This window comes from Lithobates pipiens, unplaced genomic scaffold (genome assembly GCF_037356315.1).
Source record: "Lithobates pipiens isolate NorthernLeopardFrog02 unplaced genomic scaffold, aLitPip1_a1.2 Scaffold_8, whole genome shotgun sequence".
Lineage (NCBI taxonomy): Eukaryota > Metazoa > Chordata > Amphibia > Anura > Ranidae > Lithobates > Lithobates pipiens.
In genome coordinates, this window is record NW_027507903.1 from 553,079,837 (window position 1) to 553,224,015 (window position 144,179).

The following is a 144,179-nucleotide window of genomic DNA, read 5'->3' on the forward strand; positions in this document are numbered from 1 at the left end:
CTGACCATCTCTTGTATCATGTTTGCAGTCTCTGACAATCTCATGTATCGTGTCTGCAGTTTCTGACCATCTCTTGTATCATGTATGCAGTCTCTGACCATCATGTCTGCAGTCTCTGACCATCTCTTGTATCATGTCTGCAGTCTCTGACCATCTCTTGTATGATGTCTGCAGTCTCTGACCACCTCCTGTAGTATGTCTGCAGTCTCTGACAATCTCTTGTATCGTGTCTGCAGTCTCTGACCATCTCTTGTATCATGTCTGCAGTCTCTGATGATCTCTTGTATCATGTCTGCAGTCTCTGATGATCTCTTGTATCATGTCTGCAGTCTCTGATGATCTCTTGTATCATGTCTGCAGTCTCTGGCCATCTCTTGTATCATGTCTGCAGTCTCTGACCATCTCCTGTAGTATGTCTGCAGTCTCTGACAATCTCTTGTATCGTGTCTGCAGTCTCTGACCATCTCTTGTATCATGTCTGCAGTCTCTGATGATCTCTTGTATCATGTCTGCAGTCTCTGATGATCTCTTGTATCATGTCTGCAGTCTCTGATGATCTCTTGTATCATGTCTGCAGTCTCTGGCCATCTCTTGTATCATGTCTGCAGTCTCTGACCATCTCTTATATCATGTCTGCAGTCTCTGACAATCTCTTGTATCATGTCTGCAGTTTATGACCATCTCTTGTATCATGTCTGCAGTCTCTGACCATCATGTCTGCAGTCTCTGACCATCTCTTGTATCATGTCTACAGTCTCTGACCATCTCTTGTATCATGTCTGCAGTCTATGACCATCCCCTGTAGTATGTCTGCAGTTTCTAACGTCTCCTGTAGTATGTCTGCAGTTTCTATCTCTTGTGTCATGTCTGCAGTCTCTGACCATCTCTTGTATCAGGTCTGCAGTCTCTTACCATCTCCTGTAGTATGTCTGCGTTATGTCTGGGGGCTCTTTCTAACAGACTTTAACAGAGGCCCTCTCTGTGTCCATTAGAGAGACCCCCTCCAGGTCCCATTAGAGTACTCTGTTTCTCTCCCTGTATTTTGTTTATTGTTAAGAGATCGTGGGAGGATCCCAGAGTAACAAAGACTCCTTAGGGGAGCATCTCTGTGTTTGATTCATTGCCATATCAAAACATTTGTAAAGGGGGGAGTTAGTAAAGATAACCACGCCCATGTGGGGGCGCCAAAAATATTTCTGCACCCAGGTGTCTCATAGTTGCCAACCTTGTAAAAAAATGGGTGTGGTTTATGTGGAATAGTGGGCTTGGCTTATATGGGCGTGGTTCAAATGGGGGTGTGGTTAGAGTCTGAGATGAATGAGAGCTGGAGAAAGAAAGGGGAAAAGAGGGAAGGAGAGAGAAGGAAGGAAAGAGGAATAGAGGGACAGAAGGCAAAGATCCTACACCACAATAGAAATGTGTATTCCAGTGTTTAACAAATCAGCAGATAAAGATACTCCAAACACCTGGTGTTATCGCTTCAATCATCCCAGCACCATGGTTGTTGTGGTGTCAGGATGATTGAAGCGCATTATTACTATTATTACATTGTATTATAGAATGAAATCATTCAACTCGCCATAATCCAGAATCAGTGGGACCCCTGAGCATGTCACCTTCCACATCGCCTGCCACCAGATACCATCAGGTGCTCCCAGCAGAGTCCGTCCTTGCATTAGTTGCCCCCAGCAGAGTCCGTCCTTACATCAGGTGCCCCCAGCAGAGTCTGTCCTTACATCAGGTCCCCCCAGCAGAGTCTGTCCTTACATAATGTGCCCCCAGCAGAATCTGTCCTTACATCAGGTGCCCCCAGCAGAGTCCGTCCTTACATCAGGTGCCCCCAGCAGAGTCTGTCCTTACATCAGGTGCCCCCAATAGAGTCCGTCATTACATCAGGTGCCCCCAGAAGCAGAGGCCCGCCTTACAGATCTATGTCCCTGGAAGTGGAGCCCTCATTTACATCTGGTGTCCCCGGCAGCGGAGGCCTCCTTTACGTCTGGTTCCCTGGCAGCGGAGCCCTCCTTTACATCTGGTGTCCCCCAGCAGCGGAGGCCTCCTTTACATCTGGTTCCCTGGCAGCAGAGCCCTCTTTTACATCTGGTGTCCCCCAGCAGCGGAGCCCTACTTTACATCTGGTGTCCCTGGCTGCATGTGTAGGAAGAATAGCAGGGATATATTCGTTTAGGATATGTGTTTGAGTTTCGTGAAAAATTACACCCCCATTTTAACAGCACTTTCGATTTTTTATATAGTAAGTATGAGGCAGTGGAGCCTTCCTTTACATCTGGTGTCCCCCCGCAGCAGAGGCCTCCTTTACATCTGGTTCCCTGGTAGCGGAGCCCTCCCTTACATCTGGTGTCCCCCAGCAGCGGAGGCCTCCTTTACATCAGGTGCCCCCAGCAGAGTCCGTCCTTACATCAGGTGCCCCCAGCAGAGTCTGTCCTTACATCAGGTGCCCCCAATAGAGTCCGTCATTACATCAGGTGCCCCCAGAAGCAGAGGCCCGCCTTACAGATCTATGTCCCTGGAAGTGGAGCCCTCATTTACATCTGGTGTCCCCGGCAGCGGAGGCCTCCTTTACGTCTGGTTCCCTGGCAGCGGAGCCCTCCTTTACATCTGGTGTCCCCCAGCAGCGGAGGCCTCCTTTACATCTGGTTCCCTGGCAGCAGAGCCCTCTTTTACATCTGGTGTCCCCCAGCAGCGGAGCCCTACTTTACATCTGGTGTCCCTGGCTGCATGTGTAGGAAGAATAGCAGGGATATATTTGTTTAGGATATGTGTTTGAGTTTCGTGAAAAATTCCACCCCCATTTTAACAGCACTTTCGATTTTTTATATAGTAAGTATGAGGCAGCGGAGCCTTCCTTTACATCTGGTGTCCCCCAGCAGCGGAGGCCTCCTTTACATCTGGTTCCCTGGCAGCAGAGCCCTCTTTTACATCTGGTGTCCCCCAGCAGCGGAGCCCTACTTTACATCTGGTGTCCCTGGCTGCATGTGTAGGAAGAATAGCAGGGATATATTTGTTTAGGAGATGTGTTTGAGTTTCGTGAAAAATGACACCCCCATTTTAACAGCACTTTCGATTTTTTATATAGTAAGTATGAGGCAGTGGAGCCTTCCTTTACATCTGGTGTCCCCCCGCAGCAGAGGCCTCCTTTACATCTGGTTCCCTGGTAGCGGAGCCCTCCCTTACATCTGGTGTCCCCCAGCAGCGGAGGCCTCCTTTACATCAGGTGCCCCCAGCAGAGTCCGTCCTTACATCAGGTGCCCCCAGCAGAGTCTGTCCTTACATCAGGTGCCCCCAACAGAGTCCGTCATTACATCAGGTGCCCCCAGAAGCAGAGGCCCGCCTTACAGATCTATGTCCCTGGAAGTGGAGCCCTCATTTACATCTGGTGTCCCCGGCAGCGGAGGCCTCCTTTACGTCTGGTTCCCTGGCAGCGGAGCCCTCCTTTACATCTGGTGTCCCCCAGCAGCGGAGGCCTCCTTTACATCTGGTTCCCTGGCAGCAGAGCCCTCTTTTACATCTGGTGTCCCCCAGCAGCGGAGCCCTACTTTACATCTGGTGTCCCTGGCTGCATGTGTAGGAAGAATAGCAGGGATATATTTGTTTAGGATATGTGTTTGAGTTTCGTGAAAAATTCCACCCCCATTTTAACAGCACTTTCGATTTTTTATATAGTAAGTATGAGGCAGCGGAGCCTTCCTTTACATCTGGTGTCCCCCAGCAGCGGAGGCCTCCTTTACATCTGGTTCCCTGGCAGCAGAGCCCTCTTTTACATCTGGTGTCCCCCAGCAGCGGAGCCCTACTTTACATCTGGTGTCCCTGGCTGCATGTGTAGGAAGAATAGCAGGGATATATTTGTTTAGGAGATGTGTTTGAGTTTCGTGAAAAATGACACCCCCATTTTAACAGCACTTTCGATTTTTTATATAGTAAGTATGAGGCAGTGGAGCCTTCCTTTACATCTGGTGTCCCCCCGCAGCAGAGGCCTCCTTTACATCTGGTTCCCTGGTAGCGGAGCCCTCCCTTACATCTGGTGTCCCCCAGCAGCGGAGGCCTCCTTTACATCAGGTGCCCCCAGCAGAGTCCGTCCTTACATCAGGTGCCCCCAGCAGAGTCTGTCCTTACATCAGGTGCCCCCAACAGAGTCCGTCATTACATCAGGTGCCCCCAGAAGCAGAGGCCCGCCTTACAGATCTATGTCCCTGGAAGTGGAGCCCTCATTTACATCTGGTGTCCCCGGCAGCGGAGGCCTCCTTTACGTCTGGTTCCCTGGCAGCGGAGCCCTCCTTTACATCTGGTGTCCCCCAGCAGCGGAGGCCTCCTTTACATCTGGTTCCCTGGCAGCAGAGCCCTCTTTTACATCTGGTGTCCCCCAGTGTTTGTTTATTGTTAAGAGATCGTGGGAGGATCCCAGAGTAACAAAGACTCCTTAGGGGAGCATCTCTGTGTTTGATTCATTGCCATATCAAAACATTTGTAAAGGGGGGAGTTAGTAAAGATAACCACGCCCATGTGGGGGAGCCAAAAATATTTCTGCACCCAGGTGTCTCATAGTTGCCAACCTTGTAAAAAAATGGGTGTGGTTTATGTGGAATAGTGGGCTTGGCTTATATGGGCGTGGTTCAAATGGGGGTGTGGTTAGAGTCTGAGATGAATGAGAGCTGGAGAAAGAAAGGGGAAAAGAGGGAAGGAGAGAGAAGGAAGGAAAGAGGAATAGAGGGACAGAAGGCAAAGATCCTACACCACAATAGAAATGTGTATTCCAGTGTTTAACAAATCAGCAGATAAAGATACTCCAAACACCTGGTGTTATCGCTTCAATCATCCCAGCACCATGGTTGTTGTGGTGTCAGGATGATTGAAGCGCATTATTACTATTATTACATTGTATTATAGAATGAAATCATTCAACTCGCCATAATCCAGAATCAGTGGGACCCCTGAGCATGTCACCTTCCACATCGCCTGCCACCAGATACCATCAGGTGCTCCCAGCAGAGTCCGTCCTTGCATTAGTTGCCCCCAGCAGAGTCCGTCCTTACATCAGGTGCCCCCAGCAGAGTCTGTCCTTACATCAGGTCCCCCCAGCAGAGTCTGTCCTTACATAATGTGCCCCCAGCAGAATCTGTCCTTACATCAGGTGCCCCCAGCAGAGTCCGTCCTTACATCAGGTGCCCCCAGCAGAGTCTGTCCTTACATCAGGTGCCCCCAATAGAGTCCGTCATTACATCAGGTGCCCCCAGAAGCAGAGGCCCGCCTTACAGATCTATGTCCCTGGAAGTGGAGCCCTCATTTACATCTGGTGTCCCCGGCAGCGGAGGCCTCCTTTACGTCTGGTTCCCTGGCAGCGGAGCCCTCCTTTACATCTGGTGTCCCCCAGCAGCGGAGGCCTCCTTTACATCTGGTTCCCTGGCAGCAGAGCCCTCTTTTACATCTGGTGTCCCCCAGCAGCGGAGCCCTACTTTACATCTGGTGTCCCTGGCTGCATGTGTAGGAAGAATAGCAGGGATATATTTGTTTAGGATATGTGTTTGAGTTTCGTGAAAAATTCCACCCCCATTTTAACAGCACTTTCGATTTTTTATATAGTAAGTATGAGGCTGCATGAGGCTGGTGTCCCTGGCTGCATGTGTAGGAAGAATAGCAGGGATATATTTGTTTAGGAGATGTGTTTGAGTTTCGTGAAAAATGACACCCCCATTTTAACAGCACTTTCGATTTTTTATATAGTAAGTATGAGGCAGTGGAGCCTTCCTTTACATCTGGTGTCCCCCCGCAGCAGAGGCCTCCTTTACATCTGGTTCCCTGGTAGCGGAGCCCTCCCTTACATCTGGTGTCCCCCAGCAGCGGAGGCCTCCTTTACATCAGGTGCCCCCAGCAGAGTCCGTCCTTACATCAGGTGCCCCCAGCAGAGTCTGTCCTTACATCAGGTGCCCCCAACAGAGTCCGTCATTACATCAGGTGCCCCCAGAAGCAGAGGCCCGCCTTACAGATCTATGTCCCTGGAAGTGGAGCCCTCATTTACATCTGGTGTCCCCAGCAGCGGAGGCCTCCTTTACGTCTGGTTCCCTGGCAGCGGAGCCCTCCTTTACATCTGGTGTCCCCCAGCAGCGGAGGCCTCCTTTACATCTGGTTCCCTGGCAGCAGAGCCCTCTTTTACATCTGGTGTCCCCCAGCAGCGGAGCCCTACTTTACATCTGGTGTCCCTGGCTGCATGTGTAGGAAGAATAGCAGGGATATATTCGTTTAGGAGATGTGTTTGAGTTTCGTGAAAAATTCCACCCCCATTTTAACAGCACTTTCGATTTTTTATATAGTAAGTATGAGGCAGCGGAGCCTTCCTTTACATCTGGTGTCCCCCAGCAGCGGAGGCCTCCTTTACATCTGGTGTCCCCCAGCAGCGGAGGCCTCCTTTACATCTGGTGTCCCCCAACAGCGGAAGGCCTCCTTTACATCTCCTTTACATCTGGTTCCCTGGCAGCGGAGCCCTCCTTTACATCTGGTGTCCCCAGCAGCGGAGGCCTCCTTTACATCTGGTGTCCCCCAACAGCGGAAGGCCTCCTTTACATCTCCTTTGCATCTGGTGTCCCCCAGCAGCGGAGGCCTCCTTTTTTATATAATAAGTATCAGGTTTCAGTTTCTATTCCTCAGAATGGAAACTCAACCCAGTCCATAGTTCCGTGTGAGGCGTGGCAAAGGATGAGTACTTAATGCGTGAAAGCAGGCTAGAAGTCTGATACGTGGGCAAACATGGACAGTCAAGACTCCTCCGGGTAAGAAAGAACAGTATGCTCTCTCATTTTGAAGACTGGGGAAAAAACAAATGGCTATCAGGATTGAAAGAAACTGTCTAGTTAATCTTAAATCTAGTAATTTCTGATCGTTTTATTCTTGAAGGCCATGGCTGGGAGAAGAGCAATGTAACACAATTTAGTTGTGTGTAGGTGACATTTATTTTAGCAAAACGTTCTATAAGGGGCAGAATTATGTTATTAAAAAAAAGACTTTGTGATGTGGGTTGTTTTATATATATATATATATTAGCCGTTATGCAGAGAGAAAATATACCTATGATACTGGATACAAAACTAGTTTCTGTGAGTTTGGCAACCCTGAATATCATACACTCCATCCTTTTTACTTTGACCATAAGTTACTGACATTATGATACCCTCAGGCACATTGTCCTCTAAGACTACCTGCTCTTTTCCTCTCTTTTTTAAAGTGGAACTTTATTCTCCCACTCGGCATTATTTTTAATCCTCATGCTGCTAGCATTAGTAAATGGATAGGAAAGTACCGTATATCAGATTTCCCTGTTCTAAACTTTTTTTTTCAACACTTCTTCTGTTACTTCCTGGTTTCTTACCTAGGCAAATTATGTCATGCGTCCCAGGAGTCTTGGGGGGGGGGGGGGGGAGGGATGGGGCTTTTCTCAGCTAAGCACACCCTCCTGTATGCATGCTTGTTGTAAGGATACACAGTACAGTGTATCCTTACAGGACAGTAAGGATACACTAAGAAGGGGGAAAGTGGACATTTTGTTATATCCAGCGCAGTTTTGCATTATACGCGTATTTATAACAGTAAAGTGCGTTTATATAGTGAAATACAGGACTTAGAACTCCGTCTGACTGTTGAATTTTAAAAGCGGCGGCATTCCCTGCTCATCTCACAGGTTTACTAATCTCACAGAAGTTTGCTGCTTTTAAAATTCAACATCTAACCAGTCAGATGGAGTTCTAAGTCCTGTATTTCACTATATAAACGCAGTTGGTGTAACAACATGTCCACTTTCCCCCTTCTTAGTGTATCCTTACCGTGGACGAGTGTGGGGTGTAGAAAGATGGCGGCAATGGAACGCCACTTCTGTAGAAAACTGATGGGTCGCCGAATATGTCGTTACAAGGGCATATGGATTCCAGGAAGTAAATGCTACATGAATCATTTGCCCTTACTCAAGTTGCCCATGGCCGGAAATGCTAGGGGTGATATCTCATCAAAATATAGCATGGAGACATGGATGGATGGGGGAGTTTGCTTTGAATATTAAAAATGAATGAAATTGTGTTTTTGGTTTGTGATGCTTAGAAGTACCACTTTAAGCCTCATTCACACAACAATTTTTTTTGTTCATCCCGAAAAAAACTGACTGCTCAGGTTGGAGCCGCTATACTAACAGCCCGATGTTAGTAACGTGATCTCCCCTGCTGTGCTATTCTGTTCTGACAGCCTCCCGCCAGAACACCCTGGTCAGCTCTCTTAGCCATTGGCTGAGCACGCTGACGGGAACCTGTCGGCAGACTTCTTTTGGTCATGGCCGGCTCCTGTCAGATCAGATCAATGTTGGCTGGTTTCTATTGAACCAGCCAATTCCGCCCGTGTGCACTAGGGTTTTTTTTTTTTTTTGGAAAATTATTTTTATTATTTTCCACAAACACGTATAGTATACAATCAAACATTAACCACTTGCCGTCCACACTATAGCCAAAAGGTGGCTACAGCGCGGACTTCCTTTGCCGGGAGGGCGTCGCTGGACGTCCTCCCGTGCTTGAACGGCCTGTGCGCTTTGTGATCAGCGAGTCTCATAGCGTGAGGAGGCAAAAAAAGCAGATCACCGGCAGATGCGAGAGGGACATCGGTCCCAATTTTGGAGGTACCTACCAGTGCCCACCAGCGCCATCTACCAGTGCATAGTTGCCAACTGTCCCAAATTTCCCGGGACATTCCCGGGATTAGGACCCTTGTTCCGATTTAATTTTGTCCTGGGAAATGTCCCGGGAAATTCGGTTATTCGCGATTTTTCGCCACTGGCCGCCATTTTAAAGAAGACCAGAAGGCATGATGGCTACAATAGAGATGCTGCAGCGCCGCCCACCCCCGCCCCGCTGCCAGTGTCTGTGAACTGTAATGGAAAGGGGCAGAAGGTGGGTGGCGCCGCAGCTCAATCTCTTTCTGCGCAGCAACGACGGTCTGGATGTCAGAGGGGGGCTAGTATGGATGTCGGGGGCCAGTCTGGATGTCAGAGGGGGGCCAGTCTGGATGTCAGAGGGGGGCCAGTCTGGATGTCAGAGGGGGGCCAGTCTGGATGTCAGAGGGGGGGCTAGTCTGGATGTCAGAGGGGGGGCTAGTCTGGATGTCAGAGGGGGGGCTAGTCTGGATGTCAGAGGGGGGGCTAGTCTGGATGTCAGAGGGGGGGCTAGTCTGGATGTCAGAGGGGGGCCAGTCTGGATGTCAGAGGGGGGGCCAGTATGGATGTCGGGGGCTAGTCTGGATGTCGGGGGGCAGTCTAGATGTCGGGGGCCACTGGTTTTCAGGGGTGGTTTAGTTTTCTTTATTCAAACCTAATTCTTCAGGTACATACACGTTATTCTGTGTAGTTGCTGTGTGTATTGTTTACTTCTGTAGTGGTGGTTTTTCTATGTTGCAGCAGGGTTTCTCAGGGGTCTGTTTGTTGATTCCCAGGCAGTTCAGGTACGTATTTCAGTGTGTTGACACGTTTTCACACAGCAGGGCTAACTACGTTCTATTACTACAGGTTACCCATCAGGTCTATGGGTTGTAACAGATTGAGGTGATCATTTTTAATTGGCTGGTTCGGTGTGTTCAGCAAGTCTCCTCATCTGTTCTGACGCAGCTTATGTACCTCGTGCAACTCACGTTTTCTCGTACTAACTTACACTTCTCTTGCATCTTACGTTTTTCTTGCATCTTTTACGTTTCTCTTGCATCTTACGTTTCTCTTGCATCTTACGTTTCTCTTGCATTTTAAGTTTCTCTTGCATTTTACGCTTCTCTTGCATTTTTCGTTTCTTTCGCAGTTTATTTTCTCATGTAATTTTGTTTTTCTCACGCAACTTACGCTTCTCACGCAACTTACGTTTCTCACGCACTCATGTTTTTCTTGTAACTTACGTTTCTCATGCACCTACGTTTTCATACAGTTTGCGTTTCTCATGCAGCCTCGGTTCTCATGCAGCTCGCGTTTCACATAGTCGCACGCTACTCACGTTTATCACTCAGTCAAGTTCCTTCACGCAGCTTACATTCCTGTCTTAGTTTACTTTTCTCCGTATGCTCACGCAGTTTTGTTCCACACCCAGTTACGTGTCGTTTTCACTTAGTTACGTGATTACTGCTTTCATTGTTTGGCTGGGTACCCTTCATTAGGTTTCTACAGATGTGGCATCACATCTTCACAGTAAGTTATGGTGTCTCCACTGCAGCTACCTGTCACGTTTTCAGGTTTGCACGGATTGAGTTGATTGTTTTTAATTGGCGTGTGCAGTGGCAAGTTTCCTCATCCTTGTTACATACGTTACATCTTGGTTTCTGTTTCATAGTTGCATGTTACCACTTACATCAGTAAAAGAAAATAAAACCGCGCTGAAAACCTAAAAAAAAGGAGGAAACAATTCCTCTTTCTTATTATATCGTGCAAGAGGAGATAATATCAAGCAAGAAAAAATAAAAATAAATATTTTCCTCAGATGAATATCTCCAAAGAATTAATCTTAGACATAAATACAAAATAGTCCAAAAATTACAAGTGAATGTTTCACAAAATATAAGGCTTACACACACATAAATATAGATAGAAAAATGAACAAAAGAGCTGCGCCAAATAATATAAAAAAAAAAAAAAAACAATTTATAAAGAAAAGTCCATGAAAACTTTGTTATCCAAGAAAGGAAAAAACGATCGCACCACAGTGATTCCACACTTCCTTATCGCTATAGTGTCCCACCACCGACCAAACAGTACGCTTACCAGATGGTAAAAGGGAGGGCACGCTGTGACGTCACCACGTGTTTTACGAGAGGAGGACGGGCTCTCGTTTTTTCCGGCCGGTTTGATTTTACATGCGAAAAACGTTCGTTTTTATGTAAGTGTATTTCTACTAATTAAAAAAGCATTGAAGTTTTTTACACTATGGGAGGCTTATTTTCTTTTTATATTACGAACGTGTACCTGGGTCACTGATGAGATTGTGGAGCGGCTACAGTGTATGGATTGTTCGTCTCCTGAGGGATTAAGGATAAAGTGTTCGGTGGAAGCGAGGAGCTGCCGGTGGCTTGGTACTTTAAACGCTCCTTGTGCTTTTACCATCTGGTAAGCGCACTGTTTGGTCGGTGGTGGGACACTATAGCGATAAGGAAGTGTGGAATCACTGTGGTGCGATCGTTTTTTCCTTTCTTGGATAACATAAAGTTTTCATGGACTTTTCTTTATAAATAGTTTTTTTTGATTTATATTATTTGGTGCAGCTCTTTTGTTCATTTTTCTACTTACATCAGTAGCCTGTAATGTTTTCAGGTTTCAAGGCCTGAGTTTACATTTTTAATTTACCTGTTACGCCTCAGGTAACTCGGCCTGGTATTGCACAAGACCGGCATGTTTCGGTCCTGTTCTTACGTTGTTTGCCTGCTACACCTCAGGTTAATTTTGGCTTCTGTCTGAATGCTGAGACTGACATTGTCAGTCTGGCGCTAAAGTACATTTATACATGTCAGGTTCATATCTTCATGTTTTAGATTATGGCTACACTCCACTGCTGGTTTACCTATCACATTTATGGGTACCTTCGGGTTGAGATGATTGTTTTTAATTGGCTTGTGCGTTGGCAAGTCCCCTCATCTGTTTCCCACGGTTTACATTACAATTTCATACGTCATGCCTTCTCACTACTCATACCACTTGCCTGACACGTCTTTAGGTTCATAGGCTTAAGTTTACATTTTTAATTTGCCTCAGGTAGCTCAGCCTTGCTAGTTTCTTGAGACTGACACGTCTTCAGCCTTGTGCTACGTATACTTTGTATGCTTTAAGCACAGCCACCTTTGGGAGGTTGTTCAAAAAAATAAAAATAAAGAGTTGTCCTTTCCTTAAAGTAAGTTTGGGGTACATTTGGTCGAACTCTGGCTTATGTTGGTGTTTTCATTTCTTTGCATTTTATCCTGAGTGGCAGTAGTTGCTTTGTGTATTTGTTTTTCCCTCCATAGTAGTGGTTTCTACATTGCAACAGGGTTCTTGGAAGTCCGTTGTTTGTTTCCCAGTCCAGTTTCAGGTGGCTATTTCGGTTTACTCGTACTTAAAGCGGAGGTCCACCCTAAAGTGGACCTCCGCTCATCGGAACCCTCCCCCCCTCCGGCGCCACAATTGGCACCTTTCAGGGGGGAGGGGGTGCAGATACCTGTACAGTACAGGTATTCTGCACCCATTCCCGGGATAGCTCTCTGCGGAAAGGGGCGTAGATTACGCCCCTTTCCGCAAGTGCCCTGCTGCCTGCTGGGAAACACACAGATCCCACAGGCAGCGGGGACCGTCCTTATTGTGCAGCGCGATTCGCGCATGCGCAGTAGGGAACCGGGAAATGAAGCCGAAAGGCTCCATTTCCTGATTCCCATACCCAAGATGGCGGCGGCAGCACCTTACAGACGATCTAGAGATCGGCTTCGGGTGCCGACATCGCGGGCGCGCTGGACAGGTAAGTGTCACTATTTTAAAAGTCAGCAGCTGCAGTATTTGTAGCTGCTGGCTTTTAAAAAAAAAAAAAAATGCGGAGTCCCGGTGGACTCCCGCTTTAAGGTTTTTAGCACTTTTCTCATGTTAGGGCTGACAACGTTCCACCAATTCAGTTACCTTTTTATGGTACCTAACAGGTTGAGGTGATCGTTTTTTAATTGGCTTGTTCAGTGACAAGTCTCCTCATCTGTTTTCACGGAGCCTAGGTTTATCACGCAGTAATGTTTCTCATTCAGCTTACGTTGCCAGGCAGGTTACGTTTCTCACGCAGCTCTCATTCCTCACGCAGCTCATTTTTTCTCAGGCAACGCAAGTGTATCACGCAGCTGGTGTTCCTTGCCAGTTATGTTACGATCTTTCTCAGACACGTTTTACCACTTGCATCGGTTGGCTGGGTACTGTTCATTTTTTTTCTCTATGTGGTGTTCTCATTATTCTCATTATTTTTCTGTGGTTACATGTGTTTTGTATCACTTCTTCACGTTTAGTTTGTGGCGTCTTCACTGCAGCATTACCTATCTCATTACAGGTTCACACAGATTAAGTTGGCCGTGTTTTTTAGTTTGGGCAGTGGCAAGTCTCCTCATCCGTGTCACATACGACTCTATCTTGGTTTCTGTTTCTTAGTTTAACATTGACTATTCACATCAGTAGCCTGACACGTTTTCAGGTTTCAAAGCCTGAGTTTATGTTTTAATTTGCCTGTTACGCCTCAGGTTCTTGGCCTGGTAATTTCACAGGACAGACACATGTCGGTCCTGCACAACATTTTTTTTATTTGCAGGAGGGGTGGGGTGTCTGTTCAGTCAAAGGTAAGTCTTGGGGAAGTTTAATTATGTTCCTTTGTTTATATCAGTTTTACTCAGGTCATGTCACTAGCAAAGGACTTTGCGTCCATCACTCCCTCTCTGGCTAGGGGTTAAGGGCGTGGTAGCTCACCCTCTCTCAATACCTAGACCGTCCCGAGGCTTATGGCAGAACTGCAGCACAGGGGTATTTTGTACCCTACTTCAGCACAGAAAGCTGAGCTATTCAGGTTGCTGTTCCCCTGTGCTTCAGGTTCTAGTGCGGAGCATGTTACTCTTTGGACGGTGGCTTCCTCCTTGTTTTGAATCCTCACTACCCTTAGTTCCCTGGCTACTTCCTGGTGAGAGTTGTATAGCAGAATTGAGGTTTTGGAGAGTCAGCCGAGTTCAGCTCCAGAAAATTCTACTGTCCCAAGTCTTTGTCTGTGAATACCAGGAAGGCTTTCCTCGCTTTCCAGTCATGGTATTCTAGTTTTGACAGCATCAACATCCAGTACCTACTGGCTTTTACCGCTTTTTGACACTTTTCAGCTCAAACTGGCCCACAGCACCAACAGAACATATCTGGCAGGGATTCAGCATTTTATGTTTTTGGAAGATCCCTATAGGCCCTCTTTTTTTTCCAATCACCCCATCAGGGCCATCCTCAAAGGGATTCAGAAGAGTTGTCCTCTGGCTGTGCCCAGCAGACTTCCCATCATGGGCCACTTTTCTCGTGACATGTCCGACATGCTCACCATATCTCCTTTTGGGTTGCTACCTAGGTTGGTGCTCAAGGCAGCCATATATCTGGCCATTTACAGTTTCCTGAGGCCGGGGGAGTTTACGCGTACTGGGTCAGGGTCTTGCATACTTTTGGCCAATCAGCTGGTCAGCCCCCTTGGCCACTCTGTTTGCATCTGCACACATGCAAGAAGCTGCAGAAAGGAGTCAGCACAGACATCAGGTTTTCCGAGATTGGCTAGGCAGGGTGCACGGTTTTGGATTTAGACCAGCTCGTCAGTGCTATGTCTGACAAATCCGATGATGGTCCTCTGTGGCCTTTCCCTAGTGCTCCCCTCTCCGCAGCTCAATTCGTGCTACATTGCCATACCCTATTGGCCAATTTTTGGGACTGGACCCTATTCATACTCTGGTCATTCTTTCAAAATGGGAGCAGCTTCGTGCCAAGGGGTCCCTGCTCATATTGTCAAGAAATTTGAGAAGCTAGACTTGCCCGACAATGCTCTCTCCTGCTGTCCTCTCTGCTGCTCCTGTGCCTCCTGTCCAAGACGTATTCATGGTTTCTTGAAGGACCTTCTCCACAACGGGGCCCAAGGTCACCCCCCCCCCCAGACTGGGGAGCTCCCTCAAAGGCCCGACAGCCTAGGATTTCATCATCAAGCTCTGAACAACTCCAACTCCTCCCCAGCTGGGCTGACCCTGGGTATTTAAGCCCCCTGTCAATCCAGGTTGGGGATTGGTCAGGGCTCCTTAGAACACCCCAAGCAGCTCCACTTCTCCAATCCTGCTCTCTTTCCAAAACCTTCCAGAAAGCTCTAGAAAGAAGAGGGAGGTCTTAGTGATGCTGCCTGTGAGTCACCAGCTGCTATCCTGAGCCACTTCCAACCTAAGTCAAAACAAATAGGCCTCGCTGGCAGCCAGGCCTGCCTAAATTTGCCTACCCTAAGACAAAAAAATCCTACTCTAGCACCTACCTACCTAGGAGGGTGCTAAACTGGTAAAAAAGCACTTGTGAGTTACTTTAACAATTTTTGGACTCTCCAACACCTCCTAGCAGCCAAACAAATTTCCTCTTGCTAGGGGTAACAGCTAGTTCCTACTGTTGTTCCTACTAAGTAGGAACAACAATATGTCTCTTCCTCCAGTCAGTCCTATCCCCATACAGTTAGAAGACATGGAGGGGACACACATTTAACCCCTTTATCACCCCCTAGTGTTAACCCCTTTCCTACCAGTGACATTTACACAGTAATCAGTGCATATTTATAGCACTGATTGCTGTATAAATGTCAGTGGTCCCAAAAATGTGTCAAAAATGTCCGATCTATCTGTCGCAATGTAGCAGTACTGCTAAAAATTGCAAATCACTACCATTACTAGTAAAAAAAAATCCATAAATCTTTCTTATAGTTTGTAGACGCTATAACTTTTGCGCAAACCGATCAATATACACTTATTGCGATTCTTTTTTTTTTACCAAAAATATGTAGAAGAATATATACTGGCCTAAATTGATGAAGACATTTTTTTTTTATTTAGGGATATTTATTATAGCTAAAAGTAAAAAATATTGTTTTTTTTTTCAGAATTGTGTTTTTTTTATAGCGCAAAAAATAAAAAGCGCAGAGGTGATCAATTACGACCAAAAGAAAGCTCTATTTGTGGGGGAAAAAGACCATACATTTTGTTTGAGTACAGCATTGCATGACAGCGCAATTATCAGTTAAAGTGATGCAGTGCCAAATTGTAAAAAGTGCTCTGGTCAGGAAGGGGGTAAAATCTTCCGGGGCTGATTAAATAAAACAGAACATTCACATAGATATCAGTTGCTCATGCAGGGGTTTTTTCCACAGCAATATGACCAGTCAAACAAAAAAGCGAGCCACCTGGCTCCCTTGTTTGCAGCACCGCAGCTCTTCTTACCACGTCCCTCTGACTATGTTGACCAGCTCTCCTGGTTCACTTGGATCTCTTAGCCCTTGTACACACAGTCGGACATTCCGACAACAAAATCCGTCGGATTTTGTCTGGCGGATTTTGTCCGAAACTTGTGTTGAATACACACGGTCGGACAAAGTTGTCAGAAAATCCGATCGTACGTAACGTGATGACGTTATTTTGTTACGACGGGACTACGTTCAGGCTAGTAGCCAATAGCTTTGGTCTAGGAATTTGATCTGAGCATGCGTGGCACTTTGTCCAATCGGAATTCTCTACACACAATCGGACAAAGTCCGATCGGATCATGTTGTTGGAAAGTTTTATAGCCCAGCTCTAAAACTTTGTCCGTCAGATATTCCGACGGAAACAGTCCGATGGAGCCCACACACAGTCAGATTATCCGACAACACGGTCCGATCGGACAATTTGCGTCGGAATGTCCGACCGTGTGTACAAGGGCTTAGCCTTTAGTTGCTGTGCCCTGCTGCGCGAACCAATCCTGGCCTCTGGATAAGCATTCCTGATTGAGATCTCTTGTCTCAGCTACTCTCTTGGGAAGCTCTGACATCTGGGTGAACCCTTCTGTCTTCCACACAGTCTACAATCTGGGACAGGTTTGAGTATATAAGGACCCTGCACACCTGTGTACTCCGAGTCTCCGACAGGTTGCAGGCACCTGGTAAAATCCAGAGACAGTATTGAAGGTTCTGATCTAGAACTACAGAATCCAGGGAAAACCAAAAACACAGCTTTCTCCGCTCAGAAGCGATAGTCTGGAAACCTTGCATTAACCCTTAAAGTGAACACTGTATCATATTCTCCACAGTGACAGGGTTTTGCTCTCATTATATATATATGTGTGTGTGCGCGTATATATATATATATATATATATATATATATATATATATATATATATATATACCCATATATACACACACACACACACACAATAAAATATAAATAAAGATATAGGCAACGTACATTATTCTTTATCTCTTTATTTTTCATCAATACAGAGAACGTATAGCATAAATATTAGAAGTGACAACTTGCCCATGCAGGGGTTCCACGAGAGAGAACCATGTTCCAACATAGTCAGGTTTTGATTCATCACAAGGTCCATCAGAGCAGCGAGAACCAAAACGGAGATGGACGACTCAGAGTAAACCCACATTATTCCATCAGTCATCCACCCCACAAAATTATGAAACTAAAGTACATACTTACTAAAAATATTTATTCAAATTGCTCATATCCAAAGTAAACCATAAAAAATTCAAATATTAGGAATAGAGGAGGATTTCTGAAAGGATTCTGGGGACATAATAAAAGGTATAGTCAGGAAGATTTCCCAAAATATAGGAATACATCAAGTTATAAAAACTAAAAGATTGCTGCGCTAATAAAATATGACCAAAATAAGAATGTGATTTTATATATATATATATATATTGTGTGTGTGTGATCAGTCCATAAGGGAATCCAAAATAAGTGAAAAACTTCTTGATATGCCTGTCTCAAAGATATTGGATGGTCCTAAAAGCACAACAAAATCATAAATTGTTAAAGTGTTACTAAACCCACAAAAGTAAAATCAGTCTGTATATGCAAAGCATACTTGTAAGCCCTTGTACACACGGTCGGACATTCCGACGGAAAATGTCCGATTGGACCATGTTGTTGGATAATCCGACTGTTGGTGGGCTCCATCGGACTGTTTGCGTCGGAATATCTGACCGACAAAGTTTTAGAGCTGGGCTAAAAAAATTTCCAACAACATGATCCGATGGGACTTTGTACTATCGTTTGTAGAGAATTCCGATCGGACAAAGTGCCACGCATGCTCAGATCAAATTCCTAGACCAAAGCTATTGGCTGCTAGCCTGAACGTAGTCCCGTCGTAACAAAATGACGTCATCATTACGAACGATCGGATTTTCCAACAACTTTGTCCGACCGTGTGCATGCAACACAAGTTTCGGACAAAATCCGTCAGACAAAATCCGACGTCTATCTGTTTTTCTTCCATCCGTCAAGGGGCGGCAATGCATTCCTATGAGCAAACGGATGACCATCCGTTAACCTCCGCTTCCGTTTTTATCCGTTTTTTTAAAGTACAAGGCTACCTCCAGATCTGTCAAAACGGATAATAACTGACGTTAACGGACAATGTCCGATCAGTTAAGATCCGTTTTGAAGAAATATATATATTTTTTTATCTGTATGGGAGGAGCAATGCTTTCTGGGTAATTTCCTTAAAGGCACAGAATCTGCTGTAAACAGATCAAAACGGATGAAAAAACGGATGTAAACTTGTACATTAACGGATGAAAATGGATATTAACGGAACGGAAGACGGATGAAGCAACGGATAAGAACTGATAGTGCCTGTGTGAAAGGGAGGGGACTTATACTCACTGTGGAACCTAAAGCCCCATACAAACATCAGATTTTCTGCAGATTTTTTCCTTCAGATTTACCAAAACCATGTAGTGCAAGGGCCTGCCCGATTGCATACAAATTGAAACTCCTAAGGTTTGACATTATACTATATGGTTTTGCTAAATCTGAAGGAAAATCTTATAGTGTGTATGGGGCTTAAGGGGTTAATCCTTTGCATTGTGTATAAAGGATGTTTGTCTTCTCTGATCCTCCTCTTTTTCCACTGTCTCCAAACAATAACTTGATATTTACAGAGCCAGGAGACGGGCTGCACATGCTCAGTTTGGTGTGCATTGCTAGAGAGTTTTATTTTTTTCTTGGGAGGGTGCATGTAATTAGAATAGGGCCAATCAGCACTGTCCAGACAGAGGATCAGGGAGAATGAAAACTCCTCCTAGAAGCTTTACTAGGAACTGATAGAAGTCACAAGACTGCTATATACTGCTGAGGAGAAAAGGCATTTATCAGTTTATATTTACTAAAAGAATTGCATTTCCATGTTCTGTGTACTGTGGGAGACCAGATATAGTGAATGCAGGTTCTGGGTTTAGTAACCCTTTAAGTAACTATGTGTTATTCAATGAATTCCCACCTCATGTTTTGTTATGTTATGTTTAATACATGTCTATGCCAATCAGAGCCGGATCTCTTGTTACCTGTGACCTATGTGCAGACGAGGTGGAGGATTATATCTATAACCCATGTAAACACGTGTTTTGCTGGCCTTGCATCACAAGATACCGAACTACACCATCCTTCTCTGAAAACAAATGTCCGACATGTTACTTCAACCAGGTAAGAGCCATAGTGAATAGACAAATATGAAATGCGATTTACTATGTACATTAGCCTGTTTACTTCTGGTGGAAGGCCTCGTGCACACAGGACATTTTGCCAACTCTACTAGAAGTCATTCCTCCTGGTAGCAGTGTTGTGGCAGAAAAAGGGCCTGATGCTTGTAAAAGTGTTTAACGCGTTGAGGCATGTTTACAGGCATCAAGCACTTGGGCCATTCTTTTAAATGATCATAATAATAATTTGTTCTGGCCGAATGCATTAACGCTCATGTGCTAAACACCCCTAGCTTTAACACGCTTTTGGATGCGTTTAGAAGCATCAAGCTTTTTTTCTGTCAAGACTTTGATGCTCCTGGACGCACTGGTAGTGGGCTTTTTTTTTCTTCTAAACTCCTCTAAAAACCTATGTGTTCATGGACACCATAGACTAACATTTAGGGGAGTTGTAGGCCATTTACATACCTTATGAAACCTAACTGGAATACTGCCAGGATGTTGCTAGGTACTCCCAGGACATTGCTAAGTGAGGTCTAGTCATCACTGCTCACCTCCACCATCACAGGAGTGAGCTCTCAAATTCTGAGCTCAGAGCTACTACATCAGGGGAGAGAAAGAGTGCGTGAGGGGGTTTGAATCAGAGAAAGAGCTCTCTCCTTTGATGATGTTGCTGAGCAGTGAGGACTAGGCCTTACTTAGCAATGTCCTGAGAGTACTTAGCAACGTCCTGGGAGTATTCCAGTCAGGCTTCATAAAGTATTAAATGGCCTACACCTATAGCATTAGCAAGGGTATTATTAATCTTTAGGCCTCATGCACACGAGACGCAGTTAAACGCGCGTTCAGATGCAGTTGGACAGTTTTTTCAACTGCCCCTGAACTCATTCAATGTTATCCTATGTGTCCATGCACACAGTCTCGTTTTTTTCCGTTTTTATGCAGTTGCGTTTAATCTCGTTTTTCCAGAAGCAAAAAAATGCGTTCAAAATTGCAAAAATTTCCATGTTTCAGACGCAAAACGCGGCTAAACGCGGCACCCGCGTTTAGCCGCGTTTGCGTTTATATGCGTTTTTAAAGGTGACCTTTTTTTTACATTAAAAATCTCAAAAATGATTGCAAATGATGAAAAACCATTAGAAAAATATTTTAAACAATTGCAATTGGAAGTGGACAATCCACAACTTGTGGCAAGTGACATGGCAGGTGGCAAGTGACGTGGCAAGTGGACAATCCACAACTTGTGACAGGTGATGTGGCAGGTGATGTGGCAAGTCACGTGGCAAGTGGAAATCCACAACTTGTGGCAGGTGATGTGGCTGGTGACGTGGCAAGTGGACAATCCACAACTTGTGGCAGGTGGCATGGCAGGTGACATGGAAAGTGGACAATCCACATCTTGTGGCAAGTGACGTGGCAGGTGATGTGGCAAGTGACGTGGCAAGTGGACAATCCACAACTTGTGGCAGGTGATGTGGCAAGTGACGTGGCAGGTGATGTGGACAATCCCCAACTTGTGGCAGGTGACGTGGCAAGTGACGTGGCAAGTGGACAATCCACAACTTGTGGCAGGTGACGTGGCAGGTGACGTGGCAAGTGGACAATCCACAACTTGTGGCAGGTGACGTGGCAAGTGACGTGGCAGGTGATGTGGCAAGTGACGTGGCAAGTAGACAATCCACAACTTGTGGCAGGTGATGTGGCAAGTGACGTGGCAGGTGATGTGGCAAGTCACGTGGCAAGTGGACAATCCAAAACTTGTGGCAGGTGATGTGGCTGGTGACGTGGCAAGTGGACAATCCACAGCTTGTGGCAGGTGGCATGGCAGATGACGTGGAAAGTGGACAATCCACATCTCGTGGCAAGTGACGTGGCAGGTGATGTGGCAAGTGACGTGGCAAGTGGACAATCCACAACTTGTGGCAAGTGACGTGGCAAGTGACGTGGCAAGTGGACAATACAAAACTTGTGGCAGGTGACGTGGCAAGTGACGTGGCAGGTGATGTGGCAAGTCACGTGGCAAGTGGACAATCCAAAACTTGTGGCAGGTGACGTGGCAAGTGACGTGGCAGGTGATGTGGCAAGTCACGTGGCAAGTGGACAATCCACAACTTGTGGCAAGTGACGTGGCAAGTGACGTGGCAAGTGGACAATACAAAACTTGTGGCAGGTGACGTGGCAAGTGACGTGGCAGGTGATGTGGCAAGTCACGTGGCAAGTGGACAATCCACAACTTGTGGCAAGTGACGTGGCAAGTGACGTGGCAAGTGGACAATACAAAACTTGTGGCAGGTGACGTGGCAAGTGACGTGACAGGTGATGTGGCAAGTCACGTGGCAAGTGGACAATCCACAACTTGTGGCAGGTGCCGTGGCAAGTGACACGCTAAATACAAGTACACTGCAGCTCTCACAGCTGCTGCTACTCACTCTGGTCTCACAAAATTGCTGAAATAGTTAATAATACTGTTTTTTTGAGCTGGGGAGGGTCTATGATGTTAGCTTAACTAAACGCTTCTAGACGCAAACGCGGTAAAACGCCGCTAAATCGCGGTAAAAATCGCGGCAAAACGCGCGTTTCTAAACGCCGGTTTCAACATGTGTCCAGCAGCGTTTGCATCTGCGTCTTGTGTGCATGAAGCCTTAGTCAGAGCTGCACAGTTTGTTTTAATCTATACACCTCCCTTACCTGGGAAGATCAGTGTGTTGCTATTTCTCTAACCTTGTAGTCTCCACTCATACATCTATGAACAGAGATTATGTGATCACTTCAAAATGTATTTATAATGGTTTGTGTATATATAAACAGCTTCGCAAAAATTTGCCAACAACAAATGACAATAATGAATATCTCATCAAACATACACACTGACATACAGTGCCTTGCGAAAGTATTCGGCCCCCTTGAACTTTTCAACCTTTTGCCACATTTCAGGCTTCAAACATAAAGATATAACATTTTTATTTTTTGTGAAGAATCACCAACAAGTGGGACACAATTGTTAACCACTACAGCCCCGGACCAATAAACACCTTAAGGACCAGAGGTCTTTTTTCAATTTCGCACTGCGCTGCTTTAACTGGTAATTGCGCGGTCATGCAATATTGCACCCAAACGAAATTTGCGTCCTTTTCTTCCCACAAATAGAGCTTTCTTTTGATGGTATTTGATTGCCTCTGCGATTTTTATTTTTTGCGATATAAATGGAAAAAGAGCGAAAATTTTGAAAAAAAAAAAGATATTTTCTTCTTTTTGTTATAAGAAAAATCGAATAAACTAAATTTTAGTCATGTATGAAAGTGGTGTTGCGCTCCTTAAATAAATATAGCAGTAAATATGTGAAGTACACAATGTACAAAATTAAAAGTGAATATTCCTACAAACTATAAACGCATGATTTAGCATAAAAAAGGTGCATTCAATAAAGTGCATACAAGTGCTCGGGTAGGTACATAATATATTCAAAGTGCACAGATTGCAGTGATAGTAGGATCTGCAACGTGATTAAAAAACACTCAATAATCTAATATCAAAGGTGCAACAAGGAAAAAATACATATATGACAATAAAATCATAAAAAATAAATAAATTATATAAAGTATATTTCACAGTCCGCATTAGATCATGCACTGCAAAAAATATATTAATCCACTCTATGTGCAAATATCTGGTAATCCCGTGAGTGAGAAAAAAATATATATAACAATAAAATTATAGACAGATTAACTATATTGTATAAAGTATATTCCACAGTCCGTATCGGATCATGCACTGAAAAAAAGTCCACTCTGTGTGCAAATATCTGCTAATCCCGTGAGTGACTCTTTATTCCATAGGTGATAGCGTGCAAGGTGTCCACACACTGGTAGCAATGGCTACCTTACTGCTGTAAGGGAACAGCATATATCCTTTTGAGCAGGTGGTAGATGTAAACAACAATGGATGCCCCCTCTCTCGGTCCTCAGTCTCCTCGTTTTATCGCCTCAGCCGCCCAGGCACATATTTGCACATAGAGTGGATTAATATATTTTTTGCAGTGCATGATCTAATGCGGACTGTGAAATATACTTTATATAATTTATTTATTTTTTATGATTTTATTGTCATATATGTATTTTTTCCTTGTTGCACCTTTGATATTAGATTATTGAGTGTTTTTTAATCACGTTGCAGATCCTACTATCACTGCAATCTGTGCACTTTGAATATATTATGTACCTACCCGAGCACTTGTATGCACTTTATTGAATGCACCTTTTTTATGCTAAATCATGCGTTTATAGTTTGTAGGAATATTCACTTTTAATTTTGTACATTGTGTACTTCACATATTTACTGCTATATTTATTTAAGGAGCGCAACACCACTTTCATACATTTGTTTTTTACTCACTCAGGGGAGGGTTTGAACCCCTGTCGGTGCTTTGCTGCAACCATAATCTTTTTTGTTTGTGTATTTTTCTTTTTTCTATAATTACTGTGGCGCGAGGGTAACCTTTCTTTACATTAAATTTTAGTCATACATTGAGGGCAAAATTTATTCAGCCACATGTCTTTAGTAAAAAAAAAGTCAATAAGCGTATATTTTTTGGTTTGCGCAAAAGTTATAGTGTCTACAAACTAGAGTACATTTTCTGGAATTTACACAGCTTTTAATTTATGACTGCCTATCTCATTTCTTGAGGTGCTAAAATGGCAGGGCAGTACAAACCCCCCCCCAAATGACCCCATTTTGGAAAGTAGACACCCCAAGGAAATTGCTGATGGGTATGTTGAGCCCATTGAATATTTATTTTTTTTGTCCTAAGGGATTGAATAATGACAAAAAAATAAATAAAAAATTTACAAAAAGTTGTCACTAAATGATATATTGCTCACACATGCCATGGTTATATGTGGAATTGCACCCCAAAATATATTCCGCTACTTCTCCCGAGTATGGGGATAACACATGTGTGGGACTTTTTGGGAGTCTAGTCGCGCACGGCACCCCGAAAACCAATCACCACCTTCAGGATTTCTAAGGGTGCAAATTTTTGATTTCACTCCTCACTACCTATCACAGTTTCGAAGGCCATAAAATGCCAAAATAGCACAAAACCCCCCAAAATGACCCCATTTTGTAAAGTAGACACCCCAAGCTATTTACTGAGAGGCATGTTGAGTCCATGGAATATTTTATATTTTGCCACAAGTTGCGGGAATATTACAAACTTTTTTTTTTTTTGCACAAAGTTGTCACTAAATGATATATTGCTCACACATGCTATGGGCATATGTGAAATGACACCCCAAAATACATTCTGCTGCTTCTCCTGAGTACAGGGATACCACATGTGTGGGACTTTTTGAGAGTCTAGCCGCGTACGGGACCCCGAAATCCAAGCACCACCTTCAGGATTTCTAAGGGCATACATTTTTTATTTTACTCCTCACTACCTATCACAGTTTTGAAGGCCATAAAATGCCAAGATGGCACAAAACCCCCCCAAATGACCCCATTTTGGAAAGTAGACACCCCAAGCTATTTTCTGAGGGCCATGTTGAGACCATTGAATATTTTTTTTTTGTCCCAAGGGATTGAATAATGACAAAAAATTAAAAAATTTTTTTTTTTACAAAAAGTTGTCACTAAATGATATATTGCTCACACATGCCATGGTTATATGTGGAATTGCACCCCAAAATATATTCCGCTACTTCTCCCGAGTATGGGGATACCACATGTGTGGGACTTTTTGGGAGTCTAGTCGCGCACGGCACCCCGAAAACCAATCACCACCTTCAGGATTTCTAAGGGTGCAAATTTTTGATTTCACTCCTCACTACCTATCACAGTTTCGAAGGCCATAAAATGCCAAAATAGCACAAAACCTCCCAAAATGACCCCATTTTGGAAAGTAGACACCCCAAGCTATTTACTGAGAGGCATGTTGAGTCCATGGAATATTTAATATTTTGCCACAAGTTGCGGGAATATTACAAACTTTTTCTTTTTTGCACAAAGTTGTCACTAAATGATATATTGCTCACACATGCTATGGGCATAAGTCAAATTACACCCCAAAATAAATTCTGCTGCTTCTCTCGAGTACGGGGATACCACATGTGGGGGACTTTTTGGGAGCCTAGCCACGTACGGGACCCTGAAAACCAAGCACTGCCTTCCGGATTTAAATATAAAATGCTACCAAAAAAACTGTTAGCGATCGCAGGGATCAGGCCTGACTCTGCGATCGCTGCAGTTATGTGTTTAGTGTTTTGTAAGTGACAGTGATCGATCGATACTGCACTTGGGTGGGCTGGGCAGAGGGGCAAAACGCAGGTGCTAGCAGGTATCTGGGCTGATCCCGCTAACAATGCATTTTTTTGGAACCCTGAACTGCTGGGGACGCTAGTATAGATCTGATCAGATCAGATATTGATCTGTTCAGATTCTATACCACTACAGGAGGTTTATGCTTTGCGTGTGGGTGTTAGCGGTACTGGCACTAACCTAGCGCTGCCTGGGGCGACACAGACCCTGACCCTAAAACCTAATTGATATCACCCGCCGGGTGATCAGGGGGTTAAACCTTTATTGGGTAATAAATGGTGGGTGCCCCGATGCTATAAAAAGCAAACTAACCAGAGTCACCCTTAACACTTATACGGTGATCAGTGGTGAAAGGGTTAACTAGGGGCAATCAGGGGGTTCAAATTTTTATTAGGTAGTATATGGGGGTCCCTGGCGCTATATAAAAACCTGACGGGGAACCTAAATAACTAACTGGCTAACCAGCGTCACCAGTGACACTTATACTGTGATCGCTGGTGAAAGGGTTAACTAGGGGCAATCAGGGGGTTAAAACCATTATTGGGTAGTATATGGGGGTACCTAGCGCTATAAAAACCTGGCAGTGAACCTAAAAAAATAACTAGCTACCTAACGACACTAGTGACACTAATGCAGCGATCAGAAAAACGATCGCTTAGTGACACTGACAAAAGGGTGTGAAAGGGTTAACTAGGGGCAATCAGGGGGTTAAAACCATTATTGGGTAGTATATCGGGGTACCTAGCGCTATAAAAACCTGGCGGTGAACCTAAAAAAAAACTAGCTACCTAGCAACACTAGCGACACTAATGCAGCGATCAGAAAAATGATCGCTTAGTGACACTGGCAAAAGGGAGTGAAAGGGTTAACTAGGGGCAATCAGGGGGTTAAAACCATTATTGGGTAGTATATCGGGGTACCTAGCGCTATAAAAACCTGGCGGTGAACCTAAAAAAAAAACTAGCTACCTAGCGACACTAGCGACACTAATGCAGCAATCAGAAAAATGATCTCTTAGTGACAGTGGCAAAAGGGGGTGAAAGGGTTAACTAGAGGCAATCAGGGGGTTAAAACCAATATTGGGTAGTATATCGGGGTACCTAGCGCTATAAAAACCTGGCGGTGAACCTAAAAAAATAACTAGCTACCTAGCGACAGTAGCGACACTAATGCAGCGATCAGAAAAATGATCGCTTAGTGACAGTGGCAAAAGGGGGTGAAAGGGTTAACTAGGGGCAATCAGGGGGTTAAAACCATTATTGGGTAGTATATCGGGGTACCTAGCGCTATAAAAACCTGGCGGTGAACCTAAAAAAATAACTAGCTACCTAGCGACAGTAGCGACACTGATGCAGTGATCAGAAAAATGATCGCTTAGTGACACTGGTAAAAGGGGGTGAAAGGGTTAACTAGGGGCAATCAGGGGGTTAAAACCATTATTGGGTAGTATATCGGGGTACCTAGCGATATAAAAACCTGGCGGTGAACCTAAAAAAATAACTAGCTACCTAGCGACAGTAGCGACACTGATGCAGCGATCAGAAAAATGATCGCTTAGTGACACTGGCAAAAGGGGGTGAAAGGGTTAACTCTAGGGGCAATCAGGGGGTTAAATCTTTATTGGGGGGTGATAGGGGGCTACCCTGGACCTAACACTAACTGCCCTGACAGTTTTAACTGTTACAACTGACACCGAATGCAGTGATCAGTAAAGAAATGATCAATGCAATCAGTGACACTGTGACTGGGGGGCGATTGGGGGGGTTTGTGTACCTATGTGTACCTATGTGTACCTATGTGTCAGTGTAGTGTTTTGGTGCACTTACTTTTAGTCTTCTCCTCGTAGTCCGGTCAAAAAGACCGCCCCGAGGAGAATGACATCACTTCCTCCTTCCTGTGTAAACAATACACAGTGGGAGGAAGCTTGTCATTGGCCAGGAGCGATCCAGAGGGGGTGGCCAGAAACCAACGGCCATCCCCTCATCACGGATCGCTTCTGCAGCGAACCGGACCGCTGTATCCAGCGGGAGGGGGTCCGATCGGACCCCCCACCCGCTGGAAGGCAGGCACGTACATGTACGTGCTAGTGCCTGCCTGTGCCATTGTGATGACGTACAATGGCAATACGGCGGTCCTTAAGTGGTTAAGTGGAACGAAATTTATTGTATTTTTGAAACTTTTTTAACTAATAAAAAAATGAAAAGTGGGGCGGGCAAAATTATTCGGCCCCCTTGCGTTAATACTTTGTAGAGCCACCTTTTGCTGCGATTACAGCTGCAAGTCGCTTGGGGTATGTCTCTATTAGTTTTGCACATCGAGAGACTGAAATTCTTGCCCATTCTTCCTTGCAAAACAGCTAGAGCTCAGTGAGGTTGGATGGAGAGCGTTTGTGAACAGCAGTTTTCAGCTCTTTCCACAGATTCTCGATTGGATTCAGGTCTGGACTTTGACTTGGCCATTCTAACACCTGGATACGTTTATTTGTGAACCATTCCTTTGTAGATTTTGCTGTATGTTTGGGATCATTGTCTTGTTGGAAGATAAATCTCCGTCCCTGTTTCAGGTCTTTTGCAGACTCCAACAGGTTTTCATCCAGAATGGTCCTGTATTTGGCTGAATCCATCTTCCCCTCAATTTTAACCATCTTCCCTGTCCCTGCTGAAGAAAAGCAGGCCCAAACCATGATGCTGCCACCACCATGTTTGACAGTGGGGATGGTGTGTTGAGGGTGATGAGCTAAACATATCGTTTTGCATTGTAGGCAAAAAGTTTTATTTTGGTTTCATCTGACCAGAGCACCTTTTTCCACATGTTTGGTGTGTCTCCCAGGTGGCTTGTGGCAAACTTTAGACGAGACTTTTTATGGATATCTTTGAGAAATGGCTTTCTTCTTGCCACTCTTCCATAAAGGCCAGATTTGTGCAGTGTACGACTGATTGTTGTCCTATGGACAGACTCTCCCACCTCAGCTGTAGTTCTCTGCAGTTCATCCAGAGTGATCATGGGCCTCTTGGCTGCATCTCTGATCAGTCTTCTCCTTGTCTGAGCTGAAAGTTTAGAGGGACGGCCAGGTCTTGGTAGGTTTGCAGTGGTCTGATACTCCTTCCATTTCAAAATGATCGCTTGCACAGTGCTCCTTGGGATGTTTAAAGCTTAGGAAATCTTTTTGTATCCAAATCCGGCTTTAAACTTCTCCACAACAGTATTACGGACCTGCCTGGTGTGTTCCTTGGTCTTCATGATGCTCTCTGCGCTTTCAACAGAACCCTGAGGCTATCACAGAGCAGGTGAATTTATACAGAGACTTGATTGCACACAGGTGGATTCTATTTATCACATCAGTCATTTAGGACAACATTGGATCATTCAGAGATCCTCACTGAACTTCTGGAGTGAGTTTGCTGCACTGAAAGTAAAGGGGCCGAATAATTTTGCACGCACCACTTTCAGTTTTTTATTTGCTAAAAAAGTTTAAAATATCCAATAGATTTCGTTCCACTTCACAATTGTGTCCCACTTGTTGGTGATTCTTCACAAAAAATAAAAATGTTATATCTTTATGTTTGAAGCCTGAAATGTGGCAAAAGGTTGAAAAGTTCAAGGGGGCCGAATACTTTCGCAAGGCACTGTAAGACATTACATAGAACAGTTAAAAAAACTTAAGCCATTAAGGCCCCATTTACACTGGGGCGGTGCGGGCATCGGTGGTATTTTAAGGAGCGCTTTACTGTCGTTTTAGCGCCGGTATGCGGCTGCTAGCGGGGGTTAAAACCGCCCCCCCCCCCCGAAGGCGGCCGCATACCGCCGCTAAAACAATGGTTTTAACCCCTGCTAGCAGCCGATAAAGGGTTAAAACTGCCCCATTGCAGTGGCGCTTTGCCGGTGGTATAGCCGCGCTCCCCCATTGATTTCAATGGGTAGGAGCAGTTTAAGAGCGGTAAATGCACCGCTCCTTCACCGTCCAAATATGCAGCTAGAAGGACTTTTTTCACCGTCCTGCCAGCGCACCATCCTGCCAGCGCACACTGAAGTGAAAGGTGTGACGAACGCTGGTGTCAGATCCCTGCCCTCCTCGCTAACTGGCGACAAAGGACCGGCCAACCTAACACCCCGCTGTCACTTACGTAACAATGCCACACTCAGCTGCACCCAGCACAAAGATTTTCCAGCTTGCGGGACCACAATCTAGGTGCGGGCAGCCTGAGAGCGATTGTCACTGGGCTAATTACACAATTAACCCTTTAACTGCCACCACCCCCGTTTATAGACAGAGCCGGGGGGACTCGTAATTTTAGCAATACCAATTATAAGTTTAGAATAAGCGCCTGCAACACACACTGCCACCACAGACAGGTCTGTTCAGTTGCCTTACTCTACCACAGTAGCGCCCTTTTAAGAGACAGGTTCGTTTATAGTTTGCATCAAGAGCTTTAAAGACAAGGTTAACACTTTTCAACATAAGGATTTATTATGAAAAGGTCAAGGTTGGTGCGAATAAAACATTTACAGAAAAAGGATGTTTCAAAAAATAAAGACAATATACAGCCACAAAGAAATAAGGTAGAATTGGGAAGGAAGTATACTTGCAATTAATGTCCAAGAGTTGATCAGAGTTCAATCGATAAGCAAAGGTAATCGGTTCTCAACTTGGCAGATGTTCTTTCTTGGATGGTAAAAAGGAGAACTCCCCATTGCCTTGGCCTCTCCTCTTTTCTGTCAAATCAAAGGGGGTGTTGACAGCGACCAGTGACCAATCGTCTGGTCATCTTGTTTAGGGGTTGGTTGCTGGGAGGTGTCTACACTCATGACCCTGTCCCAGGTACACTTTATGATACATATTCATATCTCTGCCTCTCTATTGTTTATAGACTGCAGATATCCATTTTAGTGATCAGCATGATATTTGCTTCAAAACAAGTCCACACATGACAGGATTCCCATTTCAGGGTTACCTAGGAGCAGTAAGGGGTCCCAGTGGCTTCCCATATGACCTGACATAGGGGTGTTTGGACTTGAAATGTTAGAAATTATCCGAGGAAACCAAATATATCCATATTATGGCTGTGCTATGATGGCTTTGAAAGTTATAAAAAATGTTGAATTTTCCAAACTTTATTAATCTTTCTTCAGTCTGTAGTTGGAAGTATTTACGACGGGTATCTGTTGTTTCTCTGCCTGGAGAAAGTGACAGTTTTACGACAGGCCGGAATATCTTGCCAGGCAACTTGAGCTTTGTGTATTGACCTAGCCTGGTCTGCTTTCTCTAAGATAACCTGTCTTCCCTTTGAAGATGTTAAAAGCTTTTGGAATTCCTAAGACGAGGGAGGGGGGAGTTCAGATTATTCTAAGGTCAGCCAAACTGTCATGGCTGCGTTCCACACAAAATGGCAACTAGTTATAATATATCCTGGCTCAGACGTGATATCGTTACAAAAGGGGCCTGTTTTTAGGCGCTACACAGGAGCTATTTTTAGCGCTGTAGTGCCTGAAAACTGCGCCAGTGTGAAAGGGGCCTAAGTAACACACTGGTAAGTTATCAGATGAAAATTCATCATAGTTGTATCTATAAGAAAAAAGCAACAGTGGCTATATCAATCATTGACACCTTAACCAGTGTGTGGCTTCACGGAAGGGTGAATGGAGAAGAGATGGTACAGAAGGTGAAAAGCTTGCATGGTTAAAAGGGGCTAGGATCCATTTCACATCATCAGAGGAATAGCCACCGTGGCGTTACCCTGGAATTTAGAAAAGATATATGTATATCTTTTCACATGCAAAACTTTGCTACCCCATTGGACTTCCTTTTAGAAAATTCCAGATAGCAATAGCAGGTTACGGGGATATGGATCCTTATGTAGTTGGCTGTATACTCCTGGAATTGTATGGACCTTAAATTGGTATAGAATGTTTGGCTTGGGTCCCGTCAGAGTAATGCAGCAAGAGTAGTATCAAAGCAATCACTATTTGTCTGGGGATAGGGGACTAGGTGTATACCATTATGCAGTTTGAGATGTCCTAATATGGGCTTGTTATAATCGCCCTATAGTGAAGGTATTAAACGATCCGATGCCCCGAAGGGCCTGGTATGGACTGGGAGGGGGAACCCACGCTGTTTTTATCAATGATTTTTTATGTATATTGCCGGGATCTGGCAGTACGTTACAGCCGCAAGAAATTTTAAGACATTTTTTCATTTCAAAATGTAATTTTCCTCCGGTACTGTTATAAACATGGGAAAGATGCGCTATTTTATAGGTATACTAAAGGGACCCCCCAGGCATGATATTTAAAGGAATATTTCATTTTTATTGTTTTATTGTTTTAAAATCACTGCTCCTGAAAAAGCTGTCATATTTTAAAAAAATTGCATGGATACATGTACCCTGGGGCAGTATCCGGGTCCCCAAACACTTTTTATGGCAATAACTTGCATATAAGCCTTTAAAATGAACACTTTTTTGATTTTTTATGTTCGTGTCCCATAGCCTTTAACAGTGTTCACGTGTACACATTTTTTGCCTGTTTGTGGTAATCTGGTGCAAACCGAATTGGGGGTGGGGGGGGGGGGTGTTTGGCTCATCCTTAATGAGGTCCAATGCAGACAATGGCAAGCTAAAATATATTCTCTGATATGAGTATTTGTTATTTGACTTCAGATCCACTTCTTTGCAGAGATTTCTGACTTTGGTTCTTTCATTTCCCTGGACAGCCTCTACAACTGGTATCGGTAGACAGGAAAGGAAAATTACATTTAAACGAATCTGCAGTAAAGAGATGTTTCTTGGAATGGGACGACCGCCCAGTCTATGTGATTAGCGTGATTGGAAAAAGACGAACAGGAAAATCATTACTAATGAACTGTTTTATGAGAGCCCTCCGTAATATGGTAAGAATGACAGATAAGTAACTTATTCAGTTTTATACTATAGATCAGGCTCATTGAAAATAATAAGACAAACAGCCCTCTTCCCCTTTGTTAAATCTGAACTCCAATGTGCTTATCTGCTAAAGAAACCTCTCCACCAATGTGATGTTTGCTCTATCTCTCTAATTGAAACTGGGATTGGGTAAAAAACTTATATATATATATATATATATATATATATATATATGTATATGTATGTGTGTGTTTATGAATTAATATGCAATTAAATGGTGAATTAACCACTTAAAGACCACACACCGCATCTATACTGCGGCAGAACGGCTCTACTGCATGAAAAAACTTACTTGTATGTGATTTTGTGCAATAGATACTGTGGGCGGGCGCTCGTGCCTGCTGCATGAAGGAGGAGCCAATCCATGGCTCCGGTGGACGCGATGTCCACCTGCCACCTGCGATCGCTCCACAGAGAGGTAAACTATGTAAACAAGGCAGATCCCCTTTCGGACAGGGAAGTACACAGAGATCTTCTGTTGCTTGTAAGCAGGAACACAGATCTTTGTGTTCCTCCTGTCAGTCCATCCCCCACACAGTTAGAAAACACTCCCAGGGAACACTCTTAACCCTTTGATTGCCTCTGATGTTAACCCTTTACCTGCCAGTGTCATTTATACTGTAAGTGCATTTTTTTTTTAGCACTGATAACTGTATTGGTGTCACTGGTCCCCAAAAAGTGTCACTTAGTGTCAGATTTGTCCACCGCAATGTTGCAGTCCCGCTAAAAATCGCTGATCGCCACCATTGCCAGTAGAAACAATAAAAAAATGAAAAGCCCGAAAAATCAATTGTCAAGTTAAATCAAGTAAAAATAACGCATTGCCATTTTGCAAAAAATGGCCTGGTCGTTAACCACTTTCAGACCGGACCAATTTGCTGGTCAAAGACCAGACCACGTTTTGCGATTCGGCACTGCGTCACTTTAACTGACAATTGCGCGGTCGTGCGACGTGGCTCCCAAACAAAATTGACGTCCTTTTTTTCCCACAAATAGAGCTTTCTTTTGGTGGTATTTGATCACCCCTGCGGTTTTTATTTTTTGCGCTATAAACAAAAATAGAGCGACAATTTTGAAAAAAAACACATTATTTTTTACTTTTTGTTATAATAAATATCCCCCAAAAATATATAAAAAAACATTTTTTTCCCTCAGTTTAGGCCGATACGTATTCTTCTACATATTTTTGGTATAAAAAAAAATCGCAATAAGCGATTATTGATTGGTTTGCGCAAAAGTTATAGCGTTTACAAAATAGGGATAGTTTTATAGCATTTTTATTAATAATTCTTTATTATTTTTTTTTACTAGTAATGGCGGCTATCAGCGATTTTCATTGTGACTGCAACATTGTGGGGGTCCCATCAGACATTTTTGACACATTTTTGGGACCATTGTCATTTATACAGTAATCACTGCTATATAAATGCAGTGATTCCTGTGTAAATGACACTGGCAGTGAAGGGGTTAAACAGTGGGTGGCAGTGTAGGGGTTAAGTGTTCCTAGGGGTGTGTTACTAACTGTGGGGGGGTTGGGCTTTCATTTAGTGAACACTGATCTCTGCTCCAATCATATGGAGCAGAGATCAGCGTCACTAGTTGCTAGGCAGAATGGAGAAATGCTGTTTACAACAGCATTTCTTCATTTGGCCGCTCCGTGAGACGAGGCGATCGAGTCCGCGGGTCCCGCGACCGGACTCACGGGGGTCCCGACCAGCGCGGGAACGCGCCACCGGCGGCGCGCTCCCGATGGCAGGGCGGCAAATTTAAAGGGACGTACATGTACGCCCATTTGCCTGCCCCGTGCCATTCTGTCGACGTACATTGGCGTGCGCTGGTCGGCAAGTGGTTAAGGGAGTAAAACCTGCCCGGGCTGAAGTATTTAATACAATTTAATTGCATATTCAAGATTTTTTTTTTTGTACCACATCACATTTTTTGATTATATCAGTTTTGGTGATGTCATTAGAGTGCACTCGGTGTGTGTAATTTTATGATAAGCTGAGACTTTGTTACATTCTGCTTACCCATTAATATTGTGCCTGTGTGTATATCCCTGGATTTTTTAATTGCTGTAAAAACCTTTGTACGTTTAAAAAAGTTCTGGTATTCAAGGGGTTAAAACAAATTCAGGCTGCTGCAGTTGTCAGTTTGGTATTGAGTTTTACATCCAGCAATCAGCTTTGAAGTAGAAGTGAGACGAGGCGATCGAGTCCGCGGGTCCCGCGACCGGACTCACGTCCGGTCGCGAGTCCTATGCTGCATGGCCTCCCTGATCCTGCAAAGCCTGTGGAAGGATCCTCGTATTAAGCGGATCAAGGAGAGGGATCATTACTGGCTGGCAACTCTCCTTGATCCATGGTACAAGGGTAAGGTTGCGGACCTTATCTTGCCATAGAAGAGGGAGCAGAGGATGAGACATCTCCGGGAGGCCTTGCAGAAAGGTCTGTGTAACACGTTCCCAGAGACTGGGAGGTTACAAATTCCTGGTCCTGGATAACGTGTTCCTGAGGCTTTGGTCAGTCACAGAAGGAGCGGTGGAGAAGGTGGCCGTCTGACCGATGCATTCAGACAATTTTTTTAGTCTGCAGCCCCAAGGTATGATCGGTTCCAGCAACCATTGCCAGCGTCTGATTTACATGGTGCAGGAATACTTAGGGGCAAGGTCAGACTTGGACACCTTTCCCACCGAAAATCCTCTGGCTTACTGGGTCTTGAAGGATGGATCACTGGCCAGAGCTTGCACAGTATGCAATTGAGCTACTGGCCTGTTCTGCATCCAGCGTTCTTTCGGAATGCACAATCAGTGCTGCTGGAGGCTTTGTAACCGATCACAGCTTGGAAGAACCTTTTTTGGTTCTGGACGCCGCTACCAGTGGCTAAGGCCCAATTTTTCAGCCCCTGTTTAACAGGGGCATGTAATTACAATTTTTGATGCAATACTTTTCATCAGGGCTCATTCCTGCTTTCCAACTAGAGTTTCTGTGAGGTGTTGCAGTGTCGTGGCACCAGTGCCTAAGGCCCAATTTTTCAGCCCCTGTTTAACAGGGACATGTAATTACAATTCTTGATATAATATTTCACAGCAGGGCCCATTCCAGCGCCCACCGAGAGTAACTGTGAGGACTTACAGTGTTGTGGCACCAGCACCACCACCACCAAAGGCCCAATTTTTCTACCACTGTTCAACAATGGTATGTAATTACAATTCTTGATATAGTAGTTCACAGCAGGGCGTTCTAGCGCCCACCAAGAGTCACTTTGAGGGCTTACAGTGTTGTGGCAACACCAACACCTTAGGCCCAAATTTCTGCAGAGCATATAGGGCAGGACCCTACTTTCAAACATCCAACTTACAAAGGTCTCCTACTTGCAAACAGAAGGAGACAACAGGAAGTGAGATGAAAAAAGACGGACAGCCCAAACAAATTATACAGGGGTGATAACCCTTCCCTATGTTTTCCAAAAAGCTTAAAAATAGATTTTTTTGACTGTAGCTACACATTAAAAATGTACCAGTTCAAAATTACAAACAGATTCTACTTAACACAAAAAAACCTACACAATCCCTGTCTTGTTTGCACCTCCTGTATACTGCTGTTCTTCGTATATAGGGCCTGGGGGTCCCATGCCTTTCCTTTTTTTAATTTGGGTACTTTTAATTTGGGTACGGAGTTCCCCTTAATATCCGCACAAGACCCAAAGGGGCTGGTAATGGTCCTTTTTTCCGTTAGAAATTTCATTTTGTGCAGGGACTGTTCTAAACACGGGAAACACGTGCCACTTCACAGGCATACTATAGACACCCCCAGGCATATTTAATATTTAAAGGAATATTTAACTTTTTTTTTTTTTCACTTTAAGCATCATTAAAATCAGTGCTTCCGAAAAATCGTCCGTTTAAAAAAAAAATAATTTGCATTGATACATGTCCCCTGGGGCAGGAGCCGAGTCCCCAAACCCTTTTTAGGACAATAACTTGCATATTAGCCTCCAAAATTAGCACTTTTGATTTTGAACATTCGAGTCCCATAGACTTTAATGAGGTTCTAAAGTTCGTACAAATTTTTGGTCCGTTCGCAGGTTCTGGTGCAAACCGAACCGTGGGGTGTTTGGCTCATCCCTAATGGTGAGTAGAAGGAGCCAGGGGCACATGCACTTCCTGATCTCAACTGTGCAGTGTAAATCTAGAAACATCTACCTCTGAGCATTTCCACCTTCATAGATCTTTCATTAGAAAGCCAGATGCACTGTAAGTCAAGCACAATCCAGAGCAAAGGGCAGGGCAAACATTAGGATGGTCTTTTAGAGGGAGGTTTGTTAGCCCACTTGTGTAAGCAATAAAGTTAGGTGCAAAAATACATTTAAAAAAAAGAAAATAATTGAATTTAAAATAAATAAAACAACATAAAATAAAAGCACCCCCATTATTCTTCACAGACACCTACAAATGCAAATAAAAAACATGTTATATGCTGCCACGCAGGCCAGAGTGAGAGCCATAATTTAAGGTCCCTCATTTAGAGTAAACTGTAAACTGATGAGCTGCAAAGGCCTTTCCTGTCGCATCATGGCAGCATACACTCTGGGTTGTGACTCCGCCTCCACAACCTGATAGGACCAGATAGCTATAAGATGACGAGATGGCCCCCGCCCCAGTATTCTCTTACTTTTCCTCACCTGTTGGGACCGCATGGATCATCGCCCCCTTACCGCTTCACCCCAGCCAGGTTCTAGCCTCTCCTGGATGGAAGGGCTTACCAGTACAGCCTCTAAACTAAGCTAAATGGAAGGAACCCCACTCTGGTGATCTCAGGAGTATTTTGCACTCTCTCTGTGACCTTGAATAAGCCTTAAACAGGCTTGCAATTTTTATCTGCCTATGGCTGGAGCGTTAAACACCCTCTAGTAGTATTGTTCGGCTATTGTTATAAGCCTTAAACAGGCTTGGCAATGTCTTTGGCACATAAGCCTTAAACAGGCTTGGCTAAATTGCAATGGTCTCCATCTGTCTTTCCATGTTTACCTTGTGTGTATCCTTTGGCAGTCTTCCTGGGCATGGCTCCGGCTGCAGATTTAAAAGGGATTTAATTGAATTTGTCTGTGTACCTAGACTCTGGATTGCCAGTATTCTGACCTTCCTTACAAAACTTTCATCCATCCTGCTTAGGTGAGTGGACATCTGTTACTATACTAATGTTTACTGCCTGTCTCCTGTACTCTTTCCTCCCTGCATTCCCTATACACATTTTTGACACTATATATCTCTTTAGGCTTGCCTTATTTCCTTTCCATGGAGACCACTGCCCTAGCAGATCACAGTCAGCCCATTAGGTAAGGGGGAGGATTTACCTTGGTAAGTAGTGAAGATTAAAAAAAAGAGAGCAATCCTAACACTGCCTAAATGGTTAGCCCTACCAGGTCCTTAAAATCATCCGAATCAAGGCACAGAGAGACCTCACGCAGGAGAAGCCATTCCGGCCACAGACGGAGCTGCTCAAGTCGCAGGAGAAGTCGCTCAGGCCATAGAGGGAGTCGCTCCAGATCATATTCTAGACACAGCCGCTCCTACCATAGAAGATCTCCTGTGCATAGACAGCAATCCCCAGTGCGACCCTCCGGAAATGAATGCTGGATATGCAGGCCGCAGCTCTCCCCAACAAACTGGCCTGCCGTAGGTGCTTAGAGGAAGCTACTAAGGAAAGAGAACCACAGTCTAAAGAGCCTGTAGCTCCACAGATTCTTACTCCGGAAACAGAGTTGTCGATAACAGTGCCTCACCTGCTCCTCCCAGTACATCAAGAGAGCAGGATCCCCCGTCTGATAATGAGGGGTTGGAAGCATCCTGCCAGTTTTGACTTTTCGCTAATAGAACCCTTTGTCAAATCGGTTAAAGAAGCGATTGGTTGGGAACAACCCCAGGAGGCTCAACCGAAACAGAAGAAATACTTCCTGAACCTCAAAAGGGACAATTTAATCAAGCAAAAATGGCAGGGAAGAAATCGAGTCTGAATAACAGGCTTGCCAAATTGTATCCCCTCAAAGGGCCTAAAGTGAGTCCTCTGGTCTCTCCTCCTATTGTGGACGCTTCTCTTATGCAGTTAGCCAGGCATGTGACACTGCCGATTGAGAACGCTGTGATATTCAGGGATGTTCTGGATAAGAGGATTGACATGGATATGAAAAGGGCCTACCTAGCGGCAGGAGGCGCATGCAGACCGGCAGTGGCACTCGCAGCCATAGGCAGGGCCATCTCCAGCTGATCGGCGAACACAGAGAAGTTGGTCTCAGAAGGCGTGGATCAGGAGAGCATAGTGAAAGTTCTACAAGAGCTGAGTCTCGCGGGGGATTTTGTGGCAGAGGCCTTGGTGAATGCGATTAAATCGGCATCAAGGGCAATGTTGGCATCTGTAATGACCAGGCGTGCACTGTGGCTGAAACCCTGGGCGGCAGACCCTGTCTCTAAATCTAATTGGTGCCGCATCCCATATGAAGTCGAGAATCTCTTTGGTGCAAAGCTGGATTCAGCAATTTCAAAAGTGACCAGTGGGAAGTTGGGACTTATACCATCGAATAGGAAACCAAAACAACAGAGGCCTCCTCTCTTTATGCGTAATATGCCAGACAGATACAGGGATGCAAAAGCCTATAGGCCGGTGAAAGAATACAGGAGGAGCTGGAAGAACCCCCAAACATCTTTTATGAAATTCCAGTAACCCAAAACTCCTGCTTCCAGTGACCAAAAGTCTTTTTGAAGGTGCGCCCACCCAGCCAGCGGTAGTGGGGGCAAGGCTTTCAAAATTCAAGCTGGCTTGGGCGGAGGCAATAAAGGACCCATGGACAGTGGCCACTGTCCATTTGGGGCACAGATGGTCTTTCAGAGGACGTCCCCCAGGGGACCATTTTTGTCCGACCAGGCTTCCACCATCAGGGGAAAAACAGTTACTGTTAGTTGCGTTCAAGGGCTTCGCCAAAAAAAGCAATAATAGAAGTACCTACATCACAGAGGGGACGGGGATTCTACCCGTTATTTCTGGTCAAGAAAAAATCACGGGACCTCCGTCCAGTATTAGATCTGAAAAAACCTCAATCGCTCCATCCAAGTGGAGTCATTCGGTTGGAAGATGGAAAGTTTACAATCAATCCTCCAAGCCATAAATCTGGGGGACTGGATGCTCTCCATAGACCTCCAGGACGCTTACCTACACATTCCAATCCATGTCGCCTTCCAGAAGTTCCTTCGGTTCTCGGTAAATCAGGGCCTCTTTCAGTTTCAGAGCCTCCCATTCGGGATCTCTACTGCCCCCAGAACCTTCATGAAGGTCCTACTACCAGTGATAGCGTCCTTGAGGAAGAAAGGATTGAGAGTCCATCTCTACCTAGACGACATCCTCCTCCTTTCAAACAGCCAGGAGTCCCTTATCCAACATCGAGAGGTCCTAGTTTCCACACTACAAGGACTGGGCTGGTTAATAAACTGGAAAAAGAGCAATGCTCGTCCCACTCAGAGGATGATCTTCCTGGGTGCGGAGTTGGATACCCGGACAAACACGGTGGAGCTACTGGTAGAGAAAATTTCCCCACTAATTCAGAGGGGGAGAAGAGCAATCTTGGCAGCATTCCTACCAGCCAGAGCATGTCTCAGTCTCCTAGGCTCTCTGTCTGTGACCATCCCTATGGTCCAACGGGCCCAATGGAATGCGAGATTACTTCAAACTTCCTTCCTGTGCCAATGGCTCATCCATGACCCAACCGATCTACATCTCGGAGGAGGCCATACAATCCTTGGAGTGGTGGACCCGTCTCTGCAATCTGAGGTGATGCAGGTATATAGTCTCCTCTCCTCAGGAAATGGTAACCTCGGATGCCAGCCTGGAGGGATGGGGGGCACACTACCAACATCATGCGGCTCAGGGGCGCTGGCCATTCAGGATCCAAGATTCAGTCTCAAATGTACTGGAAATGAAGGCAGCCTTTCAGGCCCTCCTGGCCTTCAGTGCTCACCTGAGAGGGAAACGAGTCCTCCTGAGGATGGACAACAGGGTGGTCGTCGCTTAGATCAACAGGCAGGGGGGCACCAGAAGCTCCTCCCTGATGCAGGAAGTTCACCCCATTAAGGAGTGGGCGCAATTGAACCTACTGGACCTGAGAGCGGCCTATATCCCAGGGGTCGAGAATCTCCTGGCCGACTCACTCAGCAGAAGCTTTGTTTCAAACAATGAGTGGTCTCTGAGTCCCCAAGCATTCACACTCCTAACTCAGACCTGGGGCCCACTGGACATAGATCTGGCGGCTACATCAGCAAATGCAAAATGTCAGAGGTTCCTATCAAGAATCCCCTTTCCTTCAGCGGAGGGAGTAGATTGTCTTCAACATCCCTGGAACTTCAACCTCGGCTACATCTTCCCTCCGACTCCCCTCGTAGCAAGGTTTCTTCTGAGGCTCAAGAGTTCGGAAGCATTAGTAGTGGCGGTTATCCCCTTTTGGCCGAGAAGGCCATGGTTCACTACTCTCCTTCAGTTGAACACGGCGGATCCGCTCCCTCTCCCGCTGTCAGCAGACCTGCTCTCTCAGGGCCAGCTTCTACATCTGAACCCGTAGAGACTACATCTGATGGCCTGGAGGCTGAGAGGATTAAGTATCTAGAACAGGGCTGTTCTCAGAGGGTAGTGGAAACATTGCTTCAGGCTAGGAAGCTGACTAGCAACAACACCTACCGAAGGATCTGGGAGAAGTTTACCACCTTTTCTCAACAACAGGGTTGGGACATATCTTCTCTGGCAGCCAATCAAATTCTGGAATTCCTGCAGTCAGGCCTAGAGAAAGGGCTTTGTTACAGTACCCTGAAAGTCCAAGTATCAGCCTTATCCACTCTGACCGGGGTCAAATGGGCACATGATCCTTTAGTCATCCAGTTTCAGAGGGCCTGCCTTAAACTAAGGCCACCTAGGAAACCTTCATTTCCGGTCCCGCTATGGGGCCTCTCAGTTGTCTTGGGAGTCTTGTCTAAGGAACAGTTCTCTCCGCTCGACAACATCTCCCTTTGGGATCTGACGCTCAAGGTTTCATTCCTGATTGCTATAACTTCAGCAAAGAGAGTCTCGGAGATGCAAGCCTTGATGGCCAAAGAACCATACCTGGTTGTCTATCCGGACAGAATAGTTTTAAGGCCTTCGGACCATTTTGTACCTAAGGTCTTCCTTCCACTTTAATCAGATCAAGCTTCCAGCCTTTGTCACAGATCAAGGTGATCCTCATCCTCTGGATGTCAGGGGCAACATTCTAAAGTATCTTTCAGCAACCGAGTCGATCAGGAGATCAGAAAACATCTTACTTGTTCCATATGGCTGTAGGAAAGGTCAGGCGGCATCGGCTTGCACCATCGCCTCATGGCTGGTAAAGTCTATCAAAAAGGGCTACTCACTGAGTGAACTACAAATCCCTGAGTGCTTAAAGGCACATTCCACCAGGGCAGCGGCAACTTCTTGGGTGGTCTATTGTAGGGTCTCGTGGAGACTATCTGTAAAGAGGCCACCTGGTCTTCCAGAAACAACTTTATATCGCATAAGGTGGATCCTGCAGGACTTTCAACAGTAGACTTTGGAAGGGCCATCATCCAGGCCAACTCCTATGTTTCTTGTTAATAAATGTATTTTTTTCGTGCATTCCCACCCAGTCTGCGAGTTACTCCCCAGAGTGTATGCTGCCATTATGCAACAGGAAACCGGAAAATGTTATACTTACCTTTCCGTAATTTTCCTTTCCTGTCGCATCTTCATGGCAGCATACAACGACCCACCCATTGAAGGTGATTCATATATACAGAGAATACTGGGGTGAGGGGCGTCTTGTCATCTTATAGCTATGTGGTTGGCGGAGTCACAACCCAGCGTGTATGCTGCCATGAAGATGTGACAGGAAAGGAAAATTACGGAAAGGTAAGTATACAATTTTCCGGTTTAACACATCATCTATTAATCATTTTGAGAACTCTAATTTTTTACCATTTTGTAGGCACATGCAGTTTTGAGGCTTGATATATTTGGTAACTAACAGTGTTTTTACCTTTGTTTGTTGTCTTGGTGTTGCAAGGGGTAGATCTATTTTCTAGGGTTTCTAGTTAAAAAAGTGGAGAGTTGAGCATGGGTGTCTTTAAATCTCTTCATTTAAATATTTGCTATTTATTTAGTTGACATTACCTCACCTTTTTGTTTTGTACGAAAAAATAGGGATTATTTTGTGTTTTTTGTGTATTCAAATCATTTTTTGTGTGTTTTTACCTATTACCATCCATTTATTCTACAGGACCTCTTTGTTCAGAACCTAAAACTTTGTGGGGGTAATTTTAACCACTTAAGCCCCGGACCAATTTGCAGCCAAAGGACCAGGCCCCTTTTTGCGATTCGGCACTGTGTCGCTTTAACTGACAATTCTGCGGTTGTGCGACGTGGCTCCGAAACAAAATTGGCGTCCTTTTTTCCCCACAAATAGAGCTTTCTTTTGGTGGTATTTGATCACCTCAGCGTTTTTTATTTTTTGCGCTATAAACAAAAATAGAGCGTCAATTTTGAAAAACATGCAATATTTTTTACTTTTTGCTATAATAAATATCCCCCAAAAATATATAAAAAAAAACATTTTTTTCCTCAGATTAGGCCGATACCTATTCTTCTACATATTTTTGTTAAAAAAAATCGCAATTAGCGATTATTGATTGGTTTGCGCAAAAGTTATAGCGTTTACAAAATAGGGGATAGTTTTATAGCATTTTTGTTAATATTTATTTTTTTACTAGTAATGGCGGCGATCAGCGATTTTTATTGTGACTGCGACATTATGGCGGACACATCGGACATTTTTGACACATTTTTGGGACCATTGTCATTTATACAGAAATCAATGCTTTTTAAATGCATTGATTCCTGTGTAAATGACACTGGCAGTGAAGGAGTTAACCACTAGGTGGCAGTGTAGTGTTATGTATGACATTATGTTTTTTTTTTATTGTAGGGGGGCGTGGCCTGGCATGTGACGTCACTGATCGTCCTTCCCTATAAAAGGGAAGAGGCGATCGGTGGCAGCCACACAGGGAAGCACGGGGAGAGGTTTGTTTACACAGACCTCTCCTCGTTCTTCAGCTCTGTGACCTGATCGCGGCGCACCAGCGGCGATAGGGTCTGCTGGTCCCACGGCGGCGCGCTCCCGACCCACAGCTGGGCACTTAAAGAATCACGTACCGCTACGTGATTGTGCCCAGCCGTGCCATTCTGCCGACGTATATCGGCATGAGGCGGTCCTTAAGTGGTTAAAGGCTAGTGCTTGAGAAGTGAAAACTTTGCTCCAAAGGGGGAACCAGTTAAAGAACACAATTTTTTTTTTAGTTAAGAATAAATACCTGAATATATATATATATATATATATATATATATATATATATATATATATATATATATATATATATATATTTTTTTTTTTTTTTTTTTACAGAGTTTAGTGTCATTTTAACCCTAGTATAAAGAGGATTTGTAAGATGTCTCTAAATTTCTACTCAATTTAATAGGAGAAGAGAGTTTACGATTTATCAGAAGATGAATCTGTAAATGGTTTCCCATGGAGGTCTGGCACTGATATTGTCACTGAAGGTATCTGGATTTGGGGTAAACCCTTCCTTCTGGAGATAAACGGTAAGAAAGTAAGTACCCTGCTCTAATTTATATGTACATCCTTTACCATATTTTACTTGCCTGTCAATCTGTTTATAGGTGCTTCACCAGTGTAACAGGTACATTCCATTTGGAAGGCTTGGTTCACAATGGATGCCGATTCAAACTGGAAGCACCTGAATGACTGCAACATACAGGGATATACAATGTAATACTGACATATAATCACACACACATAGGTTGGACTTGATGGACTTGTGTCTTTTTTCAACCTCTATGTAACTGTGTGTCCTGGTTCACCATTTCAGGTCCGATTTCAGCCTGAATTTTGGGCTCCTGTGCAAATTCGCATTGGAGCCGCATCGGAGATATGTGAACTGGCTCCATAGAGAGCCAGTCACATTCTCCTGCTATTGCGAATTGAATGCGGGGAATTCACAATAGTGTGAACCCAGCCTAAATGTCAGTGATTTTCACTCATGGTGCAGTACATTTGGAGACCACACTGCTTCGTCAAGGCACCTCTGATAAGTAAGGTCCCTAACTTTAAAGTGGTATTAAAGCTTAATTTTTGCCTAAATAACAAACATGTTATACTTATCTACTCTGTGCAGTGGTTTTAGACAGAGCAGCTCCGATCGTCTTCATTTCGGGTCCCCCACCGTTGCTCCTGGCTCCTCCCCTTGAGCAGTGCTCCCAGAGAAAGCCGCTTGCCCTGGAGGCACCGCTGCATGCTAGCTCCCGAGCCATGGCTCAGCCCCACCTCCCTACTCTCCTCATTGGCTCACTGCCTGTGACTGACAATAGTCTATTGTGGGAGGCTATTGTGAACATGGATGATCATCCATTTACATCCGTTTTTCCATAGAGATGCATTAATCCGTCAACGGACTGTTGAAAAACAGACAAACAAAAAGGGGACTTATTATCACTGCTTTAAAGGTACAGCTGCACACCAGAAGCCCATCACATTGCCTTTGCAAAGCAGATGAAGATTTTAGGGGCTTTTCACACATGCGGCCCGTTTGTCTGTTTTTATTTCATCCATCCGTTGATGGATGAAAAACTGACATCTATGCATCTCTATGGAAAAATGGATGCAAACGGATGATCATCCATTTTCAGCAGTTTACATCCACATTCGTCAACATTTTTGAAACGGATCAAAGCTCTATTTTTTATCCATTTTTGCCTAGTAGTGGATGTAAAAAAAATGATGAGAAACAGATGAGCAGCTGATGAAATACTGATGAAAAACTGGTGAATTCCTCATCCGTTTTGACGTGACTGAACTGATGAAATAAACAGTCCGCATGTGTGAATGAGACCTTAGTGTATGTCTGCAAATATAATAAAAAAACACGACAACAGTCAAAAGCCAACAATGGCAGGGCAATATACAAAACAAAACAATAAACAATACAATGTTTTGCACATGGTCTGGCCAATTGCACCTTTCCCTTTTTGCAGGTTTCAAACAGTTTAAAGTGGCTACCATTGTGACTATGTATATACGGTATCTCACAAAAGTGAGTACACCCCTCACATTTTTGTAAATACTTTATTATATCTTTTCATGTGACAACACTGAAGAAATTACACTTTGCTACAATGTAAAGTAGTGAGTGTACAGCTTGCATAACAGTGTAAATTTGCTGTTCCGCTGGCAACAATAGTGAGTACAAGTGAAAATGTCCAAATTTGGCCCAATTAGCCATTTTCCCTCCCCGGTGTCATGTGACTCGTTAGTGTTACAAGGTCTCAGGTGTGAATGGGGAACAGGTGTGTTAAATGCGATGTTATCGCTCTCTTTCTCTCATACTGGTCAATGGAAGTTCAACATGGCACCTCATGGCAAGGAACTCTCTGACGATCTGAAAAAAAGAATTGTTGCTCTACATAAAGATGGCCTAGGCTGTAATATGATTGCCAAGACCCCGAAATTGAGCTGCAGCATGGTGGCCAAGACCATATAGCGGTTTAACAGGACAGATTCCACTCAGAATAGGCCTTGCCATGATCAACCAAAGAAGTTGAGTGCACATGCTAAGCGTCATATCCAGAGGTTGTCTTTGGGAAATAGACGTATGAGTGCTGCAAGCATTGCTGCAGAGGTTGAAGGGGTGGGGAGCTTCTAAAAAAGATGATGCACAAGAAAGAGTTTGCTGAAGACAAGCAGACTAAGGACATGGATTACTGGAACCATATCCTGTGGTCTGATGAGACCAAGACAAAGTTATTTGCTTCAGATGGTGTCAAGCGTGTGTGGCGGCAACCAGTTGAGGAGTAAAAAGACAATTGTGTCTTGCCTACAGTCAAGCATGGTGGGGGGAGTGTCATGGTCTGGGGCTGCATGAGTGCTGCCGGCACTGGGGAGCTACAGTTCATTGAGGGAACCAGGAATGGCAACATGTACTGTGACATACAGAAGCAGAGCATGATCCCCTCCCTTCAGAGACTGGGACGCAGGGCAGTTTTCCCAAACACACCTCCAAGAATACCACTGCCTTGCTATAGAAGCTGAGGGGAAAGGTGATGGACTGGCCAAGCATGTCTCCAGACCTAAACCCTATTGTGCATCTGTGGGGCATCCTCAAATGGAAGATGGAGGAGCACAAGGTCTCTAACATCCACCAGCTCCGTGATGTCGTCATGGAGGAGTGGAAGAGGACTCCAGTGGCAACCTGTGAAGCTCTGGTGAACACCCATGCCCAAGAGGTTTAAAGTGGTTGTAAACCCTTACAACACACTTTGACCTACAGGTAAGCCTAGATTAAGGCTTACCTGTGGGTCCAAGAAATATCTCCTAAACCTACATGGTTTAGGAGATATTTGCCGATTCGATGCATAGTAGTCCATTATGCTTTACCTTTGCAGGGAATGAAAGAGGAAGTAAACTCATCAGGGTTTACTTCCTCTTTAAGGCAGTGCTGGAAAATAATGGTGGCAACACAAAATATTGACACTTTGGGCTCAATTTGGACAATTTCACTTAGGGGGGTACTCACTTTTGTTGCCAAGTGACATTTCTTCAGTGTTGTGGCATGAAAAGATATAATAAAATATTTACACAAATGTGAACAGTGTACTCACTTTTGTGAGATACTCTGTGTGTGTTTGTGTGTGTATATATATGTATGTATATATATATGTGTGTGTGTGTGTGTATGTGTGTGTGTGTATATATATATATATATATATATATATATATATATTACCAAAAGTATCGGGACACCTGCCTTTACATGCATATGAACTTTAATGGCATCCCAGTCTTAGTCCATAGGGTTCGATATTGAGTTAGCCCACCCTTTGCAGCTACAACATCTTCAACTCTTTTGGGAAGACTGTCCACAAGGTTTAGGAGTGTGTCTATGGGAATGTTTGACCATTCTTCCAGAAGTGCATTTGTGAGGTCAAGCAACAATGATGAACGAGAAGGCCTGGCTCACAGTCTCTGCTCTAATTTATACCAAAGGTGTTCTGTCAGTTGAGGTCAGGACTCAGTCAAGTTCCTCCACCCTAAACTCGCTCATCCATGCCTTTATGGACCTTGCTTTGTGCACTGGTGTACAGTCATGTCAGAACAAGAAGGGATCATCCCCAAACTGTTCCCACAAAGTTGGGAGCATGACATTTTCCCAAATGTCTTGGTATGCTGAGAGACTAAACCTGTACGAGTAGGGGCGAGTGGTTGTCTCTGTGTCCATATTCACATAGCATCGGCTTTGGCCGTCAGCGTGTCGGCCAGAGGCAGTTATAATAATTAGAGGCAGATGATCTCGGGGGGGGTACTTATGTAAGTAGTCTTTATTATGTGTTGATGTATTTTAATAAACACATTTTTGCACAATGATATGCCTCTCTGCTTTATGTAAATGTTGAGCTCCAATTGTTCTGTTTAAAAAGAAACAGCATTAAGGACACCTAGCCACACACAGCGGAGCTATGGGAATCTTTCTTTTGATCCCTTTTTACATAAGCCATAAGAGACCAACTATATTTGGTGAGTCTGGACCCACTGGGGTTGGGGCACAGCGCACATGGAATGAATTGAAGTGGAATAGCACTGCACTGTTAGTAAGAGCACTGGCATCGATCATTAGAGGATGTGATTGATCTATACACCAATCAATTTTATTCAATGAAAACTTTTCATTTGTTTATCACAATGGACTTTCTTGTTTAAATGTTTAATAAACATTATTTTTATGGAGCCAAGGATTGGACTTTAATTCAGGCACTGGCACTTTTTGGCACATTTTACTTGATATTTGTATCCAACATTTTATTTAATACCTCCTGCTCTCTAGCTCCCTTGTTACCTCCTCTCATGCCCCTCTTCAGGACTTCTCCAGAGCCTCTCCCATCCTCTGGAAAACTCACTTATTCAGGGAAGCTTATCCCACACCCACCTAACTGTCCCCGAGCTACCCCCCATCAAATTATTCCCCTCATCTATTACCTTTTGTACCACCACCCCCTCCTTTTAGAATGTAATCTCTATGAGCAGGGCCCTCCTGTACCTTTTGTATTGAACTGTACTGTAATTGTGCTGCCCCCCCCTCTACATTGTAAAGCGCTGTGTAAACTGTTGGCACTATATAAATCGTGAATAATAATAATAATTTAATACCTTCATTACTTACTTAGGCTCTCTTGTTTTTGGCTATAGCCTGCACATGAAGATGTAAAAAAGTGTAGTGCACTTTATATCATTTGTCTCTTACAAATCAGTGTGTTTGCATTGAGAGTGCAGCTGCCCTGAGCTTGTTGCTAATTAACATTGTGCGGGTGTTCTAATAATAATAGCTTAAACAAAAATACAGCTCCACAGAACACAGTGCACCAGCACTAAATATATCTAATCCTACACTAGGATATATCTAATGCCGTGTACACACGACCGAACTTTCTGGCAGACTAGGTTTCGACGGTCTTCCCGACGGCCTTTTGGCGGACTTCCGAGGGACTTTTCGAACGAACGGACTTGGCCACACACAATCACACCAAAGTTCAACGGATTTGAACGTGATGACGTACGACCGGACTAGAATAAGGAAGTTTATAGCCAGTAGCCAATAGCTTCCCTAGCGTCGGTTTTCGTCCGTCGGACTAACATACAGACGAACAGATTTTTAGACCGGACTCGAGTCCATTGGAAAGATTTGAAACATGTCCGTCCGTCTGATTTTTTTTAGACAGCAAAGGTCCGATGAAGTCCACACACGATCGAATTGTCCGGCGGATTCGCTCCATCGGACCTTTGCCGCCAAAGTCTGGTCGTGAGTACACGGCATTATCCTACATCCTAAACACCTATCTAGGAGGATGCTACAAAGGGTTCCGGATGGTCAACAGTGATTGTGTTGGTGAGAGGTTTATATTTAAATAGGTCTTTTTGAAGAGACAATCCTCGTTGGTGCTGTATCTTGAAAAATGCAGAATGCCTTGCCCACAATGTGACAATTCATCAAACCTGTTCCCTACAGATGGCTGTATTTCTTCTGGACACTGAAGGCACTGAGGATAAAGCTTATCATGAAATGGCCAGCATGAAGCTGCATGTATTAACCATGATGATCAGCTCTCACCTTGTAAGTAACAGCTAGAAACCATACGCAGTATTGGTGATCCTGGCCACACAAATGCTTGTCTTTTCCCCAACTAAATACACCAATGGATCATTGTCAGCTGTTTATTGGGTCAAAGATACTTGCTGCAGATTTATTAGGCCCCTTTCACATTGGGGCGGTTTTCAGGTGCTACAGCGCTAAAAATAGCACCTGTGTAGCGCCTGAAAAAAACGGCCACTTTCACTCCAGTGCTCTAGCAGGATGGTAAAAAAAAGTCCTGCTAGCCGCATCTTTGGAACGGCGAAGGAGCGGTGTATTCATCACTCCTAAACCGCTCCTACCCATTGAAATCAATGGGACAGCGCGGCTATACCGCCGGCAAAGCGCAGCTGCATCGGCGCTTTGAGGGCGGTTTTAACCCTTTTTTGGCCACTAGCGGGGGTTAAAACCACCCCGCTAACGGCCGCAGACCGCCGCTAAGAAATAGCGGAGCTTTACCACCGACGCCCATGCTGCCCCAGTGTGAAAGGGGCCTTATAATGTTTGTAGTATGTTATACTTACCTGCTCTGTGCAATCATTTTGCAACCCCAAACCTCCTCTTCTCAGGTACCCCACTAGTTGGCTCCTCCTCCCTTCCATGTACCCCGTAGCACGCTCATTCTCAAGCCAGGATGAGTGACACACACAGCCCCCCCACCCCTTCACTGGATTTGATTGACAGCAGCAGAACCCAATGCCTCCCCTTGCTGTCATCTATGTCCAGGGAGGAGGGAAAGAGAGCGCAACACTGCTGCTCTCCGGCACATCGCTGGACTAAGATCAGGCTCAGGAAAGTATTTTGGGGGCTAAATTGGGAGCTGATCTCAGAAGGTTTTTTACTTTAATGCAGAAAATATATTAATGTAAAAAAACCTTCTGCCTTTATAAAAACTTTAAATTGGACCTGAACTCAAAAAGTGAGGATTTGCCATGTTATAGGGAACAAATAGAAATGTTAATTATCCCTAAATTTACCTTACTTATGGGATTTCTTCAGAAAAATAGCATTGCCCATTGTATATTAGGATGCCTAGACACTTCTATGCCTACAATCTTACAGCTGTATATCTGCATCTCCAGATTTAAGGCATTGGAGTGAGATCTGGTGATGCCACTACTGTGCTGTTCACTGTTCTTGCTGGAGGCTACATCTACCAAGATGACTGCCTCCACACACACAGTGCAGGACAAAGCATGATAAGTCAGTGTAGGGAAAATCAGCTGCAGGGAGATAACAGCCAATTCTGGTGAATGGTCCTTTGCCCTCTGGCTGACATTTTTGGGCACAGGTTTCAGAGTTCAGTTCCTTTTTAACATGCATCGAAAGTGAATAAAGATCTGTTTTAAGCAGTACAGTTCTTATTTATGTGTTTTTGTGTGGGGCGATGCACTAAAAAAATCCTCCAAAACCACTTGACTCAACCTTATTACCAGTTGTTCACTGCTCAGCCACCTAAAATCAAACTACAAGATGTAGTAACTTAGATCTAAGATCTGTGTTATCCATGACATGTATTTAAAATTGTGATTTTTATTTTTGTTTCAGATGTACAATGTGAAAGACAATGTGAAAGAGACAGATATAAACTATCTTGAGGTAAGAAGATCTCCATCTATTTATCTATGTGTGTATGTATGTATTGTAACAGTACAGTTCCCTGTCCTAGTAATTGTCACCCTGGCTTCTCAAATAGGCAGGTTGAGGGGCTCCAGGGGTATTTAATGTGGAGAAATCTGTTTTACCAGTTTCCTCCAAAGTTTGTAAAATCCAGTTGGGGACCTGGAGCCCAGAGATTCCATAGTGTTAGAGTCCATTCACACAAGGGCAACACGACTTCCAGCGCAACTTTTGGAGGCAACTTGGACACGACTTATGACTTAAGAGTATGAATAACAGCGCGACTTGAAGCGACTTCATCCCCAGGCCAGGCGACTTTGGCCACGGCCAATCAGAGAATAATCAGCTCTCGAGGGGGAACGCCACGCCAAATTTTAAATAAAAAAACTTAAATACCGGCATGGGTTCCCCCTCCAGGAGCATACCAGGCCCTTAGGTCTAGTATGGATTTTAAGGGGAACCCCCTACACCGAATAAACGGCGTGGGGCCCCCCAAAATCCATACCAGACCCTTATCCAAGCACGCAGCCTGGCCGGTCAGGAAAGGGGGTGGGGACGAGCGAGCACCCTCCCCTTCCTGAACCGTACCAGGCCGCCTGCCCTCATGATGATGAGGACAAGGGCCTCTTCCCGACAACCCTCGCCGTTGGTTGTTGGGATCTGCGGGCGGGGGGCTTATCGGTATCCTAGAGCCCCTTTAATGACGGGGCCCCCAGATCCCGGCCCTCCCCACCCTATGTGAGTATGGGGTACAATGTACCCCTACCCATTCACCTGGGGGAAAAAAGTGTCAACAAAAAAACCCCACACACCGGTTTTTAAAGTAATTTATTAATCAGCTCTGGGGGACTTCTTCTGACTTCGGGGGTCTTTTTCAGACTTCCCCGCTCTGTTCGGCCTCTTCTCCCGGTCTGCGGCGTTGTCTCCCACTCTCCGGTTCTTCTGCCGACTCCTCCGCTATCTTCTTCAAGCTCTTTTACTAGCAGAGGAGCTTGGTCTCCTCTGTCCTTCTTCTCTCTTCTCTCTTCTTTCTTCATTCTTCTTCTGATGTTGACACGACACTCTCTTCCGCTGTAATGGCTTGTGCTACGTGCACGGCGACTTATATAGGTATGGGGCGTGGTCACTGGGTGATGTCACACTGTGACCCTGCCCCTTATGATGTCCCAGTCCCAGCATGCCTCAGGACTTGACGTCATAAGGGGTGGGGTCAACATGTGACGGATTACGATAAACACCCCCGCCCGCAGACCCCGACAACCAATGGCAAGGGTTGTCGGGAAGAGGCCCTTGTCCTCATCAACATGGGAACAAGGTGCCCACCTCCCATGTTGAGGGCATGTGGCCTGGTATGGTTCAGGGGGGGGGGGTCGCTTGCTCGTCCCCACCCCCTTTCCTGACCGGCTGGGCTGCGTGCTCGGATAAGGGTCTGGTATGGATTTTGGGGGACCCCCGCGCCGTTTTTCCGGCATGGGGGTTCCCTTTAAAATCCATACCAGACCTAAGGGCCTGGTATGCTCCTGGAGGGGGAACCCATGCCGGTTTTTTATTTAAAATTTGTTCCCCACCGAGAGCTGATTATTCTGTGAAAGAGACGACATTGTTGTTTCAATATAGATGGAGATCCGACTTGGAGGCGACTTCCATTGAAATCAATGGGTACAAGTCGCCTAGAAGTCAGATTGAAGTAGTACAGGAACCAGGAGTCCAGAGAGTGCAGGTATGCACTAGCGAAAGCCAGAGACCCAAGTCTGAGGATCAGAGCAGTGAGGGTCTGCTTTCTAGATAGACGCTGTGCTCGTTGAAGCTGTGTGCATCTAAGGAGACAGATGAGAGCCTGAAGTGGAAGGCCTGAGCAGCAAGGAAGCTGAAAAGAGGTACAGTAGTTGTACAGGAACCCTGTTATATGGCCAAGAGGGCTGAAGCGCAAAACCTAAGTGGCAGTACTGCTGAAGAGAGAGAGCCAGGTGGCTTGACATTTTTCATCTGTTATTGTTTTTGGGAGAAGAACCCCTGTGTGGGCATCCAAGTGCACGTATGAACTTTTGTTTATTTTGTTCCTTTTAATAAAAGTGGGCTACCATGTCCTTAAACTAAAGTTCCTGTTTGCTGTGAACTTACTGAAAAGGCATCTACCACTGAGCTAGACATCCCCCAATGTCTATATATATATATATATACACACACACAGTATCTCACAAACGTGTGATAACACTGAGGAAATTACACTGTAAAGTAGTGAGTGTACAGCTTGTATAACAGTGTAAATTTGCTGTCCCCTCAAAATTACTCAACACACAGCCATTAATGTCATAACCGCTGGCAACAAAAGTGAATACCCCCCTAAGTGAAAATGTCCAAATTGGACCTAATTAGCCATTTTCCCTCCCCGGTGTCATGTGACTCGTTATGCCCTGTACACACGATAGGATTTTCCGACAACAAAATCCATATTTTTTTTCGACGGATGTTGGCTCAAACTTGTCTTGCATACACACAAATCTTATTGGAAATTCCGAATGCCAAGAACACGGTGACATACAACAAATACGATAAACCAAGAAAAATGAAGTTCAATAGCCAGTGCGGCTCTTCTGCTTGATTTTGAGCATGCGTGGAACTTTGTGCATCGGAATTGTGTACACACGATCGGAATTTACGAGAACGGATTTTGTTGTCGGAAAATTTGAGCCAGATCTCAAATTTTGTGTGTCGGAAATTCCGATGGAAAATGTCCGATGGAGCCTACACATGGTCGGAATTTCCAACAACAAGCTCCTATCGAACATTTTCTGTCGGAAAATCCAACCGTGTGTACAGGGCATTAGTGTTACAAGGTCTCAGGTGTGAATGGGGAGCAGGTGTGTTGAATTTGGTGTTACTCTCACTCTCTCATACTGGTCACTGGAAGTTCAATGGGGCACCTCATGGCAAAGAACTCTGAGGATTGTTGCTTTACATATAAATGGCCTAAGCTATAAGAAGATTGCCAAGACCCTGAAACTGAGCTGCTGCACGTTGGCCAAGACCATACAGCAGGACAGGTTCCACTCAGAACAGGCCTCGCCATGGTCTACCAAAGAAGTTGAGTGCACATGCTCAACGTCATATCCAGAGGTTGTCTTTGGGAAATAGACATATGAGTGCTGCCAGCATTGCCGCAGAGGTTGGAGGGGTGGTACAGTTAGCCTGTCAGTGCTTAGACCATAGGCTGCACACGTCATCAAAGTGGTCTGTGTGGCTGTCGTCCCAGAAGGAAGCCTCTTCTAAAGATGCACAAGAAAGCCCGCAAACAGTTTGCTGAAGACAAGCAGACTAAGGACATGGATTACGATGTCCTGTGGTCTGATGAGACCAAGATAAACTTATTTGGTTCAGATGGTGTCAAGCGTGTGTGGTGGCAACCAGGTGAGCAGTACAAAGATGAGTGTGTCTTGCCTACAGTCAAGCATGGTAAGGGAGGGTCATGGTCTGGGGCTGCATAAGTGCTGCTGGCACTGGGGAGCTACAGTTCATTGACGGAACCATGAATGTCAACATGTACTATGACATACAGAAGCAAAGCGTGCACCCCTCCCTTCAGAGACTGGGCCACAGGGCAGTATTCCAATATGATAATGACCCCAAACACACCTCCAAGGTGACCACTGCCTTGCTAAAGAAGATGAGGGTAAAGGTGATGGACTGGCCAAGCATGTCTCCAGACCTAAACCCTATTGGGCATCTGTGGGGCATCCTCAAATGGAAGGTGGAGGAGCTCAAGGTCTCTAACATCCACCAGCTCTGTGATCTCATCAGGGAGTAGTGGAAGAGGACTCCAGTGGCAACCTGTGAAGCTCTGGTGAACTGCATGCCCAAGAGGGTTAAGGCAGTGCTAGAAAATAATGGTGGTCACACAAAATATTGACACTTTGGGCCCAATTTGGACATTTTCACTAAGGGGTGTACTCACTTTTGTTGCCAAAGGTTTAGACATTAATGGCTGTGTGTTGAGTTATTTTGAGGGGACAGCAACTTTACACTGTTATACAAGCTGTACACTCACTACTTTACATTGTAGCAAAGTGTCTTTTCTTCAGTGTCACATGAAAAATACAATAAAGTATTTACAAAAATGTAAATGTACTCTCTTTTGTGAGGTAATGTATATCACTATATAGTATTTTTGTAGTTGTGGGAACACGAAAATTTGTTTGCAGCTCCCCATATGTTATTTTATATTAACACTACTACGCCACTTTTTTAGTGGGGGGATTAAGGGAGCGCGGGATAACACACATCTTCATCTTTAGTTACAGTTTTCCTTTTGCAATCAGTTTTTAAAACCAGAAAGAATATAAGGCTCGATTCACATATATGCATGTTGGTTTTGAGCATTTCTGCAGTGCTTTCTCGGCGCTTGCCACGTTTTTGGACACACGTTTTTACAGCGATTTTGCCACGATTTGCTTTTTGCGTTTTTTTCTTTTTTAATTTCTACACTGCATATAGCTGGTTGCTAAGGAGAGGGCCGGGAAGCCGGCTACCGCGTCCTTAGCAACCGATGAGTCATCAGCTGTCAGCTAACTTCCCGCTGAATGTAAAAAAAACAAAAATGCCAGCTAAAAAAAAAATTGTGAAAAAAAACAGCATGGAGTCCCCCTAGGTCCTTGGGTCTAGTATGGATTGGGAGGGGACCCCCACGCCAAAATGTTTTAAAAAATGGTGTAGGAGTCCATCCAAAATCCAAAGCAGACCCTTATCCGAGCATAGCCCGTCTGATCAGGAAAGGAAGGGGACGAGCGCGCGCCCCCTCCTGAACCATACCAGGCCACATGCCCTCAACATGGGGGCTCTGCTCCCCCAACCCCAAAGCCTCCAAGGGTTGTCTGGGACTGCGGGTGGGGGTCTTATCGGAATCTGGAAGCCCCTTTTAACAAGGGGGCCCCCAGATGCCGCCCCCCCATATGAATGAGTATGGGGTATTGTACCCCTACACATTAAAAAAAAAAGTAGTGTAGTGTTAAATACAGTAGACAGTTTTTGACAAGTTTTTTATTAAAAATCTTCTTCTTCTCCGCTTCTTCTTCCTCCATCTTCTCCCGCATCTTCATCCTCCGGTCTTCTCCTTCTTCCCCTGCTTCTTCTTCCGCTCTTCTTCTGTCTTCTTTGCACGGTGTTCTTCTTCCTCTGCTGCTCCCGCCACCGCCGATCCTCCTCCGATGCTGTGTCTTGCTGATCTGTCGGTGCCCATGTCCCGCATGTCTTAAATAACGATGGGGGCGACGCCACAGATCCATCATGCCCCGGGTGGTGACGCCACAAGAGGCGTGGCCTCCAGATGACGTAATCCGATTGCCACGCCCCCATCGTTATTTAAGACATGCAGGACATCGGCGCAGACAGATCAGCAGGACGCAGCATTGGAGGAGTATCGTTGGCAGGAGCGGTGACGGCAGAGGAAGAACAGAGCCCCCCTGCCCCAAAGCACCCATCCCCCCATGTTGAGGGCTGGTATGGTTTAGGAAGGGGGGTGGAGCTCGCTCATCCCCTCCCTTTCCTGACCTGCCAGGCTGCATGCTTGCATAAGGGTCTGGTATGGATTTTGGGGGACCCCCACGCCATTTTTAAAGTTCGTCGTATGGATCTAGGGAGGGGGGACCCCACACTGTTTTTTTTTGTCAACTTGACAGCTGGTGACTCATCCAGCCAGCTTCCTGGCCCCCTCCTTAGCAACCAGCTATAAACAGTGTAAAAAAATAAAATAAAAAAAAATGCAAATCGTGGTAAAAACACAGTACTTGCGTTTTGGATGCGGTTCCATTGAATTCTATTACATGCAAAACGCTGCATTTTGCGGGAAAAAAGTCCCCAACCCTTTCCAAAAATGCAGAGGCACTAAAATGCATTGATGTGGGGGGCGTGGCCTAGCGCATGGCAAGGACGGACATGTAAGCGCCCAGCTCCCGCTCCCGTCTCTCTCTCTCTCCGCCGGCAGCAGCACGGACCGAGCCCAATACCCAGCTCAACATGAGCAGGAGGGGACCCAGCAATACCCCCCACTCCTCCAGAACATCCAATTCGGGTGAAATAGGGAGCTATTTCCCCGTGAAAGGCACGGGACACAGAGCAGCCTCCACACCCAAGATGGCGGCGGACCGCGTCTCAGGTACAGTCAAGGGACGAACTACCCCACTCCCCCAGATCCCCAGACCCAGACGGGGACCCCCGGGCAGCTCCTCTCAATCCAGGAGCCCATCCCCCCAGGCCCCCCGCACAGAAGGATAGATGGGATATGGAGGCCTATCTCAAAGCCCTCCCCAGTAAGCAGGACATTGAATCCTATATTAGCAGACTGGAAAGATCATATGAAAGACCTCCGCAAAGATATTGGGCATAGATTGGAAGATATTGAACATACAGTGGAGGAAACGATCTCCAGATTGTCTGAACAGGACACCATATTACAGGAACACGCTAACCAAATCCAGCAGCTATTTTATGGTTTGGACGACCAGGAAAACAGGAGTCGCTGGAATAATATCCACATGCGCGGCTTACCTGAGTCTGTTGAAAACAAGGACTAAGGTGTATAACCAATTGCTTAATAAACCTGCAAACTCTAAGATTGAAACTGATCGCATTCACAGATCTCTGGGCCCCCGCAACCTGAACTCAGCTTATCCTAGAGATGTTATTTGCTGTGTGCACTTTTTCAATGTCAAGTCGGACATTATGCAAGCAGCCCGGCATCAAGAGACCATCTTGTTCAACGAGACCCCTATCATGTTGCTGACAGACCTGTCCAGGCAAACCCTTCTGATGAGGAAGGTCCTGAAACCAGTTAACGACGCCCTACAAGCCAAACAAATAAAGTATCGCTGGGGGTTCCCTTTTCAGCTCTCCGCAACCCAGAATGGCAACTCTGCGACTTTCCGCACACTGGGGGACCTACCCACCTTCCTTGGAACTTTTGAGCTACCACAAATACGGATCCCGGACAGGCCTCTTCATTCGGCCACACCTGGCCTCCCCTTGTCTTCTGGATGGACAACACTTCTATATCTCCAGCTGGATGAGACTCCCCCAAACCCACCGGCTGGTGGGGTTTTTGTTTCCTAGCTTTACTCGGTCCATGAATCCCTGAGATAAGTTGAAGGTTAACATGTATACCGTATTTGTTGCATCGCACCTCGGAAGCTCAGACTTTATCAGAGTTTGAACCACGTAGAGGTTCTAGTTATTCAGTTTGTTTATGTTTCTCTGCTTCTTGAATGGTGCTACATTGCTTTCTAACCTCACTTGCATTAATGCTTTAGTGCTGTCTTGAAATACTCATTCATTAACTTTAAATGGCAACCACGTTCGGTTAAGTACTTGGGGGCAGAGATACCCAGGAATTTTACAGACATCTATGCCCTGAATTACAGCCCTATGTTGGCGAAAATCTGTCACTCGCTGGAATCTTGGCATAACCTCAAACTATCTTGGTGGGGACGTATGAATGTACTGAAAATGGACATTCTGCCTAAGTTGCTGTACTTGTTCAGACACTACCCATAACCCTTCCCATGGCCTTTTTCCATATGCTTCGTTCCTTGCGGTCAGGTTTATTTGGCAGAATCACCCACCTAGGCTAAAACAGAATCTTGTGTGCTCCTAAAGACAAGGGGGGCATAGGTCTCCCGGACTTTCAGTTGTACCACTTGTCGGCCATTTCATCACGACTCCTTGAATGGTTCCCACGCCCCCTAACCAAGCCATCTACAATAATCAAACAAACCATGGCTCATGTTGATCTTAGAGCCCTTTTGTGGGGCTATCACGTGAAATTTCACATCATGACCGGACTCTCCCCATTAACGATAGCAGCGCTCACCCTCTGGTATCGCAAACAAACCTCTCTTTCCATCTCCACGGATCCGAGCCCCTATCACCCCTATTCGACAACCCGGCACTCTCAACATTTTACACAAGGAGACAATGTGGTTCTTACTCTAGGGACCAGTGGCCTACAGCCAGGCAGTTTGTTCAGGCTTCCACCAGTCTATTTTGGGCACCTGTAGATCCCCAACCTTTGAACCAGGTAGACTGGCTCTCCATGCTAACCATAACACAATACTGTAAGTCACTTCATCTCTCTAGGCAGGTACATAGACCTCTCACAACTTTCGAGGATATGTGTGGTCTCTCCCGAACACCTAAACACTCATTATCTCTGATATATAAAGACATCCAACTACATTCTTATAACACGCCACCAAACTTCACACAAAAATGGTCCAGAGACCTCGGAATGGAAATATCCCCGTCACAATGGAACACATTGTTCATAATTACTCACAAGTCTTCCATGTCCGGTTTCTCACAAGAAAAAAATTACAAGCTGCTGGCAAGATGGTACAGGGATCCAGTCACGGTGAGCAAAATGCTGGCGTTGTCACGGAGTAGAGGGCACATATGTCCATGTGTGGTGGGACTGCGACTGAGTACGCCCATTTTGGGACAAGGTATTTAAAATTCATAATGACCTGTATGATGTCTCATGTTCTGCCGACGCCACAAATAGCTTTACTTTGCATACTCCCAGGACCAGTGAGCTTGCACCGAAAGAGCCTGTTTCGGTTCTTTCTGTCCACAGCTCGACGTGTTATCTCTCAATTCTGGAAAAAGGATGTCGTCCCCCCAATTACGAGGTGGACAGACGCCATGAATGATATTATGCTCATGGAAGAATTACATGCCAAACAAACTGATAGATGGGATAAGTATATGTCCCTCTGGTATCCCTGGCTCCATCACTCTTCATCGGTCCCCTTTCTCAATAGTGTGGCTTCGTGAGAACGGGGTCTTGCAAATGTGGTGCGTAGGCAGATCGTTCAACATGGTCCCCCAGACCAGAGGGCTCAGAGCAGATCTCCTGGTTAGGGATGGCCGAACGGTTCGCCCGGCGGTCGTTTCACGGCGAATTTCGGCTGTTCGCCATCCGCCCAATCGGCGGACTATTGCCGCCGTTCGCCCGGCGGACTTCCGTGTTTACTGTGTAAAAGAACTTTGACCTATGATGACACATCCATCATGGGGTACAGGACAGCCAATTGAGACATTACAGCACATGGACACTTGGACATTCCCACTTACTTATAAATAGACCCGATCCGGCAGCCATTTTACATTCTTTCTTCTGTCACTATAGGGAGAGGTTGCTGAGTGGAGCAGGGAGAGACTGCAGTGACCCAAATCGCTAGCTATTTGGTCCACAAAAGTTATTTTCAGGACTGGTATAGGTGTTAGGTGTAGTTCAGGATATAGGTTTCAGTCACTGCTGTGCTAGTGATTGTTGCAGCAGCCTGAGTGTATTTTGTCAGTGTAGAGAAAGGGACAGGACGCTGTGTGCTGCAGGGACAGTCAGTTTAATCATTAGCTGTTACTATTAGGTCCACAAAAGCTATTCAAGTTATTGTTCCAGCAGCCTCATTTTTGTCAGTTTAAATAGGGACAGGCAGGAAACTGTGTGTGAGGCAGTGAGGGACAGTCAGTTTAATCAGTAGCTGTTACTATTAGGGTCCACAAAGGTTCTTTTCAGTACTGGTATGGTAATAGGCTTGTACACTTATAATATTAGAAGAATATAGAATATACAAATATAGAAAGAATATTATACTTGACTGCTGCCCTACTGCTGCAGTAGTCCTTTATTAGTATAGGGACTGAGGTACAGTCTGCTAATCATTCACAACCTACTTGTTCCACAAAGGTCCTTATAAGGACTGGTAAGGTCTAGGTTACTACAGTACATAGGGTTGAGTGAGGTACAGTCTGCTATTCCTTAAGGACTGGTATAGGTCCACAATACATAGGGTTGAGGTGCACTACTGCTGACTGCTGCCCTACTGCTGCAGTAGTCCTTTATTAGTATAGGGACTGAGGTTCAGTCTGCTAATCATTCACAACCTACTTGTTCCACAAAGGTCCTTATAAGGACTGGTAAGGTCTAGGGTACTACAGTACATAGGGTTGAGTGAGGTACAGTCTGCTATTCCTTAAGGACTGGTATAGGTCCACAATACATAGGGTTGAGGTGCACTACTGCTGACTGCTGCCCTACTGCTGCAGTAGTCCTTTATTAGTATAGGGACTGAGGGTCAGTCTGCTAATCATTCACAACCTACTTGTTCCACAAAGGTCCTTATAAGGACTGGTAAGGTCTAGGGTACTACAGTACATATGGTTGAGTGAGGTACAGTCTGCTATTCCTTAAGGACTGGTATAGGTCCACAATACATAGGGTTGAGGTGCACTACTGCTGACTGCTGCCCTTCTGCTGCAGTAGTCCTTTATCAGTATAGGGACTGAGAGTTTTGTCACAGGGTCATTTAAAAAATGACAGGCAGAGGAAGAGGCAGGCCCTTCCACAGGGGTGGTAGGGGTAGGGCAGGAGCAACAGGCTTGAGCCAAAGTGGGAAGTTGCAGAAGGTGCGTTCAATTACTTTAAAGGACGCACCAGACTTGGTTGAGTGGCTCACTCAGCCTTACTCTTCTGCACCCTCCTCATCCTCTCGATCTGCACCCTCTTCTTCATTCTCTGCTATGTGCACCCCCAAAGACACTACCACCAACAACACCACCACCACCACCACATACCTTCCGCTTGAGTCACAGGAATTATTTTCCGATCCATATCAAGACATTTCTGATGCGCAGCCACTCTTGGTATTGGATCAGGAAGAGGAGGTAGCAACAACCGCCACTCAGCAGTCTGACAACAGTACCCAGATCAGCCCAAGGAGGAGGTTGGTTTCGGGTGTTGCTGCCTACTCCGAGATCTCTACTTATAGCGGTGGGGAAGGTGACGTTGATGATGACGTGTCTAGTGATGTCACGTGGGTGCCCACAAGAGAGGAAGAGGAGGGGAGTTCAGAGGGAGATATGGACCAGCAGATAGGGAGGAGAAGCTGGAATAACTTACATTGCACAGGAGGGACAAAGCAGACTGCAAATGTATCAGGAGCGAGTCATCGACCATGAACAGTCACATCTGGCGCTCCCAGGACACCGGTTCCGCAGTGTGGGCTTTTTTTAACGTGTCCGCTGCTGACAATAGCGTTGCCATCTGCAATCTTTGCAGTCAACGCATTAGTCGCGGTAAGCCCAACACTCACCTAGGGACGACCACCTTAAGAAGGCACATGAGCAGCCATCACCGAGCCCAGTGGGAGCAACAGAACACACAAAGCCACACTCCAGGCTTTTACCGTCCAGCCTCGTCTTCTACTTCTCCATCTCCTCACAATTGTCCTCCACTCCACCTTCCATCACGCCAAGCTCACGTTTTTCTACAAAAAGGCAGGCTTCCGTGGGCCTAAAAAAATGATGATGCCGGATAACCCTCTTGCCCAACGGTTGACGGCTGGCTTGTCAGAACTGATAGCCTGCCAACTACTGCCATATAAACTGGTGGACTCGAAAATTTGTGGCCATTGGAACACCACAATGGAAGGTCCCAGGAAGAAAGTATTTCTCAGAGAAGGGCATCCCAGAGCTATATGGCCATGTTGAGCGGCAAGTGAATGTATCTCTGGCACACAGTGTCGGTGCCAAGATACATCTGACCACAGACACGTGGTCTAGCAAACACGGGCAAAGAAGGTATATCACTTTTACTGCCCACTGGGTGAACCTTCTGACGGCCGTCAAGCATGTAACCCGTGGCACCCGTGTAGATTTGGTTTTACCGCCACGGATTGCATGCCTGGCTCTTCTTCTCCTCGTCCTCCTACTCCATCCTCCTCCCTCTCCTCCTCAGCTGACTCCTCCTTTTCCGCTGCTAGCGTCTCTTCCTTTGCGCCGCCCAAGCTCCCCAGAACCTATTCGACATGCCAGGTGAGACGTTGCCATGCCGTGCTGCGTCTGTTGTGCCTGGAAGCCAAGAGCCACACTGGCCCGGCACTCCTTTCAGATTTGTGCTCACAGGCAGATTAGTGGCTAACCCCGCTCAATTTGACAGTTGGTAAAGTGGTGTGTGACAACGGTGCCAATCTGCTTAGCGCATTGAAACAGGGCAAAATTATGCACGTGCCATGCATGGCACACGTCTTAAACTTGGTCGTGCAGCGATTCGTTGTCAAATACCCTGGGGTCCAGGACATCTTGCGGCAGGCAAGGAAAATCTCGGCCCATTTCAGAAGATCTTACACGGCCATGGCTCGCCTTGCTGACATACAGCGGCGACACAATCTGCCGGTCAGACGTCTTATTTGCGATTGCCCGGCGCGATGGAACTCAACCTTCTATATGCTTGATAGGCTGCTCCAGCAGAAACGTGCAGTTAACGTCTACCTGTATGAAATCTGTGGCAGAACAGGTTCTGGGGAGCTGGGGGTTTTTTCACCACGCCAGTGGCTGCTCATGCGCGACGCATGCAGACTTCTGCGGCCATTTGAGGAGATCACCAAACTGGTCAGTCGCAGCCATGGCGCCATCAGTGACATGGTACCTTATGCTTTCTTTATGGAGAGTGCATTGCGTCGTGTCATTGATCAAGCTGTGGAGGAGCAGGAGCGGGAAGAGTTGCACTACTGCTGACTGCTGCCCCAAGCGAGAAGTCGCAATGCTGGATGAATTCCCGGGGGGGGGCTACTCTATCTGAGACAAGTGAACAACAGGATTCTGAAGACCAGTCAGAGGAGGATGGTGCCGGGGCAGATGAGGAGGAGCAAGAAGAGCATGCTTTAAACCTTTCTGGGATCCCTGTTGTTGTGCGTGGATGGGGAAAGGAGAATGAAGAGGACGACATTATCCTGGATGATGGGCAGGAGCCAGGCCACCACACCACTTCCAGTTTAGTGCAAATGGGGGCCTTCATGCTCCAGTGTTTTAATAGGGACCCCCGTATAAAAAGCATAAGGGTCAAGGACCAGTACTGGGTAGCAATGTACTTAGACCCCCGGTACAAACACAAAATGGCGGAAATGTTACCGCCGTCACAGAGGGCTGTCAGAATGGAGCACTTCCAGGCCTTGCTTCGAGAAATGCTGCATTCTGCTTTTGCGAGCGCTGGCAGAGGAGCAATTCCCACTCCCAGAGAAGGAGTTGTGGGTATCAATCCAACAGCGCCTGCAAGAAGAGGCCGGTTTGAAGATGTGTTGGTGACTTCGGATATGAGGTCATTCTTTCAGCCGACCCATCGACAGGTGTCATCCGGATCCAGCATCAGGGTACGCCTAGACCGTCAGGTGTCCGACTACATCGGGTTAACGGCCGATGTGGACGCTCTGAGGAGTGATGAACCCCTGGACTACTGGGTGGGCAGGCTTGACCTCTGGCCAGAGCTTGCCCAATTTGCAATCGAACTGTTGGCTTGCCCCTCGTCCAGTGTCCTGTGAAAGGACGTTCAGCGCAGCAGGGGGGATCGTGACCGATAAGCGTACTCACCTAGCTCACGACAGTGTTAACTACCTCACATTTCAAAAAATGAATGAGGCATGGATCTCGGAGGAATTCAACACATGTGACCAGTAGACCATGTATATGTCTATAAACAATTTTTTTAATTGAGCACACAGACCTTCTTTCTTCATTTGGCTCACCTCCTTGTCCAAAAAAAGCATACCGTACTATATGCCCGTACCCTCCTGTTTGAAGAGGTTGAGCGGTGTCATATTTCTACTGGGGCTGCTTATTATGAGGGGCTCCCACCATCCCTGTGCTGTGCTGAATTCCTCCTGAGGCTGCTTATTATGAGGGGCTCCCACCATCCCTGTGCTGTGCTGACTTCCTCTTGGGGCTGTACCTCTGCTGTGCATATTATGAGGGGCTCCCACCATCCCTGTGCTATGCTCATTATGAGGGGTTCCCACCATCCCTGTGCTGTGCTGACTTCCTCCTGGGGCTGCTTATTATGAGGGGCTCCCACCATCCCTGTGCTGTGCTGACTTCCTCCTGGGGATGTACCTCTGCTGTGCATATTATGAGGGCTCCCACCATCCCTGTGCTATGCTCATTATGAGGGGCTCCCACCATCCCTGTGCTGTGCTGACTTCCTCCTGGGGCTGCTTATTATGAGGGGCTCCCACCATCCCTGTGCTTTGCTGACTTCCTCCTGGGGCTGCTTACGGTGCAGGTGTCAGTGCTGTATATCACGGTGCTTGTGTCAGTGCTGTATATCACAGTGCTGGTGTGAGTGCTTTATGTCACGCTGCTGATGTCAGTGCTCTCTATCACGGTACTGGTGTCAGATCACTCTATCACGGTGCAGGTGTCATTGCTGTATGTCACGCTGCTGATGTCAGTGCTCTCTATCATGGTGCTGCTGTCAGTGCTGTATATCATGGTGCTGGTGTCAGTGCTTTATGTCACGCTGCTGATGTCAATGCTCTCTATCACGGTGCTGGTGTCAGATCACTCTATCACGGTGCAGGTGTCATTGCTGTATGTCACGCTGCTGATGTCAGTGCTCTCTATCACGGTGCTGCTCTCAGTGCTGTATATCACGGTGCTGGTGTTAGTGCTTTATGTCACGCTGCTGATGTCAGTGCTCTCTATCACAGTACTGGTGTCAGATCACTCTATCACGGTGCAGGTGTCATTGCTGTATGTCACGCTGCTGATGTCAGTGCTCTCTATCGCGGTACTGGTGTCAGATCACTCTATCACGGTGCTGGTGTTAGTGCTTTATGTCACGCTGCTGATGTCAGTGCTCTCTATCGCGGTGCTGCTGTCAGTGCTGTATATCACGGTGCTGGTGTCAGTGCTTTATGTCACGCTGCTGATGTCAGTGCTCTCTATCACGGTGCTGGTGTCAAATGACTCTATCATGGTGCAGGTGTCACTACTGTATGTCACGCTGCTGATGTCAGTGCTCTCTATCATGGTGCTGGTGTCAGATGACTCTTATCACGGTGCAGGTGTCATTGCTGTATGTCACGCTGCTGGTGATCATCTCCTGCACCCTCTTCTTTGCCTACCCTGACCTTCCCTCTCCTCCATTGCCTTCATGCGCTCCACAGTCCTCAATTTCACATATAAAAAAAGAATGCTTGTAGTTGTCGATCCCAGATTCACCTCATACATGTGTTATGTCATTGGCCATGTGGTGGGACTATGTTTGCACAGCTAGTAATTATTTTGTGGCTGCAAATTTGACCTGTAGGTTGGCAAAGTTCGCCTCCCATTGAAGTCAATGGGGCCCGCCGCGAACGTTACGGTTCGCGAACTATCGGCCACGTTCACGGTCTGCGTTCGCGAAACGTCCCCTTGGAAGTTCGTCCATCACTACTCCTGGTGGTATATACTAATTATAAAGCTGAGAGACTCTCCTTGCTGAGTTCCCATTATCTACACCTTTCCCCTCCCTACCCGGTTGACCCATGAGGCCACACATACAGTTGACCCATCCCATGCCAGATAGGTTACCATTATAGGCTTGCATGCTCCCTGACTGAATAAATCTACCAGGCAGGGTCCATAGATAGACGAAACCGCGTGGGAGGTCTTATGATAATCTCCTTTTTGAATGGGTATAACTGTACGATTTGATATACAAATTCTTAAGATGCCTATAAGTTGTCTTGTATACAATGCACTCCCTACCCCGTCCCCCCTCCCCAATTTTCTTTATTTGGTACCCCCCTCCCCCTCTCAATTCTTATTGTATTAAAATATTACCTGAACTGTAACAATAAACAAACCTAAATGCATTGATTTGAACATGTTCCATAGGAACCCATGTTAAAAAATGTCCCTGCATTTCTGCAAAATGCATCAAAAAATGCATTAGTGTGAATCGACCTAATACTTTTCAGAGAACCATTAGAAAACTTGATATCTAATACTCTGAATTGTTTTACCCATTTTATTCATTGTTATAAATTGTATGTGAAAAATAAATACATATAAAAAATATATATAAACTGGACATTGTTTTTCAGATTTACTGTGATCCATTGGAAGATCCATTTCATCCATTCTTTGAATTAAAGGTATACATTATCTGCTATCTTCTTTCTCTTCATTGCAGTTTGACTTCAGTTTCTGACTTAATATCTATGATTGGTGCTTGAGAATAAAAGCAATATAAAAAAGACTTTGGTGTTAAATATCAACTGTGATGCCCCATGCACACGATTGCAAATTCAGATGGAAAAAGTCCGATCACATTATGTTGTCGGAAAATCCGATCGTGTGTGGGCTCTATCTGACTTTTTCCATCGGAATTTCCAACGGAAAAAGTTTGAGAGCTGGATCTAAAATTTTTCGTGTGCAGAGCATTCCAACGCACAAAGTGCCACACATGCTCAGAAGAAATTTGGAGGCAAAAGCTATTGGCTACTGGCCCCTACGTAGTCCCGTCGTACGTTTTGTACGTCACCTCGTTCCAAACAATCGGATTTTCCGACAACTTTGTGCGACCGTGTGTATGCAACACAAGTTTTGGCCGAAATCCGTCTGAAAAATTCTGACGGATTTTGTGGATGGAATGTCCTACCGTGCTTATGGGGCATTACTGATTTCTGAGGTTAATTCTTTTAAATATTAATTCTTCCTATTCACCTGCCTTCCTTTCCGCCAACAAGCTATATCATGAAACCATTCTTCTCCTTGTCGGGTTAAATTCTTATGATTTTTTTCAGAGTTCAGCTTTCAACTTTGCATGTCTGACATTCTGTATGAGATTTGCATGTATGAGATTCTTAGGTTTTGAAGATCCTGGGTTTTTTAAGAAGACTTTTCTATAAGAAAAAAATAATAATAATTAGTATGCCATAATTATTTTTACTGTATTCTGTAGTCCTTAGAATAAAATGTAGTATTATTTATTACACCAGCTCAACAGCTAGCTGTTGCTACAAATGATAACATTTATCACAAGTATTACTGCTGCTATAGATTCACATTTTATGTGAGAGAGACATGAGAGTGAATACAAATAAATAATAGTCACAAAAGGAATCAAAAATTGTCTATGTAGCTTTTTTTTTCTGTATATTGCATCGTACAAACCTCTACGGGACAAAAACAATTTTGAGTGAACAAAAAATGTGTACTTTTAAAATAGCGCTTGGTCCTTCTGGTGTTGCTTGATCTCGAAATCACGTGTTTTTGAAGACCGAATTCTAGTACTGAACAGAAGTATGCTCCCTAGGAAATGTAATAATAATTGTATAGTGATTGCAAGTTTTTATAACACGCCCTTCTTAAACTAAAAACGTTTTTACACTCAATACACTTGCACAACCCCTCCTTACATTCAGCTCTTAAGTACAGCTCCTCCTTACATTCATTTTCATGTACAGATCCTCCTCACATTTGTTTTCGTGTAGAGCTCCTCCTCACATTCGTTTTCATGTACAGCTCCTCCTCACATTCGTTTTCATGTACAGCTCCTCCTCACATTCGTTTTCATGTACAGCTCCTCCTCACATTCGTTTTCGTGTACAGCTCCTCCTCACATTCGTTTTCGTGTACAGCTCCTCCTCACATTCGTTTTCTTGTACAGCTCCTCCTCACATTCGTTTTCTTGTACAGCTCCTCCTCACATTCGTTTTCTTGTACAGCTCCTCCTCACATTCGTTTTCGTGTACAGCTCCTCCTCACATTTGTTTTCTTGTACAGCTCCCCCTCACATTAACTCACTTGCACAGTTCTTCTCGTGCTCATCTCTTTTGCACTGCCCATTGTCACACACCTCTCAGCTCTTCTTCACACCCAGGTCTCTTGCATAGCCCCTCTTCATTCTTAGCTCTCTTCTGCAGCTCCTTCTCACTTGCATTTCTCTTGCACAATTCCTCCCCACTTAGCTCTCTTGTACAGCTCTTCCCCACATTAAGCCTTCTTGTGCAGCTCATCCTCCACAGCTCTTCTTCAAATCCAGGTCTCTTGCACATTCATCTCTCTAGTAATGCTCGTCCTTACACTAAGCTCTCTTCCACTGATTTTCTCTTGCACAATACTTCCTCATCCTCAGCTGTCTTGTACACTTCTCACTGAGCTCCCTTTCACATCTCCCTTTCTCAGTCAGTACTTTTGCACAACTCCTCCTCACACTCAGCTCTCATGCATAACTCCTCCTCACACTCGCACTCTTGCACAGTTCCTCCTCACACTCAGCTCTCATGCATAACTCCTCCTTACACTCAGCCTTTCTGCACTTAGCTTTATTGCACACCTCCTCCTCACACTTAACTCTCATGCATAACTTCTCCTCACACTCAGCTCTTATGCATAACTCCTCCTTAGCCATTCTCTTGCATAGCTCCTCCTCACACTCGGCTCTCATGCATATCTCCTCCTCACACTCATTCTCTTGCATAGCTCCTCAGACTCAGCTCCCATGCATAACTCCTCCTCACACTCACTCTCTTGCACAGCTCCTCCTCAGCATCACTCTCTTGCACAGCTCCTCCTCACACTCACTCTCTTGCACAGCTCCTCCTCACAATCACTCTCTTGCACAGCTCCTCCTCACACTCACTCTCTTGCACAGCTCCTCCTCACAATCATTCTGTTGCACAGCTCCTCCTCACAATCACTCTGTTGCACAGCTCCTCCTTACAATCACTCTGTTGCACAGCTCTTCTTCACACTCACTCTCTTGCACAGCTCCTCTTCACACTCACTCTCTTGCACATCTCCTCTTCACACTCACTCTCTTGCACAGCTCTTCTTCACACTCACTCTCTTGCACAGCTCCTCCTCACAATCACTCTGTTGCACAGCTCCTCCTCACAATCACTCTGTTGCACAGCTCTTCTTCACACTCACTCTCTTGCACAGCTCCTCTTCACACTCACTCTCTTGCACATCTCCTCTTCACACTCACTCTCTTGCACAGCTCTTCTTCACACTCACTCTCTTGCACAGCTCCTCCTCACATTTAGCTCTCTAGCAATGCTCTTCCTCACATTTAGCTCTCTAGCAATGCTCGTCCTTACACTAAGCTCTCTTCCACCGCTCCTCCCACTGATTCTCTTGCACAATACTTCCTCACCCTCAGCTGTCTTGTACACTTCTTCTTCTCATTGAACTCCCTTTCACATCTCCCTTTCTCAGTCGGTACTTTTGCACAACTCCTCCTCACACTCAGCTCTCATGCATAACCCCTCCTTACACTCAGCTCTCATGTATAACTCCTCCTCACACTAAGCTCTCCTGCACTTTGCTTTATTGCACAGCTCCTCCTCATATTCATCTCTCATACATAACTCCTCCTCGCACTCAGTTCTCATGCATAACTCCGCCTCGCACTCAGCTCTCATGGATAACTCCTCCTCGCACTCAGCTCTCATGGATAACTCCTCCTCGCACTTAGCTCTCATGGATAACTTCTCCTCGCACTCAGCTCATGGATAACTCCTCTTCGCACTCAGGTCTCATGGATAACTCCTCCTCACACTCAGCTCTCATGCATAACTTCTCCTCACACTCAGGTCTCATGCATAGCTCCTCCTCAAACCCAGCTCTCATGCATAACGCCTCCTTACTCACTCTCTTGCACAGCTCCTCCTCAATCTCTTGCGTAGCTCCTCCTCACACTCAGCTCCCATGCATAACTCCTCCTCAAACTCACTCTCTTGCACAGCTCCTCCTCACACTCGCTCTCTTGCACAGCTCCTTCTTACATTCAGCTCTCCGGCACTAAGCTTTATTGAAAAACTCCTCCTCATACTTAGCTCTCCTGCACAACTCCTCTTCACTCATTATCTTGCATAGCTCCTTCTCACACTAAGCTCTTGCACAGCTCCTGCTCACATTCAGCTCTCATGCATAAATCCTCCTCACACTCAGCTCTCATGCACAGCTCCTTCTCACTCTCGCTCTCTTGCATAGCTCCTCCTCATTCACTCTCATGCACAGCTCCTCCTCGCGCAGAGCACTAGTTACATTCCACATCACTTCTCGGCCTTTTGGCTAAGATCAAGTGTAGTATCTGTTCTTATCAGTTACCAATAGGTGGCGCTTGCTTCCATCCCTGTTCTACGGCGAGGTGGAGCAGGGGTGGCGGTTGCTATGCAAAGCCTGTTGGTGTAAATGTGACCCGGAGCGGTTCGTAGCCGAAAGGGAAGCCTTCTGATGGGGATAGAGAACCACTGGTTGGCGCCAGGGGAGGGGACCCTGGCCTTCTGGCCTGGATTGTGGCAGCTTTAGCTCCAGTCAGTTTTTCGGGAGGGAACACTTGTTCTCCTGTTCCAGCAGGGGGGCGGCCTGTACTTCCCGAATGTAATTAGGTAGGGGTGATGGGAGTGAGGGTGTGACCTGATGGCAAAGGGTCTCACCAAGCTCCTGGAACTCCATGCTATTCTGGCTGGGGTGGGGGCTGTCGTGGTCTGGGTTGGGGGGTCAGGAATGCTTCTGTTGAAAAGCCCATGGTGATGTGCCCCTGGAGTGGCAGTCCAGGGGTGCCTTATGTTCACTGTGCTTTGCACTTTGATATTCGGCACCTAGGTCACATCACCAGATACACGCTTTTTTACACCTGCCTCTAGGGCCCGGCCTTTTGGCTAGGACCAGAGGAATTTTTGATTCCTGGCCGGAGGGCCTGGTCATTGTATTGCACAATGGCCACCTTTTCACTCTCCTCTTCACTATCCCTTTCCTCACTTTTTATTTGTTTTATTTGTGTGTGTTTTGTCACGTTTGTCACTGCACGTGTGATGAGTAGGGTGTCGGTCCTCGGACCTATCCTGAAAGTCTTTGGGAGGGCGGACATAGGCCTTTTGGCTTGGTCCAACCTCCATTGGGGGGCCTACCTTCGGGGAAGCCCCATAGTACCAAGTACCTAGGAGGTTCTGTTTCGGCAGTCCTCCCGGGGAAAGGAGGTCGTCTGGCTTCGGCTAGACGGCCACTGATGAGTCTGGTACCTCAGTCCCTGTCTGGAGCCTAACGCCCCGGGGGATCAGGGTATGGTCCTTCCTTGTGGAGGACATCAGACACCCATCTGCACTTTTTAGTGTTTCACTCTTTATGTGTGTGCACTTTTTTTATGCACCGGGTGGAAGTTTTTTGGGTGTGTTTTGCACGCCATGGGATTTTTCAATCGAAACTAGTTACATTCCACAGTTCTGCAATGTTTTGTTAATTAATATCTGTTCTACTTTAAAGTATGTTGATGTCTTGGTTCGGGATCGCCCTGATGGTGAGGACACAGGAGCAAAGTTTTCTACAACCTATATTAAAGAAGAAATACAGGTTTGTAACATTATATCCATAATAATTCTAATCATCATAGTGGATAACTGTCCTTGCAGGAGCAGGCAGAAGGTGATTTATGAGGGCGCTGGGGCGGTGGGATAAGGGAAGGTGTGCCATCTGAGTAGAACACACCAATAGCCGAATAGCAGTGCACAAATGATCCTTAGAGGATCTCCTTCGGAGGTTGATAAATTACTGCTTGTTCACTGTATGCTATAGACGTTAAAGTAAATGGGAAATAATAAACAAGGGATGGGGATCACAATTCTTGAAATAACTGGATGGACAGCTGCACCTTTACCTGGATTGACAGTAATATGTGCATCCCATACCGCCAGCACTCTTCTCCCTGGAAACTGATGAGCACATCTGGCTCCTCCTATAAACTGATAATCACTTACAAAAATCAAACAGCTAATCAATTATATATTTTACTGTTAATAAATGCATTCTTATATAAACACAGAACACAAATTAGCAAATTTGCAAGATCCATCACAGAAGACAATTTCTGAATGAAACCGTGCTCATGCCCAATTTTGCTTGTTTAACCACTTCAATACTGGGCACTTTTACCCCCTTTCTGACCAGGCCAATTTTTAGCTTTCAGCGCTGTCACACTTTGAATGACAATTGCGTGGTCATGCTACTCTGTACCCTAACTAAACTTTTATCATTTTGCTCACACAAATAGAGCTTTCTTTTGTGAGAATTTACTCACCACTGTTTTTTTTTTACTTTTTGCTAAATAAACAAAAAAAACAAAAATTTTGAGAAACAAAAACGCATATTTTTTTGCTTCTGTTATAACATTTTGCAAATAAATAATTGTTTTTCATAATTTTAGGCCAGAATGTATTCTGCTACATTTTCTTGGTGAAAAGAACCCAAACCAGTGTATACTATTTAGACTTTAGGAAAGTTTTATAGCGTTCACAAACTATGGTATATATATGAAAATTGATCAATCCTGATGTACTGATCTAATTTCTTGAGGCCCAAAAAGGTCAGGACAGTACAAATATACCCCAAAGTACTCCTTTTTGAGGTTGTAATTTTTTTGTCGTAAGGCTTTGGAAAATGAAGGAATTAAAATTTATTTTTTTTACATACGGTCACCGATGCAGTATAGCGTCATCATATAACAGGTGTGGCTGTGATCAGAGAAAGTGACTGGTGACACTACGGAAAAATAAATAAATATATGTATGTATGTGTGTATATATATATATATATATATATATATATATATATATATATATATATATATATATATATATATATATATATATATATATATATATATATATTATTATTATTATTATTATTTTCAAATTTTTTTCAAATTTTTTTTCATTATATATTTTCTTTTTTTTTAACGATTTTTATTTTTTTTTTAAATATGCTTTGACCAGAGAAATATAATGTTTCCATAGTAACATTGTAATACTCTGGGGAAGTAATCACATGGTTCAGGACTGTGATTGGCTCTGTCTGTATCACTGACCAATCATAGCTAGCAATACAATTGTATACAAAGGCTGGCTTGAAAGCAACTGTCATGTGACCTGTTGTGATTGGTTACAGCGGTCACATGGTACCCGCAGCGGTTGGTACAGTGATCGGCCATCAGCTGTGTTCTATGGATGCAGCCGGTGACAGATCACACCGATACAGCTGGACAACATATGATCATTCAGCCATATGTCGGGCAGGAACTGGTTAAAATATGAAATGATAAAATAAGAGCATTATAGCTCCTGGTAAGAAGACCTTAGCCTTTATATTAAATAAATCTTTTTCAATTTTCATTACATACCTTAATTGGACCCAGTGAGGTTATCCTTGGTTCTGTGCTTTTCTATACAATGCAGACAGATTGTGGCTGGTGAGAGGGGCTGGAAGGATGCTGTACATCACAGCTTTAGCTCCTCCTCTAAGAGCCCTCAACACTGATGGAACCAGTGGGCTGGTTCTTGGCGTTATGAAAACCTGAAACTGCATTGATGGGTGGATGTCAGTCTGGAGAATTGAATTTTCCTAGGTAAGCTGTACTTGCATACAGACTGCTCTAGGTAACCCCTATATATATGCTGAGCCCATGGGCGTAGCATAAGGGGTTGCAGGGGTCACAATCACATCCCCACCCCTAGCTCCAGGGCGCCCCCTACAGCCTCCCTGTCATATTATCATATCCAGCTCCGATCTGTCCTAGGGCCCCACAGCCACTCTCCAGTACTGGGCTTCTACTTTGCCTTCCACAGTCCACAACCCTCTGTTCCCACTGGCTGGGGAGAAGCTGTGAGCCAATTTCTGAGAGGAGCATGAGGGGAGAACAGCCCAGGATGGGGAAGTGTGCAAGTGCTGTGTGCTGGCAACATGGAATGGTAAACGAGTTCAGTGAGGCAAGAGAGTGCCGTCCTGTAGCCATGATGGGGCTGATGTCACTGGTGAGGTATAACACTGCTCAGTGTCTCCTAGTCACCAGCTGCGATTCTCTGTACCCCCTCCCCCCACCCGGGGATGTCTACTTACCCCACTTTCCTGACAACTGGGGAAAAGACACACACCTCTGGGAGGTGTCCTTCCCAACACTGACTGAGAAACCTTCAGGAATTGCTAAAACAAATGCCAAGTGACCTGCCAGGGATCCCTGTCCTCTGCTTCTCCAGCGGTAATCCCTGTCCTCTGATGTAAAGAGGAACTCTTGCAACTCAAAACTCTTAAGCCACTTTGAGTATCTTGGCGTGCAGTGGATGTATCTGCACGTACGTTGGAAGCAGTGGGGGGGGGGGGGGGGGCAGGTCAACTTTTGCATCGGGCCCACATGCTTCAAGCTACGCCTCTGGCTGAGCCTCTATGATTGAACTAACTGAAGACCATGGACAGAAAGGCTGACAAGGATTCTTCTTCTTATTATTATTATTATACAGGATTTATATAGCGCCAACAGTTTACTTAGCTCTTTACAATATAAAAGTGAGACAATACAGTTATAATATAATAAAATACAAGAGGATTAAGAAGGCCCTGCTCAGAAGAGCTTACAATCTAATAGGGTGGGGCAGGTGGTACAAAAGGTTGTAACTGTGGGGAATGAGCTGATGAAAGTGGTAAAAGATTAGTTGGAGACGTGATAGGCTTACCTGAAGAGATGAGTTTTCAGGGATCGCCGGAAGGTAGCAAGAGTAGAGGATAGCCGGACAGGTTGAGGTAGCAAGTTCCAGAGGATGGGAGAGGCTCTGGAGAAATCCTGGAGACGAGCATTGGAGGAGGAAAGGAGGGAGCTTGAGAGCAGGAGGTCTTGAGAAGAGCGGTTGGCTGATTGCCCCCCCTTAATAAAGAGTACCTGTCACCAGCCCATCAGAGTACCAGAGTACCTGTCACCAGCCCATCAGAGTATCTATCTGCAGCCCAAGCCTCATAGAATATACGTTGGGGTGTTTGTTTTCCAAAAATGTAGTCATTTTGTGGGAAATTCCACTGTCTTGGTGCTCCAGGGCCTTCAAAATTGTGATAGGAAGGAATGAAATTATATGTGTAATTTATGCTCCTAGAACGCTTGAAGGTGCTACTTCAATGGTGGACCTCTCTATGTGGCCACACTGTGTAAAAGTCTCACACATGTGGTATACTCAGGAGGAGTAGCAGAATGTATTTTGGGGTGTAATTTTTGCTATGTGCAGGCTATGTGTTAGAAATATCTTATAAATGGACAACTTTGTGTAAAAATGAACCGTGGAAAAGACTCATTATGCCTCATAGAAAATACATTGGGGTGTTTGCTTTCCAAAATGGGGTCATTTTGTGGGTAATTCCATTGTCCTGGTGCTCCAGGGCCTTCAAAAGTGTGATAGATCGTTAGGAAATTTTATGTGCAATTTATTCTCCTAGAACACCTGACGATGCTCCCTGCATGTTGGACCTCTCTATGTGGCCAGGCTGTGAAAAAGCCCCACACTTGTGGTATCGCCATACTCGAGAGGAGTAGCTGAATGTATTTTGGGGTGTAATTGAAAGGATGCATATGCTGTGTGTGAGAAATAACTTGTTATTATGACAATTTTGTGTAAAAAAAAATCTATTCTTAATAGTCCCAAGAATTGTGGGAAATAAAAAAACAACTTCAAAAACTCAGTATGCCTCTTATTAAATACCTTGGACTGTCTACTTTCCAAAAATGGGTAATTTGGGGGGGGGGGGGGGTATTTGTACTTTCATGACATTTCAAGGCCTCAAGAGATAGGCTGTCAGTGCATCAGGTGTGATCAATTTTCAATAATTCACCACAGCTTGTAGACTCTATAACTTTCACACAGACCAAATAATATACACTTATTTGGGTTATTTTTTTTACCAAATATATGTAGTAGTACAAATGTTGGCCCAAATTTATGAACAAAAATAAATTATTTGCAAAATTTTATTATAGAAACAAAAAAAATACCAATGGTTATTAACAACTTGCTTACTGGGCACTAAAACACCCTTTCCTGCCCAGACCAATTTTCAGCTTTCGGTGCTCTCACAATTTGAATGACAATTACTCAGTCATGCAACACTGTACCCAAATGAATTTTTTGTCCTTTTTTTCCCACAAATAGAGCTTTCTTTTGGTGGTATTTGATCACCTCTGGGGTTTTTATTTTTTGCGCTATAAATGAAAAAAGACCGAAAATTTTGGAAAAAAAACGCATATTTCTTTGTTTCTGTGACAGAATTATGCAAATTATTAATTTTTCTTCATAAATTTTGGCCACAATTTATACTGCTACATATCTTTGGTAAAAATAACCCAAATTAGTGGATATTATTTGGTCTTTGTGAAAGTTAGAGAGTCTACAAGGTGTGGTGCGAATCGCACAAAATTGATCACATCTGATGTACTGGTGGACTATCTCGCTTCTTGTGACCCGAACAAGTCAGGAAAGTACAAATACCCCCCAAATGACCCCTTTTTGGAAAGTAGACATTCCAAGGTATTTAGTAAGAGGCATAGTGAGCTTTTTGATGTTGTCATTTTTTTCCCACAATTCTTTGCAAAATTAAGATTTTTCATTTTTTTTTCTCCACAAAATTGTCATTGTAATAGGTTATTTCTCTCACGTGGCATGTGTATACCACAAATGACACCCCCCAAAAAATTCTGCTACTCCTCCTGAGTATTACAATACCACATGTGTGTGACTTTTTCACAGCCTGGCCACATAGAGGGGCCCAACATGCAGGTAGCGCCATCATATGTTCTAGGAACATAAATTACACATCTAACTTGTTGACTATTTATTACACTTTTGAAGCACCAGGACAATGACACGTGACACTGATGACAGATGGCACTGATACGTGGCAATGATGACACTTATATGTGGCACTGATGACAGGTGGCACTGATGACAGATGGCACTAATATGTGGCACTGATGACAGATGGCACTAATATGTGGCACTGATGACACATGGCACTTATACGTGGCACTGATGACACGTGGCACTAATACGTGGCACTGAAGACACGTGGCACTGAAACGTGGCACTGATGACAGATGGCACTAATACGTGGCACTAATACGTGCCACCGACAGATGGCACTAATACATGGCACCGATGACGCGTGACACTGATGACAGATGGCACTGATAAGTGGCATTGATGACACGTGACACTGACAACAGATGGCACGTGACACTGACAGGTGGCACTGATGACAAATGGCACTGATACGTGGCACTGATGACAGATGGCACTATGTGGCACTGATGACACGTGGCACTGATGACAGATGGCACTGACGACAGGTGGCACTGACGACAGGTGGCACTGGGGGCAGGTAGCACTGGGGGCAGGTAGCACTGGGGTGGATGGCACTGGGGGAAGGTAGCACTGGGGTGGATGGCACTGGGGTGGATGGCACTGGGGCAGATGGCACTGGGGCAGATGGCACTGCTGGGGGCGGATGGCACTGCTGGGGGCGGATGGCACTGCTGGGGGAGGATGGCACTTTTTATTTTATTTTTTTACTTTATTTTATTTTTATTTTTTACTACAGGCAGAACGGCTGCCGCTGCAGCCGTTCATCTCTCCCCTCTCACACTGTCTGTGCGAGGAGGGAGAGCGGCGCTGAGAGATGATCTCATATGTTTACATATGAGATCATCTCCCATTGGACACGCCGATCACGCTGTAAACGGCCGCTGTGATTGGCCGTTTACAGCGATCTGTGTTTGCCTGTCCCCGGGGGACACGGCGAACACAGAACTTCCGCGATGCGCGCCCGTGGCGGCGCGCATTGCGGAAGTAAACATCAGGACGTCCAGGGACGACCGCCCGGACGAACGCGCCTGCTCTACGGCCGTCATTCGGCCATAGGGCGGGCGCGAGGTGGTTAAATACCACCAAAAGAAAGCGCTATTTGTGTGAAAACAAATGATAAAAATGTTTTTTGGATACAATTTTGCATGACTGAGTAATTTCCATTCAAAGTGTGAGAGTGCCAGAAGCTGAAAATTGGTGTATAAGTGCCCTGTATTGAAGTGGTTAAAAGTCCGCTATACAGGTGTTATGGAGAAGATCTGGTGCTAGAAATATTGCTCTCACGCAGGCGTGCAATATGTAACATATGTATCGCAATTGATGTTTTCATGCATAGGCACCATCTTATGTGTTTACATTCGTATATGCATATATTTAGGGCTGGGGAAATTTTATGTGTTTGGGTGTGAGCAAATTTTACAATATAAGGTATTAGTGTCTTTCATGTTTTATTGCGGTTTTGTCCCCACTGGCAAGATTCCTTTCTAGGTATCAGGTATAAAAGGAAGTCAGGAGAAATCGCTCTGCCCCATTCTTTTCACAACTGAAATGTTTTGGCTGGTGTTATGCTTTAATCAACAGAATAAACTTTGGGGTCAATTCACTAAAGATTACCGCATGTGATATGAAGGTCATGTGACTCATTTTTCAGAAATATTGCATGAGATAATAAGAGTTTATTCATCAAAGTAAAATATTGAATGCGAGTTAAATACCGCACATTTGTTACTAAAGACTGCAAAAAAAAAGTGAGAAATCATTAAAGTCAATTCACTAGAAAAGGCACACAGTCATTATTTATCACCTGGTTTTTGCTGGCAGTATTTTAAAAATGTACAAAAGAACAATTAGGCTGCTTTCACACTGGGGTGGGAGCAGCGTCGGCGGTAAAGCGCCGCTATTTTTAGCGGCGCTTTACCGTCGTTTTAGCGGCGGTGTGCGGGCGCTAGCGGGGTGGTTTTAACCCCCGCTAGCGGCCGAAAAGGGGTTAAACCCGCCCGCAAAGCGCCGCTGCAGCGGCGCTTTGCCGGCGGTATTGCCGCGGTGTCCCATTGATTTCAATGGGTACGAGCGGTATAGGAGCGGTGAATACACCGCTCCTTCACCGCTGCAAAGATGCGGCTAGCAGGACTTTTTTCACCGTCCTGCCAGCGCATCGCTCCAGTGTGAAAGCCCTCCGGCTTTCACACTGGAGTTAAAGGGGCCAGTTTTTTTCAGGCGTTACACAGGCGCTATTTTTAGCACTGTAACGCCTGAATACCGCCCCAGTGTGAAAGCAGCCTTAGAGAAACTCTGCACTGGCTGGGAAATTAAAAGTAAACAATGTATTAGTGCCTTCTGGTGCAGTGTTAGCCTGCAAAAAAAATTGTGAAAAAATAACGCCAAAAATAAAGCTAAATTTACGTGTTATATATAGCAAAACATAAATAACACATCCGGTAAATAACGCATGCTTTTAGTGATTTGACTACTTTTGAGTTATTTTAACATAAAAATTCATGCGGTATTTATCTCTTAGTGAATTCACCCCTTTGTGCACCTTCCTGTCCCCAGGAGTCTTTTTTGCAGAGAAGGACTGCTGAGCTCTTTGTGAGAGTAGCATTGGGAGTTTGTTGGACTGCTATTGAGTGACTGCTGCTCTCACATAGTGCTCAGCGGTTCTTCTCTACTGCTGGCAAGGGACAGGATGTTTTACACTGGCTGTGGCTGCTTTCTTACAAAAATACAGTAAGGCGTTACAATAACTTTTGTTTTCATGCCCAAACAGTTGGGTTACAGGTCTTTTTTGCAGCAGCAGCATCCATAGTATTAGTTATGTCTGTGCTTATACCTATGTAATAAATGACAGAAATTTGGAACAAGGGACATGAAAGGAGTTTTAAATATGGTGGAAGAAAGAAGAGTTCGATGTTTCCTAATGCCATATCCTGGAAATGCCATAGATGAAGGAGCAAGGCTGAGAGGTAAGCTAGATGCTTGTCCATTTGGTCTTCTGTTTTTCTGGATACCTAATGTAGTTGTGTCTTTTCATCAGCTAACTTAAAGCTCAAAAACAGGCAAAAAGCTAAATGAACAGATGTATTCCACATAGAATTGTTTTACTTGCTAGTAAAATTGCATTCATACAGCACTGTCGATAGCACAGCTTGCCAGATGACACTCATTTTCAGTTGAAGTTAAAGAATATAGAAGAAATGTAGTGGTATCAATCTATTCCCAGCCTGCTGGGACAATGAAAAAGCAGCAGGAGACTGATCAGGTCATCTACCTACTCACTGTGATGTTTTCTCCTATTAGCATGTTCCTTGTAGGCACATTTGTATGCAGCACACCTGACTGGCTCCTAGTTCTGCTATTCCCCCTCTGTCCCTCTGTCTGAGTGCTGCTGTACAGCGGATTGCAGGAGGGTGATAGCAAAGTCATAGGTATTGGTTAAAATACATAAAAAGACTGATACAGTTTCATATACTCTGACCAAAGCTGAGAACCAGTTTTAACTCCATTACATACAATATCATCACGTTGGTAGGACTTCTCCTCACTGTATGTATTTTTCTTTCATATGTTTATTCAGTTTTTTTTTTTTTTTTTTAATGTAATCTAATATTTTCCCAGATATGAATGAAGATTTCAAAAGACATTTAAAAATGTACCTGTTAGAGGTGGGACAGAGAACCGAGCACTGCACTTCTGTTATGACATGTCGGAAGATGGCTAAAAAGTTGGAGGTTGGTGTTAACTGGATTTCCATTCTTATCAAGAATCCTGTTTTCTAGACTTGCGCACAAGGGAAAATTTTGTTTCGGTTCGTTGTCATTCACAAAACACAAAATTTGGTTCTGTTATATTCGTTAAAGTTACGTTCATTTGTTTTCGAATAATTCGTTATTTCTGTATGCCAATATTCGTTATACTGAACCTCAAATCATGCCGAATTAATTTGTTATATACAATATAATTTCTTTTATATTAGTTGAAATTCGATATTTATGCATGTATATATATTTGTAATAATGATTGGTAGTTTGGAAAGTCGTTTGTTTATTGAATCTAGTAACACGCACAATGACAATATCTCTTCTCCTTGGCTCAAATACAATACAACACGCTTCTCAGGAATGCACTTTGCCAGTAATCCAACCTCCAGCACAAAATTAATCAGCTGATTGGACTGTAAGATTTACCGAATCATGTCAAATTCATTTGTTATATTAGCAATAATATCTTTCGCATTAGTTGAAATTTGTTACTTTTTTATTCGGACATTAGGATGCATCCAAATGTCCGAAAGATGCAAAATTTGGCTGAATTTCGATTCTTTACAAAACAAATTACACATGTCTACTGTTTTCTATGGCCAGCAGGAGGAGAGCTGAAGACAAGCAAGCCCATGGACTTTTATGCAGAGTGCTAAGAATCCTGGGAGCTATAGTTTGGGATGGCAGCCATATAATGGAACCCATAGATACTTTAGACTACAAATCCCAGACACTGTGCAGTAGGAGTGTAGAAGGGATTTTTCCTAAACTGACCAGGGAAAGTACTTCCTATTGGCACTGAGGAATTGGAGAGAGAGAGAACACATGTGTCTCCCTGATTCACCTGCCAGTGGGGATGCAAACCTGAGACAGTGAGGACACCCAGGGGCAGCGCAGCACCGCACATCTTAGCTCCTGCACCACTGCCGCAAAGAGACTGGAGACTCCACCCACCCTATGCTTCCCACCATTGATCACCAGAGGTTTTTGAGGAGCATCCCCCCTTTCTACAGAGAGCGTCCACAGCAGCATCCTGGGAACTGGTGAGAGGGCTATTTGCCCATTATTGACACTGCTAGCAGAGACTGAGCCACTGAGAGGAGGACAACAAGTGTACCCAACCCATACTGTATCCAAACCAGTCCTATATCCCATTTCTGCCAAACCTATACTGCACCCATACCAACCCTATACTGAGGTTACACCAAACTTTCACCTGCATCTACACTGCACCTGTACCACACCTTGACTGTATCTTGACCGCATCCTTACTGCAACTATACTACATTCTGGTTTACTAAAACTGTCAAAGCGGTAGTAAAACCTGCTTTGTGATTTTTATTTTAGGCTTACCTGTAGGTAAAATGAATATTTCCTAAACATGCATTGTTAAGGAGATATTCACCATGGATTTAGCCACTGACATCACTGGTGCATGCCCTCTGAAGTTCCGGCATACCGTGCTTCATGCTGTGACAGAGGGCTCCCAAGCACATGCACGCACATGCACAGGAGTGATGTCATTGCGACACCGGCCACTCACAATGCCGGAGACCACAAACCCAGAAGAAAGAGCGGGAAAAGATGTCTCAAGGGTGACAGCGTGCTGTAGGAAGGGCTTAGTTCTAAGGTAAGTATTTCATATTGTGCTAGTATGCGATGCATACTAGCATATTATGCCATTGTCTTACAGGTGTTTCTTTTTTTCTTTTATTCTGCAGCGGTTTCTACTGCTGTAAGTGCACCACTGCTTCCTAAAGGGCCCCAATGATAACTGTCAGAAGAACAACATCAAGGATGGAGAACCATCCTGCAAGTCCCTTTTGATCCCTTCTCCCCTCTCTATCCTTTACAGACAGTGCATATCCAGTTGGTCTAGGCCTAGCATAGTTGCCATTAATGCACTTCAGTAGTATAGTCTCCTTTTTTTTCTATTGAAAAAGCCCATGGCGTGCAAACACACCCAAAAAACTTCCACCCGGTGCATAAAAAAAGTGCACACACATAAAGAGTGAAACACTAAAAAGTGCAGACGGGTGCCTGATGTCCTCCAAGAGAAGGACCATACCCTGATCCCCCGGGGCATTAGGCTCCAGACGGGAAATGAGGTACCAGACTCAACAAGTGGTCCCCGGACGAAACCGGAAGACCTCCTTTCCCCGGGAGGACTGACGAAACAGAACCTCCTAGGTACTTGGTACTGTGGGGGCTTCCCCGAAGGTAGGCCCCCCCTCATGGAGATTGGACCAAGCCAGAAGGCCTATGTCTGCTCTCCCACAAGACGTTCAGGATTGGTCCGAGGACCGACACCCTACTAATCAAAACGTGAAGTGACAAACAGTGACAAAACACACACAAATAAAATAAATAAAAAGTGAGGAAGGGATAGTGGAGAGGAGAGTGAAAAGTGGCCATTGTGCAATACAATGGCCGGCCCTCCGGCCAGGAATCAAAAATTCCTCTGGTCCTAGCCAAAAGGCCGGGCCCTAGAGGCAGGTGTAAAAAAAGCGTGTAATGGTGACGTGACCTAGGTGCCAAAATCAAAGTGCGGACGCACAGTGAATAAGGCACCCCTGGACTGCCACTCCAGGGGCACATCACCATGGGCTTTCCAACAAAAGCATCCTGACAGCCCAGCCCAGACCACGACAGCCCCCACCACCCTTTGCCATCAGGTCAAACCCTCACTCCCGTCACTCCTACCTAATTATATTCGAAAGGTACAGGCCGCCCCTCTGCTGGAACAGAAGAGCTAAGCGTTCCCTCCCGAAAAACTGACTGGGGCTAAAGCTGCCACAATCCAAGCCGGTCTGCCAGGGTCCCCTCCCCTGGCGCCAACCAGTGGTTCTCCGCCCTCATCTCCTGTATCAGGTAAAAGAAGCTTTATTACTGCCCACTGTTACATTTTAGGTGACCTTACTACTGTTTATGCTGATCTGGATGCAGAATGTCATCTTATGCATAGTCATTACTACTAATCACTCTGTATGTGAAATTGTCCCACCCTTTGCAGCTATAACAACTTCAACTGTTCTGGGAAGGCTGTCCACAGGTTTAGGTGTGTCTATGGGAATGATTGGCCATTCTTCCAGAAGCGCATTTGTGAGGTCAGGCACTGATGTTGGAGAGAAGGCCTGACTTGCAGTCTCCGCCCTAATTTACTCCAAAGGCATTCTATCGGGTTCAGGTCAGGACTCTGTGCAGGCCAGTCAAGTTCCTCCACTCCAAACTCGCTCATCCAGGTCTTTATGGACTATGCTTTGTGCCCTGGTGCGCAATCATGTTGGAACAGGAAGGGGTCATGCCCAAATAGTTCCCACAATGTTGGGAACATGAAATTGTCCAAAATGTCTTGGTATGCTGATGCCTTAAGAGTTCTAAGGGGCCAAGCCCAACCCCTGAAAAACAACCCCACACCATAATTCCCCCTCCACCAAATTATTTGGACCAAATGCACAAAGCAAGGTCCATAAAGACATGAATGAGCAAATTTGGGGTGGAGGAACTTGACTGCCCTGCACAGAGTCCTAACCCCAACCTGACAGAACACCTTTGGGATGAATTAGAGTGCAGACTGCGAGCCAGACCTTCTCTCCAACATCAGTGCCTGACCTCACAAATGCGTTTCTGGAAGAATGAGTGGAAGCTGGTATAGCTGCAAAGGGTGGACCAAATGAATATTGAACCCTACTGACTAAGACTGGGGTGCCATTAAAGTTCATGTGCGTGTAAAGGGAGGTGTCCCAATAATTTTGGTAATATAGTATATATTGGGTTAAAAACTAGATAATGGTTGCTATTACCATCAATAAATATATAATTACCATATATGTGTGGTCATTCCAAAAGAGTTGGTACCATTTTTGTGCAATCCAAACAAAAATATTAATCTGCATACTGTGCTAAACCTTAAAGTGGATGTAAAGTCCCATGCATATATTGTCCCTATAGGTAAACCTTACAGTACCTATAGGCTTACCTATAGGTACTGTAAATCTTTCCTAAATGTGCGCCGCTTAAGAGATATTAACTGTATATGCAGCCAATTATATCATCGGCACATGCACTCTGAAGGAACGGCCACCCACGCCATTTCTTCAGAAGCTTGTGCCGTGACTTGCGGCTCCCGTGTGAATGCGTGGAATTGACAACACGCGACTCCAGCCAATCACACAGAGGACTCACCTGTAGGTAAAATGAATATCTCCTAAATCTGTACGGTTTAGGAGATATTTATTTTTCATGCAGCCGCTGACGTCATGCGGCGCATGTGCTGTTAAGGCCCGGCTTAAGGTCCGGCAGAACTGCCAGACCTTGCTGGGAAAGACTCCCATGCGCACACGTGGGATTGACGTATCATGGCTTTGGCCACTCACAGAGCTGGAAGAGGCACCGAGGCAACATGTCAGCTCCCTCGGCGTGGATTGGGTGAGATACCGGTGGCTCGTTCTAAGGTGAGTATTTCATAATGGGCTAGTATGCGCTGCATACTAGCTCATTATGCCTTTACCTTGCAGGTTTTTTTGTATTTAAAAAAAAAAGTGTGGGTTTACTACCGCTTTAAGTTTGCCTTTACTGACTGGTTCAGTGCCTTTTTCTTGGACATGGTATTATTAGTTACCAGGTATTACTTTCAGTGATTTTCTGTGCTTTGTACACTCAAACTATTGTGTCAGAGGGATTGAAGTTCTTATGAAAGTTTAGGCAAAGAAAAGAGGACCCACCTTAACCAGTGGCTCCTACAGGGGTAGCGCTACAATAGAAATAAAGTCCCCTTCATTACCTTTGAGTCTCCTCCAGGCTTTTAAGAGGACTTGACAACTTGCATAAGCTGTGCCCAGAAGAGGCAGGTAGAAGGCATTGGACTAGTCACCAGTTTTCCCTGTGTTTTTTTACTTTATATAAAGCTGGCTATACATGGTTAGTTAGTACAGCTTGCCAGCTGAATAAAAACAAAATGACAGATTTGTCCAGCCATAGGTTGCTGATCAAAGGTTTTGTAGCAGTCCCATTCAACAGAAGCTGATCTAACAAGGGCTACACACAGATTGAAATTTGACCGGTGACTGCTGAAGTGGCCAAATTTAAATTTGTGTGTACCCAGCCACACTAGTGTTCATGTCACTGGCGACAACCTGTCAGTGCCAAGATCGATTCCTCACTGGCTGGATAAGAAAATAATTTCCGCACAACAGACAGAATTGGTGCAGAATGTCACACGCTAGCAACGGCTCACTCACGTTGGACAGGTTCACATTAAATGAATAAAGTTAACAGTTTTGTGATTATTTTTTTTTAAAGCCTATTAATATGGGTTTTCTTTGATCTTATTTTTCAGGTGTGCATGGAGTATGTACAAAATGAACGCAATTTCTCAAGTCCTTTAGAGGTGAGGATTTTATTTGTCAGATATTAATGACTAGTTATGAACAGTGGTGCACTATCCAAATTCCAGTTACTGTAATTGTCAGAATACAGTGCAGTGTGGAGGCAGTGAGGGATAAAGGCAACAGAGGGGGACCCAAGGAGTGGAAGAGGTCTTTATATTGGTAGAGCAGAGACTGGGGATTGCCAGTATTATACAGGTATCTGCACCCCCCTCCCCCCTTAAAGGTGCCAATTGTGGCACCGGAGGGGGGAAGAATCGGATGAGCGGAAGTTCCACTTTAGGGTGGAGCTCCGCTTTAATACTTATAACAATTTTCTGCTTTGAGAAAATATGTTTTGGAGGTCTTAACTAATAAAGCCTAAAATAATTTATTAAACATGTGCAAAAAAACATGGACAAATATACAGTGCCTTGCGAAAGTATTCGGCCCCCTTGAACTTTTCAACCTTTTGCCACATTTCAGGCTTCAAACATAAAGATTTAAAAATTTTATTTTTTGTGAAGAATCACCAACACGTGGGACACAATTGTGAAGTGGAACGAAATCTATTGGATTTTTTAAACTTTTTTAACTAATAAAAAAATGGGGCGTGCAAAATTATTCGGCCCCCTTACGTTAATACTTTGTAGAGCCACCTTTTGCTGCGATTACAGCTGCAAGTCGCTTGGGGTATGTCTCATCAGTTTTGCACATCGAGAGACTGAAATTCTTGCCCATTCTTCCTTGCAAAACAGCCCGAGCTCAGTGAGGTTGGATGGAGAGCGTTTGTGAACAGCAGTTTTCAGCTCTTTCCACAGATTCTCGATTGGATTCAGGTCTGGACATTGACTTGGCCATTCTAACACCTGGATACGTTTATACATGAACCATTCCTTTGTAGATTTTGCTGTATGTTTGGGATCATTGTCTTGTTGGAAGATAAATCTCCATCCCAGTTTCAGGTCTTTTGCAGACTCCAACAGGTTTTCATCCAGAATGGTCCTGTATTTGGCTGAATCCATCTTCCCCTCAATTTTAACCATCTTCCCTGTCCCTGCTGAAGAAAAGCAGGCCCAAACCATGATGCTGCTCCCACCATGTTTGACAGTGGGGATGGTGTGTTGAGGGTGATGAGCTGTGTTGCTTTTACGCCAAACATATCATTTTGCATTGTGGGCAAAAAGTTTGATTTTGGTTTCATCTGACCAGAGCACCTTCTTCCACATGTTTGGTGTGTCTCCCAGGTGGCTTGTGGCAAACTTTAGAAAATACTTTTTATGGATATCTTTGAGAAATGGCTTTCTTCTTGTCACTCTTCCATAAAGGCCAGATTTGTGCAGTGTACGACTGATTGTTGTCTTATGGACAGACTCTCCCACCTCAGCTGTAGTTCTCTGCAGTTCATCCAGAGTGATCATGGGCCTCTTGGCTGCATCTCTGATCAGTCTTCTCCTTGTCTGAGCTGAAAGTTTAGAGGGACGGCTAGGTCTTGGTAGATTTGCAGTGGTCTGATACTCCTTCCATTTCAAAATGATCACTTGCACAGTGCTCCTTGGGATGTTTAAAGCCTGGGAAATCTTTTTGTATCCAAATCCGGCTTTAAACTTCTCCACAACGGTATTACGGACCTGCCTGGTGTGTTCCTTGGTCTTCATGATGCTCTCTGCGCTTTCAACAGAACCCTGAGACTATCACAGAGCAGAGTTTGCTGCACTGAAAGTAAAGGGGCCGAATAATTTTGCACGCCCCACTTTTCAGTTTTTTATTTGCTAAAAAAGTTTAAATTATCCAATAGATTTCGTTCCACTTCACAATTGTGTCCCACTTGTTGGTGATTCTTCACAAAAAAATAAAATTTTATATCTTTATGTTTGAAGCCTGAAATGTGGCAAAAGGTTGAAAAGTTCAAGGGGGCCGAATACTTTCGCAAGGCACTGTATTTTTTCTAATGTGGTAGTAAGCTCCACTTTTCCATTTGTACCTACAGGTAAGTCCATAATAAGACTTACCTGCAGTTATAATGAACATCTCCTAAACATGCAGCGTTTAGGAGATATTTACATCTGTAGCAGGCGGTGATATCATCGGTGCATACACTCTGCACTCTCAATGGACGGCACACTTGATTGTGATTGTTACTCCCGTGCACGGCCGGGAAGGCGCAAACTCGGGAGGAAGACCAGGTAAAGATAGAAATTCCTATCAGCAGTGACAGTGCACCTCTGGAGGAATCCATTTTAAGGCTGGGTTCACACTGCTGCGGGGGGAGATCCGGATGTGATTCGCACCGCAAATCACATCCGATCTCCGTAGCGCTGCGAGTTCAGCCATACAGATAGTATGGCTGAACTCGCAGCGGTCCCGCAGCAAACTCGCACGGGACCCTTTTTTTCGTCCGCAACAGAATCGGATCGCATGGGCGTTCACACCATGCGATCCGATTCTTGTGCGAGTCGGCGGATCGCACTGCGATATGCGATCGGATCTGGGGGTGTCATTAACATATCATTGACACTCCCAGCCGTTCGCATAGGGCAGTGTGAACTGCCGGCGGGAGTCGTGCGATGCGGGAAAACGCCGCGGATTCGCGGCGTTCCCGCATCGCAGCGGTGTGAACCCGGCCTAAAGGTAAGTCTTTCATACTATGCTAGTGACCTGTAAGGCCCTAACCTAAATATTCAGACCTGTCAGCAGCTGCAAAAAGTCATGAGTTTGTCAGCCAGATTGGTACAATGTCATCACATGTATCTGGACACTTTAGGTTAATGAATATTGTTGTCTGCTTATAACATATAATTATCTTCAATGTGTTCACAGCTGTGCAAACAACTCAAGATTAAAGCTGAAATGAAAGCTAATCAGGAAATGGAAAGAATGAAAACTGAGTTTCAAACATTTCTTAGGGATCAGGTAAAAATATTTCAGAAAGGGGTGTATATTTATTTATTCACCTATTATATTACGTTTTAGACAAATGGCAAGCCCCTGAATACAGTATCCCTTTACTTTCCACTAGCATCCATACCCAAAATAACCTAACTTTAAAGTAATTTAAACCAAAAACCTAAAGCCTAAATTTAGTCAAATAATTTAAAATGAATCAGCACAAGGGACAGTACTTACTATAAATGTAAAGTGTGGAATCTTCTGTCCTCTGATCCCACCCCCCACTGCTGCAGGGATTAATAGAGCCAAGGGACATGTTGTAAGCACTCATCATGAGCGCTGGCTTTACCTGCTCCTTCAGCTGCCATCCTCCTTTGCTAGGTACTATACTATAGCTTTCATGAATGAAAACCGCTCTATGAATAAAGAAGGCGGACCTCTGCCCCTCTTCCATGTTCCTCACACTCCCCCTACCAGATACTGCAGATCATAGTGGGAGGATTTCAACAGCAGGACTAGGTGTTGCCAGATGCTGACTAACAAGCTACAGGCATGTGAATGGGCAGTTGCAAGGATGAAAACCATGCCCCCATAGTGTCTTTTTATCCTAAGCAGGCAGCATCTACATCAGTATAACAACACAGTTAATTTTGTATTAGAAGCATGTTCGTATTTGGGAGGCACAGTGGTGTAGTGGGTAGCACCTAGCAGTAAAAAGGGTTGCTGGTTCAAATCCCAACCACAACACTGCCTGCCTGGAGTTTGCATGTTCTCCCTGTGCCTGGGTGGGTTTCCTCCCACACCCCAAAGACATGCTGATAAGTTAATTGGCTTCTGTCCAAAATTGACCCTAGTATATAAATGTGAGTTGGGGGCCTTGGATTGTGGGCTTCTTGAGGATAGAGACCAATGTGAGTGTGCGATGTATGTGTGAAGCACTGCGTAAAAAATTAACGGCACTATATGGGTACATTAAATGGATAATATAATAGATAAGTATCTTAATGAGATACAATGTACAGGGATAGGAGCAATTGTAGACCCACACTCATTCAGGTTGGACTGGTATCTTTATTCAACCTTACTAACTATGTAGCGTATAGTTCTATTTCAGTTAAATTTTACATAAGAGAGTGATTATCAGTATTGTCAACTGCAGTGCAAGTGGAAAAAATCTGGGTAAGGTTAAAATGTGGGTGTTTGGAAGGGTGCGGGTGGACTATGGCAGAAGCCCTGTGCTGGAATGCTAGAGGCACCACCAATGTCCCAGTTACACTAAGGTGTGAAAACTGATCAACAACTGAAGGCAAAGTTGCCATCTCCCTTTACTGTATTGACATGTGTGAGAGCACATAAGGGTTTAGCCAAACCTGTCAAATTCAGTGTAAAAGCAGGATTTTCCGCCTAATACAGTCGGTTGGTAAAATAAACAGGCCTTAAAATTCTATACCTTGAAGATTTATTGATCTCCAAGGGATTTAGGACAGTTGTAATACTGGTAGACATCAGGATGCTTGCTGACATCTCAATTGTAATTCCTGTTACTGTACAGCTATTGCAGTCATTACAAGGCCAAATTATATTTTAAGGCTTCATGTACACTTGGCAGTAATGTACCGTGGCCGGGGGGAAAATGCAAAATGCAGCAAAAATCGTGCCACGATTTTGACATAGTTTTGTCGCATTTCTTGCTTTCCCACAGACAACAGTTAAAACGTTCCTATCCTGAACACAATTCTTCCGCATTCAGTAGAGGGGGGTTGAACCGCTCCTAACCGCAGAAGCTCCTAAATACTGCTAAAAGCCTATGTGTACATTGACACATAAGCTTTAATGGAGTTGATGTTTGATGTGATGTAGGTAAAGAGACAGCACAAATAATTACTGTACAGAAGCCATGTTCACTGAATAAACCCAGCAGGAAACACCACACAGGAAGAAGTACAACCGAGATGCACCATAGAGTTGCATTTAAAGAAACATAACATGCATAACATCTCCCCTTTTAGTGTTAATAAATTAACATTGTGAAATTCAAAAGAAACACAGCAATAACACATTCTATAGGTTAAGTCTCACAGGGGGTTTTGAACATCTACCACTATGGGTGAAGACTGGCCCTTTTTCAAGGATTCCTTTAGCCCTCTCTGAAGTTACTGGTCTTCTCTCATCATGTACTGACATGCTCTGCGCTTCACAGCTGTCGGGTATACTTGCTTGCCCAGAACTGTCATTGCCGTTGGTATGAGGTATCACCTCTCTACATGTCTCACTGTCAATGGGTGAGTATGTCCTTTGTGATATTGGGTGAGTGTGATCTATCAACGGGATACTGAGATTCAGGCTGCTCTGCCACTCTCAAATCCACTCAATTGTGGCAATAGAGAGTTCCTTCAACGTCCACAAGATAGGAGCATGGTGCAACCTTTTGCAGACAAGTATCCATTCTCCAATGGCCTGTTCGATCTCCATGTAATGGTTTCATACAAATTTTTTCCCAAATATTAAATTCTGGCAAATCTCTGGCCGATGTGTCATATCATGCCTTTGACTCTTGTCTCTTAATCCTTAACTTTTCTGTAACACCTTGTATGACAGAGGGTTCAAGCAGCCCATTTGCTATTGGTAAGGAGGTCTTTAATCTCCTTGACATCAGTATTTGTGCCAGACTACTATCCATGCCTTCGGTCAGAATGTTTCTCCAATGTAAAATGGCCCTCCATGGGTCTTTACCATGACATTGTGCTTTCTTGCATACATTTTTAACAAGCTTTACAGCTGATTCAGCTTTGCCATTAGCCTGTGGGTGGCGTGGTGAGGAAGTAACATGCCCAAACTCCCATTCAGTGGCAAATTTTCTGAAATGAAGGCTTGCAAACTGAGGGCCATTGTCAGAGATCACTGTATCTGGTTGGCCATGATGTGCAAATGGAGCCTTGCACCTCCTAATTGTAGCTTCAGTGGATAGGTCGGGAAGAAGGTCTATTTCCCAGAAGTCTGAATAATGATCGTCTAATACAGGGATATGCAATTAGCGGACCTCCAGCTTTTGCAGAACTACAAGTCCCATGAGGCATAGGAAGACTCTGACAACCACAAGCATGACACCCAGAGGCAGAGGCATGATGGGACTTGTAGTTTTGCAACAGCTGGAGGTCCGCTAATTGCATATCCCTGGTCTAATAGCAGGTATTCCTTGCCTACGTAGTTGAATAAGTCCATACTGATAATCTGCCACAGATGTGTAAGTATCTCATGTGACCTCATGGTTTCTTTTTGTTGTAAATGGGCATATTCATTGTAGGTTGGACAATTACTGACAAAGTCTTTGATTTCACTACTAGTCAGAGATTTTGCAGGCTGATTATGTAGCTCAGCAGAAATGGTGAATTGCATCAGTCCAAGGCGCTCACATGTTGAACCTGATAATAGCGGTTTCTGATCAGTGTCAACAATCTCAAAGTTCAGTTTGTGCATACAATCACGTATGCTGCATTCTGTTTGGAATAGCATCAATGATTCCATTAGTTCCCCTGAATAGAACTTTAGTTTGGTGCTACTAGGCTGAAGGGGTGCTCTAGGTGCCAGTTTAATGTTGTCCTTTATACTCATAACATCACACGTTGCACCCGATTCCAGCTGGCAGGGTTGGATTATATTGTTTAATCTGAGATTTACAAACCATTTTTTGCCCTTTGTGTTTGCAGCACCAATGCATTCTGAGGAGTAAACCATATCTGTGCTAAGCAGGTGTGCGTCCTCCGTATCTGACATTTGCTCAATTGTGTGAAGCTTCCTTGCATCCATTTTAAAAGAGAGACACACTCTTGCAAAGTGATTTGGTTTACCACATGCAGTACAGATTTCTCCATATGCAGGACACTTTTCTTTCTCTCATACATGAACATTGCTGCAATACTTGCATTATGCAGGCTTCCTCCCAGGTGAGTTGTGTAGGTGACCCTTTTGCTGAAACGTATTCTGGTGGTTTTTGAAGCTTTGCTTTTGTTTAGAGGCTGCATTGATATTGTCAATCAGTTTATCCTGCTCCATAGCTTTCATATGTTTGTCAATAAGTTCTGCAGTACAACATATCTCAATTGCTGTTTATAGGTCTAAATCATGTTTCCTCAATAGGCGTGTGCTTTCACTGGTGATACCCAAAACTATTTTATCACGAATAAGTTCATCTGTCAGAGAGCCATACTCACAGCTTGCAGCTTTTTCTCTTAGCCGTGTAACAAACCGGTCTATTGATTCACAGTCTTCTTGCTTACAGCAGCCAAATATATATATATTTCATATATGACATTTTTCGAGGACCTGAAGATGTTACTCTTTTGCTCCTCTGTGAGGTTCAGATTATGCCTGTAAACATGGAGGCATTCACAGCCCATCACCCTCCTCAGTGTGGCTGCTTGCACTGCTGCAGGCTTCTCATTTAACCCTGTGGCTAGCGAGTAGTCCTCAAACTCAGCCCTAATATTTAGCAGCAGGGCTCATTCCTGTGCTCAAATAGAGTATCTGTGAGGGGTTGCAGTGTTGTGGCACCACCACCGCCACCTAAGGCCCAATTTTTCTGCCGCTGTTTAACAGGGGCATGTAATTACAATTTTTTTCTGTAATATTTCGCAGCAGGGCACATTCCTGCGCTCAACTAGAGTATCTGTGAGGGGTTGCATTGTTTTCCCCCATACACCCTTGATATCCCCCAGCACCATTATTCCATCCATGTAGTACCCCCTTTTCCAATGGAGATACAGTGCATGGAAACTTTTGGCTATGTGCCCACCTCCAGCACTGGACTCACCTATACCAATCAAGCAGGCAGAAGGAGGGGTGGAGGAGGGAGCATCCCTCCAGGCATTCCAAGCCCGAAGTTACTGCTGACATCTCCACTCACCTTCATTGCCTCAAGCAGTGGAATGCTGTTAGCTGCCATGATGCGATTTTCCTTGCTGCAAATGCTCAGCTTCCAGGACATGACTGCAATTGCTAGGAGACACAATCAGTTCTAAGAACTCTCACATCAAGGCTAGCAGGCTCTCAGCATCAAATGTGTAGAAAGAGTATGGATCCAGATACTTCTGACAACATCAAAACTACTCAAGTTTAGAAGCTCTAGTATGTATGATGCCTTAGGCAGCTTGTGGAATTATTATGGGGAGTCCAGTTACTAAATAGTGACACCTCTGTCATGGTCTTTTGCAAAGAGACATTTACAGAAACCACAGTAAGGAAACCTCATCACTGGAATGTCAGCGGGATATAAAGTTTAGTGGATAATTCAGACTTTCGATGTCCACCCAAAAGTTAAATACTAATTTTGGGAATTTAACCCTTACTTGTAAACATATACTTTTTAAAGAATGTGAAATGATTCAGGCATAAGTAGTGCTATGACCTTCTCTATAGTATGTGACCATTATAACTACAGGTAGCAGAAATATCTATGGTCCTGTAGTGGCAAGCTGCCAGGGCTAGGCTCCTTAACAAACTGCTCTTTTCTTTCAGCACTTAGAGCTGCGCAGCTGTTGGTTAATTACCAGCCACTCATTGTTTACACAGTGACTGACCTGGTTACCATTACCCTGCCTCATTAGTCCAACCTACAGCCAACCCCTTTTGGCTATTAGCAGCTTAGCTAATTCCTTCCTTGCACTTGCGTGGTCTATGATCTCCAGCGCACTCCTTTCTCTGTTTCTGTGCATGACGTGGCCTGGCTGACTTTCTCTACCACATCCTGTTCCGGATTTTAGCTGATTTCTGCCTTCCTGAGCCTGACTCATCTGATTACCTGCTCTGGCACCCAAACCCTGGCTTTTGTTGTTGTCTAGATTCCTGAACTTTGTTATTTTTACTTTTTTATTAAAGGCTTAATTTTAACTGCACTTTCTATCTCCTCTGGATTAATGGTTCCTGACATTACGCAAGGACCATGAATTCAGAAGATGCAGGCAATCCACCTAGTTGTAAAATATTTTACAGATTGGACGAGCAAGACCACCACATGAATCAGTTTGCCATACCATTACAAACACTCCTGATTCAAACTGCTCATCTTCCTCATCTAGATCTTCCTACTTCTGCTGCTCCGGTATAACCAGTGTTGCAAACCGTCCCTGCTACTGCTCCTATGCAGGCAGCTGCCTCTAATACCACCACTGTAAGAGGTATGACTGGTTCTGCTCCGCTTACCCAGCGTTTTGGGGGGTGATCCAGCTCACTGCAGAGGGTTCCCTTAACCAGGTTGGAATATATTTCTGTTTCAATATGTTTATTGCCCAGCTGTTCCTTACGCAAAGTAGGCTTCATTATTTCTTTGCTTTCTGACAAAGCCTTGGCTTGGGCAAACCCTTTATGGGAGACACAAAAAGAGCCTGTTATGACTTGGCCTGGCTGACATCTCTTCTGATTTTTGGCTTCTGACAATGCTGACTTCTGGTTTCTGATCCCAGGTCACCTGATTACCTTCTCTGGCTTCTGTTTTTGACTATGTTCCTATTCTGTGTTATTTTTGCTATTACATTAAAGATGTGATTTTGACTGCATTTTATATCTCTGCCTAGTTAATGGTTCCTGACATATCCAGCATTACCCTGAGTTTGAGGCCTTCTTTAAAAGGCTATTTGATATTCCTGGTTGCTCCACCCCTGCTGCCAAAAGCCTCATGTCCATTAAACAGAGTATGTTAACTTGACATATACCTGGGAATCTTGAGGAATTGATCTTGTTTGCCATTCTCATTGATACCAGAGAGACCTTCCTTTAAAGAGGTTGTAAACTCTTACAACCAACTTTGACCTACAGGTAATCCTGGATTAAGGCTTACCTGTAGTTCCAAGAAATATCTCCTAAACCTACACGGTTTAGGAGATATTTGCAGAAAGACAGGCACCAGTCAACGGCGATATGCCGCGAGTGGCGGCTCCCGTGCGCATGCGCGGGAGTGACGTCATCGCGGCTTCGCCTAATGACAGCAGCGGAGTAGCGAGACCCACCGAGAAGATGGATGCTCCGGACTACAGGGGACAGCGGTGATTTCACTGGCTCCTGTGTCAGGTAAGTGACACATAATGGACTACTATGCGATGCATAGTAGTCCATTATGCTTTACCTTTGCAGGAAATCAAAGAGGAAGTAAACCCATCAGGGTTTACTTCCTCTTTAAGGTGTGCTTGCGAAAACCTCCTTTAAGTTTGGCTCTGCACTTCGCATTCCCACCCGTGCCTCCTTCACCTCCCATGCCTCCTGGCCCTCAGTCCTCCAGTGAAGTAGAGCCCATGCAGCTGGGCTTCACATGTCTCTCTGCTGAAGAGAGGGCCTTTAGGAGGAGTGAGAGATTGTGCCTTTACTGTGGCCACGTAGGTCACTTATTGAAATCTTGTCCAACCCCTCAAGGAAACGCCTGCACCTGAGGTCCTGTAGGGGGCAGACCTTAAGTTGCAGCTTTGTGTTCCCAGCTATCCTGAAAGACAAGCCTCTAGTTCCAGGTTACCCTTTCCTGGTTGAGTTTTCCATCGACACCCAGGCACCAATCGATTCTGGGGCTTCAGGCTTGTTCATAGATAGGGCCTTCCTGTTGAAGCACTCAATACTGCTGCAGCCTCGTGCCTCCCCACTTGAGGCTATTGATGGGAGACCTCTTCAGCCTGCCCATGTGACCCATGAAACCGCTCCTTTGACCATGGCTGTAGCGGCTCTTCACCATGAGATAATCCAATTCCAAGTCATTTCCTCACCTCATTGCCCAATTGTCATTGGTTATCTTTGGTTACAGGTGCATAATCCCTCATTTGATTGGTGTAGTGCCAAGGTACTGTCATGGTCGCCCCAAGGCACAAATAGATGTTTTCTGGAAGTGATGAAGGTCACGTGCACATCTTCAGTCTCCACATTGCCAGAAGAGTACAATGAATCCAGTGATGTATTTGATAAAGGTCAGGTCGGTATTTTGCCACCACATCAGCCTTATGACTGCACAATGGGCCTTTAATCTGGTGTCATTCCTCCTCGTGGCCGGATTTACCCTCTGTCTTTCTCAGGCAGGGCTATCTCAATGAGTGGGCACACCTGGGCATTGCCCAGGGGCCCCAGCTGCATGGGGAGCCCCTGCACTTTCCCCAAAGCAGCTGGTCCTTCAGCCTACACTGCCCCCAAATTGGGGGCCCCATGATGGCACTGAGAGTGATGGATACACAGGGGAGGCAAGCTGGCAGCGGTGCACCGTGCTGTTCAGAATGATACTTATTATTTCACAGCCAGTGGGGAGGGGCAAGGCTGGAGTGCCAGTGATGCCCCATGTATCTTGAATGCTCGGGACTTGAAGGCTGTGGGGTAGGAGCTGGAGTGGGAGCTGCTGAGTCGGCAGCCCGCCTGCAGAAGTAGCATTGTGGATGTTGTCATGGTGAGCCCAGCTGTCCAGCACTGTTCGCACTGAAGGGCTTGGCATGCCTGGAGGGATGCTTCCTCCTCCACCCCTCCTTCTGCCTGCTTGATTGGTATAGGTGAGTCCAGGGCTGGAGGTGGGCACATAGCCAAAAGTTTCCATGCACTATATCTCCATTGGAAAAGGGGGTACTACATGGATGAAATAATGGTGCTGGGGGATATCAAGGGTGTATGGGGGAAAACAATTCTGAGGGGGGATCTGGGGTGTATAGGGATAGCAATGCTTGGAGTACCTTGGGTGGCTATAGTGCTAGAGGTATAAGGGATGTAGAGAGTCCACAGTGTAGGGGGTGTCAGGGATGTAGTGTGGGGTCACAATACAATGGTTATTTTATGGTAACAGTGAAGGGGAAAATATCTAGGGTGTAGAGGGATCAGAGTGCAGCACAGTGTTGTAGTGGTTAGCACTTTCACCTAGCAGCAATAGGGTCGCTGGTTCAAATCCTGACCACAACACCACCTCCCTGGAGTTTGCATGTTCTCAGAGTGCTGGTTGGATATCTGGTGTGTAGAGGGGTCAGAGTGCTGGGGGGATATCTGGGGTGTAGAGGGGTCAGAGTGCTGGGAGGATATGTGGGGAGTAGAGGGGTCAGTGTTCTGGGGGGATATCTGGGGTGTAAAGGGGTCAGAGTGCTGGGGGGATATCTGGGGTGTAGAGGGGTCAGAGTGCTGGGAGGATATGTGTGGAGTAGAGGGGTCAGCGTTCTGGGGGGATATCTGGGGTGTAAAGGGGTCAGAGTGCTGGGGGGTATCTGTCTTAATAGCATTATGGGCCCCTGGGCAGTTATGCTCTGGGGCCCATACAATAGAGACAGTGCAGGTAAACAGACATTAGGTAGGAGGCAGACAAGTGGAGCTTCCCCTTTTGGGTGGAGCTTCGCATTTACTACACAAACAATCCTTCTGTACAGAAAAGAAACAGTGGGAAAATACTACATATATAAAGTAACAAAGCTGTCCTGTTCATATAATATATCTGATAGATTGATGCCTCCCCAGCACTCTGACCCCTCTACTCTATAGATATCCCCCCCCCCGTACTCTGACCCCTCTACACCCCAGATATCCCCTCAGCACTCTGACCCCTCTACACCCCAGATATTCCCCCCAGCACCATTAAGATACCCCTTGTATTGTGACCCCACTACATCCCTGATACCCCCTACACTGTGGCCTCTCTAAATCCCTGATATCTCTAGCACTATAGCCACCCAAGTGTTGCTACCTCCTATACACCCCAGACCAAGCTGCATGTGGCGGGGTCAGAGCATCACTGGCGCCCTGGCCCTGCCCCTCCCTGCTGGCTGTGAAATACTGGTTATCGTTCTGCACAGTACGGCACACCGCTGCCAGCCTGCCTCCCCTGTGTATCCGCCACTCTCAGTGCCATCATGAGGCCCCCAATTTTGGGGCAGCATGGGCACAAGGACCAGCTGCTTTGGGGAAAGTGCAGGGGCCCCCTCATTCAGCTGGGGGCCCTGGGCAGTGCCCAGGTGTGCCCGCTCATTAAAACAGCCCTGGACACTATGAATAATTCATAATGCCCTTTGGTCTCTGCAACACTCCTGCAGTTTTCCAGGAGTTTAGCAACAATGTCCTCCAAGATATGCTTCAGCAATGTGTGGTGGTTTACCCAGAGAACGAACATACAGACGTCTCCTGTGTGCTACAGAGGTTGAGAGAGAACAACCTGTATTGTATTTCATAGTGAACAGGTTAAATTTTTGGGTTATGTCATATCTGCTGCCGGGTTTTCGATATATCCAGAAAAACTATCTGCAGTCTTACAGTGGCCTGGACCCATAGGTCTAGGTCCTCTACAATGTTTTCTTGGCTTTGCCAATTATAATCGGAAATGTATTCATATTTTCTCTGCTCTGGTCAAACCCCTGACTGATATGACCAGGAAAGACGGCAACCCACAGAATTAGTCCCGGGATTCCATTAAAGCCTTTGAAACCCTTAAGGACGATTTTTGCTACAGCTCCAGTACTGGCACATCCTAATACTACGTTACCCTTCATTCTTGAAGTTGATGCGTCTAAAACTAGAGTAGGCACTCACCTTTCTCAACATCCTACCTGAGAGCTCTATGCATCCTAGTGGCTACTTTTCTAAAAAAAAATCTCCAGCAGAATGCAATTGCTGTATGATATTGGGAGCAGAGAAAAAAAGCAGAATGCAATTGCTGTATGATATTGGGAGCAGAGAATTACTAGCCATCATTTTACCTCTTAAAGAATGGAGGACAGGGTACTACTGTGCCGCTCCTTGTTTTGACTGACCATAAGAAGCTCACATTTTTGTCTGAGGCTAAACGCTTATCTCCTAGAAGGGCTCAGTGGGCCCTTTTTCTGTGAAGCTTCAATCACAGTCTCATTCTTACCCAGTACAACAAATATAAGGGCAGATAGATGCATTGTCCTTGCAGTTTTACTCCTCTTCCAAAATGGAGTCTGTTCCTACTTCTGTGATACCACCGGACTGTATTTTTGCCACTATTCGCACTAGTCTTGCTTCCCCTTTGGGTGAGAGAATTCTGGTCTCTCAGATCAATTCTCCTCCTGAACAACCTTATGACCGCTGCTTTGTACCTGAGAATCTCTGCACTGCTTTGCTCTAGACCTACCATTCTCCTAAAGCAGCTGGGCACACAGTGAAAAATTAACTCATATGGTCTATGTCTCAACAATTCTGATGGCCTAGTCTCCACGCTGATGTAACCATCTTTGTCATTGACTCCCATAGGTTTTGTAAATGCATACAATATCTAGTTCACTAGAGGGGCTATGGTCCAGAGGAACGCTCTTGGGTCTCCTCCTTGGTTGTACATGCTCCTGCCTTCCTCCGTGCTTTCCATAGATGTTTTCCCCCCAAGCCTGGTGCCCTCCCAAGGGGAGGGATCATTGAGGAGGGGGGTACTGTCAGGGCTGGGCTCCTTAACGAGCAGCTATAGCTGATGGCAGTATTCACATATTAAAAAAAAACATGACAGGTTGGTTGTACCCAAGTTGGTCGATAGATTGACTTGGGTACAATCAGCCTGCCCATACATGGAACTAAATACAGCCGGTCTTTGCTGAACCACCTAAATTTCTATCCATGTATGGCAGTGCTAAGTGTAATTTGGGAGTCACAGCTGAGTCACAGAGTGTTGTTTTTTTTTTCTGCAAGGCTTTCTCACCATCATGAGATGTCCTACATATCATCCTGATGATGGGACTCCTGCTCTGTATTGAGAGAATTGGTAACTGACACCAGACCAGCACCTTAACACTTAGGGTGGTAAGCTGCATGTAAAGGCCAATAGTGGTGAAAATAAATATTTAACTTCTGCAGCTTGACATGCAGTAGTGATTAGCTAACTGGCTGTTAATGCAATTGGGGGAAAATAGCACGTAAAGAGATGGTAGCACTGAAGAATAGTCATGGCAATACCACCAGGGTAGTAAAGCACAGTACCCAAATCTACTCACAACACATTAACCCTCCAAATACACTACTGATAGCCATGTTTCTTAGCCACTGAGGTGCCTACAGCTAAGTAAATTGTGCTGTGAACAATGTATGAAAAATAACTCAGCACAGATTGTGGTTTTGGGAGGCTCAAAATATTTTTAATGGCTATTTCTCTATTTTCATAGACGCAGTGGAGATTACCGAAACAAATTTCAACTCTGGTTACTGAAAAGGTCTTGGAGATTATAAAAACATTTCATGAGCTACCCCTACTAATCAGATATGATCATCATCAACATTTATTGGCAAAATTAATGAAAGAACTAACAGAGGAAGGAGACAAATTCTGTGAAACTCACAGAAATCATCTAATGCATATCGGAATGAAAGCTGCCATACATATGGGAGTGGCAGCTGCTGTGGCAGTTACAACACCATTACTACTTCCAGCTGCGGCACCGGCAGCAGCAGCAGGAGGCTGGTTTTCGTCAGTGGGAGGATGGTTTTCAGCTGCGCCTGCAGCGCCTGCAGCAACATGGGAATTTGTAGCAGGGGCGGCTGCTGGAGGAGGGGCCATGCTTCAAGCAGGTGCTGCATTTGTGTTGAGAAGGTTTTGGTAATTTGTTGTGCGACAAGAGAATGATTACTGCAAGGAAATAGATAAACTAACTCTCGCTCCACTCTGCAAATGAAAATACTTCAACATAAAATATGTATCATTCTCAAATATTATTATCATTATAATACAGTATTTACATAGTGCCAAAGATAGTAAATTGATTTTGTATTTCAAACAAAACCACTGATGTTCTAAACAAAACGTAATAAACGCAAATGTGAATACTTATCCAAATCTTATCCAAGTCTCCCTTTTGTTTCACAATATATGATGTATCAGGGTCTCCAAACTTTCTAAACAAAGGGCCCATTTACTGTCCTTCAGACTTTAGGGGGGCCAGAATGTGGCCAGTGGGAGTAGAAAATGTCCTGACGTCAGTGGCAGTAAAAAATGCCCTATTTTTGGTATTAGATAAATTGTGTCCCATCAATGGTGTCAGTGCGAGAAATAGTGTTCCATCATTTGCATCAGTGGGAGGAATAGTGCTCCATCATTTGCATCAGTGGGAGAAATAGTGCCCCATCATTTGCATCAGTGGGAGGAATAGTGCCCCATCATTTGCATCAGTGGGAGGAATTGTGCCCTATCATTTGCATCAATTGGAAGAATAGTGTCCCATCATTGGTGTCAGTGGGCGGAATAGTGACCACTTGTTGGTGTCAGTGGGCGGAATAGTGCCCCATCATTGGTGTCAGTGGAAAGAATAGTGCCCCATCCTTGGCGTCGGTGGGAGGAATAGTGCCCCATCCTTGGCATCAGTGGGAGGAATAGTGCCCTATCATTCCTGTCAGTGGGAGGAAAAGTGCTTCATCGTTGGTGTCAGTGGAGAAATGATGTCCCATTGTCAGTGCCAGTGAGAGGAATAGTGCCCCAAGGGCCTGATAAAGGCAAGGGAGACACCCTCCACAAACTTTTAGGGAGAGAAGTTTGGTGGATTTTTACATAAAAAATGAGAATGCCGGGTGGTATGAATTATAGAGCCAAAGTAGATTTATTTTTATACTAACAGCGTTAGTAATTACATCCATTGGGTTGTAGCATGCGATTGTCCCACCTATGTCTATATGTTTCTTCTATTTTTTTCTAATACCTGTCACTATAAAATCAGATACTGCTTTGAAATCTTAGTTTTGACCCACAAATAGTTGAATGTTTTTTATTCAGTTATTTTTAAATCGCAGAACTCACGTTTAATAAATCATGACATTTATTAGTAGCTTTTCATGTAAATTGTGTTAGTGTTCAAGTGTGTTTTAAATCTGTGCAAAACATATTTCCACTCACAGAAAGTCTCTTTACAACAGTAGTTCTCATCTATAGTTAATTATACTGATTAATGAATGGGAGTGGTTTTAGTCATTTTGTCATTGGTGTTGTTCATGTAGGTAACCATGCTGTGAACAAGGCTCTTTACCAAAATATGTTAGCAGTTACCTTGTACTTGGTGATAATCGAATAAAGAAAATGGATGGGTTCCAGAGTGCAGGTTCTCTCTATATGAATATATAGATGCCTCCACCAATGTTTCAACTCAAAATAAAGATTATTGCCATCATAGTGCTTTCTGTTAATGTTTTCATTTTTAATAAAGGGATGATTTTAACTCGCATCGTTTCAGTGCACAGTGGTATAATATAGGTGCATGTCCCCTCAAATAAAACTCAGATGATGCCATTTAGATAAAGGAAGGCCCATAGATGTGGTATATCTGGATTTGACACAGTTCCCCGTAAACGTTTACTGTACAAAGCAAGGTCCGTTGGCATGGACCATAGGGTGAGTACATGGAAAACTGGCTAAAAGGGCGAGTTCAGAGGATGGTGATAAATGGGGAATACTCAGAATGGTCAGGGGTTGGTAGAGGGGTCCCACAGGGTTCTGTGCTGGGACCAAATCCTATTTAATTTGTTCATAAAAGACCTGGAGGATGGGGTAAACAGTTCAATCTCTGTATTTGAGGACGATACTAAGCTAAGCAGGGCAATAACTTCTCCTCAGGATGTGGAAACCTTGCAAGAAGATCTGAACAAATTAATGGTGTAGGCAACTACATGACAAATGAGATTCAATGTAGAAAATTTTAAAATAATGCATTTGGGTGGCAAAAATATGAATGCAATCTATACACTAGAGGGAGAACCCCTGGGGGAATCTAGGAGGGAAAAAGGACCTGGGGGTCCTAGTAGATGATAGGCTCACCAAGCTGCTGCCAGCAAAGCAAACAGAATATTGCCATGCATTAAAAAAGGGATTAACTCCAGAGATAAACGATAATTCTGTTCTATAAGACTCTGGTCTGGCTGCATGTGGGAGTATACTGTCCAGTTCTGGGCACCAGTCATCAGGAAGGATGCAGTGGAAATGGAGCGAGTACAAAGAAGGGCAACAAAGCTAATAAAGTGGGCTGGAGGACATTAGTTATGAAGAAAGGTTGCTAGCACTGAACTTATTCTCTCTGGAGAAGAGAAGCTTGAGAGGGGATATGATTTAAATTTACAAATACCCTACTGGTGACCCCACAATAGGGATAAAACCTTTTTGTGGAAGGGAGTTTAACAAGACACATGGCCACTCATTAAAATTAGAAGAAAAGAGGTTTAACCTTAAACTACATAGAGGGTTATTTATTGTAAGAGTGGAAAGGATGTGGAATTCCCTTCTACAGGTGGTGGTCTCAGCGGGGGGCATCAATAGTTTAAAAAAACGATTAGATAAGCACCTGAACGACTGCAACATACAGGGATATACAATGTAATACTGACATATATGAGATTTACTAAAAATGGTGCACTCAGAATCTGGTGCAGTCCTTCCTTCTCTGAGCTGGCCACTCAGCTGTCGGCTAATTGCCAGCTCCCATCTCTCTCCAGTTACTCAGGTGTTTTTCATATTCTGCTCGTCAGTCCTGCCTACTTAAGCCATCCAGTCCAGAGGGCCTCTGCCTTGGTCAACATCACAAGAAACATCGCCTGCGGTCCTGTTTAACCACTTCAGCCCTAGAAGAATTTACTCCTTCCTGACCAGGGCACTTTTTGCGATTCGGCATTGCGTCGCTTTAACTGACAATTGCGCGGTCGTGCGACGTGGCTCCCAAACAAAATTGATATACTTTTTTTCCCACAAATAGAGCTTTCTTTTGGTGGTATTTGATCAACCCTGCGGTTTAAATTTTTTGCGCTTAAAACAAAAGCGACAATTTTAAAAAAAACGCATTATTTTTTACTTTTTGCTATAATGAATATCCCCCAAAAATATATAAAACAAACAATTTTTTTCCTCAGTTTAGGCTGATACGTATTCTTCTACATATTTTTGATTAAAAAAATGGCATTCAGCGATTATTGATTGGTTTGCGCAAAAGTTATAGCGTTTTACAAAATAGGGGATAGTTTTATGGCATTTTTATTAATATTTTTTTTTTTTTAAATGGCAGTGATCAGTGATTTTTATCGTGACTGCAACATTATGGCGGACACATCGGACATTTTTGACACATTTTTGGGACCATTATCATTTATACAGCAATCAGTGCTATACAAATGCACCGCTTCCTGTGTAAATTACACTGGCAGTGAAGGGGTTAACCACTAGGTGGCAGTGTAGGGGTTAAGTGTGTCCTAGGGGTGTGTTGCTAACTGTGAGGAGCGTGGCTGTGTTTTACACATCACTGATCTCTGCTCCAATCACAGGGAGCAGTGATCAGTGTCACTTTTCTATTGCTTGGCTGAACAGGGAGATGTTTGTTTACTTTAGCATCTCCCCATTCTTCCTCTCCGTGAGGTGAATGTGGGTATCCCCGTGAGACCCGTGACCCGACTCACGGAGCTTCCCGCGGGCATGTGCCACCACCGCCGCCTCCTAAAGGGCAATGTACAGGTACGTGATTCCGCCTGTACGTGCCCTTCTGACGACGTATATCGGCGTGAAGCGGTCAGGAAGCGGTTAAAGACTGGCTTTGCTGACATCTCTTCTGGCTCCAGATCCTGGAGCCAGAAACTTCTGGTTTAGCTGACTATCCATTCCGGTTACTGAACTCTGGCTATGTTTTGACTACAGTTGTTCTTTTTACTTTTATTATAACAAGTGTGATTTAACTGTACTTCTGTCTCGGTCTGATTTCATGGTTTCTGACAAGTAACCATTCGGCCTATAACTTCAGCTTGTTCAATTAAGCTTTGGCAATAAAACCTGGAAGCTGAGTGGATTATACACGGTTGCACCCGATTTTACACTGTCCAGTTTTAGTAAATAGCCCCCATAATCACACACATAGGTTAGACTTGATGGTCTTTTTTCAACCTCACCTACTATGTAACTTTGTAACTTAAAGCATTATAAAATTAATTTTATTTATTTTCACTGAAAACAAACCTGCTACATTTTGGGCCATGGTTACAAATAAATAAAAAGTTGTTTTAGGTTACAGTATATTGCTTCACTTCATTGTAAGATTTGGGCCAAATTATCAAAGAGCAAAGTGTAAAGGGGTATTAAACCCAATGTTATTTGCCTCTGTTTTTCACCTGGTGATCTGGTCAATAACACACTTCCTGTATTAGAGACGCCCCTCTAAATGAAGCAGCACAAGGGACCCTTTGAACAGCAGCATTGTCAGTCTTGAGGGGGTGTTAGATGTACTAGCATATTTAAATACACTAACAACCTGAAGCTGAACTTCAACTAATGCCGCGTACAAACGACCAGACTTATGTCCGACAGACTTTCGAAGGAGTTCTGACGGAGTTCTGACAGAGTTCTGACGGACTTTCCGAATGAGCGGACTTGGCCACACACAATCACACCAAACTCCGACGGATTCGAACGTGATGACGTACGACTGGACTCGAATAAGGAAGTTCATAGCCAGTAGCCAATAGCTGCCCTAGCGTCGGTTTTTGTCCGTCGGACTAGCATACACACGAGTGGATTTCTCGGTAGGAACTGGGTCCGGCAGAGTTCTGGCGGAAAAATTTGAAGCATGTTCCATTTCTAAAGTCTGTCAGACTTTTGCGAATCAAAAGTCCGGTGCAGCCCACACACGATCGAATAGTCTGCCGGAATCATTCCGTCAGACTTTTGATGTTGAAAAGTCCGGTCGTGTGTACGGGGCATAATACTTAGTCATCAGTTAATTAGTTACAGAAAACGGAAAATTCCTATCAAAATACTTAACGTAATTTTCCTTTCCTGATGGACTCCATGGCAGCAACGTGTGGGTTAAGTCCCGCCTCCACTACCCTATAGGACACTACTCCCATAAATCTTTGCTCCCTGCCCATGGCCGTGTTCGGTAACTAGCCTACTCCAGCCATTTTGGGAGGGAACTCCTGTTGCCATGGAGTCCATCAGGAAAGGAAAATTACGGTAAGTATTTTGATAGGAATTTTCAGTTTTCCTGACAGACTCCATGGCAGCAACGTGTGGGAAATAACTCGCCAAACACACTCGGGTGGGCAAAAATGCTGAACAAAAATGTATTTAACACTGTCAACCGACAGCACCTTTAAACCAAAATCAACGGAAGATAAACTGGCAGGTTCGACACAATAGTGAGCCATAAATGTATGAATGGATGACCAAGAGGCAGCTTTGCAGATAACCTCAGGAGCCACATGACGTGAAGCTGCCCAAGAAGTAGCGAGACTTCTCGTGGAATGTGCCGTAACCGCCTCAGGAGGAGCCAAGCCCTTCTCTTTATAAGCCCACTGGATCGCCTGAACCACCCACGTGGAGATGGATCTGACCGAAGCCCTAAGGCCTTTGCTTTTACCGTGAAAAAGAACAAAAAGATAATCTGATTGCCGGAAAGAAGCTGTCGCCTCCAAGTATCGTTTCAGAATAACTCCCATGTCGAGAGGATGAAGATCCTGACTCCCAGCAGAATTAAAGGTAGGAAGAGTAATATCCTGATTTTCGTGGAAGACTGAAGTAACCTTTGGATTCGACCCCAGCATTGGCACTAGGACCACTCTGTCAGGGAAAAATGTGAGGAAAGGTTCCTTTGATCCTAAAGACTGAATCTCAGAGACTCTCTTTGCTGAAGATATGGCTACCAAAAAAGATGTCATTAGGGACAATTCTTTGACTGAAAGTGTTCTGTCCAGTTGTGAGAAGAAGTCGAGAACCAGCGGTAAATCCCACTTGGGGAATCTAGGTTTCCTCTGTGGTCTAAGTCTAATTGCTCCTCTAAAGAATTGCTGAACCAAGGGATGTTTAGCCCAGGATACTCCAGAAAAGGCCGAAATTGCCGAAACTTGTACACGAAGAGCGCTGACAGATAGGGGAATGTCTAGAACGGACTGTAAGAAACCCAAAACATCCTGAACCGTCAGATTACCATTAGAGCAAGACCTGGAAGACAAGTGACTTGTGAATCTGGACCAAATCCTCTCATACACCTGGTTGGTACTTTTCCTACTTGCACTCATGAGAGTAAGAATGGCCTCTTTTGGACAACCCAGAGCCTCTAACCTTCCCCTCTCAAAAACCAGACCCTCAGACATAGATGGGCCGGACAGGGATGGAGCTTCAAGCCCTGGCATAGAAGATCAGGTCTGAGAGGTAAGGGAATCGGATCTCTGACACTGAGGAGCATTAGAAGCGGAAACCATGGCCTGTTGGGCCAATAATACAGCTATCACCTCTACTGCTTCTGATTTGAGTCTCCGCAGGAACTGTAGAATAATAGGAGTCGGAGGAAAGGCGTAAGCTTTGTTGAACCACCATCGATCCGTCAGTGCATCCACTCCGTAGGCCTGAGGATCCCAAATCCTGGAATAATACCTTGCCAGTTTCTTGTTGCAAGGGGAGGCAAGTAGGTCGACCTCTGGGGAGAACCACAACGTTAGAATCCACCTGAAAACTTCTTCGTGAAGGGACCATTCGTTGTTGTCCAGACTGACTCGAGACAGGAAGTCCGCTTGGACGTTCTGCGTTCCAGAAACATAAGTTGCCATAATGTTGACCAGGTTCTTCTGAGCCCAAGACATGATTGGCTCTACCTCCCGAAGAAGGGACAGACTCCGAGTACCTCCTTGTCTCCTTATATATGCCACTGCTGTTGTGTTGTCTAGTCTGAGTAGAACCAAGGTTCCTGAGACCAGATGACGAAAGGCTAGAAGCGCCTGGAAGGCTGCCCTTAATTCTAGAATATTCAACACCATCCTCCTGGAAGGGAAGTCCCAGGTGCCTTGTGCTACTTCCGTCAAACAGTGGGCGCCCCAGCCCCTGTTGCTGGCATCCAAAGTTATTGTTATCCATGAGATGGGGAGAATGGAATGACAATTGAATAGATTCTCCTTCTGAAGCCACCAGGGCAGAGAGATTCTCATTGAAGATGTGATCCGGATAAGTTGAGTTTTGTTGCCTAGCCATTGGTGAAGAAACCCTTTTTGGAACGGTCTCATCTTCCATTGGGCCCACTTCACCATTGGAATCGTGGCCACCATAGTGCCAATAATTTTCAGGCACTGAAGAGCCGGGAGATGGGAGGCCGAGAGGGCCGGACGAATTCTGTCCCAAATTACCGCTACTTTCTCTTCGGGTAATGAGATGGTACCCTTCACTGTGTTGAAGAGTGCGCCTAGGAATACAAGAGACTGGGAAGGAATTAACTGACTCTTTTCTAGATTCAGGATCCAACCGAATTCTTGAAGAGTGGAGATAACCTGATCCTTGTGCAATAACAGACGGTCTCTGTCCTGGGCTAGCAGCAGAAGATCGTCCAAATAGTGGTGAAGACGAATTCCCTTGGTTCTCAATAGAGCCACTACGGCCAACAACACCTTTGAAAAAACTTGGGGGGACGTTGAAAGCTCAAACGGGAGACATACGAACTGAAGATGTAGTTTTCCTACTGAAAATTGCAGAAACTGCTGAAAATCTTCTGCCACAGGGACATGAAAGTAAGCGTCCTTTAGGTCTATTGAAATCATCCAGTCGCCTGACTGGACTGACTGTTGTATTGTTGACAAGGTTTCCATCTTGAACCTTTCCTTTTTGATAAAACGATTCAGATGTGTAAGGTCTTATGACTGGCCTCCAAGAACCGTTTTTCTTTTGGACCATAAAAAGAGGAGAATAAATTCCTCTCCCTCGTTGATCGTCTGGCACGGGAACGGCAGCGCCTTGAGCCAATAAAGATTTCACGTAGGCCAACAGGATCTGCCTTTTTTCTTCTGAGGCCAGAAGGGAGGTGAGAACATACTTTAGTCTTGGGGACCTGCTGAAGGTCCAAGAATGGCCTGAAGAGACTGTTCTGACGGTCCAGAAGTCCTGGATTGAGGCCGCCCAGACATGCCGAAAATGTAGAAGACGAGCCCCCACCTGGCCTATCTGAGCGGGCCCAATCTCAAAAATATTTGGTTGGTTCCCTCTCTCCTGTCGCACTGCTCTTGGCGGATTTCTTAAAGGAGGACTGCCTTGACTTCCATGACCTGGAATATTCCCGACCCGGTCTATAGCTACGGGCCTCCCTGGCCTGCTCTTGATATTGCTTTTTAGGAAAAAATCTCCTCTGGCTTTTTAAACGTCTATCCTGAGGAAGAAACCCCGACTTCCCACCAGTGGCCCGGGTTATGGCATTATCCAATTTATTCCCAAAAAGGGAAGAACCCTCGAAAGGGATACGGCACCACACCTGTTTAGACGCTGGATCAGCCAGCCAGGGACGGAGCCAAAGAGCCCGTTTGGCGGTTACAGCTGAAAGCATAACCCGAGACACTAGGTGGATGATGTCAATCGAAGCCTCCCCCAGAAAAGCCGATGCAAGCCGTAACTCCTGGATAGGAGAGTTTTTTGCAACTTCATCTGAAATGTTTCTGAGGGTATCATCCACAACGTCCGTCCAGACTTCCATGGCCTTGGACATTGCCGCTAAAGCCAATGCTGGCTTGCATGCCATACCAGCAGTGAGGTAGACTCTCTTTAAATCGGAATCAATCCGCCTATCTAAGGCATCCTTGAATGAAACTGTATCCTCCAATGGAAGGGTCACATGTTTTACTAGTCTCATCACCGCTGCATCCACGAGTGGAGCTGATTCCAGATACTTGACCTCATCCTCCTTAAAGGGATATAACCTTAGGACTTTTGAAAGCATACTATTCTTTTCTCAACTTTACTCCATTCATCCGTGATGACCTCACCAAGTTCAGACAGGAATGGAAAGTTAAGACGCTCCCTTTTAAGTTGCTTAAAATACTTCCTTTGTTTGGAAGGATTAGCCACCTCATCTTCCCAGTTCAAAGCCTCTCTGATAGCCTTCACCAAGGGGGAAAGTAAGGCAAAGTCAAACCCCACACAGGGACTATCTTCCTCAGATTCACTGTCTGATGCAGCAGCGGAAGGGTGGCTTGTTAGAGAGGACTCCCAGAGCTCTTGAGCATGCGACTCCCTGACTGGTGACTGAGGTGATTCTGACTGAGGCACAGGGGTCTGACTGGCCCCGATTCCCTTGAGGGATTCTTTCACCACTTTTTCCACAAGGGATCTTAGTTGCTGGTCCATACCCCCTCTCTCACTAGAGGCTTTGGAAAAGCAGAGGTCACACAGGGATTTCCCAGTAGGAACTTGCGATCTGCATCCCCAGCAAGTATTAATAACTGAAGGGCTGGAATGAGCCCTGGAGGAGCGAGATCGATCCTCGCTACGGCGCCCGGATCTTGAGGGTGAGCCGTGATGTTTAGACTTAGCATATGAATGCCGGTGGTAAGACTTAGAAGAATCGCTTCCTCTATGCGTTGAGCTGCGTTGCTGTTCTGATCTAGATGGGCTAAGACAGAGAAAGAAGAGACATACAGATAAGGAAAGATAACAGACTGACTAATACCGGACCGCCCCCCCTACTTCCCCCCCAGACAGTACCTATTATGAGAGGGCTGGCCACATACAGGCGGAGGTGAGTCCATATCTCTAGGGGTTTCCATAAATGCTGCAAAGATATATAAGTAAGGCTGAGAGCACCATACACACACACACGCCCACCCCCCTCTTCCCAGAAGGCCACCTACCTCCACAGAAGAAATCCTGGACAAGGGGAAGTCACGTAATAGCCTGCAAGCATTCCCAAAGCTTGTAGGCTATTTCCTAAGTTTAAATAGGGCGCCTTAGTGACGTCATCACCGCGTCCTGTGCGCCGCTACTGCGCATGCGCGAACCAAGCCTCGTTCCTGTGCCGTACTCGCGCATGCGCAGAACGAACATAACTAACGAAAAACCAGGAAGTGAGTGGCGGCTGGAACGCAGGCTAATCCAGCCGCCATGCCTATACCCACAAACATGGACACACAAAAAAACGAACGGAAAATGAAGGAAAAGCAAGGAACAAACACAAACTGCTGCCATGAAAAGAGGAACAATCTTACCGCTCCCACACGATCGTCTCCAGGCAGAAGGTAAGAACAATACATACCGGACTTCTCAGGGCAAAATAGGTCACCTGCTATTTAGCTGGGCTATCCGACCGAATGGGCAGCCTGCCTGCCAGTGGCTAGGCTCCTGGCTTCCTCCAGCGCTTATATCCAATGCCCACTCCATACCCCGCTAGTAGCTAGGGCTTAACGGAGTCATGCGACAATTCCATCCACAGTCGCTATTCGGCCAAACCAACAATGGAACCGTGTGGGAGCAATCTTCAGGTAGAAAGACCGTAATGGGTCCTACGGAGGAGGACAAAAAAAGAACACGGCCATGGGCAGGGAGCAAAGATTTATGGGAGTAGTGTCCTATAGGGTAGTGGAGGCGGGACTTAACCCACACGTTGCTGCCATGGAGTCTGTCAGGAAACCATTTTTTCCCCTTTTGAGATAAAGTTTTTACATAATTTGTACGTAATAAAAAGTTTTACATAAACAAAATCTGATCATTTTAACCCCCCTGCCAGTGTATATGGTTTGTCTCATCCTTTTAACTGCAAGAGAGCTCGTTCTGTTGAAAAGCAACAGACTTAGTGGCTGGATCACTAGATGAAAATAGAAGAAAGAAAGCCGAAAGAAGGAAATGGATGCAGCCATCACATCTAAGAATTGATAGGCTGCAATATAATAAATGTTTGCTTTTGGGTTTAATACCGCCCCCTGTCACAATTTTAAAAGTGCGGGCTCAGCTCACATGGCTGCATCATTTATTCACTGTGAATTGATTGTCTGCAAGTACCGTCAGCCATTGCAGCTGATGACTTGTAGTTCTTTAACCACTTAAGGACCGCCGTATTGCCATTATACGTCATCGCAATGGCACAGGCAGGCACAAGCACGTAGATGTACATGCCTGCCTTCCAGCGGGTGGGGGGTCCGATCGGACCCCCTCCCGCTGGATACGGTGGTCCGTTTCCCTCCAGGAGCGATCCGTGATGAGGGGATGGCCGTTGGTTTCTGGCCACCCCCTCTGGATTGCTCCTGACCAATGACGAACTTCCTCCCACTGTGTATTGTTTACACAGGAAGGAGGAAGTGATGTCATTCTCCTCGGGGCGGTCTTTTTGACCGGACTACGAGGAGAAGACTAAAAGTAAGTGCACCAAAACACTACACTGACACATAGGTACACAAACCCCCCCCGATCGCCCCCCGCCCCCCTCCCCCCCCAGTCACAGTGTCACTGATTGCATTGATCATTTCTTTACTGATCAATGCATTCAGTGTCAGTTGTAACAGTTAAAACTGTCAGGGCAGTTAGTGTTAGGTCCAGGGTAGCCCCCTATCACCCCCCAATAAAGATTTAACCCCCTGATTGCCCCTAGAGTTAACCCTTTCACCCCCTTTTGCCAGTGTCACTAAGCGATCATTTTTCTGATCGCTGCATCAGTGTCGCTACTGTCGCTAGGTAGCTAATTTTTTTTTTAGGTTCACCGCCAGTTTTTTATATCGCTAGGTACCCCGATATACTACCCAATAATGGTTTTAACCCCCTGATTGCCCCTAGTTAACCCTTTCACCTCCTTTTGCCAGTGTCACTAAGCGATCATTTTTCTGATCGCTGCATCAGTGTCGCTACTGTCGCTAGGTAGCTAGTTATTTTTTTAGGTTCACCGCCAGGTATTTATAGCGCTAGGTACCCCGATATACTACCCAATAATGGTTTTAACCCCCTGATTGCCCCTAGTTAACCCTTTCACCCCCTTTTGCCACTGTCACTAAGCGATCATTTTTCTGATCGCTGCATTAGTGTCGCTAGTGTCGCTAGGTAGCTAGTTCTTTTTTTAGGTTCACCGCCAGGTTTTTATAGCGCTAGGTACCCCGATATACTACCCAATAATGGTTTTAACCCCCTGATTGCCCCTAGTTAACCCTTTCACCCCCTTTTGCCACTGTCACTAAGCGATCATTTTTCTGATCGCTGCATTAGTGTCGCTAGGTAGCTAGTTTTTTTTTTAGGTTCACCGCCAGGTTTTTATAGCGCTAGGTAACCCGATATACTACCCAATAATGGTTTTAACCCCCTGATTGCCCCTAGTTAACCCTTTCACCCCCTTTTGCCAGTGTCACTAAGCAATCGTTTTTCTGATCGCTGCATTAGTGTCACTAGTGTCGTTAGGTAGCTAGTTATTTTTTTAGGTTCACCGCCAGGTTTTTATAGCGTTAGGTACCCCCATATACTACCCAATAATGGTTTTAACCCCCTGATTGCCCCTAGTTAACCCTTTCACCAGCGATCACAGTATAAGTGTCACTGGTGACGCTGGTTAGCCAGTTAGTTATTTAGGTTCCCCGTCAGGTTTTTATATAGCGCCAGGGACCCCCATATACTACCTAATAAAAATTTGAACCCCCTGATTGCCCCTAGTTAACCCTTTCACCACTGATCACCGTATAAGTGTTACGGGTGACTCTGGTTAGTTTGCTTTTTATAGCATCAGGGCACCCACCATTTATTACCCAATAAAGGTTTAACCCCCTGATCACCCGGCTGGTGATATCAATTAGGTTTTAGGGTCAGGGTCTGCATCGCCCCAGGCAGCGCTAGGTTAGTGCCAGTACCGCTAACACCCACACGCAAAGCATAAACCTCCCGTAGTGGTATAGAATCTGAACAGATCAATATCTGATCTGATCAGATCTATACTAGCGTCCCCAGCAGTTTAGGGTTCCAAAAAAACGCATTATTAGCGGGATCAGCCCAGATACCTGCTAGCACCTGCGTTTTGCCCCTCTGCCCAGCCCACCCAAGTGCAGTATCGATCGATCACTGTCACTTACAAAACACTAAACACATAACTGCAGCGATCGCAGAGTCAGGCCTGATCCCTGCGATCGCTAACAGTTTTTTTGGTAGCATTTTATATTTAAATCCGGAAGGCAGTGCTTGGTTTTTGGGGTCCCGTACATGGCTAGGCTCCCAAAAAGTCCCCCACATGTGGTATCCCCGTACTCGGGAGAAGCAGCAGAATTTATTTTGGGGTGTAATTTGACTTATGCCCATAGCATGTGTGAGCAATATATCATTTAGTGACAACTTTGTGCAAAAAAAAAAAAAAGTTTGTAATATTCCCGCAACTTGTGGCAAAATATAAAATATTCCATGGACTCAACATGCCTCTCAGTAAATAGCTTGGGGTGTCTACTTTCCAAAATGGGGTCATTTTGGGGGGTTTTGTGCTATTTTGGCATTTTATGGCCTTCGAAACTGTGATAGGTAGTGAGGAGTGAAATCAAAAATTTGCACCCTTAGAAATCCTGAAGGTGGTGATTGGTTTTCGGGGTGCCGTGCGCGACTAGACTCCCAAAAAGTCCCACACATGTGGTATCCCCATACTCGGGAGAAGTAGCGGAATATATTTTGGGGTGCAATTCCACATATAACCATGGCATGTGCGAGTAATATATCATTTAGTGACAACTTTTTGTAAAAAAAAGACTATCCCAGATAGACATCCACTACCTAGAATACAAGATCTATGGATAGCTTAGGAGGATTTACATGGTTCTCAATCCTCGACCAGGGTAGTGCGTATCATCAAGGCTTTGTGCATGAAGACTCCAGACATCTGACGGCTTTCAGCACCCCCTGGAGACTCCTGGAGTGGAATCGTATTTCATTTGGATTAACTAATGCCCCAGTAGCTTTTCAGAGATGCATGGAGAATGTACTAGAGGGCATCAGAGACAAATGTTTTCCATACCTGAATGACGTACTTTGCTACTCCAAAACTTTTCTGGAGCATGTCAATGATATTAGGAAAGTGCTTAGTCGAATGCACAAGCATGGTATCAAACTTAGACCAAAGAAGTGTGAACTCTTTAAACGACAGATTCGATACCTTGGACGAATGGTGTCAGAAGAAGGCATAAAAATTTACCCAAAAGATCTTGAAGCGGTATTACATTTGAAAAGGAAAGAACCAAAAACAGTGGGAGGAGTCAGATCTTTGTTAGGATTCCTGAGCTACTACAGGTCCTTCATTCAAGATTTCTCTTGACTTGCTAAACCGCTGTATGAACTTTTGCAGAACACTGAGAATCTGCTACATCCATCCCCATAAACAATCAGGGGGAACCTACAAAGAAAAACGGGAACAAAGCACAAGTGCCATCTAAAACACCGATTCAATGGACACCCAAACATCAAGCTGTGGTATCCAGACTGGTGGACATGCTAACCAATCCACCAATACTGGCATATCCTGATTTTGACTTACCCTTCATCTTACACACTGATGCTTCCAATGAAGGCCTAGGTGCCATACTGTACCAACGACAAGGAGAAAAACTTTGTGTTATTGGGTTTGGCTCCAGAACCTTGATTCCATCAGAGCGCAATTACCATCTTCATTCTAGTAAACTTGAGTTTTTAGCTCTCAAGTGGGCAGTCTCTGACAAATTCAGAGATTACTTGTACTACGCTCCAACATTCACAGTTTACACAGACAACAACCCATTGACATATGTATTGAGTGCTGCCAGACTGAATGCTGTGGGTCATCGCTGGATTGGCGAGTTGGCCGATTTCCACTTCGATATCAAGTACAGGCCAGGTAAACAGAATGCAGACGCGGATACACTGTCCCTATTTCCGGTGGATTTACAAAGAATCTGAGTGAGTACACAGAGCTTGTACCATCTGAGGTTGTGTCAGCTATGTGGCAAGGGAGCAAAGCTGTCGACGAAGCAGAGGCACTATGGGTGGCTTCATTGACTCTTCACTCAGAAAGTGATGTGGCCGAAGAATTGCTGAAAGGACAGACAATCTGCCCAATGACTCAGGAGAATATCAGAGCATTAAAACAAGACGATACCAATATTAGAGAAGTGGTCTTGCTTAAGGAAAACAACTGGATTCCAAACCACAAAGAAAAGGAGAGTATGACCAGCAAAACAAGACGTTTGATACATGAATGGAACAAACTCAGAGTTGATGAAGGAATCCTCTACTGACACTCTGGAACCCGAAAACAGCTAGTTATACCAGAAAAGTTAAAACCATTGGTCTTAAGAAATCTTCATGATGACATGGGTCACATTGGTACTGACAAGGTAACCCACCTAGCACAAGAATGATTTTACTGGCCAATTATGCAAAGAGACATTGATGAATATGTGCTGAAGAAGTGCAGCTGCATCAAACAAAAGCATCCAAATATCACCGAAAAAGTGCACCTATGGGTTTGATTACTATCAGTTCACCCTTGGAGTTAGTATCCATTGATTATTTTCACTTGGAGAGAAGCAAAGGAGGATTTGAGTATATACTTGTAATAGTAGACCATTTCACGCACTTTGCACAAGCATATCCAACTAAGAACAAATCTGGAAAAGCGGCGGCAGAAAAGATCTTTCAAGATTTCATACCACGTTTTGGCTATCCTGAGAAACTCCACCATGACCAAGGAAGAGAATTTGAAAACAACTTATTTCAGACATTGCAATGATTGGCAGGGATTTCTCATTCAAGAACTGCTCCATACCATCCACAGGGTAACCCAGTGGAGAGCTGAACCGTACTTTGTTACAGATGCTTCGCACCTTAGAGGAAGAGAAAAAGTCAGATTGGATATGGTTCATGCATACAATTGCACCAGGCATGAAGCCACAGGATACTCGCCATTCTTTCTATTGTACGGAAGATCTACTCATTTGCCAATTGACCTAATGCTCAACCTAAATTTGGAAAAGGAATCAGAAAGTCAACAAACATTTACTCAGAAATGGGCATCCAGAATGCAAGAAGCTTACAAAATCGCATCCGAGAATAGCCAAAAATCATCTGCTAAAGGGAAGAAGTACTATGACAAAAAGATAAAAGGAGCACCTCTTCGACCGGGTGATCGGGCCTTAGTACGAAATCTCTCTGAAAGAGAAGGACCTGGTAAACTTAATTCATACTGGGAAGAATCAGTACACAAAGTGGTAGAAAGAATCAAAGATGGGCCTGTGTACAAAATTCAGCCTGAAAGTGGTGAAAAGACTATTCGAGTACTGCACAGAAATCTCTTACTACTAGTAAATTACCTACCAATTGAAGGACACATTCCAAGAGTACCAATGAAACAAAGACAATTAAGTAACAAAGGAGACCAGAATGGATCTGGACCAGGAGGAAGAATGTTCAGATGAAGAAAGATGGTATTATCCTTATATACCAGAGATTAAAGAAAGTCATGATCGTGTTGTGTCTCAACAAAACTCTCAAAACGTACAGAAAACCCAATTAGGAGTTTCTGCTGAAGAGTTCTATCCTACAGCTACCACACCCAAACTTGAACAAGAACAAAATGATGGAACAGTAGTTGGCGACCAAATTTGGGGTACAGACATGGTGGGACTAGACACTGCAGAATTACCCCCATTAAGTCAAGACTTGCGTGTGAGTGAAGATATGCAAATGGAGAATGATGTTGATGGAGAAGACTCAACTCCTGTCAGAAGATCTACCACACAAACTAAGCCTAAAGAGATCTTTACATATGACACACTAGGTCAGCCAAAATACAGACCAAGTCAGATTCACACCGTACAAATTCCTACAATGCTAGCTACTCCCATGACATGCCAGGTAGTTAACATAGCTCCTTGGTGGCAACAAGTACCTATCTGGGTTACTTAAATAATGAAATAGTGTTCAGATAACAATTGAGTTTAATGTCGGGAGCCATTAACTGAAGGAGAGGAGAGTGTGACGGACTGGGGTTTATATGGTCACATAAAAGACAAAACAGACCAGTAGATGGCAGAGAAGGTACACAAACAGAGTCTATATAAGGCCACACACCATGTAACTGGAAGTGAAACTACTTCAAGCCATAAAGTCTGTGGTCATATCTCATGCTGTTTGTGTGATTCTTTGCAGATATGTACTCTAAATCGTTCCTAATCTGTATTGACCCATGATAGAAAGATTCCTAAATACCTTGAGCAGATGCAGGAAAAGTCTCAGCAGATTTTATGCTATAGTTTTGCTGTAATTAGAAGTTTAGAACAGCATGTGTGAGAAACAAGTGAAAAGGGCATAAAAACATGAAAATACTGCATTAGTCAAAACAAATGTCTATTATAAGCACTAAACTGTTCTAAACAGGTATATTTAAACCTGATTTATGAAAAATTGCATAGATTTAGAAAGCACATGTTGAGAACTGACATTAAAATGGGTAAAAAAACTATTGTATGTAAAGCTTATGCATTGCTTCATACAGACAGGCAATGTGCACCATCTAGTGGTTAAAAAAGGGTACTACCGAAATAATGTCTGTATTAAAGCAAATGCATTGTCAGTATGATTATTGCACAGTTAAAGTGTACCAGAGAGATAAAGATAATTATCTATAACACTGAATAATAGGGATATATGTTATTCAAATATAGTAATGTTCATTGTTGTAACAACGTTTTAAAATACTTTAGTTAAAATCTGTATTATATATTGTTAATTAATAAAATAAGGCAGCCCTCGCGCTACTAACTAAAGGTGAAGACTACGAATATGGTAAATAGTGATAAATATCAAAAAGATAATAAATAAAACCAATAAATAAAAATACACATGCAAATTGCAAACAAAGTGCTAATACATGCAGCTGGATCTATCAGTATTCACATAATACTGCAAATGAAAGAATATCCTCCATATCCACTCAATCGAAAGAGAGGTCAGAATACAGGACCCTACCTCATTTTATCCATCTAATGGGCCCAGGTGGGATAAGGATAATGCTGAACATGAAATAAGAAAACCTGCATATGAGCAACGAAATGTTGGATATCCTGAGACACCCAAACTATATAATCCACCATATAATGGTCAGTATTCAACACCAATACCTTATCATGATCAACGCAATGGGGGTAATTATGTACAACAAACCCCAAGGAAAGGGTGGAAGAAACCGTATAAGAAATTTAAGAAACCCTATAACAATTGGCATCATAACCAAAGGGAAAATAGAGGACCTCCATACCACTATGAACATCATGGAAGAAGAGACAGGAGTCCTATATCAACCTACAATAAGTTTGAACCAATCAGAAATCACCATGAGGAACAATACTATGAACAATCCTACTATCAACAACCACGAGATACACAGAACCATTTTTTAGACAGGGACTGGAGGGATTACTCCCCCAGAAGACCACAAGAAGTATATCACAGGAGGGAACTTTCCCCAAGAAGAACTCAACAAGAATCGCACCACTCACCAACAAGGAGAACAGAAGAGGACAGAGTGCGAGACAGCCCAGAAAGAAGAGAGGCTGCAGAACAGGAAAGAGAGTCCAAACACAAAAGAGAACGATAGGAGAAGGAGTGATCAATTTGAGTGGAACAACTATTTCCACTGAAGAACTTGCTGTCCTAGACAAAGGCCTAAAACATGCCCCAATCAAAAATCTAAATAAATTTGATACCTACATAGGGATTCAGAAATATATTAGAAATATGAATATCAAAAAATATATTCTGAATAACCCTATCAAGTCGATTTATGAGACGCAGAATAAGCAGGATTTAATACTAAGGATGCACCGAAATTTCGGCCGCCGAAACATATCGGCCGAAAATGCCCTATTCGGCAATTTGCCGAAAGGAAAAAAACGGACGATAATTGAGCCCGAAAATGGGGTGGGGCCTGGGCAGGGCGGAGCCCGCCCCGCCCCTGGTGCCGCCCATCATGGGAGATCTATAATGCAGGAGAGCCGCCTCCGCCGTCTGGCTCATTAGAGCGCCGGGAACATCACAGCTTTAATTTCAATAGCTGTGTGTTCCCCCGTCGCGCGCCGTCGCATACAGCCCCTCCCCCTTTCTTCGGGGGAACTATAATAGACAGATTACCCTTCCAGATTGGACGGGTGATCTTTCTATCACAGTTCCCTGGACAAGGGGGAGGGGCTGTATGCGACGGCGTGCGATGGGGGAACACACAGCTATTGAAATTAAAGCTGTGATGTTCCCGGCGCTCTATTGAACCAGACGGCGGAGGCGGCTCTCCTCTCTCTGCGCTGCATCACTGGCTGCACGGGGACAACACATTGGCTGCACAGGAGACAACACACTGGCTGCACAGGGGACAACACACTGGCTGCACAGGGGACAACACACTGGCTGCACAGGGGACAACACACTGGCTGCACGGGGACAACACACTGGCTGCACAGGGGACAACACACTGGCTGCACCGGGACAACACACTGGCTGTACGGGGACAACACACTGGCTGCACAGGGGACAACACACTGGCTGCACAGGGGACAACACACTTATCTCTTTTATCATGTCGCCAGTCTCTGACCACCTCCTGTACCAATGCCGCCAGTCTCTGACCCTCTCCTGTACCATGCCGCCAGTCTCTGACCACCTCCTATACCATGTCGCCAGTCTCTGACCACCTCCTGTACCATGCCGCCAGTCTCTGACCCTCTCCTGTACCATGCCGCCAGTCTCTGACCACCTCCTATACCATGTCGCCAGTCTCTGACCACCTCCTGTACCATGCCGCCAGTCTCTGACCCTCTCCTGTACCATGCCGCCAGTCTCTGACCACCTCCTACACCATGTCGCTAGTCTCTGACCACCTCCTGTACCATGCCGCCAGTCTCTGACCCTCTCCTGTACCATGCCGCCAGTCTCTGACCACCTCCTGTACCATGCCGCCAGTCTCTGACCACCTCCTGTACCATGCCGTCAGTCTCTGACCACCCCCTGTACCATGCCGCCAGTCCCTGACCACCTCCTGTACCATGCCGCCAGTCTCTGACCACCTCCTGTACCATGCCATCAGTCTCTGATCACCTCCTGTACTTTGGCGCCAGTCTCTGACCACCTCATGTACCATGTCGCCAATCTCTGACCACCTCCTGTACCATGTCGCCAGTCTCTGACCACCTCCTGTACCATCTCCCCAGTCTCTGACCACCTCCTGTACTATGTCCCCAGTCTCTGACCACCTCCTGTACCATGTCCCCAGTCTCTGACCACCACCTGAACCATGTCCCCAGTCTCTGACCACCTCCTGTACCATGTCCCCAGTCTCTGACCACCTCCTGTACCATGTCCCCAGTCTCTGACCATCTCCTGTATAAAAATATTTTTTAAAAACAGTCATTTTCGGTATCGGTGCTGTTTCGGTATCGGTTTTCGGCCTAGTGTATTTTTCATTTTCGGTATCAGTTTCGGCACCAAAAAACCCATTCGGTGCATCCCAATTTAATACAACACAGTACGTTACGGAATAATTCTGTGTACAATCCACAGGTAGTTAATAACCAACATATTGAGGTTTTTAAGAAATTAGTGTTAGATGATCTTGAATCTTTATGAATCAAAAAGGTCTCTGATCCAGTACATATTAAGAAAGGGATAAAATCGCTCACACAGAGAAAAGACATTGTGATCCATCCGGCAGATAAGGGGAGGAGCTGTGGTCATACAATCTAAGGAAGCATACCTACAGGAATCGGACCGGCAATTACAAAATGGAGATACATATGTTAGATTATTGGGCAATCCTACTCATAAGTATAAGAAAGAATTGGAACAATTGGTGCATTTGGGCATGAAAAAGGCCATCTTGAATAAAAAAGAGGCTAAGTATCTTATCCCTGAGTCCTGTAGAATTCCAATAATTTACACCATCCCAAAGATTCATAAGAACCGAAAACAACCACCAGGTAGACCTATCGTGAACGGTATTGAGTCACTTACATCAAGAATGGGGGAATATTTAGATTTTTTTCTCCAATCAGCAATACAAAAAACGAAGGCATATCTCAAAGATACAAAACATGTACTACAATTATTGGACACCGTTTATGTGTTGGAAGGGAGAACTATTTTAGCTACTGCAGCTGTGTCATCTTTATATACCATTGTAGGACATCATCAAGCATGTGCGGCAATTAAATGGCTCCTAGGTACACATACTATATTGGAGTGCAAACAGAGGAAGTTCTTGACAAAATGTCTGGACTTCTGTCTGAAGCATAATTATTTCTGGCACAACCAAACATACTATAGGCAAGCTATTGGTATAGCAATGGGTGCTAAATTTGCCCCCAGTGTTGCAAATGCATTCATGGTACACTGGGAGGAGGAGGCCGTATATAAAAATATGCCTGCTGAACTGACACTATACAAAAGATACATTGATGACCTCAGTATTGTATGGAATGGCAGTTTGGATTCGTTGGAGAAGTATTTAAGTGATCTAAATAATAATGAAATGAACATCTACCTAGAATGGAAAGTGGATAAAAAATCGGTGGACTTCTTGGATCTAAATATTTCTTTGGAAGGGGATAAACTAATCACCAAAACCCACTTTAAGAGTATAGATACTAACAGTTATTTATCTATAAATAGTTGCCATTTTAAACCTTGGCTATACAACATACCCAAAGGACAACTAGTAAGGATAAGGAGAAATTGCACCAAAGATGATGATTACCTTATGCAAGCTAATTTGATTGCTGGAAGATTCAAAGAAAAAGGATATAAGGATACCGCAATTAAGGAACAGATAGAACATGTCAAACAACTGGATAGGAATACTATGTATGCTTCAAGATAAGATCAATAATAGAAGATTTGCCAATGTGGTTCCTTGCCTGATACTTAAACAAGAAAGTCCCCCTATATAAGTGGGATTATAAATGACAATGATTGCCTGATACTTGATTACAATGTTCAACATAAAGAAGTACCCAGACTTATTTGACGGCATTGGCATATTCTTAAAAATGATAGAAATCTGGGAAGCATTTTACCCAATATTATTTATAAAAGGGCCCTCACTCTAAGGGATATTATAGCTAAATTGGTAGTAGAACCACCACCCAAGAGGGGTTACACTTTTTTCGCTGGGAAAGGTTTTTTTCCTTGTAGAAATAGTTTTGCCTGTCGGCACTCTAAAAAATTTCAAAAGAAGAAGTTAGATTTTGTAGCTACCACTACAGGATATACATATACTATCCGTGATTGTATTGGTTGTCATACTGAAGGTGTAGTTTATTGTTTACAATGCAGTTGTAACCTGCAATATATAGGAAGAACCAAGAGAGCTTTGAAAGTGAGAGTAAAAGAACACATACAGAATATTATTAATGGTTTTCCTAAACATAGCGTCTCAAAACATTTTGATTTAGTACACAATAGGGACCCTTCTCATCTGCAATTTTGGGGCATTGAAAGATACAATCCATCATGGAGAGCCAGTCATAAGATTAGAACCATAAGCCAAAAAGAATCCAGGTGGATATATACTATGAGAACTTTCACGCCTGAAGGCCTTAATGTGGAATTTGACCTTAATTGTCTTTCAAGTAATTTTTAATTATTTTTTATGATGTTTTGGTGATTGATTTATGCAATATGGTATCTGTGTACTTATATTCATGCATTATTGATGTCATACTTCATTTCCGGTATGCGATAAAAAATTGCGATTTTTAGCGCCTTGCCTCCCTTTTTTTCCCCATATATAATTTTTTATAAATTATTTGTTTTTTTCCAATTTTTTTTTCATATATAATTTTTTTTATAAATTATTAGTTTTTTTCCAAATATTTTTTTTATTTTTATTGTGATTAATATGATTCTGGCCTTTTAATTTATTGTTTTTTTTCTTTATTTAATAATGGATATTTTTCAACATCATGTGGTTTCTATATCTATTTTGGGCATATATATTTTAATGAGGTTTCGCTAAACCCTTACATACCTCCTTTTTAAACAACTCTTTTTTTATCTAGGCGTTTGTATAATATATATATATTTCTGTTTCTTGATCTGTTTTTATTTTATTTGCGGACATTTAAAGCCATTACAGTGGTACATTCATAACTACTGGCTGCCTTGTGTGCCCACCACTTCTGCAGCACCAGTACTTCCCCCATTCACTGGCCAACCCGGTATTCAGGTGGATACAGCTGATTTTACGCCACTTGATTTTTATTCGCTGTATTTCACGGAAGATCTCTATAGATCTATTGTGGACCAAACTAATTTATATGTTGGTCAACACATCGCCGCTAATCCCCAGTTGCCTTCCCTTGCCAGAGATTGGAAACCAGTTATGGTTTCCGAATTTAAGACCTTTCTGGGCCTTTCCCTCAACATGGGCACACATAAATTCATGACGTTGCGGGCATATTGGTCCATGCATCCGACTGACCACATGCCTGTGTTCTCTAACTCCATGTCCAGGAAACAATACGAGCAGATCTTGCGGTTCATGCACTTCAATGACAATGAACTTTGTCGTCCTTGTGGAGACCCTGAATACGATCGGCTCTACAAAATTCGGCCCCTCATAAACCACTTCAACCAACGTTTTGCAGACTTGTTTACTCCCCATCAAGTTGTCTGCGTTGATAAGTCCCTGATTAAGTTTTCTGGTCGCTTGTCATTCAAACAATACATTCCCAACAAGCGTACCAGATACGGGGTCAAGCTCTATAAGTTCTGTGACAGGGCCACAGGCTATACATGGAGCTTTATGGTTTATGAGGGTAAAGATAGTCACGTAGAGCCGGAGAACTGCCCTGACTACATAGGAAGCGCTGGCAAGATAGTGTGGAACTTGGTGTCACCCTTGTTCGGAAAAGGGTACCACTTGTACGTGGACAATTATTACACGAGCGTGCCACTGTTTAGTCATTTGTTTGATCATCAGATTGGAGCATGTGGCACCGTGCGACCTAATCGCCAGGGCTTTCCCCAGCGGCTTGTAGATTCCCGTCTTAGGCTGGGGGGAGAGAGCATGTTATCGGTGTAATAATTTGCTCGCTGTGAAGTGGAGGGATAATAAGAATGTTTTCGTTCTTACCTCCATTCATGCAGACACGACGGTCCAAATTCATACGGCGACTGGTATTGTGGAGAAACCCCTCTGTGTCCACGAATATAACAAAAATATGGGAGGGGTGGACCTCAATGACCAGTTGTTGGTGCCGTATCTAGTTGCCCGTAAGGCCAGACGGTGGTACAAAAAAGTGTCTGTTTACTTATTTCAATTGGCTTTGCTGACTGCTTATGTGCTATACAAAGCTTCAGGCGGGACTTTAACCTTTCTTTTTTTCCAGAGAGAGGTTGTCACAGACCTTCTGTATCCAGATGGTTCTGTACCTCACCATTCCCAACCAAATGCAGTAAGCCGGCTGCATGAGAGGCATTATCCTTATGCCCTCCCGAGTACCCCTACCCAACGAGCCCCTTAAAGAAGATGTCGTGTCTGTACCAAGCGCGGATATAGGCGTGACACCCGTTGTTATTGTCCACGCTGTCCTGGCAATCCTGGTCTTTGCCTTGGTGAATGTTTTGAACGTTACCATTCACTAGTGAAGTATTAGCATAGGGTACAGCATTTCACAGGCTAGGCACACTAATACAGGGTCTCCCAAGATGCCATCGCATTTTTAGAGACCCGAACCGTTACAGTTGTTACAGTTTACAGTTCAAAAAAAGTAAAAAAAAAAAAAAAAACAGTCAAATAAAAAAACAAACAAAAATATAAAAACCAAAAATAGTTGTCATTTTATTGTTCTCTCTCTCTCTCTTCTCTCTAATTTTTTATACTTTACTGTTTACTGTGTTTTATTGTTAACCATTTTTTATGTTTTCAGGTACGCCATTCAGCTGCAGCACGGATTTATTTATCTTGACAGCAATAGCGTTTGCTCCCACGATACAGTGCTGTAGGAGGTGATTTCACCACCACAGTTAAAAAAAAAAAAGAGCATATATGCCGAAGCGTGGGGGCAGCAAGGGAGGAGGAGCGATTTTGCTCCTAATGCTGCGTATATACAGTCGAAATTCCGACGGAGGGCTTGCCCGTGGAAAAGTTCGACCATGTGTACGCGGCATAACTTTTTTTGCGGGAGGATGCCCCCATGCTTCGGCATATATATATTTTAGGCACAGGTTGTGTTAAAAAATGTTTTATTTTTTACAGTTTTTTTGGCATTTGCTTTGCAGGTATGGTAAGGTTTTGCTGTTATACTGTAATGTTACTTTTTTTAACGTTAACCATAATTTGCTTAGTAGGTACGCCATTCAGTTGCAGCGCGGATTTATTTATCTTGACAGCAACAGCGTTTGCTCCCACGATACATAAAGCCGTAACTCCAACGCTGTAGGAGGTGATTTCACCACTACAGTTAAAAAAAAAGAGCATATATGCCGAAGCATGGGGGCGGTGGATCGATTTTGCTCCTAATGCCGCGTACTTACGCTCGAAATTCCGATGGAGGGCTTGCCCGTGGAAAAGTTTGACCGTGTGTACGTGGCATAACTTTTTTGTGGGAGGATGCCCCCATGCTTCGGCATATATAAATGGTGCATGTATGCCCATCATTAGAAGTGGGTGGATGAAGGGAGGTATTCTAATGGTGGGCATACCCACCGATCAATCTGTTTTTTTTTCGTTCAGCCAACACGACTCTCAGAAAATAGCTTGGGGTGTCTACTTTCCAAAATTGGGTCATTTGGGGGGGGGGTTTGTGCTATTTTGGCATTTTATGGCCTTCGAAACTGTAATAGGTAGTGAGGAGTGAAATCAAAAATTTGCGCCCTTAGAAATCCAGAAGGTGGCGATTGGTTTTCGGGGCCCCGTACGCAGCTAGGCTCCCAAAAAGTCCCACACATGTGGTATCCCTGTACTCAGGAGAAGCAGCAAAATGTATTTTGGGGTGCAATTCCACATATAACCATGGCATGTGTGAGCAAGATATAATTTAGTGACAACTTTTTGTAAAAAAAAAAATGTATTTTTATTTTTTGTCAATATTCAATCCCTTGGGACAAAAAAAAATATTCAATGGGCTCAACATGCCCCTCAGCAAATAGCTTGGGGTATCCACTTTCCAAAATGGGGTCATTTGGTGGGTTTTTGTGCCATCTTGGCATTTTATGGCCTTCAAAACTGTGATAGGTAGTGAGGAGTAAAATAAAAAATTAATGCCCTTAGAAATCCTGAAGGCGGTGCTTGGATTTCGGGGCCCCGTACGCGGCTAGGCTCCCAAAAAGTCCCACACATGTGGTATCCCCGTACTCAAGAGAAGCAGCAGAATGTGTTTTGGGGTGTAATTTCACATATGCCCATAGCATGTGTGAGCAATATATCATTTAGTGACAACTTTGAGCAAAAAAAAAAGTTTGTAATATTCCCGCAACTTGTGGCAAAATATAAAATATTCCATGGACTCAACATGCCTCTCAGTAAATAGCTTGGGGTGTCTACTTTCCAAAATGGGGTCATTTGGGGGGGGGGGGGGGTTTGTGCTATTTTGGCATTTTATGGCCTTCGAAACTGTGATAGGTAGTGAGGAGTGAAATCAAAAATGTTCACCCTTAGAAATCCTGAAGATGGTGATTGGTTTTCGGGGCCCCCTACGCAGCTAGGCTCCCAAAAAGTCCCACACATGTGGTATCCCCGTACTCAGGAGAAGCAGCAAAATGTATTTTGGGGTGCAATTTCCCATACTGTATAACCATGGCATGTGTGAGCAATATATAATTTAGTGACAACTTTTTGTAAAAAAATTTTTTTTTTGTCATTATTCAATCCCTTGGGACAAAAAAAAAATATTCAATGGGCTCAACATGCCCCTCAGCAAATAGCTTGGGTTGTCTACTTTACAAAATGGGGTCATTTGGGGGGGGGGGTTTGCACCATCTTGGCATTTTATGGCCTTCAAAACTGTGATAGGTAGTGAGGAGTGAAATCAAAAATTTTCACCCTTATGCCGCGTACACACGATCAAACAAGCGGGTGGAAAAGTCCGACAAACTGAAGTCCGCCAAACAATCCCCCCGTGTGTAGCCTCCGGCATACTTGTTTAACCCGAAAGTACGGCGGACTTAGAAAGTAGTTTTACACTCCAATCTTCGCGCCGGACTCGCATTTCAGCGGACAATCCGGCCGTGTGTATGCCTGTCCACCGTACTTTTGAAATGAGCGGACTTTTCCCGCCTGGAGAAAAGTCCGCTCATTTCAAACGGGTCTCCAGGTAGGTGGGGCCCGCGAAGGATACGTCGCTGGCCCTGCCGCCTGGTATGGACTTAAAGGGGAACCCCAACGCCGAAAAAAATCGGCGTGGGGGTCCCCCCAGGTCCACATCAGACCCTTGTCCGAGCACGCTACCCGGCCGGCCAGGAAAGGGGGGACGAGCGAGCGCCCCCCCCCTCCTGAGCCGTACCAGGCCGTGTGCCCTCAACATGGGGGTGCCTTGGGGAAGGGGGGGGGGGCGCGCAGCCCCCCCACCCCAAAGCACCTTGTCCCCATGTTGATGAGGACAAGGGCCTCTTCCTGACAACCCTGGCCGTTGGTTGTCGGTGTCTGCGGGCGGGGGGCTTATCGGAATCCGGGAGCCCCCTTTAATAAGGGGGCCCCCAGATACCGGCCCCCCACCCTATGTGAATGAGTATGGGGTACAATGTACCCCTACCCATTCACCTGTGAAAAAAGTACAACAAAAAAAACACAACACAGGGTAAAAATAGTTTATTGCACAGCTCCGGGGGTCTTCCGTCTTTGGGGGTCTTCTCGCCGGCGTCCTCCGCTATCTTCTTGTAGCTCTTTTGCTAGCGGAGGAGCCCGGCTTTCTTCCTCGCCGCCGGCCTCTTCTTCCGACTTCGGGGGTCTTGTCCCCCTCTTCGGTTCTTCTGCCGGGCCACCGCGCCTTCTTCTAGCTCTTTTACAGGCGGTGGCCCGGTCTTCTGCCGCCGCCGCCGCCTTCCGTTCTTCTGTTCTTCTCTTCTTCTTCTTCTTCTTCAGATGTTGCCTCGCCGAGTCCTCCGCTCACAATGACAGGGACCGGGCACGCGGCGACTTATATAGGGACAAGGGGCGGGGTCTTCGGTTGATGTCACATGGGTTGATGGAGACGCGCTTGAAATGAGCGGACTTTCCTCCGCGTGTGTGGGCGAATCCGTTAATTTCAAAAGTAGGGCGGATAGCACGGCGGACTTAGTATGCCGTATTAGTCCGCTGAAAAAGTGCCGTGTGTGGGCAAGTAGCCCGTTCGGAAAGTCCGACGGACAGTCTGGCGGGAAGTCCGCCAGACTAAGTACGTCGGACAGACGGCTACGTGTGTACACGGCTTTAGAAATCCTGAAGGTGGTGATTGGTTTTCGGGGTGCCGTGTGCGGCTAGACTCCCAAGAAGTCCCACACATGTGGTATCCCCGTACTCGGGAGAAGTAGCAGAATATATTTTGGGGTGCAATTCCACATATAACCATGGCATGTGTGAGCAATATATCATTTAGTGACAACTTTTTGTAAAAAATTTTTTTGTCATTATTCAATCCCTTGGGACAAAAAAAAATATTCAATGGGCTCAACATACCCCTCAGCAATTTCCTTGGGGTGTCTACTTTCCAAAATGGGGGTCATTTGGGGGGGGGGGGTTGTACTGCCCAGCCATTTTAGCACCTAGAGAAATGAGATTATGAGATTTATGAGCAGTCATAAATTAAAAGCTGTGTAAATTCCAGAAAATGTACTCTAGTTTGTAGACGCTATAACTTTTGCGCAAACCAATAAATATACACTTATTGAATTTTTTTTTACTAAAGACATGTGGCTGAATACATTTTGCCCTAAATGTATGACTAAAATTTTGTTTATTCGATTTTTCTTATAACAAAAAGTAGAAAATATATTTTTTTCTCAAAATTTTCGGTCTTTTTCCATTTATATCACAAAAAATAAAAATCGCAGAGGCAATCAAATACCATCAAAAGAAAGCTCTATTTGTGGAAAGAAAAGGACGCAAATTTAGTTTGGGTACAACATTGCATGACCGCGCAATTACCATTTAAAGCAGTGCAGTGCGAAATTGTAAAAAGACCTCTGGTCCTTAGGCTGACAATTGGTCCGGGGCTGAAGTGGTTAAAGAGAACAAAATATTCCAATGTGATAGGAGGGCATTTGAAGATGGCAAATCATATAAATGGCAATCAAACCAAAATCATAATTTTTCAAAAGCACAAAATAAAAATAAATGCACAAATTGTAACACAAATGCATATCAACTACCTGTACACTCACTAATTTCTCCTTTTTATCTTTCAACTCAGCCCAAAGGTCATAGATGACATAAGCGTTGCCGGCGCAGTGATGAGTCACATGAAGGGTTCACCCTCACAGTCGGGTAAAAGTCCTGCCACTTCCGTTGGAATACTAATAGTGACGTATTAGATACACACACTTCAGTGAGTCATTTTGGTTCCTCTTTAAAGTGGTTGTAAACCCTTACAACACACTTTGACCTACAGGTAAGCCTAGATTAAGGCTTACCTGTAGGTCCAAGAAATATCTCCTATACCTATACGGTTATTTGCCCGAAGACAGGCACCGCTGTCTACGGCGCATGCGCTGTAGACAGCGGCGCGCAGGCGCACTGAGCGCGGCATCGTCAACAACCATGATGCCGCGCGTGCCGGCTCCTGTGCGCATGCGCGGGAGTGACGTCATCCGCGCTTCGCCGAATGACAGTGGCAGAGCTGCAAGACCCCACCGAGAAGATGGATGCGCCGGACTACAGGGGACAGCGGTGACATCGCTGGCTCCTGTGTCAGGTAAGTGACACATAATGGACTACTATGCGATGCATAGTAGTCCATTATGCTTTGCCTTTGCAGGGAATGAAAGAGGAAGTAAACCCATCGGGGTTTACTTCCTCTTTAAGCACTTCCTCTACTGCACCAACCATTTCACTCTCACACCAACCACCCATAGGCACTTTTTTAGGTCGAATGAGGGGTCGAACACAGACCCATCAAAGAAAATCTCAAGCACATCTGCCTAAGTTACAAAAACCTAATACACAAAAACCATGTTAAATGTTGTAAATTTGTCAAACGTCAAATTTCAAAAAAGAAATCTACGATCAATCTCCCTGTTAATATAGTCCCCTTTTCTCCTTACGATATTATATACAGTTGTATTACTTTTTTATGAGCAAAACATACCTTTATTGATATATGGGGTCATGATTATTAATTTCAGTGTAATATGAATGATCTATGTGATCACGTGCAAAGGAAATTTGTAAGTTCTGTTTTATAATTGTATTCTATTTTGTATTGCACACTGCCCTCATTGTGCACACGGCACTAATAATGTTTTCATTACATGTTTGCATTCTTTCGAGGCCTGATAAGAATTAGTCTGCCCATGGCTCGTCAGTGGGTGAGCTTTGCCTAAGAGGGGATTTACAGGTGACCCTAAGAATCCAAAACGAGGAGCTGGAGATGATCTGGGAATTTCTGATAATCAGCCGGCTGAGGTAAGCCTTTTGCTTACATTTGAGTAATCAGACTTCCTTGATCAGTAAGGCATTTTTGGGACAGAGGGTACCTATTTTACTCCCCTTAATCAAACTGTTTTGATTGGTGGTTATGTTGTCCCTGTCTACTGTCCATCGGAGTGTTATATATAAGAAAGGGAAAGAATAGTGCTGTTCACAGATATATGTAGTACGCATTTGCTAGATAAAATAGTTTAGAGGCAAGAGGGTATAGGCACAAATAGAGATGAGAGAAGGCTGGCCAGTCATTATGGGCATTAAATTAAGTAAGGGAATGAAGGGTAAGAGACCCTCAAAAATGCCCAGAGCAAGAGAAGCGCTATAAAATATATGAACCGAAGGTGCGGTTTCGCCTATACTGACCTAGATAAATGGTTAGCGTGGTGTCATGGTTATGCAGTAATCTTCCTTTGTTTGCTTACCTCTCCTCATGTGTTCAGACTAAGAGGCCAGCCACTTCCACCTGGTGGTTTTTATAACCTCTCCTCTAAGCATGGCTCCACCCCAGGCCCTATCAGGGAACCCTATATTAACCGGTGCACTGCAAGCCAGCGGTGCTGATCAACCATTGTGTATTCATTGTGTGTTTGGCTTCCTGTTTCCTGCTTGCCGTGTGCTCTACGTTTGAATCTGTTACCAACCTTTGGCGTGTTCTCAGCGATTCCTGTCTACTTGTGACCTTGACCTTTTGTATGTCCCCGAACATCCCTGTCTGCCTGTGACCCTGAACCTTTGGCGTGTACTCTGTTGTTCCTGTCTGTTAGTTGCCCTGACCTCGGCTTTACTCGCTTACTATACTTGTCGTCCCAGCATGCTGCTTCCTTCTCCTGTAGTCTACTGTGAGCATGAGCTGTGAGACCCTAGGGGCCGCGACCTGGAGCCAGACTGCAGCTAAGTCCATCCTCACCACTGGAGGCTCTGACGAACACCCGCTCTGGCTCTTAGACTCCACGCCCTGGGCAATCTATGCTCCAGCTCCCATTGGGATCTGTGTTAGTGATCCTGTAGACCTGTGTCCTGAATCGCCCTGGGTACAATCCACAGCAGTCAGTCCTAAGGTCCACTACCTAGCGGTGCACTTCCGACTCCTACGGAGTGCATCTGTCACCTGGTCTCAGGTGACCTGACAGTTTGATCATCCATGGACCCAGCTAATGTGCCGCTATCCGCAGATGATCCATTGCAGGGCTTAGTTCGCAGACTTGAGACCCAAGAATCGCATCAGACCCAGGTGATGCGATTCCTTCAGGATTTGGCATCCCGTTTTGAACAGGTTCAGGCCTCATTAGGACCCCTGGTTCAACAACCTCAGCCGCTATCTGCCGCTGCACCTATCGCATCAGTCGCAGCCACACATTCATTACAACTGCCAGCTCCGGCTCGTTTCTCTGGGGACTCCAAGGCTTGCAGGGGGTTCCTTAGCCAGTGCACAATTCATTTTGAACTTCAGCCCCAAAACTTCCTGTCCGATCGGGCGAAAGTAGCATATATTATATCCCTCCTGTCCGGCGAGGCGCTAGGTTGGGTTGCTCCTCTGTGGGAACTGAATGATCCAGTGGTTTCTAGCCTGTCTGATTTCTTGAAACTTTTTCAGAATATCTTCGAGGAACTGGGTCGTGTCTCCTCAGCGGCTATCACTCTTTTACAACTCCGTCAAGTCCGCTTCTGTGGGACAGTATGCTCTTCAGTTCCGTATCCTCACAGCTGAATTGAGCTGGAACAATGAGGCCCTAGTTGCAACCTTTCTACATGGCCTCTCTGATAGAGTGAAGGATAAATTAGCAGGAAGATCCCTTCCTGCTGATCTGGACAGTGTCATCACCTTGTGTAACCAGATCGATATTCGCTTTCAGGAGAGGGCCCTGGAAAAAAGACGCCAGCACTCCCCATTCTTTTGGCAGCCTGAGCTCCCAGTCCCTTCTCTTCGATCCGAGGAACACCCCTGCCTGCTGAGGAACCTATGCAGTTGGTCCGGACAAAGTTATCTCCCGAAGAACACGCTAGGCGCAGAACTCTGGGCCTATGCCTCTATTGTGGGGCCAAAGATCCTTTCCGTGACATTTGTTCTCTTCGTCCGGAAAAATGCTCAGGGCTAATACATCTGGAAGGTGGAGTATTAGACCCTGAAATATCCCCTTCACCTTCTCATGTTCTCCTTTCTGTGTTGCTTCATGTTGGTGCTTCCTCTCATTCGGTCTCAGCACATCTGGATTCCGGAGCCACTGCCAATTTCATGGATTGGGAAACTGCATCCTCCATGAGACTTACCCTTTTGCCCCTTACAATGCCATTGGTGGTCTTGGCGATTGATGGCACTGTTCTCCCAGGGGGCCCTATCCGCTTCCAGACCCTTCCTGTTATGATGTCAGTAGAGACACTCTACCAGGAGTGGATATCCTTCCTTGTCTTACCTAAGGTTTCATCTCCTATCATATTAGGTCTTCCTTGGTTCCGGCTCCATTCTCCACACGATGACTGGTCTGCTGGACAGATCCTGGCTTGGGGTTCCTCCTGTTCCTCTTCCTGCCTACTCAAGGGTACCCCAAAAGAGAAACTTCCTGTTGCCACCATCCCAGTATCTTCTGCTCTTCCCGCTGTATATAGTGTTCTCTGGGATGTGTCCTGCAATAGTCAGACTGATGCACTCTCTAGGTCATGTGGCACTCTGGATGAGTGGCCCACGTATGAATCTGAGTCGATCATTCACTCCAGTTTGCATAACCATTTACCTTTGCTTGTCCCTAATCTCCCTTGGACACACAGTCAGTCTAACTTGTCAGCAAGTTCCACAGTCGCTATGCCCTGTGATGCGATTGAGATGGTCACTACACCTGACAATACTATTCAGTCGGCCTCTGCACCTAGTTATGCCAGTCCAGCCCATGCCCAGTGAGCCTCCTGCTTCTTGTTCAGGACCTTCTGTAACCTGGCCTCACCCTACTGCTACTATGTCAGTTCAAACCCGTTTAAGGGGCTCAATCCATCCTTTGGATAGACTGCCTCATTCGGCCAGGGGGGGTTTCAATCTTTTTCTCAGGGCTCTCTGCATTCTGTTTGTGTTTCAGCCATTCAGCTTGACCATTGTGACACATCACCTTCTAACCAACCTGACCTCAGGGATCCACTGACCTCTGCTCAGTCTGGTGGTCCGGTGCTGGATGTCCAGCTCGTCTTTAAGGGTCTGGGGGACCCTGCTCAGACTCCTGATGGTCTTATCATGCCCTTACCCATTCCTAAAAAGCCTTTAGTCCTCAATAAGTCCTCTTGTCCTCTCCCTTCCCCGGTTCCGGTCTCTGAGGATAATCTAAAATACGAGGTTATTCAAGTTTTGGATTCCCAACTTCGTAAAGGCATTCTTCAGTACCTCGTACATTGGAAAGGGTTTGGCCCAGAGGAGAGGTCTTGGATCATTGCATCTGAGGTCTTTGCTCCTCGTCTGTTGAGGAGGTTCCATCTGTAGTTTCCCTTTAAGCCTGGACCCAGGCGGGGGAGGTCTTGTAAGAGGGGGGTACTGTCATGGTTATGCAGTAATCTTCCTTTGTTTGCCTACCTCTCCTCATGTGTTCAGACTAAGAGGCCAGTCACTTCCACCTGGTGGTTTTTATAACCTCTCCTCTAAGCATAGCTCCACCCTAGGCCCTATCAGGGAACTCTATATTAACCTGTGCACTGCAAGCCAGCCGTGCTGATCAACCATTGTGTATCCATTGTGTGTTTGGCTTCCTGTTTGCCGTGTGCTCTATGTTTGACTCTGTTACCGACCTTGGCGTGTTCTCAGTGATTCCTGTCTGCTTGTGACCTTTACCTTTTGCATGTCCCCGACCATCCCTGTCTGCCTGTGACCCTGAACCTTTGGCGTGTATTCTGTTGTTCCTGTCTGTTAGTTGCCCTGACCTCTGCCTTACCCCCTTAATATCCTTGTCGTTCCAGCCTGCTGCTTCCTTTTCCTGTAGTCTACTGTGAGCGTGAGCTGTGAGACCCTAGGGGCTGCGACCTGGAGCCAGACTGCAGCGAAGTCCATCCTCACCACTGGAGGCTCTGGCGAACACCCGCTGGCTCTTAGACTCCGCGCCCTGGGGAATCTATGCTCCAGCTCCCATTGGGATCTGTGTTAGTGATCCTGTAGACCTGTGTCCTGAATCTCCCTGGGTACAATCCGTAGCAGTCAGTCCTAAGGTCCACTACCTAGCGGTGCACTTCCGACTCCTACGGAGTGCATCTGTCACCTGGTCTCACGTGACCTGACACATGGACAGGGATCCACAAGGGGTAACTGGGTTAACACCAAAGTCCGCAGGGACTAGGAATCATGTGAACAGCTAGGGAAACAGCTATCTATGTGAGCAGGATGGATCAAGGTTGACAAATAACACTAGACAGAAAGGGACATTTTCATGTTAAGTTGTGGGATGAATTTGGGGCCAGGCACTACAACTAGTAAAGTCAAAACTGAGAAATGAGAGTTAAAACAGAATACTTTATATGTGGTCAGAGAGGGAAGATGGGATGAGCGCTATGGCTGCCCCTCTGATCATAGAATCGTAGAAGCTAGAGTATATGAAGTATGAGATTACAATACATGGGATGCAAAGAATATCAAGACAAAATAAGGAAAGCAGAATTTAAGCAGGAAAATATTAACCGGTTCCCGACCGGCGCACACCGATGTACGTCGGCAGAATGGCACGGGCAGGCATATTGGCATACAGGTATGTCCAATCTTCAATGCCGCCCTGCCATCACGAGCGCGCCGGCGCTCTCACGTGGCAGTCGGGGACCCCCGTGAGTCTGGTCGCGGGTCCCGTGATCGTCTCACGGGGCGGCTGAATGGAGGAAATGCCATGTAAACAGCATTTCCCCATTCTGCCTAGCAACTAGTGATGCTGATCTCTGCTCCATGTGATTGGAGCAGAGATCAGTGTTCACTAAATGAAAGCCCAGCCCCCCCACAGTTAGTAACACACCCCTAGGAACACTTAACCCCTACACTGCCACTCACTGGTTAACCCCTTCACTGCCAGTGTCATTTACAAAGCAATCACTGCATTTATATAGTAGTGATTACTGTATAAATGACAATGGTCCCAAAAATGTGTCAAAAATGTCCGATGTGTACACCGCAATGTCACAGTCACAATAAAAATCGCTGATCGCCGCCATTACTAGTAAAAAAAATAATAATAAAAAATGATTAATAAAAATGCCATAAAACTATCCCTATTTTGTAAACACTATAACTTTTGCGCAAACCAATCAATAAACGCTTATTGCGATTTTTTTTACCAAAAATATGTAGAAGAATATGTATCGGCCTAAACTGAGGGAATTTTATATATACGACCGAGGGACGGGATGGAGCAGCATGGCAATGCGGCGGAGTTGTGTACTGACGGTGAATTGGCTGATGAACATCCTGTGGCGGTGGACACGGAGGCGATTACGCAACCTATTCTAGAGGCCATAAATGCCAGTAAGTCTGAACTGATGGGGTGCATTGATCATTTGTCATCTGAATGTACCTTGATAAGGCACGATCTTGATAAGATCCGGGGCAGGCTCACCACGGTGGAAGACCTGGTGTCTGGAGTTGAGGACACCACGCACATGCAGGAAACCCACATAGCTGAACTCCGTGACATGGTGCGGTCCCTCCAGCGCAGAGCAGACGATGCCGAAGACCGCCAAAGGAGAAACAATATCAGGGTAGTGGGGCTGCCAGAAGGATCGGAGGGGGACAAGCCGTGGTGTTTGCAGAGACTCTGTTCAAAACGCTACTCTCTTTGGAAGATTTACCCCCCACCTATGTGGTTGAAAGGGCACATAGGGTCCCCACGGGCAGGAGACCGCCGGGCGCATTTCCACGACCGTTTCTTGTAAGATTCCTGAACTACAGGCACAGAGACATGATATTGGCCAAGTCCAGGAGGACACAAGAGCTGCTTTATAAAAATTCCAAGCTGATGCTCTTCCCTGATTTTTCAGCCGCCACGCAACAACAACGTCACTCCTTTACTGATGTCCGCAAGAGGCTCCGCGCTAAGGAGATTCAATACAGCATGCTGTACCCGAGCAGGCTCAGGATTCAATACAAAGGCAGTGTGAAATTTTTTGACAACCCTGTAGCGGCCTGTGACTGGATGGACAAAGAATTGGCTTAAAGGCACGGGACAGTGAGCTCTGGGTCACTAATCCACAAGTCTGCTACAGTATGTTGTGCCTGTTGCACAGTTCTCATTGTGTTGTCTCGGGAAAGGACAGGAATCCTGAAAATTTCTGACACTCTGCAGTTGGGTATCTGACATATGTTGAGGGACCCTCCCCAGCGGAGGAGCCCCATCAGATGATATGAGAGATGGGATGGATCCTCCCGCTTCACTGGGGTGGTATCGGAGATCATCATTGCCTGGGGCGGCCAGGCGGCCGCAGGAATGTCGTCACCAGGTCATCCGATAGACAGAAAGATCCTCATGCATATTTGACAGAACTAATAGGCCTTCTTCCTGGGGAGGCGGGTGGACCTTGGCAAATATGCGGGTTTGACGAAACTGGCCTACCGGAGCGGCGAGAGTCCCTGAGCAGTGCATTACCGCTGGAGGTACTAGTAGTGGGGCAAAGAATATTCGGAGGATGACCAAGGACACACACTTCTGTACTATGGCTTCTCCTGTGGGGGGGAGGGTTCTATCCTGAGCCGAATTGGAGCCTGCTGCAATTTTTCTTTCAGTTTTTCATTTTTAACTATATCATTGTAATCTGTTAGCACGAGTTTGTGCCCTGGAGTTTGCTGCACTCCAACAGTTTTCTTACTCCCTGGAGCTTAGGGTGGAAGAAGATACGACGGAGGAGATTTTGCCAGACTTTCGATTGCAGCGGTTGGACCTCACCGCAAGTTTTTGCTGTTTTGGTTACGGGAGGAAGCTTAATATCAGGACACTTTGGTTTGGTTTTAAGAAGGGTACTGGTATAAAAGCAGGGGGGGAAATTCTGTTTGTCACGGCTCAGAGACTCAGGAATGGGGCATGGTTCCTTATGTTACAGTATTCTATAATGGTACCGGTAGTCCGGACTGTGTGGGAAATGAGTACACTGAATGGCATACATGTTAAACTGTTGTGGGATGATGGTGGATAGATTAGAGATTGTGTCTTGGAATGTCCGAGGCCTGAACCACAAATTTAAAAGGGCCTCGGTTTTCCAATATCTGAAACAATCAAAACCACATATAATTTTTTTCCAGGAAACCCATCTAGATGGAGCCAAAGTGTTGACTATGCGGAAGCCGTGGATTCAGAAAGCTCTACATTCCACATACTCAACATTTGCGAGGGGAGTGTCGGTGCTTATAAGCAAGGCCATTGCATACACGGTCCATCAGGTTATTACAGACCAGGGGGGACGATATGTGGCGGTGGTGCTGGAGGTATGTTACCAGAAGCTACTGTTGGTAAATGTCTATGTGTCCCCCCCCCGTTTCAGGTTCAACTATTGTACGATATGTTTGCCCGCCTGGAAGAGTTTACGCATTTGCCCCTGGTGGTGTTGGGGGACTTCAACGCCACACTAGATGCGGTGTTGGACTCCTCCAACCCGGGCAGGGGAGGCTCAACAGAGCTGGTGAACTGGGCATCTGTGGTGGGGCTGAATGAATTATGGAGGTGGAAGCATCCGACGGCTAGATGTTATTCTCACATATCGTTTGCCCATAGGTCGGCGGCGAGAATTGATCTGGCCTTTGGAAATGGTAGATTGATGCAAAATTTGGAGAGGGTGGAATATCTACCGGGTGGTCTGTCGGACCATAATCCTCTCTCCCTCACTCTTTCCTTTCCGGTCTGGGAGGAGGGGATGGAGGTTGTCTGCGAGTTGGCTACAGAATGAGCAGGTGCTTTCCCAACTCGAGCCCTCCTTTAAAAATTACTGGTCGGAGAACGCAGATTCCGCAGACCCACCCATGGTCTGGGGTGCCTTTAAGGCAGTTGCAAGGGGTGAATGTATATCGGCTATAAAAACAACTCGGGTTAATGAAAATGAGGAACTCAATCTGCTGAAACAGCAGGAGAGAGAGTGCGCGGATGCTCACGCGGGTTCCCCTATGGGGACCTCGCTTGAACACCTACTAGCAGCAAGGAGGCGTCTGTCTCTTCATATTAACCACTTCAGCTCCGGACCAATAAACACCTTAAGGACCAGAGGTCTTTTTGCAATTTCGCACTGCGCTGCTTTAACTGGTAATTGCGCGGTCATGCAATATTGCACCCAAACGAAATTTGCGTCCTTTTCTTCCCACAAATAGAGCTTTCTTTTGATGGTATTTGATTGCCTCTGCGATTTTTTTTTTTTGCGATATAAATGGAAAAAGAGCGAAAATTTTGAAAAAAAAAGATATTTTCTTCTTTTTGTTATAAGAAAAATCAAATAAACTACATTTTTGTCATACATTGAGGGCAAAATTTATTCAGCCACATGTCTTTAGTAAAAAAAATGTCAATAAGCGTATATTTTTTGGTTTGCGCAAAAGTTATAGCGTCTACAAACTAGAGTACATTTTCTGGAATTTACACAGCTTTTAATTTATGACTGCCGATCTCATTTCTTGAGGTGCTAAAATGGCAGGGCAGTACAAATCCCCCCCAAATGACCCCATTTTGGAAAGTAGACACCCCAAGGAAATTGCTGATGGGTATGTTGAGCCCATTGAATATTTATTTTTTTTGTCCTAAGGGATTGAATAATGACAAAAAAAAAAAAAAAAAAATTTTTTTACAAAAAGTTGTCACTAAATGATATATTTCTCACACATGCCATGGTTATATGTGGAATTGCACCCTAAAATATATTCCGCTACTTCTCCCGAGTATGGGGATACCACATGTGTGGGACTTTTTGGGAGTCTAGTCGCGCACGGCACCCCGAAAACCAATCACCACCTTCAGGATTTCTAAGGGTGCAAATTTTTGATTTAACTCCTCACTACCTATCACAGTTTCGAAGGCCATAAAATGCCAAAATAGCACAAAACCCCCCAAAATGACCCCATTTTGGAAAGTAGACACCCCAAGCTATTTACTGAGAGGCATGTTGAGTCCATGGAATATTTTATATTTTGCCACAAGTTGCGGGAATATTACAAACTTTTTTTTTTTTGCACCAAGTTGTCACTAAATGATATATTGCTCACACATGCTATGGGCATATGTGAAATGACACCCCAAAATACATTCTGCTGCTTCTCCTGAGTACGGGGATACCACATGTGTGGGACTTTTTGGGAGTCTAGTCGCGCACGGCACCCCGAAAACCAATCACCACCTTCAGGATTTCTAAGGGTGCAAATTTTTGATTTAACTCCTCACTACCTATCACAGTTTCGAAGGCCATAAAATGCCAAAATAGCACAAAACCCCCCCAAATGACCCCATTTTGGAAAGTAGACACCCCAAGCTATTTACTGATTGCTCACACATGCTATGGGCAGAAGTCAAATTACACCCCAAAATAAATTCTGCTGCTTCTCCCGAGTACGGGGATACCACATGTGGGGGACTTTTTGGGAGCCTAGCCACGTACGGGACCCCGAAAACCAAGCACTGCCTTCCGGATTTGAATATAAAATGCTACCAAAAAACCTGTTAGCGATGGCAGGGATCAGGCCTGACTCTGCGATCGCTGCAGTTATGTGTTTAGTGTTTTGTAAGTGACAGTGATCGATCGATACTGCACTTGGGTGGGCTGGGCAGAGGGGCAAAACGCAGGTGCTAGCAGGTATTTGGGCTGATCCCGCTAACAATGCGTTTTTTTGGAACCCTAAACTGCTGGGGACGCTAGTATAGATCTGATCAGATCAGATATTGATCTGTTCAGATTCTATACCACTACGGGAGGTGTATGCTTTGCGTGTGGGTGTTAGCGGTACTGGCACTAACCTAGCGCTGCCTGGGGCGACGCAGACCCTGACCCTAAAACCTAATTGATATCACCCGCCGAGTGATCAGGGGGTTAAACCTTTATTGGGTAATAAATGGTGGGTGCCCTGATGCTATAAAAAACAAACTAACCAGAGTCACCCGTAACACTTATACGGTGATCAGTGGTGAAAGGGTTAACTAGGGGCAATCAGGGGGTTCAAATTTTTATTAGGTAGTATATGGGGGTCCCTGGCGCTATATAAAAACCTGACGGGGAACCTAAATAACTAACTGGCTAACCAGCGTCACCAGTGACACTTATACTGTGATCGCTGGTGAAAGGGGGTGAAAGGGTTAACTAGCAGCAATCAGGGGGTTAAAACCATTATTGGGTAGTATATCGGGGTACCTAGCGCTATAAAAACCTGGCGGTGAACCTAAAAAAATAACTAGCTACCTAGCGACACTAGCGACACTGATGCAGCGTTCAGAAAAATTATCGCTTAGTGACACTGGCAAAAGGGGGTGAAAGGGTTAACTAGCGGAAATCAGGGGGTTAAAACCATTATTGGGTAGTATATCGGGGTACCTAGCGCTATAAAAACCTGGCGGTGAACCTAAAAAAATAACTAGCTACCTAGCGACTGTAGCGACACTAATGCAGCGATCAGAAAAACGATCGCTTAGTGACACTGGCAAAAGGGGGTGAAAGGGTTAACTAGCGGCAATCAGGGGGTTAAAACCATTATTGGGTAGTATATCGGGGTACCTAGCGATATAAAAACCTGGCGGTGAACCTAAAAAAATAACTAGCTACCTAGCGACACATGCAGCGATCAGAAAAATGATCGCTTAGTGACACTGGCAAAAAGGGGTGAAAGGGTTAACTAGCGGCAATCAGGGGGTTAAAACCATTATTGGGTAGTATATCGGGGTACCTAGCGCTATAAAAACCTGGCGGTGAACCTAAAAAAATAACTAGCTACCTAGCGACTGTAGCGACACTAATGCAGCGATCAGAAAAACGATCGCTTAGTGACACTGGCAAAAGGGGGTGAAAGGGTTAACTAGCGGCAATCAGGGGGTTAAAACCATTATTGGGTAGTATATCGGGGTACCTAGCGAT

The 144,179-nt window shown here is 45.0% G+C and overlaps 1 protein-coding gene and 1 pseudogene across 2 annotated transcripts; both read left to right on the forward strand.

Moving 5' to 3' along the window:
- The first annotated feature begins 6,664 nt into the window (after nucleotides 1–6,664).
- Nucleotides 6,665–103,966, forward strand: LOC143960912 (RING finger protein 112-like). Of its 2 annotated transcripts, XM_077469929.1 has the most exons (14): nucleotides 6,665–6,779; nucleotides 19,084–19,240; nucleotides 32,261–32,437; nucleotides 44,050–44,181; nucleotides 49,645–49,749; nucleotides 51,316–51,366; nucleotides 67,296–67,346; nucleotides 72,466–72,552; nucleotides 80,716–80,830; nucleotides 81,483–81,595; nucleotides 86,964–87,014; nucleotides 89,812–89,904; nucleotides 101,976–102,302; nucleotides 102,378–103,966. In XM_077469929.1, the coding sequence occupies exons 1-14, from the start codon at nucleotides 6,757–6,759 to the stop codon at nucleotides 102,408–102,410; spliced, it is 1,515 nt and encodes a 504-aa protein (XP_077326055.1). In that variant the 5' UTR covers nucleotides 6,665–6,756; the 3' UTR covers nucleotides 102,411–103,966. The 2 variants fall into 2 exon arrangements, with proteins under 2 accessions (XP_077326055.1, XP_077326054.1); XM_077469928.1 differs by having other exon boundaries at nucleotides 101,976–103,966.
- Nucleotides 71,255–71,386, forward strand: LOC143964597 (U2 spliceosomal RNA; annotated as a pseudogene).
- Nucleotides 103,967–144,179: the final 40,213 nt, after the last annotated feature.

Coding starts and splice junctions, on each gene's coding strand:
- LOC143960912 (XM_077469928.1), top strand. CDS start 6,757: ATGGACAGTCAAGACTCCTCCGG. Junction 44,182..49,644: donor TGGAGATAAACGGTAAGAAA/GTAAGTACCCTG, acceptor TGTTCCCTACAG/ATGGCTGTATTTCTTCTGGA. Junction 49,750..51,315: donor TGATGATCAGCTCTCACCTT/GTAAGTAACAGC, acceptor TTTTTGTTTCAG/ATGTACAATGTGAAAGACAA.